We start from the raw sequence: 144,179 nt of genomic DNA, 5'->3' as shown, positions 1-144,179 counted from the left end.
CTGGGGCTGGGCTGGGGCTGATGCCACCGTCTTCCTCCCTTTGTCTGAGGTGTGTCCCTCTCTGTCTCCTGGCTATTGCCCTGAGCAATGAGGCTGTGAATAAAAGGCATCTCTCCTTCTCCCCCACTACTGCCCAGGCTAGACAGGAGCAGCACGGGGAGGGTGGGGGTGGCTTCAAACAAGATAGTCCTGAACCACTTTCTCCAAAGAGGGCTGGTCCTTCCCTCCCCATGCTGTGCTGCCGAGTGCAGCAGTCTGGAAGCTGACCTTGTTTGTAAAGACAGAGGCAAAAAAAGCATTGAGTACATTAGCTTTTTCCACATCCTCTGTCACTAGGTTGCCTCCCTCATTCAGTAAGGGGCCTACACTTTCCCTGGCCTTCTTCTTGTTGCTAACATACCTGAAGAAATCCTTCTTGTTACTCTTAACATCCCTTGCTAGCTGCAACTCCAAGTGTGATTTGGCCTTCCTGATTTCACTCCTGCATGCCTGAGCAATGTTTTTATACTCCTCCCTGGTCATTTGTCCAATCTTTCACTTCTTGTAAGCTTCTTTTTTGTGTTTAATATCAGCAAGGATTTCACTGTTAAGCCAAGCTGGTCTTTCTTTTCTTTCTACACATCGGGATGGTTTGTTCCTGCAACCTCAAACAGGGCCGACAAGAGGGGGGAAGCCAGTACAAATTACCGGGGCCCAGCGGTCCGTAAGGGGCCCAGGGCCTGGCTTCTTCGGCACTGTTTAGCTGGTCTGCCCTTGCTGGGGCGGGGCGTGAAAAGAAATTTTCACCGGGGTCCGAACCCACTCTTGGCAGCCCTGACCTCAAACCAAATCCTGAGTGACAGATAAGTTTGGGACAGATCCAAGCCATAGTTTGAACCCCAGCTGTGTGGAAAAAAGAATCCTTATCAGAACTTGATTTTGCAAATATTGTTGCTTGGGGTGGCGGCCTGTAGAAAGAAGAAGTGGGGCTGCTAAACTCTGAGGATGGAGTGGAGGTTAAGGATAATCTAGGCATGGCCCAATATCTAAACAAATACTTTGCCTCAGTCTTTAATGAGGCTAATGAGGAGCTTAGAGATAATGGTAGGATGACAAATGGGAATGAGGATATGGAGGTAGATATTACCACATCCGAGGTAGAAGTTAAACTCAAAACAGCTCAAGGAGACGAAATCAGAGGGTCCAGATAATCTGCATTCAAGAATCTTAAAGGAGCTGCCACATGAAATTGCAAGCTCATTAGCAAGAATTTTTAATGATTAGGTAAACTCAGGGGTTGTACCGTACGACTGGAGAATTGCTAACATAGATCGTATTTTTAAGAAAGGAAAAAAAAGTGATCCGAGTAACTATAGGCTTGTTAGTTTAACATTTGTAGTATGTAAGGTCTTGGAAAAAATTTTGAAGGAGAAAGTAGTTAAGGACATTGAGGACAATGGTAATTGGGACAAAATACAATATGGTTTTACAAAAGGTAGATGGTGCCAAATCAACCTTATCTCCTTCTTTCAGAAGGTAACAGATTTTTTAGACAAAGGAAATGCAGTGGATCTAATTTACCTCGATTTCAGTAAGGCATTTGATAAGGTTCCACATGGGAAATTATTAGTTAAATTGGGAAAGAGTAGGATCAATATGAAAATTGAAAGGAGGATAAGGAACTGGTTTAAGGGTAGACTACAACGGGTCATACTGAAGGGTGAACTGTCAGGCTGGAAGGAAGTTACTAGTGGAGTTCCTCAGGCATTGGTTTTGGGACCAATCTTATTTAATCTTTTTATTACTGACCTTGGCAAAAAAAGTGGGAATGTGCTAATAAAGTTTGCGGATGACACAAAGCTGGGAGGTATTGCTAATGCAAAGGACCAAGATATCATACAGGAAGATCTGGATGACCTTGTATACTGAAGAAATAGTAATAAGAGGAAATTTAATAGTGAAAAGTGCAAGGTCATGCATTTAGGGATTAATAACAAGAATTTTGGTTATAAATTGGGAACACATCAGTTGGAAGTAACAGAGGAGGAGAAGGACCTTGGAGTATTGGTTGATCACAGGATGACTATGAGCCGCAAATGTGATATGGCCTTTAAAAAAGCTAATGTGGTTTTAGGATGCATCAGGTGAGGTATTTCCAGTAAAGATAAGGAGGTGTTAGTACCATTATACAAGAAAGTGGTGAGACCTCATCTGAAATACTGTGTGCAGTTCTGGTCTCCCATGTTTAAGAAGGATGAATTCAAACTGGAACAGGTACAGAGAAGGGCTACTAGAATGATCTGAGGAATGAAAAACCTGTCTTATGAAAGGAGACTGAAAGAGCTTGGCTTGTTTACTCTAACCAAAAGAAGGCTGAGGGGAGATATGATTGCTCTTTATAAATACATCAGAGGGAAAAATATCAGGGAGGGAGAGGAATTATTTAAGCTTAGTACCAATGTGGATACAAGAACAAATGGATATAAATTGGACACTAGGAAGTGTAGACTTGAAATTAGATGAAGGTTTCTAACCATTAGAGGAGTGAAGTTCTGGAACAGCCTTCCAAGGAGAGTAGTGGGGGCAAAAGACATATCTGGCTTCAAGACTAAGCTTGATAAGATTATGGAGGAGATGGTATGATGGGATAGCCTAATTTTGGCAATTAATTGATCTTTGATTATTAGCAGGCAAATATGCCCAATGGTCTGTGATGGGATGTTAGATGGGGTAGGATCTGAGTTACCACAGAGAATTCTTTCCTGGGTGCCGGCTGATGAGTCCTGCCCACATGCTCAGGGTTTAATTGATCGCCATATTTGGGGTCGGGAAGGAATTTTCCTCCAGGGCAGATTGGCAGAGGCCCTGGAGGTTTTTCATCTTCCTCTGCAATATGGAGCATAGGTCACTTGCCGGAGGATTCTCTGCACCTTGAGGTCTTTATGCCACAATTTGAGGACTTCAATAACTCAGACATAGGTTGGGGGGTTGTTACAGGAGTGGAAGGGTGAGATTCTGTGGCCTGCATTGTGCAGGAGGTCAGACTAGATGATCATAATTGTCCCTTCTGATCTTAAGTCTATGAAAGTATCCGTGGAATCTTTGGTTCAGATTTGGAACACTAGTGTTATCTAACTGCACCACAAGGCAGGGAAAATTTGTAAGCACTTAGAATGATCCATCTTTAAAGAGAAAGTGAAGCTCAACCCTTATTATAGCTAGATTTGGCAGAATTCATTTACAAAAATATAATTTGATGAAATATATTGATGTTCAGTTTTAAGCAGTATTTTGAATTTCAGATTTTCACAGTCATGCAAAATTATGGGAGGTCAGACAATTGTTTGACAGCAGACACTGAGATTTAAAAAGTTACAGTTTTATAAACCATTAAAATACAAATTGTCAACTCACATGTCAAAATATACAAAGTAAATATCCTGTAATCAAATTTCAATAAGTTTTCAAGCAGCATTTTTCTTACTTTGCCTGTCTGCACATTTCGATTATTATTGATGGAAATATTTTTCTTCATTGTGTGCATGGGGAACATCGACATTTACTGATAAAAATTGAATCCTCGGTATAGAAGAGCTGGCACTCTGCATATTCTGCTGTCATGACAACAGTAACAGGGCATCAATAAATTGAGTGAATAGATAATCTCATGGAGTTCTGGAGAAATAAGATGTATCTGCCAGATGTATCTGCTTGCCTTGGGCTTGACATTACAGGACACTGAGTGCCCATAATTCCTACTGGCTTCACTGAGAGTTGTGGGTGCTCAGCATTTCACAGGAAATGCCCAAGCACCCTGTAGGAGTGGACACCATGTGCTTTCTATAATTTACAGATCAGACTTCAGATCGCTGGCATTTGGAAATCTGCAAAACAAGGGTACCCTGGGCAATAAGGGATCAAAGCAGCCATTCACACAGGGATCTCAAGAAACTCCATTGTACAGATGAGGCAACTGAGGTCCAGAGAGATGAAGTCAACCAGTAACAAAACAGGGAATAGAAGTCAGATGTGACTGTGCTACTATCACAGTACTGACCTTTCTTCTTCACTGTCCCACCTCAGGGCTCCCATTCTTACAGAGTTATTGGGCCCAGAGACTTGATTCACATCTTACATTAATGTTGCACATTGAAGGAGCTAGATGAAAAATATATGGTACAATAAAGGGGCCTGGTATAAAACACAGTGTGTGCTCATATAATTACAGACTGCGTTGTAATGGAGACACACACAGGATGGCACCTCTCTACCTTGGTGACTCCTTGACAAAGTGTTTTAAAGTAACCCACAACAGCTGTGATAAATATTAGACTAATCAAACCACAAAGACCTGCATCCCTAAGCCAAAACAACAGAAATATCAGTCCGAATATTGAGTGCAAGCTATAGCAGCTACTGACCTAACCTAAAAAGCCCGATGGCCAGTGAGAGAGGTGACTCAGACACATTACAGCAAACCAGCTCATTCCCGTTTCACAGGCACTGAACAAACTATGGCAGGACAGTCTGAATCCTTTTAACAGCAGAGAGTTTAGTGACAGCTTTTCCCAGGGCCTCTTTGACCTCTCTGTTCCTCAGACTGTATATGAGGGGGTTGACCATGGGAGTCACGACTGTGTAGAAGACGGAGAACACTTTGTCCAGGTCTCTCAGTGTATCAGTTTTTGGTAGCATGTAGACAATCATTATGGTCCCATAGAAAATTGACACCACGATGAGGTGAGAGGAGCAGGTGGAAAAGGCCTTTTGCCACCCGGTGGTGGAAGGCATTCGCAGGATGGTGGTGATGATACAGATGTATGTTGCCAGCGTTAATAAAAATGGCAGGAGAGTGCATATAGGAGCTAGCATGGTAGTGACAAGCTCCATCATACCTGTGTCACTGCAGGAGAGTTTTATTACTGGGATGAAGTCACAGAAGAAATGGTCAATTTCATTGGGGCCGCAGAAAGTCAATTGTTGCATTAAAAATATTGTTATGTCAGCAGTCAAAGAACTACTTACCCAAGTGCCAACTGCTAGCTGGAGGCAGGACCTGCCATTCATAAGGACAGCATAGTGCAGTGGTTTGCATATCGCTAAATACCGATCATAGGACATCACTGCCAGGAGATAGCACTCTGCAACTGCCAGGAAACCAAAAAAATAATATTGTGTGAGACAACCGCTAATGGAAATGGTTCTGTCCCCAGTCAGGAAACTGGCCAGCATCCTGGGCAGGACGGTGGAGGTGTAGCAGGTCTCCAAGCAGGACAAGTTCCCCAGGAAGAAGTACATGGGAGTGTGAAGTTGCTGATCAGCCACAACTAGCACAATGATGAGAACGTTCCCAGCCACGGTCACAATGTAGATGATGAGAAACAGGAGGAAAAGAAGAATTTGTAGCTCAGGGAGATTCCCAAATCCTAGCAGGATGAATTCTGTGAGAACTGTTTGATTTCCCTGCTCTGGGTTTGCCATGAGGTGAAACTAGAGGAAGAAAACAAAATTTACAATAGAATCTGAAGATGATATATTTTAATCAAGTAGTAGTATCTATTTAGTTCCATAAATATTCCATAAGGTCCCTCATCCTGTTGGGTCAGTGAAGAACCAAGACTCTGGAGGCCAATTTCCTGCTTAGATCTTTGAAATTCCATGATCACCCTTCCTTCTGTCAGTTAAAAGGCCAATATAGGCAGAAAAATCACACTAGTGTCTAGATATATGCCAAAATTGGCAACACCATTTTGTATTAGTCTTTTGTAACTTTGACAAGTGGTCACCATAGATCACCAGGGTGGACTGTGACTCTTTCATTGAAAACATATTATTGGCTCAGCTAAAGGCTATCAGGCTCTAGTGGACTCATATTCTATGATTCTATGACTCAGCCAGTAGAGGGGGACAATGATCAACACTGTGTCAAAGCAAGTTACATTAATCTCCCAGAGACAAGGTCCAGCACTTTCCTATCGTTTTTATTCTTTTTCCATTTTTTGACACTCATCTTAGACCTCTCCAGAGACACACACATCACTGAGCTGTTGCATCACAAACTTATGCTGAATTTACACTTCACTTTCCTTTTCCAGTATCACAAACACCTCGCTGTCTCAGTTTACTTTCCCTCAGAAACACTTGCAATTTGTATCTCATTTTGTTTCATCTGCCACTGAATCATTCCTCTGCCCTGCTGTGCGTTTGCTTCTGCTCCCTATTAATGTTGTCTCCCAATGTGATTAACTTCACTTTCTGGGTGAAGGTGAACAGGGGATTATTAACTAGCACAGGACTTACAACCCAATGTGCTAGCTCCCCTAACTGAATGGATCCTGTTCTCTGATTAATTTGTTTTATCAAACACTACAGCTCCCCCAACTCAAGGCATCGCTCTTTATTCTAGAATCCCTTTGGTTTTGGAAATTAAGTCACTTAGCAAGCCACATGATATTGCCACTAGCTAAGGCAATCAGATATTTTCAAACAGGATGCTAGTGGCACGAAGTGTCCCATACCTCATAACACCCAAATGTATCACATCAGTGCAACCCCTTCAGCCACTGTTCAATTCTATCAACAATAGTGGAATATGTGTGATAAGATTTATTTTTATAACTGCTCAATCCTCTGTGTTGTTCATTTTCCCCTTGCCTTCTAGACTTAGCAATTTTTCTCTTAATAGTCAAATAAAATGAGTATTATGAAACCAACGAACAACATACAGAATTAATGTAATTATTGTCACCATTTCAGGGTAACGGCACCTGTTTCCCCCCTCCATGATCCACTTTGGGTGTCCCAGTCAGGTCTCCTGTCTCCAGTCATCAGCTGTCTCTGGGCAGGGCCCCTTGTCCCAGGCAGAGGCAAGGGGTTTTAAGACTACATAGCTCCCTGCCTTGCAGTGGGAGATCGCCAGCAAACCCAGTGCCTAATGCCTAGTGCCTGTGCATTGCTTTCTCTCCAAGGGCTACGAACAGACATTTCCGACAGCTATGAAGGAAAACCTCCTTTCATCACTGTTGTAAGTGTCTACATGACTGTGGCATAGCTGCAGCTGTGCCTCTGCGCTGCATGTAATGTAGATATGCCACTAGTCTCTGGAAAAGCCAGCCTGAATCAGTACACACAGGGGATGGGAACTTCTCCAGAGCTGCTTAATCTCGCCTTCATCACTGCCCCCAGTTTTTGGTTCCTGAAGGATTCAGTTTCAATCACTAGATGTCGGTAAACGTTGCTATCAGCTGAGACACTGAAACCAACAGAAAAAACAATTGGTGACAGTCAGCATTAGCGGAGCCTTCCCCTGAGCCCGTGGGGCTGGGAGTCACTGGCCTCACAGCCAGGCAGGGAGCCCTCTGCACTCAGCTGTCATGGGAGTGAGCAGAGCTGCACAAGGCCCCCTGCACTGCTGTGGGGCTGGTGACAGCCATCCCTGAAGGTGCACGGTGCGGGGCAGGCTGCGGTCCTGGCAGGCCAGAGCTGAGACCCCTAGTCTGGGCTGTGAGGCGGAGGATGAGTTCCTGGCTGTGGGAGAGAGCACCCCACTGCTGGATGGCTTCTGCCCATGGATGTCACCATTCAACAACAGGGTGGCCTCTCCCACTTCCCATGGCTCATGGGTCTCCGCCGCCACACTGCCCTGGCCACAGAACTCTGCTCCACTGGGCCAGAGGAGCTGCCTTCCCTGCCCCTTGCATCCTGGTGTCTTGGACTCCTCGCGGTGCAGGGAGCCACCAGTTTCTCCGCTGTCACTGCTGGGATACCCCCGCACACATGCTGTCAGAACTGTCCTAACCCTGATCCCAACCCTGCCCCTCGCTGAATTTCCTGCAGCTGTAAAAATTAAAATAGTTAAAAATTGAAGAAAAAACATAAAAGTCAATGTTAGTAGTCAAAATTGCAAAAAAATTGAATTCTGCCAAGCCTACTCATGGACAGTGTCTACACCCGGAGCACTGAGCTCAGCAGCAAATATCAGCTCTGCTCTACCCAAATCTTGCTAACCCTCTTCATGCCCCAGTGAGGTCTGTGCCAGAATGAAAAGTAAAATCTTGTGTGTAGCAGAGGGAAACTTTGGGTGGAGTGAAGGATGCTCCAGTGTTTCATTGGCTTTCCTTGGGCTTTGGAGATGTTGGTTCAATTCCCTTCTTTGTCACAAAAATCCTTGTGTGACTTTTAGGCCAGAATTCTAAAGGTCAGTAGGTACCTGAAAATGCACGCTGGGGCCTGAGTAGGTGCAGTACATAACACCCATTGATTATAAATCCCACTAAGAGTGTCTGCTCTCTTTACCTCTATAAATCTCTATACCTATATAAATCTGTCCCTCTGGGTGTTAGCTCCCTATATGTAAAGCAGGGACAATAGCATCTCATGGGACAGTGGGAGGATAGACACATTCAGTTCAGTGAGGTGCCCAGATACCATGATGATGGGGGCCATACAAGGAGCTACAATAGCAGTGACCTGAGTGGTCTTTCCTTCTTCCAAATTCTGTTGAGTTGGGAGTTTAAGAGAGATCATTGCCAAATTCCCCTTAGGTTCTAATGGAATTAGTTACCTAGCAAACTTACATGGCTTCAAAAACCTTGAGCTTCAAGAAGCAGGGAGGAAAAGATTGACTTACCTCTATCAGCAGCTGGAGTCTGTCACCTCCTCACTCAGGATTTCAGACACTGTGAACCAGGTTATTCAGTCTATCTTCTCTCCCCACTGCATTCATGTACTTCCATGTTCTCAGTAAATAGAATGTCATAGCTGAGATGGGCTACCATGGCTCTGTTATATCTGGTAATGTGCCCTGTGCTTCATACTCTCTGCCAAATGGGGAACATCTTTTCTGATTCATTATATATTCTTCTGTGGAATGTGCAGTCTCCTGAGACACATCTGCTGTGGGGAACGTAACAGGCAAGGGAAATTTAGTATTAGGTTTATTTGCAGACAACGTCAGTAGAGTCAAACTTCTAATCTCAAAGCGGAAGTCCTGGAGAGGGAAGAAACTTCTAATCCTAAAATCAATCTCTCTGTTTAGTGGGTGAATGTTATGTTGATGGTCAAGAAATAACACCAATTCTAGAAATAAGGTTTACAGCTGAGATTTTCAAAGCTGCCTAAATGATTTAGACACTGAGTTATCATCCAGTTCTCCTAGGCAGCTTTGAAAAATCTCAGCATAGTTAGCTGATCTTGCACTTTCTCTCAACAAACCCCGTGTTGCCCTCAATAGCAAAACACAGAAGTACCCAGACCCCATCCAATATCAGATAATTAGTTCAGGGAACATTTTTTAAAGTGTTTATGTGATTTAGGAGCCTAAATCCCATTTTCAAAAGTGTTTTAGTAACTAAGGATTAGCACCCTAAGGGTACATCTACACTACCCACCAGATCGGTGGGTAGTGATCGATCGGGGATTGATTTACCACGTTTCCTCTAAACACAATAAATTGATTCCCCGGACGCACTCCCCGTCGACTCCGGAATTCCACCGCTGCCAGAGGTAGAAGCGGAGTCGAAGGGGAGCAACAGTCGTCGATCCTGCACCATGAGGATGTGAAGTAAGTCAATCTAAGTCGATCTGAGATTCGTCGACTTCAGCTACGCTATTCTTGTAGCTGAAGTTGCATATCTTAGACTGATCCCCTCCCCCAGTGTAGACCAGGCCTAAGAGTCACTGAAGGTCAACAAGACTTAAGCAAACTTAAGCAGTGACACAGAAGCCTAAATGTTTTCGAAATGTTACCCAATTTTTGCTCAGATAAAATGTAGGTACAACAAGGTGCTTTACAAATTTAAGTTGAGATTGTCAAAGGGAGGAGGTGTAAAATGTACACAACTGCCACTGAACTGCGATGAGAGTTTGGCACTTAACTTCCTTAGGCTTCTGGGAAAAGCCCAGACCATGGAAGCAAGGAGGTCAGAGACCTACTCTTTTTCCCAAAACCCTGAAAAGTTTGAGTCACATGCATCTTCAGTGCCACAGCAGTTACACAAATTAGATAATCTCATACAAGAAATATAGATCTCTAGTTGGTCTGTTGGAGTGTTTGATAACCAACAGAATAGTACTGAATGCATCCTGTAGAGGCCCATGTTATACATTCACACTAGCCAGTTCATGGTCCTTAATGGGTACAATGACAATCATAATTTCATTTCTGTGTATTACAATATATTCTACAACCTGAGTCTAAAAAGTTTTTCAACATGAAGTTTGACAGACTGTCACTTCTTGCCCTGGCGGGAATGCTTCTTGCAGCCTTTACGAAAGAGCACAATAAATTACTCCCTGATCACTTAATAAGGGCTCCGTCTAATTTATCACTAGTACGAATAATTGTGTCTCCCAAGCTTTGTTCTTCATAATTCCCAGTGCTGAATATTTGTGGCTCACATAATTGCGTTTTTAAATAAGAGGTTTCTTTTTCTTTTCATTTTTAATTAATCTGACAAAAATATAGCAGATATGGATGAAATTGTATCGCTTAACTCTTTGAAGGATATTGGCTGAATACAGAACTAGAATATATAATACAGGGAAAGACCTGAAGCTTCACAAAGCTTGGCTTACATTTTTAATTCAAGTTTTAATTCCAATTCTTATTCACTTAAAAATATTGTTTAACTAAAATCATGGTTTTAGTATGCAGTACTGTCCATTTGTCATTCCTCAGAATCAGCTGAGATAAGAATGGACACACAAAACATTGGCCAGAAAATCTTGGCTGCTCCCTAGTGCCCATTGCCCCTAACCCTCTGCTGCCCCTTGTGGCCATTATACAGTATGGAGCCTAAAACCTTTTTCTTAAGTGACATAGGGGCCTATGTCTTACTGACTGTTTACAAGATTTGTTCCTAAGTGCATCAGTTCCTTTTGACTATGAGATTTAGGGGCTAGATCCACCAGAGCACTTAAGCACCTCAAGAGACAAATGCCAAAGTCCAGCATTACAATGGCACTGAGGACTTCCAAAGCCCTGCTCAGCTGCCACCTAATCTCCCACTGAGCCTCCATGTCCAGCACGGAAATCTCCTTGGAATCTGAATTTCCACCATTAAGGTTCCCTACCTGCCTGAGTTCATGGCAGATAGCATGTGCCCTGGCATCACTGTCTAGATGCAGAGGCTCCTCTCTCATATGCAAGTTTCAGGGGGATCCCCACCCTTTTCCATCTGTGGGCCTGATGCAATAGACATGCTTGGAGCAAACCTAACCCTGTGCAACATGGCAAGGGGGGAACAGCAGCCTCCTTTTCAGCCTTGACCTCCATGGCTAGGGCTCTCAGCCAGGGTATGGGAGATGCAGCTTGAACTCTCCCTTCTGCAGAGAAGAAATTAGAACCTGGGTTTCACACTTGGCAAGTGGGTTCCCCAGCCACTGGGCTATGGGCTGTTTGGATAATGGGAGTAGGGAATGCTCACAGTCTTGCCTGCTGAAGTCGTCCCACTGTGTATAAATAACTCCACATGCATTGGGCCAAAGGGAGAGGAGGAATGACTCTACAGCCCAGCGGTCAAACCCCTATTCAAACGCTGCTCCACAACAGGCACAGGGGGAAAAGAACCCTGCTTTCCCACTTCCAAGGTGATTGCCTCTGCTGTGTGGGGGTGTGTGTGACAGGTGAGAACCTCATACACAGATGCTCTCCTCCCTCAGGCTGAGATTTAGGTGCCTTATTCCTTCATAGGGGCAGGGCTTAGGTCATGTCCTGCTCCGCAGCATTACCTGTGGGCTCCCTGCTCAGCAAGCTGGCTTTTGTGGATCCCTTTCTTAGGTCCAGATGCTCAAAGGGACTTTGCTCCTACCTGCCACTGAAATCAATGGGAGTTGGGAGCCCCAGTTCTCCCCATGCAGCCTAAGCACCTAACTTGAGCTGTGGGATCGCTGCTTGGCAAGGTGCCTAGAGGCTGCGTATTGCCATGCTTAAGTCTCTTTGTGGATCAAGGGGCAGATTTTTAGAAGTGTTTAGTGTGATCCTAGGACACCTTGATGACAACTGGCAGAGGATACAGTGATCCCAGGTGTTCACCAAAAGGGGTCACGCATGGTCTCTAGTGTCGCACTGGTCATCAGAATCATTGAGAGATGTATGCACAGAAAATTTGAGGAATTATGTATATATGCTCGAAATTATGTTCTTTAGGCCTTGTAGTTTCACTCACAGGTAGCACATCTTGAGATAAACTTCTCCAAACATTAGGTGGGAGCTACTAATCACCCTGGTGCAACACTGTGCATTGGCTACGTATCTCAGGTACATCACTGGTTTCACAGTGCATGTACCTGAGGCACTTTGATACTTTCATCCTATGACCAGCCAATCTAAACTCTTCCATAGATTTTCATGACAACTTCAACCACCACCACCCATCCATGAAACTCTCTAGAATACTCTCACACCAGCGTCATCTTCCTGGACAGCACAATCAGCATCAACAATGGAACCCTACAAACAACCATATAAAATAAACCAGTGGATCTCCACACCTGCTGTCAGATCCAGCAACCATCCCAGGCACAACAAAAAAACTGCTATCTACAGCCAGGCACTTAGATACCACAGAATATGCACCAAAGAGAAAGTCTGGGATATACACCTCAACACACTTAAGAGTGCCTTCACCAAACAAAGCCATTCCAAAGAAGTAGATCACATCATGGAACAGGCCATCCAAATACCCTGAGAGAACTGCCTTTAATATGGGGAGGGGGAGGAGGACCCCTCCTGCCACATACCCTGTATGTGTTCCAGTGTGATGTGGTAGGTGACAACCAGGGGTATCATTAAACAGTTACAACCCATACTCAGCTGGTACCCCATCCTATAAGAAATCATTCCTGAATCCCCACTTCAGGTCTTCAAACAACCCCACCACAACTTCATCATAAGAAGCAAACTCCCCACAGACCAGGACACACTAACTCAAAGCAACACCAGAACCTGCCAGAACAGATGCGACATCTGTAGTCATATCTCCACATCAGTGATGAGAATACCACACTGCCATCACACATGTCTCAAGATCCATGGGTCCTACAAATGCCTATCACATGTGGTATACCTCATCCAGTGCACTAAATGCCCCACCAAAATAACTGTGGGTGAAGCCAATCAGTCAGTCAATCACTACGCTCTTGAGTGAACTCTCAGGAAAAAAAGTGATAAAACACCATATCCCCCATGGGTGAACTCTTTTCACAAAGCAGTCACTCCATATCTGACCTATCAGGCCTTGTCCTCAAAGGCAACCTGCATAAACCTCAAAAGACGAGTCTGAGGGGATAAATTCATAATTTTACTAGACACTAAAAATCATGGACTGAACAGAGATGTTATATCCTTGGGGGCAGCTGGTTTAGGAAGAAATCACTTCAGGCCAGAGAGCAGACAGCTAACAAAGCTATCATTTATTTATAGACATGGAGTTGACCTAACCAGCCGAAGCTGGCTGGGCTATCCCCTAATAATCTAACTCAGTTGACATAGGAACAAAAAACATGACAATCAAATACACAACATATTCCTCCCCCCCAATAAAAACATCCCCTAAATAAAACACACACTAGACTAGAGAAGGAGGGTAGACTGCCTCCATTCCCGGCTAAACCCTGGGGATTATTTTGCCCCATAACCGTGGGTTCACTCTAGCTAAAGACCCAGCCAATGAGGAGGCCTTCTGTCTCTAGGTGGATTACGGTGAACTTCTGGTGTTGTTGCACCCAAAAGTACCATGGGCTCAGGGTCCGCAGCACAAACAGATGAGGAGGTGGTATCAGCTTGTGCTGGGCAAAGGAGTATCTCAGCCACCGGCAGTAGTGGAGGAGAACAGTCAGGAACAGGTGATTCCTGATTCGGTGTCTCACCAGAAGAGTTGAAGTCAGACCAATCAGCTGCAGATGTGTCCTGAGGACTGGCATGACCTGGCAACAGCTGATCTACATGTCGCCACCAAGTAAGATTCTCTGCAGTCTGGACTGTGTAGAAAACAGGTCCTGTTTGAGTGATGATAGTGGCAGGGACCCATTTAGCTCCGGAAATATAATTCCAAGCCAAAACTGGCTGTCCCGAGCTAAAGGTTAGGACTTTTGCTCTGGGTGGCCGTCTGATGACTTGATATTGCTGCTGACATTGCAAAATTTGTCAGGGCTCAGAAGGTTTCAGCAGATCAGAGCAAGTGCGCAGCTGTCGTCCCATCATTAGAAAGGCTGAGGATTCCTTGGTCATACCATGAGGTGTGTTTCTGTAGGAAAGTAAGAAGGTATCCAGATGCTTTTGAATGGAGTGTTGTCCCCTTGCTGATTTCAAAGCGTGTTTCATTGTCTGCACAAATCTTTCAGCTAATCCATTGGTGGATGGATGATATGGTGCTGAAGTGATGTGATGTATCTCATTTACCTTCATAAAATTTTGAAACTCTTGAGAGACGAACTGTGGTCTGTTGTCTCTCACAAGTTGTTCTGGCAGACCGAAACAACTAACGAGTCCCCGTAGTTTTTGGATAGTACTCTCTGCAGTAGTGGACTGCATTATAGAGACTTCTCGCCATTTAGAATGGGCATCTACTGCCACCAAGAACATGCTTCCTTCAAGGGGGCCAGCAAAGTCAACGTGAATACGTTGTCATGGGTTTTCAGGCCAGTCCCATGGGTGTAGGGGTGCCCACTGGGGTGCATTCCTCACACCCTGACATGACGTACAAGCTTTTGCCTTCTCTTCAATAGCACTGTCCAATCCAGGCCACCAAAAATAGCTTCGTGCAATTTCCTTCATGCGCACTTTTCCACAGTGACCGGAATGTAGCTGTTCTAACATCTGTGATCTCAGTGGTGGTGGAATAATGACACATCTCCCCCACAACAAACAACCAGATTGGACTGATAACTCCGTCCTCCTGGACATGTAGGTAACAAGGTCAGGTGAGACCGGAAATATTTGTCGAAATTTTCCATGCATCACCAGGTCCATAACTTGGGACAATACTGGGTCGACGCAAGTTGCCTTCTTTATCTGAGTAGCCGTGATGGGTGTATTCTCTACCTGTTCAAAGTAGAAGATTTCCTTTTGGGCACTATCTTGATGTTTGACTGGCAAAGGCAACCTTGAGAGGCCATCTGCATTGCCGTGCAGAGTGGATTTCCGATATTTGATTTCATATGTGTGTGCTCAAAGTAACAATGCCCAATGTTGCATACGACTAGCAGCTAATGGCGGAATGCCTGTGAAGGGTCCAAAATTTGACATCAGAGGTCGATGGTCTGTGAGAAGAGTAAACTTCTGTCCAAACAGGTACTGATGAAACTTCCGAATTCCAAAAACAATTCCTAATGCCTCACATTCGATTTGGGTGTAGTTAGTTTCTGCTTTGCTTAGAGTGCTTGAAGCAAGAGCAATAGGTCTCTCTCCTTTCGAAGGCATAATGTGTGACACGACTGCTCCCACTCCATAAGGGGAGGCATCGCAGGCCAATTGTAGGGGTAAGGATGGATCAAAATGCATTAGAACTTCAGAAATTAGCAATGCATCCTTAGCTTTGTTAAATGCCACATTACAGGCTTCAGTGCACTTCCAGGCCTTGTTCTGCCCAAGGAACTCGTGAAGTGGTTTTAGCAATGTGGCTAACTGTGAGATGAACTTTCCGTAATAGTTCAGTAGTCCTAGAAACGAGCGCAGCTGGCTTACATTTTGAGGTGGAGGAGCTTCCATAATAGCCTTAACTTTTGCAGGGCCTTATGAAGACCCACAGCATCAATGATATGTCCCAAATATTCAACAGAGGGCTGGAAGAATTCACAATTGTCCTTGCAAACTCATAGGCCATACTCTTCCAGTCTTTGTAGGGTAGCCTCTAAATTCTTTAAGTGATCCTCTTCATTCCTTCCAGTGACCAGGATATCATCCAGATAGCACTGAACTCCTAACAAGCCACACAAGATCAGGTCCATAGTCCTCTGGAACAGGGCGGGAGCAGACGTTATTCCGAAGGGTAGGCGACAGTATCGATAAAGCCACTTATGTGTCACAATAGTCAACAGCTCTTTGGACTTTTCATCAACGTGCATCTGTAAATATGCTTGACTCAGATCAATCTTACTGAACTTTTGTCCCCCAGTCAGGCCTGCAAAGAGGTCATCAATGCGGGGAAGCAGGTATTGCTCTGCACACAACACTGGGTTGACAGTGACTTTAAAATCACCACAAATCCAGAGAGAGCCATCTTTCTTCACTATTGGAATGATAGGAGTGGCCCATGGCCTATGGGAAACTGGTATTAGGGCTCCATTGGTGACCAGGCTCTCCAGGTCTGCTTCAACTTTTGGCCTGATGGCATATGGCACAGTTCGAGTTTTCAGATATTTTGGTGGACTGTCAGGTTTAATGTTCAGTGTCACAGTGATTCCCTTCATAATTCCCAGATCCTCTCCAAAAACAGCAGCATGTTTCCTTAGTATAGGGGTTAGACTGGCTTCTTCTTTAGTCATCCGGTGCACTTCTGCCCAGTTCAGCTGAATCTTCCCAAGCCAAGACCTACCCTTTAAGGCTGGGTAATTACCTCTCACAACAAACAGTGGCAATTTAGCAGCCTGTCCATTGAGCTCCACCTTAACATCAATAGTGCCCAACATAGGCACAGCTTCTCCCGTATACGTCTGTCACCTTGATCATCCTGGGTCTGCTCTAGTGTATGCAGGGTTCCTCTTTTTGTTGGCCAGACCACAGGCCTCTTTTTCTTTTGTTTACAGGCACACTCAATGTGTCCCTTTTTGCCACAGTGTCTACACACCAGGTCCTTACTCCAGCATTCTGATACCTGGTGACCTGGCTTACCACAGTGTTAACATTCCTGACTCTACACAGTTTTGTGGGTAGGTTCTTGTGACACTTTTTGCACCCTAGGGGATGCACCAATGTATTGTGCTTCCCTTGTAGCCAGTTTCATGGAGACAGCAATATCAACAGCCTTCTGTAAGGTAAACTGAGCCTCCGTCAGTAGGCGCTTCCTTATAGCTTCACTGTACAGGCCACACACTAACCTGTCACGCAGGGCATTGTTTAACATCTCCTTAAATTCACAGTGTTCTGCTAGCTTTTTTAAAATTGCTACGAACTGTAAAACTGTTTCATCTTTTTGGTCTCTTTTGTGAAACCTGTATCTTTCAGCAATTACCTGTGGTTTGGGGGGAAAATGGGACCCCAGGATTTCCACAATGTCACTGTAAGATTTAGTCTCAGCCTTGATAGGGTGTAGTAAACTGCGTAGCAGGGAGTAGGTTTTAGCCCCTACAATATTTAAGAATATTGGCATCTTCTTCTCTTCTGTAATGTCATTCGCAATAACAAAAAGCTCCAAATGCTCAGTATACACAGGCCACTGCACTATATTATCATCAAAAAGTTCCAGTGGCTGGGTCAGAGTAGCCATGATTTTTAGTTTTACTTTCACAGTCAGTGCAAACAAGCAGGTTTTGTTTGTTTATTTGTTCTTTACCTTGACTTCTACTTCCTTCTGTTGCTGGGGCAGCACCGGAATCTCTTCCTCGTCACCACTTGTTATATACTTGGGGGCAGCCAGTTTAGGAAGAAATCACTTCAGGCCAGAAAGCAGACAACTAACAAAGCTACCATTTATTTACAGACATGGAGCTGACCCAACTGGCCAAAGCTGGCTGGTCTATCCCCTAATAATCTAACTCAGTCGCCATAGGAACAAAAACCATGACAACCAAATACACAATAAGAGACATTGGATTTGTGGTCTTTTACAACAATCTCTAACCTACTTAACTCCCTCCCCAACCTCAGCTTTTCTCCTCTCCCCTTTATTACTGGGCCACTTCACCTTGCCTGATCCCTTGAAAGGTGTTCATTACTTATGGTGAACAATCTGTTCCACCTTGTATTTAGCTGTGACACTTTGGTTATGTCACACTGCAATTAAACCACCTGCAGCTGGCTTGTGTCAGCTGATTCTGCTTGTAAAATTGCAATATAGACATTTGGGCTGCAGTTGGAGCCTGAGCTCTTGGTGACTCTCCCCTCAAGGGGTTTAATTGCAGTGTAGACATACCCTCTGAGCACATTTCCCAGACTGGAAGAAGAACTCTGAGTAAGCTTGAAAGCTTGTCTCTCTCACCAACAGAAGTTATCCAGTTAAATATATCACCTCATCCACCTTGCTGCTCTATATCCGGGGCGCACATGGCTACAACAAACACGGCATATGTGAAAAAGATTGGCATTTTAATGCTGTTTCCATTAATCACAAAGAACTTTGCATTTTTTTTTCAAACGTTTGGTGATTGCACTCAGTGATTTAAAAACAAACTAAATAGTGTCATTTCCCCCCGTGCACAGACACACACACAAATTCCTTGTCCATTTGGCCACTCAGTGACTTTCTAAAAACTTTCTCAAAGTTTAAAAAATTGCAAAAGTGGCAAAGTAACAGACTTGATTTTTTTCCTTCTCCCTCTCTAACTTCTTCAAAGTTGCAGAAGTTCAAAGTGGGAAAAGGAAAAAGGTCAAAAAGGAAATGTTAAAGAAAAATGAAACCCTTAGACATGATAGTTGGCACATTTTCAGAATCATGTGATTTTATATCCCTTCTAAATGAATGACTTCACTACTATGGATATTAATGGAGATTTTATTGTTCCATTTTCAGAATGTCACAAAGCAGATTGAATCAATATCCTTTAGCAGAGAAATCCAGAAGTTAGTGATGATCACATAGCAACAAAAGAACTGATGCGTATGGTACATCACAAATGAAAGAAAGAAATGTCTGCATAAAAAGGCTTCAGAGGTGCTGTTTTGGACTGGCAAAGCCACATTCATGGGGCATTGGATTGTTCTGCTGAAGAGGGGAAACTTTTGAAGGGAATCCAGTCATCACACCTCCATTTGCCAGACTCCTCCTGGGGAGCTGGCATACCCGTTACAAGCCACTAGGGATGGCTTCTTGGAGCAGATTCTGGGGAGCAAGGCTAAATCTGTTCTTAATCAGATGCATCAGGATCTATACACAAATCGGAGTCTGACTTAGCAGCACATTGCTGTCAGTTTTGCTCACTCACTTTCCATGTCATTGACAGAGCTGGGCAAATCACGGGCTTTTCAGTTCACTGGCAATTTCAAAAAAGAATATATATCAATAATGCTTCTGGTCAAACCAAAAATGATACAGTGAATTGAAAAGTCAAAGAAAAAAATGTTGAGCTCAAAAAAGTCAAAATGTTCTGATGTTACTGAAATGGAAAACTTTGACTGGAAACGTTTCCGTGATGTTGAAACAAGAGGAAACCCGTAATTTTGTCCCAAAGTTTTTTGTTTTGAGTTTCAGGCATTTTGATAAGAACAAAGCAAAAGATTAAAAAGCAGCTGGAGGAGAAGGCTTAAGTCACTCACTTATAAGATTTAGTTCAGTGGCTAAGGCATTCAGCAGGGGTGTGGAGACCCAGTTTCCACTCCCGCTGCGGCCACACGAGAAGAGATTTTGATAGGGATCTCTAACATTGCAGACAAATACTCTAGATGCTGAGCCAAGGGGTGTTCTTAATCTCTCCTCTTGGAGCTGTTCCACTAAATAATTAAGTCGTCATTGGGGCATGCACTTGTCTCACCCACACCCTAGGTGACAGCTCTAGCCACTGGGCTACAGAGTCACTTTCTCAGGCTGTCCCCAGCCCAAATGACCATCCATTGTCAGAGTCTTTCATAATGACAGTGAATAGTAATGTGGCCAGAAAAGGAGAGTAAAGGCTCACCTACACTACAAAGTTAGACTCACCTAACTGTATTGCTCAGGGCTGTGAAAAATTTCATGCCCTGTGTGATGTAGTTAATCCAGCCTAAACCTCGCCATAGATTCTGCTAGGTGGTTAGAAGGCTTCTGCAGCTGACTGGGCTATTACCTCTTGGAGAGGTGAATTTACTACAGTGACAGCAGAACCCCTTCCGTCGCTGTAGTAAGGGTCCACATGACAGCAGTGCAGCTACAGTGGGGCATTTCTAGTGTAGACATAGCCTTAGAAGGATTCCACAGCCTGGTAGGTCAGCATCAACCTCCATTGTATGAACACCACTGCCCTGGTTTGTGTTCTCAAGCCAGTTTCTGGGCTGGTAGCTGAAAGGTGATTGAGGCATTTGAATATAAATACTCTTAAATGGATTGTTAAAGTTTAACAAATGCTGTATTATCGTTATAGTGTAGAGTTTGTTTTATGTCCCCCGATACAGACCATGGCAGACACAGAACATCAATCACAGAGTTCATCCTCCTGGAATTCAGAAATCTCTGTGAGGTGAAGATCCTTCTCTTCCTGCTCTTTCGAGCAATCTGCATAGTGACCATGTCTGGGAACAGCTTAATCATTGCACTAGTTGTGGCTAATCAGCACCTTCACACACTCCCATGTACTCCTTCCTGAGGATCTTGTCCTGCTTGGAGACCCGCTACATCTCCACAATCCTGCACAGGATGCTGGCCAGTTTCCTGACTGAGGACAGAACCATTTCTGTCAGAGGCTGTATGACAATTTAATTTTGTTAGTTTCTGTGGGTTTACAGAATGTTCTCTTCACTGCAATGTCTTACGATCAGTATTTAGCAATAAGCAAACCACTGCATTAGGCAGCCCCTATGAACGGCATTTTATGCCTTCTGCTAAGAGCTGAGTCTTGGATAAGTGGGTTTCTGGCTAGTACCACACCAATATCCTTCATGTCACAATTATATTTTTGTGGCCCTGATAAAATCAACATTTCTTCTGTGAATGTACAAAAATAATACATCTCTGCTGCAGTGACACCTACGATCCAGAGCTTGCAACCACCTTCCTAGATGCTTTATTCACTCTGTCCCTATTTGCATTAACCCTGGCATCCTACATTTGTATCATTTCCACCATCCTGAGAATCCCTTCCACCATCGGGTGGCAAAAGGCATTTTCTACCTGCTCCTTTTACCTCATCATAAAACCATAATCACTGTGTATCTGCTACCAAACCCCCCCGACACTCAGGGACCTGAACAAAATGTTCTCTGTCTGCTACACAATTCTGACTCCTACAGCCAATCCCTTCATATACAACCCAAGAAACAAAGAGGTGAAGGCAGCCCTGAGAAAAATTGTCAGTCAGTATCTAGGTCAGTGGTTCTCAACCTTTTTGGGCTCATGACCCATTTGTAAATATTTATGGCCTGTTGTGACCCAGTAAACAGACAGCGGGGGGTGGGGGGGGTGGGGTGGTTTTGGTTGGGTCCCGTCCCCCCGAGAGGAGTTGGAGTGAGTACTGGGCAGGACCCACAGTGGTGGCTCCTGCAGCTCCTGTGCTGTGGGGCTTGCTGGGCTTGGCTCTCTGCTCCAGGCATTGCAACCTCCGGGGTTGCAGCGCTGCTCAGGTTTGGCTCCACCCCGCTGACTGGACCAAATTTGTCTGAGTGGAGGTGTGACCTAGTTTATGGGGTTGCTGTGCCACTCAGTCATATTTGGCCTACCCAGGCTTCTGTCATCATGATGCCTGGACCGAACCTGAATGGCGCTTAAGGCCCTGAGCAGCTCAAAGGAGCCCCCTATTATTTATTAGTACGTGTTGTGTGTGCAGAACCCCCAAAATATTCTTGCTTAAGGCTCCAAAGGTTTCAGTGCCTGGAGCAGGGAGGTGAGCCCAGCCAGCCCTTTGGGACAGGAGCTGCCACACAACCTTTTGAAACATTCTGGAGACCCAATTTTGGGTCCTAATCCACAGGCTGAGAAACTTAAGAAACTGATTTATTGTGTACTAGATGGCAGCACAGTGTAAGGGATACATATGGGGAGTCTGTTGTGGAAAATAGATGTAGAACGAGACATAAGAAGCCATCAGTGAGAGCTGGGAAGATTCTGTAGAGGGTAAAAAGGAGGAAAGGATGAGCTATACCTCGGCTTGGAAAAATTACATTTTTTTTGGTAAATGTTGATTAAACCAAACACAAACTGAGGAAAAAAGTATTTCCATTGATGATTATTGAAATTTACAGATCGGCAAAGAACGAAAAATGCTGCTTGAGAACTTAGAGTTTGATTTAAGGATATTTACTTGGTATATTTTGGCATGTGATGTTACAGATTTGTTTTAACACTTTAAGGATTTAACTTTTTGAATCTCAACAACTACTGTAATTAAATAACTATTGACTGACTCAACCATGGTCTGCTCCCCCATAATTTTCTGCAACTGAAAATGTATTTTTAAGTATTTTTTATTTTTATGGATTAAATAAATATTATCCATTAAAACAAATAAAAACTGATTTCTGCGAAGCCTAGTGATAGGTGTTCTTTTCTCTTACATGACTCTCAGCTCTCACCTTGTCCCAGTAACAGAGAGATGCCCTACTCCTTCACTACACTGCTTTGCCTTCTAGGGTCCATTAGACTTTATAGCAGTATAAATAGTATAAAAGGTGCAGTGTTGCTACCTACACAATGCAGTCACTCAGAGAAGGGATGTCATTATTCAACATATCAACATTTTCATTTCTTTCCCAACACCGTCAGCCTATGCCATGCCACTGAGACCTTGGGCCTGAGCTATATAATACCTGGGACAAGGAGCATCCAGCATCCTTACCTCTCTGAACATTCCTCCACCCAAGGGTTCTCATTTCTCACATGGATCACAAGTTTACAATCTGAGGATTCCCACAAATATCCCACTGCACAGTCCTACACTCAGCCTGTATCCAATGCAATCTATGAGAGTGGGGAGCAAATGTTCTATGCATCCCTTCTCCCACAGAGTCCAGGTGGAGAATTACCCAGATAGAGTCACTCGTGACCCAGGGGTAGAGCAAGGAGACATTTTTTCAGTTGTAAGCAGAGTCAGGATGAGCTCTACCCTGACATCTGGTGGTGAATTATGGCGAGTGTGGAAAAGAATTTCGGGGGCTGGTCTTGTTTGCATAGGCGCACCCACCCCGCCTAGCATAGTCCACGGCAGCCTAAAATGGTCACTTTGACAGCTGTGGGATTCCCAATTTCTCTGTTATTGTGGCAGGAGGAATAAAGTGTTGTTACCCTAATTATGTGAATGAGGGATTATGAAACTGTTTTATGACAGAGGGTGTCACCATCAACTAAGTAGTACTCACTAGACAAAGGACATGGGTTCCAAACTGCAGTGAATTGAGAGAGATTAGGGATAGGTGTATGTATCTGATAGTATGGGCCCCTGGTACATCAGTTGCACCCCTCTCCCTCTCCCTCTCCTATTAAATAGCAGAGCTAATTTTGATTATAGTAGGAGTCTAGCTAGAGACTGCTGAGCTGAATTCACTTTGGGTTAATAGTGCACCAGCACTGGAGTTTTCCTACTACAAGCTGAGATCACTAACAGCTGAAACCACTGAAAGAGCTAAAATTACTTAGCTGAGATCACTGAGGGCTGTGTTAACTAGTGGGGGAGCCTGAAGCTATATTGCTAGGTGACTGGCAGAGCAGTTTGTAGGACGGTTGGAGCAGCGAGTGCAGCAGAGTAGAGCTGAGCAGTTTGTGGGGACGCTGGAGTGGTTTATGGGATGGCTGGTGGAGGGGAGCAGTGTGTGGGAGGGTTGGAGCAGCCCACGGAACAGTAAGTGCAGCAGAGCAGAGCAGTGTGCGGGAACGGCTGGAGGAGTGGAGCGGATTGGCTGGAGGAGCAGAGCCATTCGTGGTGAAGGCTGCAGCAGATCTCCACAGAGAGGTGAGGCAGTCAGCCTGGGACCACATAAGGTGCCCCTTAATACCCTGTGTGCACACCCCCAATTCCACCGAGGTTGGGGGGTAAAACTCTGCAGATGAACTTTTGAACTCTGGGGTGGCACTGACCAGGGACAGAGACTTTTGGGTTGTTGGACTTTGGGGTGATTTGGACTTAAGACTCTGAGAGGAAAAGGACATTGCCAAACTTACATGCAGGTGGGTCTTTTGCTCATGCTTTCTGTTATGAATCCTGTCTGTGGTGTTTCTCCAACCTAATGCCACATTGTTTCCCTCCTTTATTAAAAGGATTTTGCTACACTCAGACTCTGTGCTTGTGAGAGGGAAAGTATTGCCTTCTAGAGGCACCTGGGGGGGGTGGTATGTAATTGTCCCAGGTCACTGGGTGGGGCCTCAAGCTGGTTTTGCTCTGCGTTATTGAAACGGAACCCCTGGATACTGAACCCGGCCCTTGTTGCTGCCAACTCAGAGGGGCAGAAGGGTTACATAGTGAATGGTAAATTTTCCAACAAAAAAAAAAAAGATACATTTTTCAGGGCAGTGAAACTATTCGGGAATTCAGGTTGAATTTGGTAAAGAGTTTTGGGGAAAAAATTGGCAATGGCTTGAAATGTTTTAAATTCACATTGAAAAAATTTCATTCAACTTGAATAAAAAAATTTCAGTATTTCATTTCAGTGAGAGACTCATTTTGTTAGAAACAAAAAATCTTATTAATGTAATCAGTTTTGCTGTGACACTTCCTGTAATACCCAGTGCGGTGAAACACCTTGCCACTCCCTACCCTCAGTGTGAGGAAGACTTGTTTGTACCTACCGGGGGTCAGCTTCCCAACTCCACCAGTCATGGGCGCCACAAGCGCTCCTCTCTAGGCCTATGCAGGCCTCGCTGTTACTTTACAGTGAGTGTTAGGCTCAAGGCCTCAGAGCATCCCCCCAGAGTGACCAGCTCCTGGTTCACTGGACACTTGCCATATTCACAGATCTGCTGCTCCCAAAGAACCAGTACACCTGAGCTTACCTGTTCCATCTCAGATCACTGCTCTGCTTAACACACAGCACTTACATATGTTTATAGTGAAAACAAGTAGAAGTTTATTTAGCAAAGTTTAGAGACTCCAGTAGTAGCAAGTATTGGAAACAAATGGTTACCTATAATAAAATAAAATTATAACATGCATTCTATAGTCTAAACTTTAGTTAACAAGATACTTGTGTCTTGTAGAGTATTGCTTTCCAAAATCCTTGCTGTGCTTTATAGCCAGGCTAACAGTGACCCTGTTTTCAGAAGACAAACACACTGTTAGCTTGTCTCCTAAGTGAAGGTCCCTCAACACCCACTTCTGTTTTGTTTCTCTCAGATTTTGCAATCTCTTAACTTGCACCAGGCTCATTCTGTAAATAGGCCTCCATTGTGAGGCCCACAATACACAAATGGCTAGACAGGGAGAAAAGCATCCTGTTATCTCGGAGGTATAAAACTGTAGGGTTAGAAGGGACCACCAGGGTCATCTAGTTTCACCTCCTGCCAAAATGCAGGATTTGTTTTGTCTAAACCATCCAAGACAGTTGGCTATCCAGCCTCCTTTTGAAAACCTACAGTAAAGGAGCCTCCACAACCTTCCTTGGCACCTGTTACATTGTCTTAGTGTTCTTACAATTAGGAAGTATTTCCAGAGGTATGTCACCTCCTGGTGACCTGGCTTAACTCCAAGATGGTATTTTCAGTATAGATACATAATCCTTGTGAAATGTGTGGCTGGATAATGCTTGAGTTATGACGACCAGTGTGCGAGAAGCAATCAGTACAGATCTCACATGCTACCCTCTGGTGAGCTCGTGTGCAGATACTCAGCCCAGAGGATCCCTGTGAAACTATCCTGCCCTGGGCCCTTAGCCAGTTGGCAGAGGTTCCGGTCTCATATGGGTCACCAAACTGAAAACCTAATGACTCCCTCAGCTCTCATCAGGGGAAGTTAAAGACCAGGAGTAAAATGTTCAGAAATGCCCAAAAGCCAGATTTTAAAATGTATTTAGACACCAATGGGACTTTCAGCATCATCTTGGGGTCTAAACCCTCTGCACCTCGATGCTTTTGAAAATCCCACCAGGCACCTCCATATCTTTAAACATATCTGGCCTCAAGCAAACTCAGTGACACAGGAATATAAATCTCATTGAGAGGCCGTGGGCCTAAGAGCATCCGTCACTTCGGAATTTGAGTTTTCAGAGCTAGTTCCATGAAGGGACTCAGGTGCATAGAACCAGCATTTAGGCACCACTGACAGCCTCAAAGTTGCAGCTCAGCTGACATCTAATGTCGTTGATGGCTAAATCTCTGCCACTAAAGGACTATAGGAGCCAGTATCTGCCAGTGAACATATGTACATATGCACCTCAGTCTAGGCACTCATCTCACACCTCACCCCCACAGGACCCTCAAGCTAGGCACAGCCCTGCCTGTCTCACCTGCAGGCCTTGATCTGGTAGGCATGCTCACAGCACACCTATCCCCAAACAGAGTGGCTGAGGGGCATGAGGCTTCCATTATAACCCTGAGCCTAGTGGCTAGCACATTCAGTCAGGACGTGGGGGAGACAGATCCAATTCCCTCCCCTCCACCCCACTCGGAGCAGGCATTTAAACTTGGGTTTCCCTCTTCTAGGGCGAGTTCCCTGAGCCCTGGCATGAAGGGCAATCAGGTTTGGGGCTCCCTCAAAGTCTCCTGAGGACATTTTTCCACTATGTAAAACTAATTAAACAGGTGTTGGGCCACAGAGGATGACTCTGCAGTGCAGTGGCTAGGACACTCGCCTGACGAGGGGAGCCCACAGTCAAAGCCCTGCTCCATATTAGGCAGTGGGGAGACTGAACCTGGGTCTCCAACAGCCTGGTGAGTTCACCCGCTTCTCCGTTGCGGTTCCCAGCTGAAAATCCCAAGCAGAGATAGTGTCTAAGTCCATTGCAGAGATGGGGCTTAGGCAACACTCTTCTAACTGGCTTTTCCTCTTGGCTATGTGAGGCAGCTCCTTGCTCCACCTGCTGACCTCTGGGGATCCCTTTCTTAGCTGCCTAATTCTCCCCATGCACCATATAGGGAGCCTGGACACCAAACTCAGGGCTGAGGCTCTCACTGGCTGGGGCGGCGCTAAAACTTAGTCTTTGCAATGCTGAAGTCCCTTTGTAGATCAAGCCCTAATTTATTTCAATGTATGAAATTCACCAATATATCATCTGTCCACATTCAGCAAGTAAAATACAGTTCAATTTTATTCCAACAGTCCTGATGTTGATTCCTCTTACACTTAGAAATCTTTGCACGTCCTCAAAATGTTATAAGCACATATCACCAACAATGGAGCAAGAAATAAGGACCACACAGCATCTGAGTAATACACCATTTTGCCTGAAGAGACTGAGGTTCCTGAATTCTCATAAAATCTAGACACTTACTGACAATTTTCCTCAGGGCTTCCTTGACCTCTTGGTTTCTCAGGCTGTATATGAAGGGATTGGCCATAGGAGTCACAATTGTGTAGCAGACAGAGAACACTTTGTTGAGGTCTCTTAGTGTGTTGGTTTTTGGTAGCAGATACATAATGATTAGGGTCCCATAGAAAATTGTCACCACAATGAGGTGGGAGGAGCAGGTGGAAAATGCCTTTTGCCTCCCAGTGGTGGAAGGGATTCTCTGGATGGTGGAGACGATACAAACGTAGGATGCCAGGTTTAATGCAAATGGGGGCAGAGTGAATACAGCCACCAGGATGGTAACAACAAGCTCCATCTGGTAGGTGACATTGCAGTAGAGATTTATTATTTGCAGAAATTCACAGAAAAAGTTATCAATTTCATTGGGACCACAGAAAGTAAATTGCAACACAAGAAATACTATTATGGGAATAGTCAAAAATCCACATATCCAAGAAGCAGTTGCTAGCTGGAGGCATAAGCTGCCATTCATAAGGGCTGCATAATGCAGTGGTTTACATATTGCTAAATACCGATCATAAGACATTGCAGCTAAGAGAGAACATTCTGTCACTCCAAAGAAACCAAACAAATAATATTGTGTGAGGCAGCCATTGACAGAAATGGTTCTGTCCCCAGTCAGGAAACTGGCCAGCATCCTGGGCAGGATGGTGGAGGTGTAGCAGGTCTCCAAGCAGGACAAGTTTGCCAGAAAGAAGTACATGGGGGTGTGAAGATACTGATCAGCCACAACCAGCACAACGATGAGGATGTTCCCAGCCGCAGTCACAAAATAGATTGCTAGAAACAGCATGAAGAGAAAAACCTGCAGTTCAGGGATATTCCCAAATCCCAGGAGGATGAATTTTATGATGGACGTTTGATTTCCCTGCTCTGTGTCTGCCATGGGAGGCATCTGGGGGAAGCGATAAACTCTACAATACAATGAGAATGACCTTTGTTAAACTTTAATCTATTGATTCAAATACAGTAATATTCAAAAGCTTCCTCTCCTTGAGGTCACAGCCCAAATGCTGGATTGAGAATCCAGGCTGGGGTGGTAGGATTCACAAAATGGATACTGATGATGAAGTGAGATGCCATAGAGTTATTCTCACCCAGTTTTCCTAGCCCGATGAGTATTCATTGTCATTATGAATGGAAATGGATAGTCATTGGGCTGGGACTGGAGTGCGAACGTGACTCTATAGCTTCCCTAGGATGTGGGAGATCCAAGTTGAAGTCAAGTATCAGAGGGGTAGCCGTGTTAGTCTGGATCTGTAAAAGCAGCAAAGAGTCTTGTGGCACCTTATAGACTAACAGATGTTTTGGAGCATGAGCTTTCATGGGTGAATACCCACTGTATCGGATGCATGTTGAAGTCAGACTTCTAGGCCAAAAGGGACAAACAGCTGAATATTGGTTTATTTTGGACTCATCCCCAGCAGAAACCAGCATCCCTTGAGGGTGGTTTTTCCAGGACAAAACTGGAACGCCAAAGTCTTCAGGCAGGCATTTATTTGATTTCATTTGTGCTGTACCATGCAGATCAGTTTTTATCCTGTTATGTGATCATCATGATGATGCTTTGGGGATCACACAGACCAGTCAGGGGTTCTGCCCCTGCCTGCCCTGCAACCTTGGGTGCTTTAATGCTTTGCAGCACTCGCAGAGCCCTGACCCCAGTAGCCAGCCCACAAGAATAACACTCTCGCCCTGGCTACTATCAGCCTAGTTATTCCTTGCAAGGTGAGCCCCCTCAAATGACCCCCCAAAACCCATAGATTAAGGGGCACCTTTCCCCCTTCTTGACATCTACTCTTTCCTCAGTTCACACAGAGACCTACCGGGAAAAGAACAAACATGAGGTTTATGTAATAGAAAAATTGTGGATTCATAGATGAAATAGCACAGGAAGCAAACCTATGCAAGCCATGCAGAAAACAAAACAGAGACGGAACATCAACCTTTAAGCTTTCAAATTAGATAAAAAGCCCTTCTAATAAAAGACTTTCCCAGCATATTCTCTAACTGTAGGGGGATTCAGCATTTCACAGACAGCACTCACCAAGTGAATGTCTCTTGGTTACTGGAGAGATTTCACTTGAAACCCCTTCCCTAGGCCTAGGGTGGCAAATTTGCAGAGGTGGCAAATTTATAAAATTTATAATAACACCATTTTTGTAATTGCGGCATCAATGGCGCTGCGATTCCACCAGTCGTAGCATGTATTGAAACACCAGTGATGGCACGATGTCATTTAGTAAACATACTTGCAAGAATCCTAAACGTTAATAATATGACCGGAAGGAAGAAATTAAGCAGTTCTCAGTTTGGATCCATGCGCGGTCCCGTGCTATAAGTGAATGTGTGTCTGTATAGTGCAATTTCAAGCGAGCATTTGCTGCACTTGTTATTTTATTTATAATAAAACTTGTAAACGTTCAATTATTTTAATGATATTTAGATTCATTTTCATTTAAACAAATTTGTGAAAAAACTAAAACAAGTTCATATGGGGCTGGGGCAGCAATTATTTCAGGGCCTAGGGGCAGCAAAATCATTAATCTGCCACTGCCCCCCCCAACTAAGGTGATTCATTGCTATTCAGAGCTTGGGATACTCCCTCTACTTGATTGCCAGTATGTCTCAGTGTTTTCCCCTTAACTGTAAGGGTCCATTATTCATCTTTTCTTGGGTTGTACAACACTAGGTGCTTTGAGCTAGTCTCATTAGGGGGAGGGGAACCCCTCTCTACCAGACTGGCCACTGCAAGGTGGAGCGGAAATTGTAATAATCTGTGCTCATAACCTATATCCATACGTATAACCACAGTCTGTATACATATCTCAGTGACCATGTTTAGAGCATTACAAGATTTCATCAACAACTTTACTCAACTATTTTTATATACAACACCACAATCTGCAATCGCTTGGTTTAACTGCTTATTTTAAACTTGCTTTTCTCCCCTTGAGGTGTCTGGACCCTGACTGCCACAATCGGGGATTAACTTTTGAATTTCTCTGCCAATAGATATTATTGATTGAAACTGCTCGGTGAGCTTCTGAAACTGCATGATAAAAATATCCATTAAAATCTCCACTAGCAAAGTCATACCTTTACAATGGATAGAAGCTCACAGGAGTCAGAAAAGATGCCAACTATCGTGTCTAAAGTTTGTTCACAATTCCTTGTTCTTCTACCCCCACCAAACATCTATCATTTTGCCTTTTATCTCTCTGTAACTCTTTCAAAATTAAAGCTTGTTGGTAATTTTTCAAAGTTAGAGGAAGTTTTGGAAAGTTACCAAGTGCCAAAAAGAAAAAGGAATAAAAGAAGAAAAAGAGCAGGGAGAAGTGACACTATTTATTTTATTGCACATAGCAGTTTGAAAACAAAATCACCAAAAGTTTAAAAAAATGCAAACTGCTTCCTGATTAATGGAAGTAACTTTCAAATTTCAACATTTTGAATGAAACTGGTTTTCCATTTCCCAATCAAGTCTAGTGTCCATTAAGCAGAGAGAGCGAGAGAGTGAGAATGACTTGATTGCCTAGGTAGCTTCTCACCAGTCTGTTGCTGAAGGAAAAGAGACTCCTCTGACAGTCCTTCAGTCTCACCATCAGCTAACATACCTGTCTGCTCTGCAGCTCTTTTATTTCTGCCGCTTTTGGGAGGCCAGTGATCAGTCTCAGCTGAGCAGGCAGTCAGTATCCCTATTAATCCTTTAGTGGTATCCCCTGACAGAGGGGTCTCAGCGCATAGCAGCAGCAGCATGAGGGATAACGCTCACATGAGACCACAGGGTATTCAGCCTCCAGTAGATCATCTTGGATCTCTCAGGGTTGGTGTCCAGGAGTCAGGTTCTTCTCTCTCACTTGTCTCCAGAAATTGGGTTCTCTCGGTAAAGAGACCTGCGTGGCCCTGAAAAGACAAGCAGGTGCCGAGATCTCCCCTAGAGAATGTTCTTCTCTCTCTATTGACAGAGCGCATTCATCTCCTCAGATTTGTATCCTCTGAGGGAGAAGGTTGTGTCTCCCCTGATGCTACTTCTGAGGGGCATTTCCCTTCACTGAGTCTGGGGAGCTGCAGCTGGGTTTGCGACATAGATGGCACAAACACAAGTCCTAGTGAAATCAGCCTGCTTGGCCCAAAGTTCTCTCCTCTCGGGGAGAGTCTTCTAGCCCAAAAGGTAATTGCAGCCTGGGCCTCCCAGTGCATTCACGCCCAATAAAGCCCAGTCATCCAGTCCAGTTATTGGTACCCCAGGTGCATGGAGCAAGGATCTTCCACCATAAGCTAGCTTCAGCTGGGGACGCTACAGGCTTGTCTACACAGAGAATAATGCTAGTACAAATACACCACTATAGCAACACTGGCAAAACTCCCCATGTGAAAACACTTATTCTCGACTCAGAGAGTCATTTTCTGCTACAGCTTATATTGCTTTGAAAGTGATGCCAGCGACACTGGGAAAAAGCCAGCTTCATCCAGAATAAGAGTGTCCGGATGGGGCGTTACATTGGTGTAACTGTCGCTGTATAAGTTTGCTGGTAACATTCCCCATGTAGATGAGCCCAACAGCATCAACTTGGGTCACAAAAGGGCTGTGTTTAGGTCAGGCTTAGCTAAATCTGATCACTTTCCCCACCTCCGCCATCACTGCTGAGTGAGACCTGAGCAGGCAGGGCCGGGCTCTCCTTAGTCATTGTGAGACGGTCCCTCCCTGAGTGTCTCTTTTCATCTCCATCACTGCCGCATTCCCTCACTCTTATTTCTGCTCCACTTCCACTTAGTGGTCAGTTCAGTAATTGCCTATTACATGAGTCCAGTGTCAGACACCAGCTGTGTCGTGTGGGTAATCTCACCTCATCTGGGTGTGTTCAGACTCTTGTTCATGAGATAGCCTTGCCTCTCCCAAAGGTACTTATCTGCCCCCCTTTGCTGTAGTAGCTGGGTGACCCACAGGCTATAATGTATTGATCCTCACAACACACCTGTGAGATATGAAGTGTCTGTTTTCTCCATTGTACACCTGGGGAACAGAGGCACAGACATTTCCATGGTCAAACAGGGAATCTCCGGTGGAGCAGGGACTGGAACACAGGTATCCCAAGTAGAACTGAGCAAACAGCTGAGTTCTTGATTCAGTGGCAGTTTCAAAAAATCAGAAAAGACAATTGCTGCAGGTTGAACCAAATCTGGAATTTTCAACAAACTAAAATGCAACAGAAAATCCACTTTTTATCAAAAATACCATGTTACTCAACTGGAAACATTTGGATTCCAGAAATCTTTAAAAGGGTCAATTCACAAGGATCCTTAGGTGCCATTCATAAAATGGCAGTGGAAAATGGGGCCGTTTGCCTCTATGACCTTTGCTCCAGTGGTTAGGGTACTAGCCTGTGATGTGGGAGACCCAGATACAAATCCCAGTCCTAGAACCCTGCTGGTGAGCGCCCTGACTGGAGCGACAGGCTGCTCGGAGAGGGGTGGGAGTCTCTCAGACTCTTCTGTTGAAACTGTCCCACTTTGTATCAATAACTACATGTTCATTGCTGCAGGGACTTGAGTCAAGGTCTTCTATCTCCCAGCTGCATGCTCCAACCACTAGGCTGTAGAGTCATTCTCATGTTTGCTCCCTGAGCCAATGACTATTGAGGTATTTTATACAAGTGGAAAAGCTTCAACAGCAAGGTTGGAAGAGATCCACCATTGAACACTCTATGGCCAGGGTTAGGAGACTCCCCTCAGAGATAGGAGGCTTGATTTAAATTTCTGCTCCAGCACAGGGACTTGAAGCTGGGTCGCCAACATTGCAGGTGGGTGTTGAACCCTTAGCTAAAACACAGACCTCTGCTGCTTTCTTCTCCTCCAGCCATTTTGTGAACAAGCCCTAAGTCTCTTTGTGAATCCAGCCCCCTTGCCCCCAGTGTTTTGGGCCAAAAGTATTAGGCAAATTCATGTCAAATAGTTTCAGTCAATGAGATAAACTGTTTAAATGAAAAATTTCATCCAGTTCTAATCTCAAATGCTAGAATGATGCCCTAACTACTGGAACATCATTCATATCTTCCTCCTTCACGGCTTCCACCTTTTTCCTTCTCTGTGCTCCCCCATCCCCTCTCCTCAGCATATCTTCCCTCACTTCTTTTTATTTAGCCAAATGCTTCCTAACTAAACCCCACTCCAAACCAGTAATCGGAATAAAAACAGAACGGCTTGGCTCTTCTGTGACATTGCCAGGCTCTGACTCTCCTTCTTCTGTTTGTGCATTGTCTCTAGGCTTGGTGGAACTCGGGTTTTATTTTTTTATCATTTCAGCTGATAATATTGATGTTTATTTTTAAACATTTTTTATTATTCGTATTGATTTACATTTTCACAGTTGTGGGAAATTATGAGGGGGTCAGACAGTTATTTACTGATAGTAGCTGTTGAGATTCAAAATGTTAAAGCTTTGTAACCACTAAAACACAGTCAACATCACGACACAATGTACAGAGTAAATATCCCTCAATCAAACTCTAATTGGTTCTCAAACAGCATTTTCTTACTTCACCTAACTGTAATTTTTTTCACACCCCTGCCTGCCTGACAAATTTTACCTATAAAAGTGCCAGTGTAGCCAAAGCCTGAGACTCTCTTACTCTGTGGTTGTACGTTGCACAGCCAAATGGGGCCAGGGCCAGGTTTCTGAGTGGTCCTATTACAGCACGGCCATAATACGAAGGAATAATGATAATATCACTTTGCCAACATTCATAAAAGCTGCATTCTAGAGGGCACGTTAGAGAATTACTGCTGCCCTGTAGTACAGAACAGCTGTCCCCTTCCCATCCCACACCCACTACTAGGATAGCAGCTTGTCATCCAATGGCACTTACAGTGAATAAATGCCTGTTTCTCAATCCCCACCTTCCGCTTGTGGAGTCATTACCCTCTTGGGTGCCAAAGCATGATGTAGTGATAGGATCCTGAAGCATGATGCAGGACATCTGCATTCAATTCCCTGCTCAGCCACAGACTTTCTGTGTGGATTTGGGCATGTTCCGTAATCTGCCCTGTGCCTCTGTAATACGGGGATTTGAATTCGCTACCTCTCGGCAGTGATTGCGAGGTGTCTCATTTTATTTTTGTGATTCATTTTTTATTAATTTTCACACAGAAAAAAACAAGAAAAGTTGTTACAGCTTGTACATGTCACCCAACACTGCACATTTTACAGGCTAGCTAAAAAATACAGGCAATTATGCAACTTGTTTAGGCAATACAAAATCAGACAAATCTTGCGTGTGAGGGAAGAGGTAACAATAATTTGAAAAAAGACACAATTTCGCAAAAAAAGGAAGTTGGGGAATGGGGGCAGGAAGCAGGAAGGAGAAAGCAGAGAAGTCCAGTGGAATGGAAGTCAGGCATTATTTCAGCATTCTTTATCCAAAGTATCTGGAAACAGAGTCCACATTTCTTCAAATTCATATAATTTCTGTCCATATCGACAACTTCTTTTTTGAGGTGTCCCATTGTTAATGTTGGTGACAGCTATGTCATATACCTAGGCTTGGTCTACACTATGCGTTTAAACCGATTTTAGCAGCGTTAAACTGATTTAACGCTGTACCCGTCCACACTACGAGGCCCTTTATATCGATATAAAGGGCTCTTTAAATCGGTTTCTGTACTCCTCCCCAACGAGAGGAGTAGTGCTAAAATCAGTATTACCATATCGGATTAGGGTTAGTGTGGCCGCAAATTGACAGTATTGGCCTCCGGGCGGTATCCCACAATGCACCACTATGACCGCTCTGGACAGCAATTTCAGCTCAAATACAGTGGCCAGGTAAACAGGAAAAGCTCCACAAAATTTTGATTTTCATTGCCTGTTTGTCCAGCGTGGAGCTCTGATCAGCACGGGTGGCAATGCAGTCCGAAATCCAAAAAGAGCTCCAGTATGGACCGTACGGGAGATACTGAATCTGATTGCTGTATGGGGAGACAAATCAGTTCTATCAAAGCTCCGTTACAGAAGACAAAATGCCAAAGCGTTTGAAAAAAGAATCTACAGGCTACACAGTGCTGCGTGACAAGCGTAACGGGAAGCCAGAGACTTAAGCGGACGCTTATGGAGTGAGGGAGGGAGTACTGAGGACTCCAGCTATCCCACAGTCCACAGCAGTCTCCAAAAAGTATTTGCATTCTTGGCTGAGCTCCCAATGCCTGTGGATTCAAACACATTGCCCGGTGTGGTTCAGGGAATAGCTCGTCAATTTACTCCCCCCCCACATGAAAGAAAAGGGAAAGAAATCATTTCTTGACTTCTTTCAATCTCACCCTATGTCTACTGAATGCTGCTGGTAGACGCGATGCTGCAGCAGTGAAGAGAAGTATCAGCTCCTCTCCCCTCCCCCGTGGCAGACAGTGTGGTAGGACTTGTAACCATCCTTCTTATCAACCCGTGAGTGCTCCTTGCTGGTTTCAGGTGAGGCTGGCCGGGGGCGCCTGGGTGAAAATAGGAATGATTCCCGCTCATTCCCAGTAGATGGTACAGAATAGCTGGTAACCGTCTTCATCATAGCAACTGGGGGCTGAGCTTCAATCAGCCCCCTCCCTTTCATGTGAAAAGAAAAGATTCTGTACTGCCTGGACTATCATAGCAGTGGGATGCTGGGGTCCTCTCCCCCACACTGCTTAATGTCCTGCCTAGACTATCATAGCACCGGGAGGCTGCAACCCCCTCATTTTATGTCACTAAAAACTCAGTGTTTCTTATTCCTGCATCCTTTATTACTTCATGACACAAATGGGGGGGACACTGCCATGGTAGCCCAGGAAGGTTGGGGGAGGAGGGAAGCAATGGGTGGGGTTGTTGCAGGAGCACCCCCTGTAAATGGCATGTAGCTCATCATTTCTGCGGGATCTGACACAGAGCAGCTGCGTTTTTTATACACTGCTTCTCTAGTACATTTGCCCCATATTTTAGGCAGGACTGACTCTATTTTTAGAAACCATAAAGGAGGGATTGACTCAGGGAGTCATTCCCAGTTTCGCTTTTGCGCCCCTAGCCGATCGCAGCCAGGGGCACCCATGATAGCAGCACACAGCACAGGAGGACAGATAACCATCATCTCATTGTCAAATTACACTGGCAGCAGATGGTACAGAACAACTGGCAACCATCTGTGCTATCATGCAAAAGTAAATGAATGCTGCTGTGTAGAGCTGGAGTATCGCCTCTGTCCGCTGCATCCAGTACACATACGGTGACTGTAAAAAAAAAAAAAAAGCTGAACGGACTCCATGGTTGCCATGCTATGGCATTTACCAGGGCAATCCAGGGAAAAAGGGCTCAAAATGATTGTCTGCCGTTGCTTTCCAGGAGGAAAGAATGACTGATGACATTTACCCAGAACCACCCGCGACAATGATTTTTGCCCCATCAGCCACTGGGCTCTCAACCCAGAATTCTAAGGGGCTGGAGAGACTGTGGGAACTATGGGATAGCTATGGAATAGCTACCCACAGTGCAACACTCTGGAAAGCGACGCTAGCCTAGGACCATGGACGCACAGTGCAGAATTAATGTGCTTAGTGTGGCCGCGTGCACTCAACTTTATACAATCTGTTTTATAAAACCGGTTTATGTAAAATCGGAATAATCCTGTAGTGTAGACGTACCCCTAGATAGGATGAGGTGAACTGATCATTTCCCACCATTGAACACAAAACAGATTATGAAAATTCTATGTGGTCTGAAAAATTTTGGTGTCTCAAGTGGGGATCCCCAATGCCTGAGGCACCCAAAATCAATGTATCCTTTCAAATATCATGTCATTCAGCCAGGATTGTCAAGGGACCTAAGGGAGTTAGGTAACACAACCCCATTGAAATTCGGACCCCTAAAACCCGTTAGGATCCTTTGATAATCCCAGTGTAAATTGTTCTTGTATCCTATATTCTTATGTGGGCTTAGTGTATGGAATTTCTAAGTGTTATACAGTTCAATTTTATTCTGAATACAAAAATCCTGGTATTGACTGAGCTCACATTTTGGATATTTGCATATCCTCAAATATTATAGCAGCACATTCCCAAACACCTAGTGAGAACTAGGGACCACCCAGAATCTGTTTCTATAAAACAATAAACCAGCTCTGCATCTCACCATTTTCCCTCAATACAATAAGAAACAAAAACTTTGTGATTTCTAATTTCTTGTAAAATTTACATATTTACTGGCAATTTTTCTCAGGGCCTCTTTTACCTCTTTGTTTCTCAGGCTGTATATGAAGGGATTGGCCATAGGTGTCAGAATTGTGTAGCAGGCAGAGAACACTTTGTTTAGGTTTCTTAGTGTGTTGGTTTTTGGTAGCAGATATACAATGATCAGGGTCCGATAGAAAATGGTCACCACAATGAGGTGAGAGGAGCACGTGGAAAAGACCTTTTGCCTCCCAATGATGGAAGGGATTCTCGTGATGGTGATGCTGATACACACATAGGACATCATGGTTAATATGATTGGAGGCAGAGTGAATATAGCAGCCAGGATAGTAATGACAAGCTCTGTCTGGTTGGTGCCATTGCAGTACAGATTTAACATTTCTGTGGATTCACAGTAGAAATGATCAATTTCATTGGGGCTACAGAAAGTTAATTGTAACATAAGAAATAATACTATGATAACAGCCAGAGATCCATTTACTCAAGACCCAGCTGCTAACTGCAGGCAGAACCTGGCATTCATGAGGGCTGCATAATGCAGCGGTTTCATTATCGCCAAATACCGATCATATGACATCACTGCTAGCAGATAGCATTCTGCACAAGCAAAGAAACTAACAAAAAAAATTGTGTCATACAGCCACTAACAGAAATGCTCTTGTCCTCTGTCAGGAAACTGACTAGAACCCTGGGCAGGAGGGTGGAAGTGTAGCAGGTCTCCAAGAAGGACAAGTTCCCCAGGAAGAAGTACGTGGGGGTGTGAAGGTACTGATCAGCCATAACTAGAGCAACAATGAGGATGTTCCTGGACAAGGTCAGAATGTAGATCATTAGAAACAGCAGGAAGAGTAGGGTCAGCAGTTCAGGAAGATCCCCGAATCTCAGGAGGATGAATTCTATGATGGACGTTTGATTCTCACCTTCTGTGTTTGCCATGGGGTGTATCTAGGAAGAGCAAAAACTAAAGAAGAGAAAAATACCTCTTGGAGATGATTGGCAAAAACATACTTCAGCTTTAACCCAGCTAAGAAGAAGTTGGAGGGAAAGGAAGCCCCCCGGTTCGATAATGGACTTGCAGGAACAGAGCTGGCTTTCATGTTGACTCTTTGGATATATTATCTCAAGTTTTATGTAGCAGATTTAACAAAATATCAACTTCTCTCCAATCGGACCAGGAACTTAGTTGCTATACTGAAGGGTCTGAGAGCCCACAGTAATGGGCAGCCATTTATACACACACAGTTTGATTCACATGGTCTCATATCTCTTCTCATGACAAAGTTTGTCCAAATGTGGGACACCATCACTGAGAAAGTCTTCATATTTTTGTATAAGCCAAATCAATAAATCACTCAATCAATAAATCTAGTGTTGGAGGTCAGACTAGAGGATCTAATGGTCTTTTGTGGCTTTCCAATCTATAAATCTATGAATGTACCTCTGTGATTCTTTCACACTGTTAAATGGTTCCAAAATATAAAAAAATTCCCAACAGGTAGAGCCAGTTTTACCACCTTTAGCAAATATTAATAATGTTGAAAACCATTTCCATTATATAAGTTGTGGAACCTGAAAATGTTGTTAAATTGTGCTGGGAATTCTCTCCCTGTAACATGAATTCTTGAACCATTAAGTCTAAGACTTCAATAGCACTCTAAAGGAGTTAGGCACATACTTCTCTTGACGAGTTAGGTACCTAAATCCATTAAGGAACTTAGAAAATTCCAATCAATATTAGTAGGAAAGTTAAAACTTTTATTTCACTGATTTGTCTATTCTTTTTGGATCTCTCTTTCTCTCTCTCTCTCTTCTTAAGTAATCAGCTGTCTATCCATCTCTCTATCTCTCACGTATATAGAATGGATGCTGTGTGTCTGCAGGCTACAACATCCCTATTTCACCAGCCGTATTTATCTCCAGCTACTACAACTGGCTTTGTCCCTTCCTATGGAATCCTCTCTGGGACACTGTGACCAATGTGAACCTCTAGTGACTCAGGATGGACTCTTCAAAAACAGGTGTGATCGATTGGTTCACAGAAACATAACTATCAGAGGGAAACAGGGTTAAAACAATAAAATCCTATATACATGTTATCTATCTATACACAGCCTTTCCTTGACAGTTTAAGCAGGTTCCACTTAACCCAGGTACCCCCCCAAGAACAATGAGGCAGGTTACCCCCTGCCCCCCTGGCCTCTCTGATGTCTGACACCCCAATCAGAATCTTTCCCCACTTTTTCATAGATGCCAAAGCCAGAAGGGTCCCTGGGATCATCTAGTCTGAACTGCTGTGAAACACAGACCGTAAGACTTCTCTGAATTTAATTCCTGTTTGAATTAGGGCAGATCCTTTGGAAAAAAATATCCAATCCTGATTTAAAAATTTCCACTGATGGGAAATCCACCACGATTCTTTGGTAAATTGTTCCAGTGGTTAATTACCCTCACTGATAAAAAAAACCTGTGCCTTATCTCCAGTATGAATTTGTCTAGCTTCAACATCCAGCTGTTAACCCTTGTTATACCTTTCTCTGCTAGATTGATGAGCCCACCATTATCACATTTCTGTTCCCCACATGGTTACTTACAGACCTTGATCAGTTCACCCCTTAACCTGCTTCTTGTTAAACTGAACTGATTGAACTCATTGAGTCTTTCCAATCTTTAATTGTCCTCATGGCTATTCACTGAACCCTTTGTGAATTGTAGGTACCACAACTGGACGCAGGATTCCAGCAGTGGTCTCACCGGTGCCAAATACAGAGGTAACATAGCCTCTCTGCTCCAGATTACCCTGTTTATATATCCAAGCATCACACTAACCCTTTGAGCCACAGGCTGTCTTTTTATCTATTCCAAAGTCCCTTAGTTCAGGGTTCCTGCCTAAAGGTTGCCTGAGGGTTTGAGAAGGGCATCTGAAGCTCGGGTGACCAGACAACAAGTGTGAAAAATCAGTATGGGGTGGGGGGTAATAGGAGTCTATACAAGAAAAAGACCCCAAAATCGAGACTGTCCCTATAAAATCAGTACATCTGATCATCCTACCTGAACCTGACTATACTGGTTCATGCAGTGTAGTAGCTGAAAGCTTGTCTCTCTCACCAACGAAGTTGGTCCAATAAGATATATTACCTTACCCATCCTGTATCTCTAATACACTGCTTCATGCATTTCTCCCAAGGGGCTTTTTCTTTTGAACATCAGACCACTAAGGAATGTCTACAGCTACCATGAGGGGATCCTTGCAGAACTTAACCCTTAGCTACCCATACCACAGCAACCAAAGCAACTGTAAGTATCAGTGGGAATTGGATCTGGGCTTGTAAGGTTAACAGGTAAGTAATATCCCCATACTGCCACCTGACCATACAGTGCTTGTAGCTGACTCATTCCTGTGGGCCATAACCTACAATGGTTGTATGCCATGGTAAGTTCCACCTGGCAAGATCCGACTGACAGTGGTCTTGGCTAGTTGACCCTATATTTGCCAATGAGGCGCACCAAAAAGTTTCCAGGCAACAATGCGGATCCCAGCCAGCTGCCTTGACCACCCCACTTCTCTGTCTGAAGTCCTGGTATGACCTTGGCTCTGACTTGGATTCTGACTCCTGATCGACCCATGGAAACCAACTGGATGCCGAAACCAGGTTTACTCCTTCATCCCATTTCCTGATTCTGTTTCCGGATTTGACCCTGAGCTTGACTTTTGACCCTGATACTGACTCTGACCCCTGGCTTCAGTTCCGGGATCTCCAGCTCCTACCATTTGTCCTACCTACCGCTGCCCAGCATCCTAACACAGATTATGTATCATAAAAATGAATACAGATACTTCCCACATTGGTCACAGAAAGCGAATCTTATATTGCTAATGCTTAATTAATAAAGCACTTTAATACCCTTGTTTGGAAGGTGATATATAAATGCAAGGCAGCAGCAGTTTGGAATTGAGTGCTTACCTCTAGTCATAGGACAGCTCACACTTGAGTTGATGAGCTCATTTCTCAGGGTTTGAGAAAAGGTTGGTGAGGCAATACCTTTTATTGGACCAACTTCTCTTGGTGAAAGACAAACTTTTGATTACACAGAGCTCTTCAGGATTTGGCAGACAAGACTCTGGTTCCACTGAGGTTCTTGACTTTCATCATTCTGCAGAAACGGGACTTTTTCAGTAAAGAGACCTGCATTTACCTGAAGGGATGAGCTGGTGCATGTGATCTACCTTTGGAACATGGGATTCCCCTTCGATTTAATAAATGTAAATGCCCTCTCATATTTGTATTCTTTCTTCATGCTTTCCAATATGGTCCCCTTCAACTTTTCTCCCACTTGGTTCATTTTGGGTCTCCAAAGCTTTGTAGCTAACAATGCCCAGTATGACTTACAATTATACAAGTCCCATTGTATATCATTTTTTAGTGTAATGATCCTTTGTGGAAAATATTTTAGATCATGGACAAACACCTGCTTCCATTCTTGGGGGATGCCTGTCCAAGGTGATGGCCAGTTATAATGTACTGGCACCGCCCCTTAATTAGTATTCAAGATATGCTGCCTCCTAGTGGCCATTTTTCAGTATAACTTCCCCATTATTATATTGCCTACTGAACTACATTGCTCACTAGTCAGTATTTCTGATGCTTCCACTCCCCTCATTTTGTCTACTTCACTGCCATCTAGTGTCAATTTCCCAACATGACAGCCTGTTGTTCTCTCCTCTAGTGGATTCTTCTCATTATAGCTGCCTTTTTCCCGTTCCTGACACTGTCACCTGGTAGCCGTTATTTAGCATAACAGCCCATAACTCACTCCATAACATCTGCTATTATCCACCTTTCATTACGCAGCACAGAGGTCCTCTTCTCTTCAGTGCTCTCTGCTCAACACTTATACACCATTATACAGCTTCACCTCCCTTCCCACTTGCCTCTGTTGGTCATTTGGCAAGATAATGTCTCCTTTCTTGCCCTTCCACTTTGGCTGGTGTCCACTGAGCAGCACGGCTGCACTTGTCCCATTCCTCTGCCCTCTAGTGGCCTCAGATAGCATAGTCACATCTCTCCTCATTTCTTACCTATTGCTAGCTGTGCGCTGTTCCAAACTACAGCCACTGGGAACAAAATAGTAAAACTAAATAAATAAATAAAAATTGCAGCATTAGTGGCTGCAAGAGCACATACAACAGCAGCAGCTCTCAAAGGTTCGGCAGGGGTTTCCCATCCATCCAGTGCTTTTCTGTTGATGTAGACGTCTCTTTCCAATGGAAATGCATAGATTGAAGCTACCTTGACAGAGTCCCAGTGGCTCTCCCGGTTGAAATTCTTAGAGGTGTCTGTTTCAAAGATTTGGGTGACTAACTCCATTAGCTCCCTTGGGAAATAACTTCCACATAGTTGGAGACCTACAATTCTCACTGGTGCCCAGTTCCCCTGCCTCTGGCCAAGCCCTGACATGCTCACAGTCACTGAGCCAGCACTGCCGTGTTAGGCATCACAGGGGTTCTGCCATTTGGTAGGTGTTAGCTGCTCCCTCTCACCATAGGCTGCCTCACCCCCTGAGGAGGGAGCCCTGCGTGGAGCAGAGCTGTCTGTGTTATCTGGAGCTGACTAGACGCTGTGCCCTCAGAACTAGCCCTCTCGAACACTGCACTTGCTGCAGTCAGTTTTGGGGATGCTCATTATAACAGGTCCCTTCCCTTTGAACTGCTCTGTGAGAGCAGAGCAGCTAGTGTCCTGTATGTCTACGTGTAGAGTCACTCGTCAGTGACTGTTTGACAGACCCCACTGCAGAAATAGCTTCAGTTCTACATGTGCCCTGGCAAACCCCTAGCTGGGGCTGGGCAATCCCAGGGGACCTGGTGTGTGTGTCTACCACTTTGTTTGTCCAGCCTCCCCACCTCCAAGAGACCAGTAAGCCTGGAGCTTTTGCTTTGCTGGAGCTGGTCACAGCCAGGTGTAGGCCAGATAAGAACTATAAAGCTGTTCCTGATGAAGTGTCCAGAGGTCCCTGAAGGGATCTGGTTATTTGCATCTGGCCTGTGTGAGTGCAGTGAAGATGGCTGGTTTGCAGAGGGCTATGCTGGCAATAAGCACGATTTCAGGGGTGGCAGATTTCCCAGGCTTATGTCCCCACATACGCTGCACAAGGAGTTACTATTTTTATTGTCCAAACATTTGTTTTGAATAAAGATTTTTTTTACAGATCTAAAAAATTGGCTCAATTTTGTCTCCATTCTGCCTAGGACCCTGTCATGGTATAATTCCCCACTCTGAACCTTAGCGTCCAAAAGATGGGGTACCAGCATGAATTCCTCTAAGCTCCATTACCAGCTTAGTACTTGTAGCGCTGCCACCAACCAGGAATTCCAGTGTCTGGTACACTCTGGTCCCCCCAAAACCTTGCCTGGGGACCCCCAAGACCCAGTCCCTTTGGATCTTAACACAAGGAAAGTAAATCCTTTCCCTCACCGTTGCCTCTCCCAGACTTCTCCTCCCTGGGTTACCCTGGAAGATCACTGTGATTCAAACTCCTTGAATCTTAAAACAGAGAGGAAAATTCACCTTCCCCCCTCCTTCTCTCTCCCCCTCCCAGACTCTCCCTGAGAGAGAAAGTAATCCTAACATAGAGAGAAAATTAACCTCTCTCTCCCTCTTCCCTCCTTTCTCCCCACCAATTCCCTGGTGGTTCCAGACCCAGTCCCCTGGAGTCTCACCAGAATAAAAAAAAAACCAATCAGGTTCCTAAACAAGAAAAGCTTTTAATTAAAGATAGAAAAAACAGTAAAAACTATCTTTGTAAATTTATGATGGAATATGTCACAGGGTCTTTCAGCTATAGACACTGGGAATACCCTCCCAGCCTAAGTATACAAGTACAAATTAAAATCATTTCAGCAAAATACAAATTTGAACTCGTTGCAGCCAAATACACATTTGCAAATAAAGAAAACAAACATAAGCTGAACTCGCCTTATCTACCTATTACTCACTATTCTGGACATATAAGAGACTGTATCAGAGAGATTGGAGAGACACCTGGTTGCACGTCTGGTCACTCTCAGAACCCAGAGAGAACAACAACCAAAATCTAACAGCACACACAAAAACTTCCCTCCCTCAAGATTTGAAAGTATCCTGTCCCCTGACTGGTCCTATGGTCAGGTGACAGCCAGGCTCACTGATCTTGTTAACCCTTTACAGGCAAAAGAGATATGAAGTACTTCTGTTCTATTAACTCTTACTTATCTGTTTATGACATGCCCAGTTAATACCTGCATGATGGGAGCATGGTTATGGCCACCTCCCTCCATGGTCCTTCCACTGAGATGGACAAGACTGAGTGCTGAGATGTTCACTGGGATTTTTCAACTTAATTTTAATGGGGGCTGATTGCTTAAATCACCTGGACACTTGTGAAACCCTCAGGCTAAGTTATTATCTCAGAGTCTTTGCAAATTTTTCTGAAAGCCACATTTACTGATTGCTTTGCACAAAGCTTCCTTGACCTCTCTGTTTCTCAAGCTGTAGATGAGGGGGTTTACCAGCGGAGTCAGGACTGTGTAGCAAAGAGAGAGCACTTTGTTCAGGTCTCTCAGTGTATCACATTTTGGCAGTATGTACACAACCATTAAGGTTCCATAGAAAATCGTCACCACATTGAGGTGAGAGGAGCAGGTGGAAAAGGCTTTTTTTCTCCCGGTGGTGGAAGGGATTCTCATGATGGTGGTGATGATGCACACATAGGATGTCAGGGTTAGTAAGAAGGAAGGCAGGATGAATACACAGGCTACTATGAAGTCGACCAATATAATAAGGTGTGTGCCAGTGCAGGAGAGTTCCATCAGTGGGATGATATCACAATAGAAATGGTTGATTTCATTTGGGCCACAAAATTGTAAGTGGGATAGGAGTGAGATTAAGATAATTGCAGCCAAACAACCATTTAACCATGATGCAGCAGCCATTTGGAGGTAAAACCTGATATTCATAAGAGTTGAATAGTGTAGGGGTTTACATATCGCTAAATACCGATCATAAGACATTGCTGCTAGGAGACAGCATTCTGTCGCCGCCAGAGAACTAAAGAAATACAGTTGTGTGAGGCAGCCACTGACTGAGATGGTTTTGTCCCCAGTCAGGAGACTGGCCAGCAACCTGGGCAGGATGGTTGAGGTGTAGAAGATCTCCAGGCAGGACAGATTCCCCAGGAAGAAGTGCATGGGGGTGTGAAAGTGCTGATTAGCCACAACGAGCACCACGATGAGGGTGTTCCCGGCCACAGTTGCCATGTAGATCACTAGGAACATCAGGAAGAGAAGATTTTGCAGGTCAGGGAGATCCCCAAATCCCAGGAGGATGAATTCCATGATGACCATTTGGTTTCTGCCGTCTGCCATGGGCTGAGTTTAGGAACAATAAATCTATGTGACTGAATTGGAAGAACATAGAGTTAAAACTTAATCAAATCTGGTGAATTAATTCCATAAATATTCAGAAACTCCTTCCCTCTCCTGGTTACGGGATGAAATTTTAAGACTAAATGTCAATTTCAGAGCAAAGTGTCTGTGTTCGAGGACAGAACACTGCTCTGATGGGGAAGAGGGTGTTCTATGTGGATATCAATCACTACTATACCAGCCCGTGTCTCTGGTAGCCAAATACTGATATGACAGATCAGATCATTTCTCTGTCTATCATATCCCATCTGGTGACATACCAGAGCATAACAAGGATGCTTAAATGCTGTATTTCACTTCTGGCAATGCCCAGAATCATGCCATGTCTTCTGAGTCAAAATCAATAAATACATCAACTGAAATCTTGGACTGAGATGTTCTATGCAGTCTAGTGTCCTTAGATACCCATCTTCTGTTAGCTTTATTTCCATTAAATCAAACAATATATCCTGGTATGCTCAGCATCTCAGTGGCCTGTAGGAGAAGGAATAATTTTTATCCCCTCACAAGAGATTGGTTCATGCCATAAATTATGAAGGGGAGTAAATTCTCCCTTAGTTCCTCTGGTGATGATGGTGATGTGGTGAGGGACTGGCAATGCCTTTTCTGATTCTCGATATTAACTATGAAGCAGTAATAAGATACAGGGTCGATCTTACAAAGGGTGAAACCAGGCTAATGTGCAACACTAACTGAGGAATGACTCTTCCCACTCCTGATTTCACTCCTGCATGCCTGAGCAATATTTCTATAATCCTCCCTGGTCATTTGTTCAATCCTCCACTTCTTTTAGGCTTCTTTTTTGTGTTTAAGATCAGCAAGGATTTCATTGTTAAGCTAAGATATTTACTATTTTTTCTACACATTGGGATGGTTTGTTCCTGAAACCACAATAAGGATTATTTAAAATACAGCCAGCTCTCCTGGACTCCTTTCCCCTCATGTTATTCTCCCAGGGGATCCTGTCCATCAGTTCCTTGAGGGAGTCAAAGTCTCCTTTTCTGAAGTCCAGAGTCCGTATTCTGCTGCTCTCCTTTCTTCCTTGTGTCCGGATTCTGAACTTGACCATCTCATGGTCACTGCCTCTCAGGTTCCCCTACTAGTTCTTCGCTGTTTGTGAGCAGCAGGTCAAGAAGAGCTCTGCCCCTAGTCAGTTCCTCCAGCACTTCCACCAGGAAATTGCTCCCTACACTTTCCAAGAACTGCCTGGATTGTCTGTGTACTCCTGTATTGCTCTCCCAACAGATATCAGGGTGATTGTAGTCCACCATGAGAATCAGGGCCTGTGATCTAGTAACTTCTGTTAGTTGTCTAAAACAACCCTCATCCACCTCATCCCTCTGGTCTGCTGGTCTATAGCAGATTCCCACCACGACAACACCCTTGTTGTTCACACTTCTATACTTAATCCAGAGACTCGCAGGTTTTTCTGCAGTTTCATACCGGAGCTCTGAGCAGTCATACTGCTCTCTTACATATAGTGCAACTCCCCAACCTTTTCTGCCCTGCCTGTCCTTCCTGAACAATTTATATCCATCCACGACAGTACTCCAGTCAGATGAGTTATGCCACCAAGTCTCTAAGCAAGAGCTAAGATGCTACATGCTGGAGACTCATTAGTGGAATGTAAAAACAAAGACCTCGTAGCGACACTCCTTAAGAAAAAGGTGCTGGGTAAAATAAAAATGAGCTGTCAGCTACCCAGATTCCTCACAGAAACAAGAAGGGTAGTATTTGGGGTGCCCAATGAAATGTCAGGAAAGAAAGCAAGGAATAGGTGGTGATAAGTGCTAAGCGGCTAATTAGCAGAAGAGGAAGTGACAGCAAGTACTTGACAGCTGTGCTGGACACATTGTAAGGGAGGGATGTGACCAAACAGAGTAACTTTAGGGTATCAGATATTCTGGACTACATCCTATATTCCTGCTTCTGTGAGATTCTACAGCTGCCAGAGATTTAGTCATAAAGCAAATAATTCCAATGGGAAAGTACAGTGCAGTAAGTGTGGAAGTGACCATTCCTATGATGATTGTAAGGAAAGGACAGAACAAAAATGTTGTAACTGTGGAAGAAAACACAGCTTAGAATTTGCAGGCTGTCTGCAGGGAAGCAAGAAAGAGAAATGCAAAAACCTCACGTTACTAACAATCTCTCCTATGCAGATGCTGTTAGGACATATCTAAAAGAGAACTTGATGTGGGGACTGGCAATTAATGGGAGGTAATGTATAACACTGAGGTGAAAAGAGATTCATTGCATTAAAGGTTGATGTAATAAATTGTAGTTCTCAAACAGGAAAAAAACAGAAAATGAGAATTTGAATTAAAGCTGCAGGCTAGCAACCTGTCAGTGGAACAACTTTTATACTTTCCTAAGTGAAACATCTATTGATGGTAAGAAACAGGGGTGACTATTTTCAGCTGGAATGCCCACATCTTAACAGCACATGGGAAGGAATTAAAGACCAATATATTTGATATGAAAACAAAGCCTGATAGAATATGCATCCAAGACTTGGCTAATAGAAAAATTAGACAATAAAATCCCAGTATATGGTTTATATAGACATGATAGAGAAATGGAAATGGTGGAGGTTCATACCCCTTCACTAAAGAGAGCCTGAACTACCCTCAAGTAGAGATTAGAAAGCTGAACTTTGAGCATACTGCTATTGAGATACCATCTCTAAGACTTTATAATGTTTATAGCGTATGAAGGATAACTAGAGGCTATATACCTGAAAGAATTAATTGCAAGTGTCACATGCCCATTCATTATCTGTGGTGATCTCAATAGTCACAACAGATTGCGGGAAAGTAAGAAAAAATGTTTCGAGCAAATCTTTGAAGAAAAATAAATGATGAAGCACCTACCAGATTCAATTCTGCTGATGGAAGCTTCTCCTTTCTGGATCTGGGACAATAGGGAGTGAATGCAGCTGTGAAATACACAGAGGGGAAGGAATGGCTCGTGTCCACTTCCTGACATTAATTACATCTCAAGGAAAAGGAAATACTGAAAATGAAGATCATATCTCCACTTGGAATCTTAAAGAAAAATGGAAAAATCTTTGGAAAGAGAGGTGAGGAATATGTGAATGAGGAATGTATCTGTGAAGATATTGAGGAATTCTGCAGTAATATTTATCATCAAGACAGCTAGCCTAGCTATTCTTAGGATACCAACACTGCCTAAAGATAGGAAACGTGTACCATAATGGAACAAGGAATATGATATGGTAATTAGGGAAAGGAATAAGGTATATAAGAGAGCAAAAATATCCTTAAATAATGAACATAAGGAAATATAAAAAAGTAAGGTAATTTCACAAAGGGCTATAAAATGGCAGAGAGAGAGAGAGGTGGACACCATAACATGGGAAAGTGAATAAAAATATCAATACTGCAAAGCATATATAAACACACTAGGGAAATGAATGAAATAAAGAGTAAGAGTCATGTAATAACAAGCCTTCCAGTTGCAGGGCATGGAGTAATAAGCTCTAACAAAGAAAAGCAGAAATTCTGGCCACTATGTTTCAAAAAGTCAGTAGTGATGAATATCAGAGGATACAATTTAGAGAGATGAAAAAAACATTAAGGCTAATTATGAGATGAAGAGGTGGGATGGGAGGAGGATGTGGATATTTTAAATGTAAACTTTAGTGTGGCTTAGGTAAAATGATGGAAAGAATAGTGAGAGAAAGATCAGTAGCACACCTACAATGAATTAGGTTCACAGATGAAACACAAAGTGGGATTCAGTAAAGTAGGAAAGTGATTGATTACAGTGTCAGGATAGAGACAAGCACAAAAACGTATGAGAATCATAGAATTAATGACACTAATCTTCTGGGGCATAGAAAAAGCCTACAATGTGTTATGGAGAGAGGAACTTCTTCCTAAAGTGGCCTAAATGGTTAATAGAGGAAGAATGCACAGATGGATGAGGAACTTCCTAGGCAAAAGAACTGTTCAAGTCCAGTTAGGGAAAGCTTTTTCCAACGTACAGTCAATTGCAAGTGAAACTCCACAGGACAGTGTAGTTATGCCAACCCTCTTTAACATCATGATAAAGGATCACCCTGAGGAGATGAGTATAGGAATAGGGATCATGTTGTTTGCTGATTGTGCCATCTGAATCAAAAGCAGAAACTTTGAAAGGGCCACCAAAGGAATGATGATGCACCGAAGAGAAGCCCAGAATGGAGAAACAGGTGGGGCTTCAAATTCTCATAGACAAAACTAAGGGAATGATCCTCCTATTAAGGAAAAGCCAAAAAGATGTGAAGTTATAGCTATAAGACCAACAGATAAATGTACTGAAATTACAAATTCTTAATTGTGACATTTGATAACAAGCTCACTTGGAAGGACCATACTGAAAATATTAGATAAGTGCAAAAGTCAAATCCCTCTGGAACATCCTGGGGAGTGGATATGAAAATGGTGGTAATGCTATACAGAGCGTTCATCAGACCAGTTATTGAGAGTGGATGCCAGACCTTTTGGTCAGCAACGAACACAAATCTGACTAGACTATATATAGACACCTGCATTGCATATCAGGTGGTGACTTCAGTACTGTATATCTGTACTACAGATATTGGCATTTCCATCAGCTGCTGCTAACTCTTAGTTCGAAGCTTCCAGACTAGGTAATAGTGAAGACAGCACTAAGCTAAATGGCTAGGACAAAAACTCAAAATTCCCCATGTAAGTAGGGTATAAAAGTGAATAATCGATCTTAATGAAAAGAAGGTAATGAAAGAGACCAAAATGTACAGCTATGGGAAAATCACCCCCCATTGAGAGAGACACAGAATATATAATGAAATAAAGAATGATAGACAAGATGTCACAATTATATTGATATGTTATAGTTAGGGACACATTTGACAAATACATACAGAGGGTTCCAAAGAGGAAAGAACAGAGTGGGAACAGTTTCCTGCATGCCCTCACTCGGACTCAAGAATGCTGCATGGCTCACTAACTTTTTTAGAAACTCAGTGGCCATAAAGTAACAATTTCCATTGTGAAATATTTCAAGAATACAAGGTTAATGGGGACCAATAAAATCAGCTTTTCTGCAATTCTTTAAGAATACTGGGAAAGGTACGAGACTAAGTCATGAACGAGATAGGAAACACAGGGCATGCTTTAGACTCAGAAAGTGAGTCTGCTACACCACAAAACTGAAGAAGTGTCCAGGCAAAAATGCGGATCCCTAGCTATCTGCCATGCCTGCTGTTTATTTCCTGGACTCCATACGTTATTTGCCTTGGCTCCAACTAGGATTCTGACTCCTGATTGACCCTTGGAACCACGGCACCAACCATGACACCTCAGCCCAATTCCTGATTCTGTCTCCATCTCTGAACCTTGGCTTGACTCTTGACCCTGATACTGACTCTGACCCCTGGCTTCAGTTCTGGGATCTCCAGCTTCTACCATTTGTCCTACCTACCTTTGCCCAGCATCCTGACACAGATTATGTACCATAAAAATGAATACAGAGACTTCCCACATTAGTTACAGAAAGCAAATCTTATATTGCTAATGCTTAATTAATCACACACTTTAATAACCTAGTTTGGAAGGTGATATATAAATGCAAAGCAGCGGCAGTTTGGAATTGAGTGCTTACCTCTAGTCATAGGACAGCTCATACCTGAGTTGATGAATTCATATTGCAGGGTTTGAGACAAGGTGGGTGGTTAATACCTTGTATTGGACCAATTTCTGTTGGTGAGAGACAAGTTTTCAACTACATAGAGCTCTTCAGGGTTTGGTTGACAGGATTCTGGTTCCACTGAGGTTCTTGTCTTCCATCATTCTGCAGAAACGGGACTTTCTCAGTAAAGAGACCTGCAGTTACCTGAAGAGATGAGCAGGTGCATGTGATCTACCTTTGGAAAATAGGATTCCTCTTTGATTTAATAAGTGAAAATCCTCTCTCATATTTGTATTCTTTCTTCATGCTTTTCAATATGGTCCCAATTCACCTTTCTCCCACTTGGTTCATTTTGTGTCTCCAAAGCTTTGCAGCTAACAATGCCCAGTGTGAAGTGCAATTATACAACTCCCATCACACATCATTTTTTAGTGTAATGATCCTTTGAGGAAAATATTTTAGATCATGGGCAAACACCAGCCTACATTTTTGGGAGATGTCTGTCCAAGGTGATGGCCAGTTATAATGTACTTGCACTGCCCCTTAGTATTCAGGAGATGCTGCCATCTAATGGGCATTTTTGAAAATAGCTGTCCATATCTCACGCTTACAACATACTGCCACCTACTGGCCATGTTTTAGTATAACTTTCCCATTATTGTACTGCCTACTGAAATAGTGGTCGCTGGTCAGTATTTCTGACACCCTCCTCTCATTTCCTCTACTCTGCTGCCATCTAGTGTAGATTTCCCAGAATGACAGCCTGTTGCTCTCCTTTCCTCTATGGATTCTTTTTGCTATTGCTGACTCTTACCCATTCCTGACTCTCAAGTCACCTGGTAGCCATTATTTAGTATAATTAACAGCCCATAACTCACTCCATGACATCTGCTACTAGCCACAGTTCATTACGCAGCACAAAGGTCCTCTTCTCTTCAATGCTCTCTGCTCAACACTTATACATCATTATACAGCTTCACCTCCCTTCCCTCCACCTTCTCTGTCTGTCATTTGGCAACATAATGTCTCCTTTCTTGCCCTTTCACAGTAGACATCTGTTCATGGTGTCCACAGTCAGTAGTATAGTCGGCAATTAATGAGACCATTTTTCCATCTTGTGAAGACAAAATCTTTTGTTGCACAACTTTGTGCAATGTCACAATTAAATCATTTTGGATGTGATTACTCTGATATGTAGCGTTTCGATGAGATTGCTGCACATGTTTTGCCATTACATGATCTTATTTTTCGAGCATTGATAAGATTTAGAAATAAACATTTCTCAAAATTGTCAGCTTTTTCATTGTGACGCCTGAATGGTCTCCCACCTTTCGCCAAACACAGAACAATGTCAATCAGTCACTCCATTACACAAAATACTGCGTCCTTTGAGAGACTATATTCCAACCACCTATACTATTCATACCATACTAATGATCTTTAACAATATAAAAAAACTGGTAAAATTTTTGTCTCCACTCTGCCTGATACCCAGTTAAAAACTTCATGATGTGACCATGATTATAGATGCTTCCGTCCCTAGTCCTTCCACTTAAAACAGACAACACTGACCCAATGGACACCAGCTAAAATGGAAGGGCAAGAAAGGAGACATTATGTTGTCAAATGACCAACTGAGGAGATGGAGGGAAGAGAGGTGAAGCTGTATAATGGTGTATAAATGTTGAATAGAGAGCACTGAAGAGAAGAGGACCTTTATGCTGCGTAATGAACTGTGGTTAGGATCAGATGTCATGGAGTGAGTTATGGGTTGCTACTTATACTAAACAATGGCTACCAGGTAACATGAGAGTCAACTACGGGTAAGAGTCAGCTATAGCAAGAATCCATAGAGGAAAGGAGAGCAACTGGCTGTCATTCTCAGAAATCTACACTAGATGGCAGCAGAGTAGAGGAAATGAGAGGGGGATGTCAGAAATACTGACAGGTGACCAAGATTTCAGCAGCTATGCATCCGAAGAAGTGGGTTGTAGCCCACGAAAGCTTATGCCAAAATAATTTGTTAGTGTCTAAGTTGCCACAAGTACTCTTGTTCTTTTTAATAATGGGAAAGTTACACTATAAATGGCCACTAGGTGGCAGCATGGAAAGCCCCAGGCTGCGGGCTAGCACAAGGCCAACAGGTACTGGGTGTTGCAGGAGGCAGCCTAGGGGCAGGCAAAGGCAGCAGGTCCAACCTTGCCAGTGATGGGTGGCTGATACTGCAGTCCGCCCCAGGGCATGGGAGCTAGATGATGACTGGCAGTAGCTTGATACTTAGGTCAGGTGGGGACAGTGGGTTGGGGGTTCCCCTAGGAGGGGGAGACCCAGAACTGTGGGGTACTGCCAGGGGGCAGCATCCTAGTTAAAGGTGCACCTGGATCTGGGGAGGGAAATGGGGGCCAGAGAACAGGTGAATCATCGGCCTGCAGAGGCCGCTCCTGGATAGTTAAAGAGCTAATTCCCTGCAAGACCATTAGGAGGTGCTGCAGGGGTGAGTCACCATGTCTACACCATGATCTAAAATATTTTCCTCAAAGGATCATTACACTAAAAATGATGTACAATGGGAGTTGTATAATTGCAAGTCACGATGGGCATTGTTAGCCACAAAGCTTCGGAGGCACAAAATGAACCAAGTGGAAACAGGTTCAAGTGGGACCATACTGAAAAGCTTGAAGAAAGAGTACAAATATGAGAGAGCATTGACACTTATTAAATCGAAGGAGAGGCTCATTTTCCAAACGTAGATCATATGCACCAGCTCATCAATGTTGTAAAACAGATCGCAGCAGCTGCTCGTCCATTCAGGTAAATGCAGGTGTATTTGCTGAGCAGATAAAGTTTCTACTGAATGATGAGACCCAATTACCTCAGTGGAAGAAATCGAGTCCTGGCCACAAACCCCTGAAAAATAAGAGGTCATCACTCAAAATTTGATCTGTCCTGTGGTTACAGGTGAGCACCCTCTTCCTAACTGCGTTTCTACACCACCTTCCTAACAGGGGCATGAATGTTCTTTGTGAATATTGTTAGCAGTATTGTTGTACCTGTGTTTATCCCAGGATATTAGAGAGACAAGGTGGGTGAGGTGATATCTTTTATTGGACCAATTTCGGTTGGAGAGAGAGACAAGTTCTCTAGCTCTCAGAAACTTGTCCTTCTCACCAGCAGAAGTTGATCCAATAAAAGATATTACCTCACTCACCTTATCTCTGTGAATATTAGCAGTTTTATCCTCACCTTCCCAAACCAGTGCCAGTCAGTGTTAATAGCACCATTTAACAATGGGGAAATTGAGATATATGCCTTGTGAAAGATCCTCAGCTAAGGATCTGGCTCAGGATAACTAGGGTGAAGCCTGGAATAGAATAATGAAAATCAAAACTAAGTGAAGCTGATTAAAAGGAACATTAAATTGGGTTGTTAAATGGGTAAAGTGTAAGAACGAAATTAGGAGGATGAGAGGTAATTTGAAAAATAAATGGTTTTAGTTAAAAGTAAATAAACTGTTTCACTGTATCTGGGTCAGGCAGGTTGCAAGAGAATCCATGAGTCAGCTGAACCCAGGCAATAAACAAGATATAGACATCGCTGAGGTGCTGTGGTTGAGATTTTGAAGCCACCTAGGAATTGGATGTCCTGAGTTCCTGTTAGAATTAATGTTGCAATCCTATAGACAGTTTGACATCCTTCTCTCAAATGATTTTTGTATCGATCTTCACCAAAAAGTGTTATGAAGTAATCTGCTCCAGATCAACTTTTTTTCAGGGAACAGCCTGTCAGAGGCTGATATATCAAAAGAGCAGATTATGGAACTAACTGGAATTTGAGGTTTCTCTGTATCACTTTAGGAGAATGTAGTAATATAGGAATTGCCATATTAGATCAGACTCAAGGGCCATCCTGGCCTGTATCGCTCTCTGAAGGCAGGCAGTACTAGATGTTTCAAAGGCAAATGTAAGAACACTGCAATAGCAGTTCTGGGATAATCTCCTCTCACGTGTGTCGTGTTGGTCTATAATAGTTTTGGAATGGTTATTAAACCTCATGGTTTGAGACTTAAGCCAATCTCTATTGTTGCCTTTCTTATGATAACTCTGGATATTTATATGGCTATCAGGAACATCCAATGTCTTCTGGAATCTAGTTAAGTCTTTCATATCAGTGACTTCCTGTGGCAGTGAGTGTGATGCTCCCAATGGGGATGCAAGAGAGTGAGTGCCAAACTCAGGACAGACAGTTACAAACCAGGGCACAAACCCCTCATTGGCTGTCAGGTCTAAACTTAGATTTCACCAAACAACTGCACTGAGTGCAAACTCCTTAGGCACTTTAACAGCCTTGACAGAGTCCCCCAAGAAAGTCCCCTTGGCTGCACCGCTCTGTCCTGCCACCCAGGTGAGCGTATCTGTGTTACACGGCCCCTTACACCAAGGATCACAGCAATATTCAGGTTACTCCTGACTTCCCCCAGGTCAATTGCACTTTAGGTCTCACACCAAAGATGATGCTTGGAGCCAATCCTATAGTGAACTACTGTATAGGAAGATTTATTAAATAGGAAAAGGAAATGAGAGTTATTTACAAGATTAAAGCAAGAAAACAGACCCAGAAATGAGTCACGTCTCAGGTTTCAAAAGGTAATCAGGCTTCTCTCAGTAGCAAGCTGTATTTGACGTTTAGGACTAACTCAGGCTAAGCAGCTGGGAATCTCTTGCTAATGTCTAGAAACACCCCGCCCCAAGTGTCCAATCAGCATAGAGATCCCTAGTTCCTTTCGTTTGGGGTTTTTATCCCCCTCCTACCATCTGCTCTGAGCTGCAAACTCAGTCCGCTTCCATGACTCATCTTCATAGGGAGGAGAGCAGAACAATAAGTCTCTAGTCCTTTTGTTGATTGTTTCTCAATCCAGTTGCAATATCCACCCATTGCCCAACCGGTATTAGGGTGACCAAATGTCCTGATTTTATACGGACAGTCCCGATATTTGGAGCTTTGTGTTATACAGGTGTCTATTCCCCCCTCGCAACCCCATCTCCTGTCCTGATTTTTCACACTTGCTATCTGGTCACCCTATCTGGTACCGATGGGTTTCCTTTTTCAGGAGAAGCTTCATGTCTGTGGAAGAGCAACTCTTCGTACTCATTAACGTGCCTCTCTTGTGTGGCGATTCATACTTACAGAAGCTCACTACAATTGCTCAAATATTAAATTGCAATATGGAACAGACATTACAGGGGAGACTAATGCAGGCAGCAACTGACAAGCATTCAACAGAGTCCAAACATTAAACCCTTTTTTATAATTCTAGTATCCATTTTATTAATATTAACCCACAAGTGAGCCAGAATGATTCCACCTTTGTATCTGTTAGTGTCCTGCTGAAACAGGGGGGACCTTGGCATGAGCTAGAACAAGTATTTCACTTTATAGATTTTAAGTTGCCCACTTGGGGTGGGGGGGCCATAACCCACTGGCACAGCACCTCCTGCTGGTTGTCTCAGGAATTAGCTCTTCCAGCCCAGAGCGCCCTCTGTAGGCTGGTGTCTCACCTGCCGCTAGCCACCAGTGTCCTTCTTGGACCCCGGTGCCCCTTTATCTTGGAGTGCTGCCCCTTGGCAGTGGCCCCACACTCTGGGTTTCCCCTCCCAAGGGAACCCCCACCCTCTAGCCCCACCTTGCCTCAGTGGCTGCTGCCAGTTATCATCTAGCCCCCACTCCCTGGGGCAGACTGCAGTCTGTAAACCACTCATCATCAGCAAAGGGGTTAGGACCTGCTGCCTTTGCCTATCTCTGGGCTTCCCCTGTGCAGCCCGAGTACATATTTGGCCTTTTTAGCAAGGCCTGCAGCCTGGGTTTTACCTGGCTAGAGCTTCCCAGCTCCCTCTGCCCTTCTTCAGTACTGCTCCACAACAGTTGCCCTTCTCAGTTCCCAAGCAGCCAGGTCCTTCTCTCTTAAGAAGCTAGAGAGAGTGGGTGTTGTGCTTCTGGCCCACAACACTTCTTATAAGGGTCAGTTAGGCCCTGAATGAGCTGGCCACAGCTGTGGTCAGCAACTCACTCAGCTTCCCCAGCTGTTCTAAATCCCTTTTACTCAGGCGCAGCCCTCTCCAGGACTGCTTTTAACCCCTAAGGGCAGGAATGGGGCAGGCACCCCACTACATCCACCTTGTAATTTTGTTGTAAATTCCCCTTGTTCTTGGAGTAAAGGGCAGGGAAATCAGAAGTTCCCCATTCTACCTTCTCCCAGTTTCTGCAGAAAGAGGAGCATCAAGAATCTGAGCTGAGAATCCTGAGTCCTGGCCGCTGAACCCTGAGAAACAAGAGCTCATCACTTCAAGTTTGGGTTGTCTTGTAGTTACAGGTGGGCACTGTCTTCCTAACTGCATTTCTATACCACTTTCTAAACAGGGGCATGACTTTGATTTGTGAATATTAGAGGGACAAGGTGGCTGAGGTAACATCTTTTATTGAACCCACTTTTGGTGGGGAATGAGAGATGCTTTTGAGCTACTCAGAGCTCTTCTTCAGGTGAATATGAACAGTTTTAGCCTCTCCTTCCCAGTGCCAGTTAGCATTCATAGCAGGGGCGGCTCCAGGCCCGAGCATGCCAAGCACGTGCTTGGGGCAGCATGCCACGGGGGGCACTCTGCCGGTCGCCAGGAGGGTGGCAGGTGGCTCAGGTGGACCTCCAGCAGGCATGCCTGCAGAGGGTCTGCTGGTCCCGCGGTTTCAGTGGAGCATCCGCAGGCAAGCCTGAGGGAGGTCCACCAGAGCCGCGGGACCGGCGACCAGCAGAGCATCCGCCGCAACATGCTGCCGTGGTTGGGGCGGTGACATGGCTAGAGCCGCCCCTGGTTCATAGCACAATTTCACAGAGATGGAGTGTGAGATCCATGTCTTGCGACAGGTCCTCAGTTGAGGATCTGCTCCACTGACACAAATGAAGCTACCTTGATTTACCCCGGCTGAGGATCTGGCTTAGTGTGAGCCCCAATCATAGAATCAGAGAACTGGAAGGGACCTCAAGAGGTCATCTAGTCCAGTCCCCTGCACTCAGGGCAGGACGAAGTATTTTCTAGACCAGTGGTTGTTAACCTGGGGTGCACGCACCCCTGGGGGTGTGAGATGCCCTTTCTGGGGATGCCAGAATTTTGTAGAACATAAATCATCGAAAACACAAATTAAGCACAGGCACATAAGTAGAACTACTTTGTTTCATCAAACCTATGTATTTATTAACATTATACATTTATTAACAATTACTGTAATATACAAACAAAACATTTATTTTCAAGTTTTTAAGCTAATTGTAGTAAAATTATTGAGACAATGAAGCTTGAGAATTTCTTGTGTGCTCAACTAACACTGTTTCCACAAGTTTCGAAGACAGCACTGGAGATCCTTGTGTCATTTGCAACCTTCATCACTCTTACACATCAAAACAAAGGCCAGAAACCGCCTAAATGCAAGTGATGACATGTGTGGCTATTTAAAAAAAAGTTCCTTGTTTCTCACACATCATTGAACAAAAGCAAGAGCAGAAGAGTCACTGAGCTTGTAAACTTAAAAGATGTTTTTTTATTTTTTATTGTATTCTTAATTTTACTGCAAAATTAAAATAAATATATAATTCTCCTTCATTCTATAGTTATGATATATTAAGGTTTAAAGAGTTGACCTACTTCAGCGATTTTGATAAGGGGTGCGAGAATATATTTTGAGAACCAAAGGGGTGTAGGCTGCAGTAAAGGTTAAGAACCACTAATCCAGACAGTCCCTGAGAGGTGTTTGTCCAATCAGCTCTTAAAAATCTCCAACGATGGAGATTCCACAACCTCCCTTGGCAATTTATTTGAGTGCTTAATCACTCTGACTGCTAGGAAGTTTTTCCTGATGTCAAACCTAAACCGTCATTGCTGAAATTTAAGACCATTGCTTCTTGTCCTATCTTCAGAGGTTAAGGAGAACAATTTTTCTCCCTCCTCCTTGTCGCAACCTTTTAAATACTTGAAAACTGTTATGTCTCCTTGCAGTCTTCTCTTCTCCAGAATAAACAAACAAACCCAATTTTTTCAATTGTCCTTGATAGGTCATATTTTCTAGACCTTTAATTATTTTTGTTGCTCTTCTCTAAACTTTCTGCAAATTGTCCACCTCTTTCCTGAAATGTGGCGCCCAGAACTGGATACAACACTCCAGCTGAGGTCTAATTAGTGCAGAGTAGAGCAGAAGAATTACTTCTTGTGTCTTGCTTACAACTCTCTTGCTAATACATCCCAGAATGAGGTTTGCTTTTTTTTGCAATAGTGTTACACTGACTCATATTTAGCTTGTGATCCAATATGATCCCTTTCTGCAGTACTCTTTCCTAGACAGTCATTTCCCGTTTTGTATGTATGCAACTCATAGACTCATAGACTTTAAGGTCAGAAGGAATCCAATGTGATCATCTAGTCTGATCTCCTGCACAAAGCAGACCACAGAACCCTACCCATCCACTTCTATAACAAATCCCTCACCTATGTCAGAGTTATTGAAGTCCTCAAATTGTGGTTTGAAGACCTCAAGCTGCAGAGAATCCACCAGCAATTGACCCATGCCCCACGCTGCAGGGGAAGGCGAAAAACCTCCAGGGCCTCTGCCAATCTGCCCTGGAGGAAAATTCCTTCCCAACCCCAAATATGGCAATCAGCTAAACCCTGAGTATGTGGGCAAGACTCACTAGCCAGCAGGAAAGAATTCTCTGCAGTAACTCAGATCCCATTCCATCAAACATCCCATCACCGACCACTTGGCATACTTATCTGCTGATTGTTCCTTTCTAAGTGGAGTACTTTGCATTTGTCCTTATTGAATTTCATCTCATTTACTTTAGACCATTTCTTCAGTTTGTTCAGATCATTCTGAATTTTAATCCTAACCTCCAAAGCACTCGCAACCCCTCCCAGATTGGTATCAAACATAAACTTTATAAGTACACTCTCTATGCCATTATCTAAATCATTGATGAAAATATTGAACAGAACCAGACCCAGAACCGATCCCAGTGGGAACCCACACATTATGCCCATCCAACATGACTGTGAACTACTGATAACTACTCTCTGGGAAAAGTTTTCCAATCAGTTAAGCACTCACCTTATAGTAGCTCCATCTAGGTTGTATTTCCCTAGTTTGTTTATGAGAAGGTCATGCAAAACAGGATCAAAAGCCTTACTAAAGTCAAGATATACCACTTCTACCACTTCCCCCCATCAACAACACTTGTTACTCTATCAAAGAAAGCTATCAGGTTGGTTTGACTCAATTTGTTCTTGACAAATCCATACTGACTGTTACTTATCACCTCATTATCTTCTAGATGTTTGCAAATGTATTGCTTAATTATTTGCTCCATTATTTTTCTGGGTACAGAAGTTAAGCTGACTGGTGTGTAATTCCCCAGGTTATCCTTGTTTCCCTTTTTATAGATGAGCACTATATTTGCCTTTTTCCAGTCTTCGGGAATGTCTCCCATCTTCCATGACTATTCAATGGGGTGGCGAGTGGTAATAGAGTCTTACTAGCTTGAATGACACATGCCAGATTGTTTCTAGACTCCGAGTTCAGGGACAGCATCTTCCCCCCTCCACACTATTGCCTTTCTTGCTCCTCTATTATCATCCCACACTTAGTATGGAGTGAGGAGGGTCACTCCCCAGTTAGGGTTGCACATCAGTTTGGTTTTGCCTCTTCCTAAGACCCACCCCCCAAAGAACTGCGGTAAGTGCGTCATGGACAAAGGGCAAGAGCCTGCTCCTTATTTCCACAGAGTATGTGAGGCTCCTGGGAATGTCTGTGGGGTCAGGCATGAGAATGAACCAGATGTAAAAGACCCCGAACCTCTAGCGGGTGCGCTGCAGGAGCTATCGCTGCTGGGAGCAGCAGGGGTCCTGGGCTGTCTGTGTGAGCTGGGTTCCAGAGTGCGCAGACACATTCCCAGAATCTCATGGCACCTGCGGTGAATCCTGCCCCAGAAAGCGCTATTTGAGGCCTTAGTGCCTGCAGCCTCCTATTGAAGGGAGTTCTTGATCCATGGGACCCCAAAGGTTGGCTGGCCCAGGACTCTTCTCCTCCTTGTGAGACACTAGAGGGATTTGGAGCCTGGTTTTGGGCCATTGCAAGGGCTCTGGTTCTTTTGGTTTTAGGTCTTCGGAGAAATATTCACGGAAGACCAGAAGAGCAGTTTCCTCCAGGCGGGGCTGCTGGCTATCAACCACCCCATGCTCCATGTCAGCCAGGCTGGCCAGGTGCTGACCTATTCCATCTTGGGGGAAGCCAGCCAGCTGCTAGAGGACGAGGTAACCAAAAAGGAGTCACTTCGGGAGGGATTCCCAGGGCCTTTCACCTCCAGGCCATTGAAAATCACTCCTATCCCATCCCCATGCACTGAACAGGGAGCAAGGAGAGGATGACCCCAGGCAGATGCCATTGTCGGTGCCAGCTTGTCCCCTGAGCTGCTCAAAGCAGAGCAGACCCAGCTCCCCAGCAAGGCTATTTCCTAACAGGCGTCATATCAACACGACACACTGCCATTGCTCATGCTAGGGGCTGCCAAATCCCTTAGCCACCTCTGTGAGCCCTTCATCCCCCTCCGGGCCTCAGGCCGGTTCCTAGTGCTCTGGTATCATGTTATCCCAGCCCCCACTTGCTCTGAGAGAACTGGAGGAGTCAGTCAGCAGAGGCTGCTTAAGTGCCCCATTCACCAGAACCACTGTCCATGGCATCATGTTAAGGATAGGGGATCCCTTGGGGAAAGGTGTCCGCTTCCTCTCACCCCCCAGAACTACTGCCCAAAGCCTCCCAGCCCCTCAGCTGGAGGGGCCCAAGGTGGCTGAGGGGACTCTGGGGAGCGGAGCTGGATTCCTGCTGGGTTGGGGGGTAGAACCATTCTCACGGGGGGACTGAGAGGAGTGGAGGCAGGAGTTTATTCCACAATGGTAAGAGAGGGGATGGAAGTCACTAAAGAAGAGAGAAGATTTCGTCTTGGAGGTTGGGTGGGGGAATCCATCCCTCAGACATGGGAAGGAATGAGGAGGAAATTTTGCTGGCTGCCAGTGCCGTTAATACCCTTCATTCTCATGGATGTCTGAGTCTCTGATTGATCCTTGTTCCCTTGCAACAGGGGGACATTACAGCGAAAATCATGGCCGAGCTATTTATCATCAGGGTCTTGGGCCAAAGCACTGCAGGGCCTGTGCTCCGTGAGGCAGCCTTGAAGATGCCCCCCTTCGCATGACCAGCTCCCACTCTCTGCCACAGGTACAGTTCTGTCTCACTGTGCCTGGGGAGAAAGGCTGCAGGGGAGTGGCCATAGAGCCCGCAGCACTGAGAGAAACCAAGGCCAAGCACCTCGCTCTGAACAACCTGCCCCACCCCGACCCATGGAGCTGGGGCCAGGCCAGATACTGGTTCGGAAGAATCAGGCTGTGGGGCTGGCCCAGAAGTGAGAGCATCCGCAGAAGCAGGAGTTATGCTCAACAGCCATTGCAGTCTGGGAGGGGTGGCCTGACATGGAGCCCCTCCCCCATTGTCACTGCTCAGACCTTCCCATGGCCCCGTGTCACCCCTGACGCAGCGAATGTCCGACCATCCCCCACCTGGAGCCCAATCCACCCACCTGGTATGTGAAACCTTCCCAGCCAGGAATGAAACTCCCCCCGAATACCCTGGGGCAGGGGAGGATACTCCCCATCGGGCAGGTGGGAACTGAGACGCAGAGGAAGGGTTGTGGGCCTGGTCACACAGTCCTGGGTACAGATCTGGGAAGTGGACTGGGTCCCAGCCTAGAGCCTTTCCCCTAGGGGAACCTTCGCTTTCTGCCCTTTATTCTCCCCTCCGGCTAGGGGGTCTGTGAGTGTGAAATGAACAGGGAGGGTGACAGGGTCCTGGCACACAGCCTGGATGGGAGCTCCCCTTGGCTTGGAGCCCAGGGTCAGAGACATCTTTGTCATCCCGCTGTCCTTCCATTATTGTTAGGAAGGGAGTCCCCCAATGAGGGGTCTCCAGGCTTCAGTAAGTCATCCTCATTCCCACCCGCATGTACCCCCTGCCCCACCTTGCCCTGTCCTCAGGTTTCTTGCTGTTGACTCTGGCTGGACTCTTGGCTCCAGTCTCTGGCTATGACTTTGGCGTGACCCTTCTTGGCTCCAGATTTGGATTATGAACCCCAGCTCAGTATTCACCTTGCCTTTCTCTAGCCTCGCGCCAGGCCCTCCACCCACTCGCTCCAGGCCTGCCTCCTCCTCCTCCTGATCTTCCCCAACCCCTCCGATTTTGACAACACGGATTCAACCTTTGGCCTGGATATGGACTTTAGCTCGTACTTCTGACCACCCGGCTTTGACCTCTGGCCTGGAAATGGACACTGGCTCTGATTCTGCCTGGACATACTCAACACCTGGCAGCAGTAGAAAGGTCCCACCATTAATCAAACCGTAACCCCTCCCCATGATCCCTTAGTCCCTCCAACCTGTCACTGGAAATCCTGCCCCATTGGGGTATCACTTCGTGGTCCAGGCGGCCACATGACCCATCCGGGAGTGGGCCGTATGACCCCACTAAGAACTCCTCCCAAGGCCCTCTGCCAATCAGAGTGCAGCACCATCGCCCCATAAGTCCCAGCGCTGGACGGACGAGGCCATCTCTTACCAAGGACACATGGTTTAGAACTCATGGGAAGGCTGCTGAGAGGAAACCTGGACTCCTTCACCACCCCCATGAGAACTTCGGACTCTGTCTTCACCCCAAGAGTCTTTGACCATCTGCAGAGAAAGCGCTTCATCAGCGACAGTCCCGAGGAGGAGGAGGGAGAGAGCGAAGGGAGCCCTTTGGCCCATCCATTGATGGATATGCCGGAACCCGACCCCAAACCCCAACTGCTTGTGAGACACGCCAGTGAGCATGGTGGCCTCGCTTTGTCCACCCCTTAGATGTGGAATGCGATTGCGGCTCAGTAGAGTCACTGGCGAACAAGGTGAACACAGGTAAAGGAATGATTATGTAACTTCCAGGACTTACTGGTACTGCCGGAGTCATGAGGGGCGTGGCCTCAACCGAAAGAGGTGGGGTTTCTCAAGATTTAAAGATCCTGAAGCTTCGGCTGCAGCTGGGAGCCCCAGGGCCTTTAAATCCCCCACGCAGCTATGGCAGCCGGGTTCGGGCATGGATTTAAAGTGCCAGGAGCACCTATGCTGTGGGGAGACTGAGCCTTGCCAAGCGGGAGCCAGGATTTAAAGGGCCCGGAGCTCCAGCCGCTGCGGAGAGCCCTCAGCCCTTTAATACCCTGCCCCAGTCTGGGTGCTGGAGCTGTGGGGCGGCGGGGGTGGGGGAGGGAGATTTAATGGGCTCTGGGTTCACAGCAACCGCAGGAGCTCTGAGCCCTTTAATTCCCATCCCAAGCCCAGCTCCTGGAGGTGCAGGGAGAATTTAAAGGGCTCTAGGCTCCCCACAGCCATAGGAGCTCTGAGCCTGAGATGAAAGTAAGCCAGTACGGCATAGCGGCAAGAGCCAGTACGCTGTGCCAGACCGCACCGGCTTCCTCGGTGGGGATTTAAAGGGCTCTGAGCTCTGGCGGCTGCGGGATCCCTCCTCCCCTCCCACCGCAGCTCCGGCAGCCAAGCTGGGGCTGGGAATTAAAAAGCTTGGTGCTCCCCACAGCAGCAGGAGCTCCGGGCCCTTCAAATCCCGGCCCCAGCCTGGCAACGCTCTGGATCCCCGGCAGTGGGAGCTCCGGGCCCTTTAATCCACACCCAAACCTGTCTGCCAGAGCTGCGGAGGAATTTAAAGGCTCTGGGCTCCCTGTAGCTGCGGGAACTCTGAGCCTTTTAGTTCCCAGCCTCAGCCTGGCTTCTGGACTTGCAGGGGGTGTTTAAAGGTCTCCTGACTTCCCACAGCCGCGGGATATCCGAGCCCTTTAAATTTCAGCCCGAGCCCGGCTACCGGAGCTGCAGGGGGAAATTAAAGGGCTCTGGGCTCCCCGCAGCCATGGGATCTCTGAAGCAGAGATGAAAATAAGCCATTACCGTCCAGTATGGCATACCGGGAAGAGCCAATATGCCGTGCTGAACTGCCCCAGCTTCCTCAGCAGGGAATTTAACAGCTTGGCATACCGGGAAGAGCCAATATACCGTGCTGAACTGCCCCAGCTTCCTCAGCAGGGAATTTAACAGCTCAGAGCTCCGGCGGCTGCAGGGAGCTCAGAGCCCTTTAATTTTCCCCCGCAGCTCCGGCAGCTGGGCTGGGGCCAGATTTAAAGGGCTTGGTGCTCCTCGAACCCGGCTGCTGGAGCTGCGGGGGAAATTTAAAGGGCTCAATGCTCCCTGCAGCAGCCAGAACCCGGGGCCCTTTAATTTGTCCCTGAGCCCAGGGTTGATTTAAAATCCCTGGGGATCCCAGAAACAGCTGATGCTCCAGGACCTTTAAATCTTGAGAGGCACCGCCTCTTCCAGTTGAGGCCACGCCCCCTCAGGATTCCAGCTGTACCCGTAAGTCCTAGAAGTTAATTTCACCCCTGCTATAAACTCGTTAAATCCTGGCCCTATACCGGCTTCCTCGGCAGGGATTTGAACGCTCTGTCTCCCCGCAGCCGTGGGATCTCCAGGCCCTTTAAATCCACACCTGAACCTGGCTGCCAGAGCTGCAGGAGAATTTAAAGGGCTCTGGGCTACCTGCAGCCGCAGAAGGTCTGAGCCCTTTTAATCCTGGCTCCAACCCAGCTGCTGGAGCTCCGGGGGGAAATGAAAGGGCGCTGGGCTCCCTACAGCCGCGAGCGTTCTGATCTTTTTAAATCCCTGCTGAGGAAGCCCCTTTATCGTTCCACGAAGAGAGATTTGTAGCCTGGCCCAGCTGCTTTAGCAATACTAATGCATTTTTCTTAGATCGCTTCTTCTTGTTATCAAGCACCTGCTGAGCAACAGACTCTGAGCTCTTTGGTGTTTCTGGGAGTTGCAGTTACATCCTGTCCCTGTTCTGACAGAAACAGATTGATTTTCACTTTTAGTATTCAGCTAAGTCGGTTCTTTGAAGAAAAGGCTCGTTTCAGCATCCAGTAAGCGAGTTGCGGTGGGTCATTAGGCCCCCAGAGGATACAGTGGTCACCAGTGTTCTGAGTGAAGCATCAGATTTTTCCCAACTCTCTTTAGAATGCCGTTCTTTTAGCCCCCTGGCCTCCCAGGAACACAGCGTCCATCAGTTTTCAGAATGAAGCATCAAAGTCTTCCCAAATACTAGAATATAGGGGAGCGGTGATGAGCGTATGGTTTTAGGAGAATGGTTTGTCAGTCCTTGGCATTTTATTCACAACCCCTAGAGCGTGTGCTCCGGGTTTGTGAATGTGTGTGGTTCTGCGCACGGTCAGAGCCCCTCAAGCACATGCTCCGGGTTTGTGAATGTGTGTGGTTCTGCGCACGTTCAGAGCCCCTTGAGCGCGTGCTCCGGGTTGGTGAATGTGGGCGTTTTCTCAGGGTTTGGTGTGGCACTGGCCGCTGAGGAACTGGAGTTGTAGTTGTGTGGTTGTTTTTTTTTTACCAGACTCTTGTTTTGCCCTTGGGTTGGATGGATATGAGGTTTGGACTGCCCGGATGCTTCATCTGCACTCTTGAGCTGTTTTTCATTGTTAAAGGTCTCAAAGCAAAGGTCTCTTGGATATTTGGTGGTTCTGGAGGAAGTGTCCTTGTAGCGCTGACTAAGCATTGTCAGAAAAGTTGCCCATGCCTAGGAGGGATGGGGGGAACCATTACAAAACTGAACTTTACCATCTTTCTCTCCCACACCTATATATTCACTTAAAATACAAAACTTCGTAGAACAACCCAACCAATAAGCAAAATATATTTACTGTGCTTCATCTGTCCATGAATCACTGATGCTGCTGAATTTTCCCTTTCAGCTGTATCTTTCCCATTTCTTCTGAGCTTGTCTTCCCTCTGCTCTAAGGATCCCTCAAGTTTTCACCATACTGTGGAGCAAACAGCATTATTATAAAATACATGAAAGCATCTTGTAAACTTAAAAACTAAATATTCATTAGGGTGTTTTTCTGTTTAAAAAGTCACAGCTTTAAAACAAATCATCCAGTTCAGGCTGTACCACAAACACAGGTTTTAGGTTTATTTCTGTCACGTAAAAAACAAAACAAAAAACAACAAACAACAACAAAAATCTCAAAAACATTTTTTTAAAATACATTTTGCAGAATAAAAACCAAACTGCTTTTAAAATCCATTTTAAACCACATTGTGCACAGGAAAAAAGCCCTGTTGGTTTGAAACAAATCAAGTACTTTTAAAACCCTACACCTATGCCTTGCACAGACCCCTCTCACACACAAAACAGCAGCTTCAGAAACACACCAAGCCAAGTTTGCACCTCCATGCATTTAAAAAGCCCCTGCTTGTTCTGTCCCCCAGCCATGTGTGCCTGAGCCTTTGCAGGTATCAATGAATATCTTGGGGTGTGAGTTGTTTTTTTTAAACATGTTTCTTTCATGCTTAAAGTTTGGGGTGGGGGTGTTTTCTAGAAAGAATGACCCATAGTATTCGACCAACTCCAGGGCCATATTTAATCTGTCCAATAGTGTTCCACCAACTCCGGTGGTCATATTGAAACTGTCCAATAGTGTTCCACCAATTCCAGCAGTTATATTTCAACTGTCCAATAGCATCTGCGAATTCCTGAAGTTTTATTTCATTTCATATTAATCAGAACTCATCATCCAGCTCCATCAAATTTAACCCTATGGCAACAAGGGTAAGTAATCGAAGTCACCCTGGCTATTCAGTGGGTGGGGGGTGGTTAAACCCACTCAGTTCAACAGAATAAGTCAACTCTATTGTACTCAAACACAGGTCTGAACAACCTATTTGTTTTATTGTAAGTACATTTTTTAGAATTCCGCCCCACCCCCCATGAAATATATTTCAGCTTTTTGCTGTAAATGGGTAACTTATACACACAAAACCCACAAGCACTAGGTTCTCACAAACAATTGATTTTTGACTGAAAAGACATACAGCTCCTTGAAACCAAACCGAGATGCTTCATTAAAACTTTTAGCTCACTTAAGGGCCAAAGGCCTTCTAAGAGAAACACATAGTCACAAAGCCCTTTTCAATAGGGCTTTTTTTTTTTAATTTACAGCTACCAAGTTTTCTATCGCGTGTTTGTCCCCTCACCATTCTCTAACTGAATCCGTTTAGATTCTTTAAAAATAGTCTTTTCCTTAAGCACGGACCTGTAACTTTTTGTGTGGACTAGACAGCCAATAACACGCCATGTCATAGAAAAATGACCCCATGTTGTGTTTGGATCAGAATCGCCCAAGGCTCTTTTATTACGAGCATGCTTGGGGAGGGGACCAGCGAACTGGCATCCCCGAATAGAGATTTTTCAACAGCTTTTGTAGCAAAAAAACACAATTAGTGATACACACGTCCTTGTTCACATGATTGCCGTAACTGGAGAAATGCTGTGCAATTGAGTAGAGAACCTCACTGTGTTTTAAAGAAAATGAACCTGAAGATGCCTGCAATTTTTCCACTGCAGCTGTAAGCAGGTTATTTTCTTTAAAAGAAGGTCAGGGGCTCCTCTGAATTGCACGGCATTGATCAAGGACCCCCGTTGTGCTACATATTCTTGGGTTAGGCACAGATATTGCATAGCATAACCTCCGGCAATAACGGTGTTTAATCAGCTTTCCAAACCCAGCTCAGCACATAGGCCCCAGAGCTTGTGGTTTATATCCACTGAAGTCCAAGTCACCCAGTCCTGAGGTCGTTGGCCTGGTGCATCTATGACACGGCCCTCAAGATCTTCACAAAGCATTTCCCTAAGGCAGTGCTTAAGGACAGCATAAACAGCAACGTGTACGATAGCCTGCGTGACTTTTTTAGGCTCACGATGAGGCATTGGCTCAGTTAGTTCTATGTCAAGCCTCCTCCAAAAAACCTCATGGCCATCATCCTCAGAGTCCTCTTCAACAATTTGTATCGGCGTTGAGCAAAACCAAGGTGGGCCCGGTTCATCTTCCCTGCTTGATGCAACACTCTCCAGGGCTTCTGGGCCATCTAGAAAGGCATCTTTGAGCTGTTGAGAGCTTTTCAGAACAGAAACAGTGTAAGCACCCCCACTGCTTGTTTTTAGATTTACACAACCCCTGGTTCCTTACCCATTAAGAAGTGATTACCTCTTAATCATTCATTTACCTCTGTGATGTCTTTTCTGTTCACCTTGTCCACCGGTGACACTCCCGAGCCTCAGTCGCACTCCACCTCTAAGGGGATGGACAAAGAGAGACCACCATGCTCATTGGGGTGTCTCACAAGAATTGGGTTTTGGATTCGGTTTCTGGTGTAGCCATCAAAGGCTGGCCCGAAGAGCTCCCCTCGGTCGCTCCCTCCTCCTCCTCCTCCTTGGGACTGTCGCTGATGTAGCGCTTTCTCCGCGGATGGTCAAATACCCTCGGGGCTAAAACAAAGACTGAAGTTCTCACGGGGGTGGTAAAGGAGTCCGTTTCTCATTTCCATGATTTCTGAAACATGTATCCTTGGTAAGAGATGGCCTCGTCTGTCTGGTGCTGGGACTTATTTGGTAATGGTGCTGCACTCTTATCGGCAGAGGGTCTTGGGAGGAGTTCTTAGTGGGGTCATACGACCCACTTCTGAACAGATCACCCTGCCCCAGAGTTCTCCCTGATTGGTCAAAATCTCCTCTTAGGGCAGTCCTATGGTGTCAAAACCCATCCTAATTGGTAGATGGCAGTGGGAGGAGTTCTTAGAGGAGTCACATGACCCACTTCTGGACGGGCCACCCCACCTCGGAAATCTCCCTGATTGGTCAAATCTCCTCTCAGAGTGGCCCTTCTGAGATGAAAGTCATCCTGATTGGTAGAGTGTGGTGGGAGGAGTTCTTAAAGGGGTCACATGACACACCTTGCTTCCAGTCATATGGCAACCTTGACCCCGGAATTAAAACCCTCCATGGGGCGGGACTTCTGGTGACAGATGAGAGGGACTAAGGGGTCAACAGGTAGGGCTTGGGAGAGTCAAAAGGAGGGTTAGGGTTTGATTGATGGTGACGTTCCTTATAAATACCAATATTATATGGATACCTCAGAAAGAAATGTGGACTTGTTACCTCTGGACCAAGACTATGAGTGCCTTATTGACCTACCACCTTGATTGAAAGTTGCTTTTCCCTGTTTTTAAACATTTTTTGGGACCATAATTAGTGGATCTCCCTGTGTACAGTCATGAAAACCATTCCTAAGAGCAGGCCTTTTTTTGAAAGAAGAAATTGGGACTCTGCTATGGCTCTCTTTAGACAATCAGCTTCTGAACAAAGTGATCATTTAAAACCATTATTCTCTGCTGGAATCCCACAATTGTTGGCTGACAGGAAATCTGCAAAGGGTTTCATCAAACTTCATCTGCAAGGATTTCTAATCTCACCCTCGTTTGGGCAAGGGACAAATGGATGACAGATTTCAAAATGCATCATAGATATTTTAACAGTCTGATATGCTAATTGAGCTAACTAACAGTCTCCTGACCTTGGAACACTTCTTCAGTGATGTATTTGGGGACAGTGACATCTATTTGGGTGACATAAATCTCTTTTTGAAGAACCCAGAGCAGCAAGCGCAGCACATCCAAACCTGCAGAGATTTCAGCAGCATGGTCTCGACACAGAGCTGGAAAGCAGAACCTCCAGCCAATTCTCCAAAGAGTTTTTGGGGTACATCCTCTCCCCAGAAGATGTTACCATTGATCCAAATGGTAGGAGAGGATCAGATGAGGAGATGGTCTGAGAGAAGAAGCGTGGGCTAGGCTGTGTATTTGAGTTTGGAAGGGATCAAGAGAAGGGACTGGGCTGTTAGATGGCAATGTGAGGAGCGAGGGGGGTCAGAGATGGGGGCAAGGCATGAAAAGTTCATCTACTTTAGATCAACTGTGGCTGAGAATCACTGGGTTGAAGTGACTGAAACCTCTGAGCTGGGGCTGGCCAAATCCTCCTCCTCAGATGGGAACGTCCCAAGAGTCTGCAGAAGCTCAGCCTCTGAGGTGAATGCTGTGGCCCTAACCTCTCTCTGCTCTGTACCTCACAGGATTCCAGCCAGCTGTTCCAATCCAGGAGGGAAACTAAGCCACCAAAGTCTCCCAGCACCTGTGCAGTGAAGTGCCACTTAACCCCGCTGTGATGTAGAGACGTTGCCCTGGCTGGTTACACAGGGCTGGATTTCACCCCTTCAGAGTGTAAGGAAATAATTGGCTGAAGGCCTTTTTCTTTTTGACGTCTGTCTAGTGGGAATGAAACATGGGGATTTGTAACCTGTTTCGCTCCCATGCCTGGTGCTTCAATGATGCAGAGAAGTGCTGATCCATTGGTTGATTTCCCCAGAGTTTAATCTGCTGCCTTCTTCTCTTTTAATAGGTATTCTATGGCCCCCCCGTGTGTCATATGGGCATTCTTGGGGGTGCAGATTGCATCAGACCTGCACCTGAATAAATAATAGGGACTGAAATACGCAGACACTAAAGTTCTGCAGTTAAATTCTCAGAAACCTTCCTCTGCAATGTGGGAATAAGATTTTGCTTTGAACTGATTTTTCTTTTTAAAAAGTGCTGAGCAGATGCTACCCTGTAAGAAGAGGAAACAGAAGCAAAAACTGACAGACTGTTACTAAAACCAATGAACAGCTGCAGAGAGTGGAGACCCGGCAAAGCAAACAAATGAATACTGTGAGTAAATAACCTGAAAGCAAATGGGGAAGAATACCTCATCTGGGTAATTGTGGCTCTTAGGACTAAAATCAGGTTCCCGGTACATAGCCTGGCTGAGATCATCCCTTTTCCCTGGATCCCAGACCTGGGATTCAAATGTCATTCTCTGTATGGTGTCCTTATTTTTATCCTAGGAAAAGGATCCCCAAAGGAGGTATAAGGATCCGGGACTCGAGTGTCTACCAGAAGCTTCAGCCACCTTCAGAGGTAGAAGTCACTTTCTTTCCTACAATGCCACTCGTTCTCTTCCTGCTCTCCAGATCTGCTCCCTCCAGCAGGACAGAGACACCCGTTAACTCCCCGAGACCTGATTTCCTGCCATTCAAGGGGCTGGAGGTTTGCATTGTTCCCACCCCCTCCATCTGAGACTTTTCCTATGGGAATCTCCCTAGAGCAGGGGAGAAATCTGTTCTTCCATTAGAACCAGTCTGCTCAGTAAATCCACCCACACTGACCTCATCTCAGCTGCTTTGTTTATCCACGATTAGTGATATTTTTGGAAAACCCTTAGCATTTCGGGGTGTGAGGTGGAGCAGAGGATGCAGGAGCACCAGCAGATTCCCCTGAAGAACACCACCCTGTATCTCTCTGGTCAGGTTAGAGCTTGCCATCCGTTGCGGAGGTGAAGACTGGATAGGAGCTGCTGGATTGACCTTGTTATGCCATGTCCTTGTGTAGATGAAGGACCTACATCTCAGGGATGGCCAGCAGCAGATGTAACACATGTGTTTAGGAATGGGCTAAATAACCTACATTGAGAGGTAAGTAAAATCATGGCCACATGTAGACATCACAGGAATTGGTGGGGATTGACCCAGAGTCCTTCAGCACAAGCCCCTCTCACTCACTGTCAACAAATCCAGCTCCACCCACTAGACCACACCCCATTCCAGAGCCCCAGAACCCAGGAGCCCTGATTCTCAGACCTGGGCCTCACATCACAAGACCAAACCTCCTCCCATTATGGGCGCTGTAGAAGGGACAATTGGCAAAACCCCCTCTACATTCCCCCTGTCAAAGACTGTGGCCATGGGTGACAAGTGAATGAGCTGAGATCTCCCCTGTGGGAATCAGAGGGGCTGCACATTTGGGGTTTTGCAGGGATGGCCTCTGGCAGCTATTGACAGAGTGTTCCTAGGAGGAGATTTTCCTTCTGTATCCAAGGGTTTCTGTTCCCCCATATCTCAGCCGCTCAGCAGAATGTGGGATAGCCAAGTGCTGATGGGCTAGAGGGGTCCCAGGAGTCATTGTGCAACAGGGGCAGGGTCTGCAGTCACCTTGGGCCAAACCCTGTGCTCCAGACAACCCAGGCTGTTTCCCTGGATTGCAAAGAGGACTTTGGCTTGGGGAATTGGTGCTGGTCCCTGTGTCCACAACTGGGATGTTTTCATAAGACTACTCCATGATCCAAGAAACGCCATGCAAGCAAGGGGAGAATGGACATTAGAGAGCAAGGCCGGGACCTCTGCGGGGCTGCTGGAGTCAAACATCCACAGCCAAAAGAGAGATGATGGGAAACTCGCTTCGATGGCTGGCCACAGCCGCAGCAACTGTCTCAGAAAGCTCTGCACATGCCCCAGTCAACAGAGACAGGACAGACAGCCACACAGGGAGAGCCTGTGTTGCAATTAGCAAGTCACGTTTCTTTCAGTGGATTATGCTGCCCTGACCATCTATTTCCTGCAATGTGCGCATCCAGCCTTCCTGGCTGACCTCCACAGGAGTTAGGTTCTCCATGCCCACAGGACAGGGCTGGCCTTACCATAGACTCATAGACTCATAGACTCTAGGACTGGAAGGGACCTCAAGAGGTCATCGAGTCCAGTCCCCTGCCCTCATGGCAGGACCAAATACTGTCTAGACCATCCCTGATAGACATTTATCTAACCTACTCTTAAATATCTCCAGAGATGGAGATTCCACAACTTCCCTAGGCAATCTATTCCAGTGTTTAACTACCCTGACAGTTAGGAACTTTTTCCTAATGTCCAACCTAAATCTCCCTTGCTGCAGTTTAAGCCCATTGCTTCTTGTTCTATCATTGGAGGCTAAGGTGAACAAGTGTTCTCCCTCCTCCTGATGACACCCTTTTAGATACCTGAAAACTGCTATCATGTCCCCTCTCAGTCTTCTCTTTTCCAAACTAAACAAACCCAATTCCTTCAGCCTTCCTTCATAGGTCATGTTCTCAAGACCTTTAATCATTCTTGTTGCTCTTCTCTGGACCCTCTCCAATTTCTCCACATCTTTCTTGAAATGCGGTGCCCAGAACTGGACACAATACTCCAGTTGAGGCCTAACCAGCGCAGAGTAAAGCGGAAGAATGACTTCTCGTGTCTTGTTTACAACACACCTGTTAATGCATCCCAGAATCACGTTTGCTTTTTTTTGCAACAGTATCACACTGTTGACTCATATTAAGCTTGTGGTCCACTATGACCCCTAGATCTCTTTCTGCCATACTCCTTCCTAGACAGTCTCCTCCCATTCTATATGTGTGAAACTGATTGTTCCTTCCTAAGTGGAGCACTTTGCATTTATCTTTATTGAACTTCATCCTGTTTACCTCAGACCATTTCTCCAACTTGTCCAGATCATTTTGAATGAGGCGAACTGAGGCGGCTGCCGCAGGTGCCAGACTGTGGGAGGATGCGACTAGGACCCAAAGTGTAGAAAATTGTGTCTGGTGCTGGTGCATATGTTTTCTCTCTGCTCGAGATGCACAGAGATGGTGGAGTGCTGTGCTGCAGGAAGGAGGGCAAAAGAGACATAACAGGCAGGCAAGAGAAAAGGAGAGAGGGAATAACAGAAAGCAACAGGAGCTGCAGCGAGAGAGAAGAGGAGGAGCCTCTTGTGTACCTCTCGAGCACCCTCAGGAGCCTGGACTGATTCACACCAGCTTCTCAGGGACCTTCCTATTTCCTACTGCTTCCCTGAACCAGCTTGAGGAGAACAGGCAGTCAACTGATGTAGTAGGAGCCAGTTAGGCCCTTAAGAGGCTGATATCTTCCCTCACTCAGACCCTGCTACCAGCCTGCTTATTTGTCCCCTTCAATGGAGTGTTGAGAGCCACTCTAGCTGGCACAGAACAGCAGCCATGAGTGAAAGAAGAAAATGCCCCTTGGGGCAGCATTCAGAAAAAGAAAGCAAGCAAAGGAAGCTTTTCTATCTAAGCAGGAAGGAGCTCTCCTGAGATACATAGACACCAATGTTCACGCTGAGCCTTCCGGCCCCAGTGAGGATGTGAGTGGTGAGGAGATGCCTGATCTTCCAGTTAGTCAGAGTGCAGGTGACCTGGGAGCTACTGCAGCATCCATATCTCCATCTCAAATGGATGGAACCATGCACATTCCTGAAGAAAAGTGTAGCTCATTGAAGAGTGTGGTGGAGGCACAAGAAAAAGCTGCTGCTGAGCTTAGTTCCTTAAGTCTAGATGATCCAGGACTGTGGACTCACTTGAGTAGTAGCCTGAGGGACTTCCTTGTACTGCATGGGCCACAGGGAGTGAAAATTTCATGTTCTCCAAAGACAATGAAAATAGAAGTTTCCATCCAACACATTCCTGGTGTGAAATCCCCGATGGTGACAAAGTGGAAAGGCCATGGCTTAGGTACTCAAAAACCCAGAATGCTGCATATTGGTTTTATTGCAAACTCCTCAAGTCTAACGTTCCAGCCACATTGAGTTCTACAGGAACAAAGGACTGGAAACGTCTGGCTAGAAATGTGGCATGCCACAAGAAGGCAGGGAATCACCAGAGAGCATTCCATAGGTGGAAAGAACTTGAGATGAGCCTAAGGTTAAAGTCCACCGTAGATGACGAGCATCAAGAGAAGATTGCATCAGAGTTCTGAAAAGGCTCCTTGCCATTGTGAGAGGGCTTGCTACCCAAAACCTAGCGTGGCATTTCAGATCAGCTGCATGTGCCAAACAATGGAAACTTCTGTATAGAACATCCGCACCACACAACTTCCCCAACCCACCACCCTTTCTTTAATCATCATAATAAATCATAATAAATAAATGACTATTCCTCAGAAGAAAGAAAGAATGTCCTAGTTCTTACATCTTCTGCTTTCTTTGTATGTGTCAGTCTTCCTTAGATCATAGGGGTTTTGTATCAGGGAGTGTCCTTACTTTCTCTGTCTTGTAAAGCGCACACTAGTGACACTGACCAGATAAATAATGGAGACATCACGCACACACAAACAACCAAGCCCTTTGTCATGAAGAGTGTTCTCCTCAGTAAAGCAAGCTATAAACATTAGGAAATGCCCAGAGGACTAAAAGGCAGCAAAGTGAAGCACTCTCAGGTTAGGAAACACCAGAATGAGCATTGGATGTGTGAGTTAACTCTGCAGTAAATGAGGCAGGGATCCTACAGGCAACAGGCTCCTTCAATACACAGCCCCAGAGCAGAAAACCCTGTGCACTGAATAACGAAAGGGGTCCCATGGAAAAAAATACTATGGGATCATGTCAATAAAGTCTGCATCATCCTGCAAATGCACAAAAGGACTGAACGGAGGGTGCCTGGGCAACACATCTTTGGACATTTGCTAACCTGAGAATGCTTCACTTTGTAACCTTTCCACCCTGTTTAAAAACCTTGAGTTTGTATTTCCTAATGATTTTATTGATGAAAGCAAACGTGAGTAACGTTAAATGAAGGTTTTTTTTTTGTTAATTTCCTTGGGTTTTTTTAATAGAAAGAAAATCTTTTCTCTCTGTGCTATGTAATGGGGTGACCCCCCACCAGCTCCAGCCTGGAAGGGGTTAGAAAAGCCCTGCAGTGGGCTGGGGCTGGACAAGGTAAAACCCTGGCTGATTGGGGGAAGTGGCTGCATCTGGGGCCATGCCCCAAACTGAGCAACAGGGCCTTATAAGAAGGCTAGGGAAGCCAGAAAGATCAGTTTCTCTCTGTCTTTACAGGGAGAAGGGCCTGGCTCCAGGGAGCTAGAGGCAGGGTACCTGAGTGGAGCAGGGTTCGGGAAAGGCAGAGGAGCTGGGGCGCTCCAGTCTGGAAAGCCCCAGGCTGCGGTCTAGCAGAAGGCCAAAGGACCCTGGGGATTGCAGAGGGCAGCCCAGGGTAGACCAAGGCAGCAGGTCCAAACCCTCCTTGCCAGTGATGAATGGCTGATACTGCAGCCTGCCCCAGGGCGTGGGGGCTAGACGATGACTGGCAGTAGCCTGATACTGAGGGGTGGTGGGGATAGTGGGTGGGGGGTTACCCTGAGACTGAGGGGTTATTGCCAGGGGGCAGCACCCCTGCTAAAGGGGCACCGGGTCCTGGGAGGGGCACGGGAGCCAGAAGACCAGCAGATCACCAGCCTGCAGAGGGCGCTCCAGAGCTGGAATGAGCTAATTCCCAGAAGTCACCAGCAGGAGGTGCCGTGGGGGTGAGTCTGCACCTATACAAGCTGTGTAAATAATGAAGCTCTTACTCATGCGTTGGTTCAGTCTATATTTTATTGCCATTGTTGTCTTGGTGAAAATCCCTGTTTCACCACTCAGTGCTGTGCTGCTCAGAGTATTGAAAGTCATTAAATTAAACTGCATTAAAACAAAACTCATTTTATGCAACTTCAGGGTCAGTGAAAGTTCTCAGCTAAAACTCTGAATATGCAAGAAGCAGAGAAACAATATCCAAGAAAAAGAGCTGGAATTTTGCATCTTGGTTTCACTTAGGCCTCACTGAGGACAGTAGCAAACACCTGCCCTTTGCGAAGGAACACAGCACCGTACCGCAGCACAAACCCCACTGAGCACAGCAGGGGCTGTCCTGGTTATCCAGCTCTGGCCTGTTTCATTACAAACTTCCTGTCTGTGATGATGTTCTGGTAACAAGGGGGCAACCAGTTGTCAAAGGCAGCTGTCGCCACGGCAGCCAGGGTGCTAGTCATTCTCCCCAAGTATGAAAATGAACCAGAGGTAGGGAGTGCTGAATGGTGGGTTATCTCTGATAAGGCTACTGCTCAGGCAGCACCAGTGAGCAGCAAATGTGTGGTGTGTGTGTGTGGGGGGGGCAAATGGGAGGTTTTGGCAGTGCTCCAGTTTTCACAAGTTTCCTACAAAAGCCAACAACATAAGTACCCAGAATACACATTAATGATGATTCCATCCGCATGATAATTAGTTTCTGAAATTTGATACAAATCCTTCATGGCATGTTTCTAAACAAGGGTTCCGAAAAAGAAGAGACCTTGAAAAACAGAAACCTTGAGTTTGTATTTCCTAATGATTTTATTGATGATGCTCTGGTGTATTTGTGGATGTGTTAAAATTGAATACTGTGACTTTAAATGTTGGGCAGGGTTCCTGGGTGTGCTTGCATGCTAGGGATTTTCTTTGGACATTTGCTAACCTGAGAATGTTTCACTTTGTAAGCTTTCCATCCTGTTTCAAAACCTTGAGTTTGTATTTCCTAATGATTTTATTGATGAAAGCAAACGTGAGTAATGTTAAATGAAGGGTTTTTGTTTGTTAATTTCCTTGGGTTTTTTAATAGAAAGAAAATCTTTTCTCTCTGTGCTCTGTAATGGGGTGACCCCCCACCAGCTCCAGCCTGGAAGGGGTTAGAAAAGCCCTGCAGTGGGCTGGGGCTGGACAAGGTAAAACCCTGTCTGATTTGGGGGAAGTGGCTGCATCTGGGGCCAAGCCCCAAACTGAGCAACAGGGCCTTATAAGAAGGCCAGGGAAGCCGGAAGATTCAGTCTGTCTCTGTCTGTAGAGGGAGAAGGGCCTGGTTCCAGGGAGCTAGAGACAGGGTACCTGAGCGGAGCAGGGCTGGGGAAAGGCAGTGGAGCTGGTGAGCGCTAGCCTGGAAAGCCCCAGGCTGCGGCCTAGCAGAATGCCAGGCGTGGGGTCTAGACGATGACTGGCAGTAACCTGATACTGAGGCGAGGTGGGAATAGTGGGTGGGGGGTTACCCTGAGACTGAGGGGTTACTGCCAGGGGGCAGCACCCCTGCTAAAGGGGCACCGGGTCCAGGGAGGGACACAGGCACCAGAGGACAGGCAGATCACCGGCCTGCAGAGGGCACGCCGGAGCTGGAATGAGCTAATTTCTCAGAAGTCACCAGCAGGAGGCCCCGCGGAGGTAAGTCTGCAGCTCTACAAGTTCTTACTCATGCATTGGTTCAGTCTACATTTTATTGCCATTGTTATCTTGGTGAAAATCCCTGTTTCACCACTCAGTGCTGTGCTGCTCAGAGTATTGAAAGTCATTAAATTAAACTGCATTAAAACAAAACTCATTTTATGCAACTTCAGGGTCAGTGAAAGTTCTCAGCTATAACCTGAATGTGCAAGAAGCAGAGAAACAATATCCAAGAAAAAGAGCTGGAATTTTGCATCTTGTTTTCACCTAGGCCTCACTGAGGACAGCAGCAAACACCTGCCCTTTGCGAAGGAACACAGCACCCTACCACAGCACAAACCTCACTGAGCACAGCAGGGGCTGTCCTGGTTATCCAGCTCTGGCCCTGTTTCATTACAAACTTCCTGTCTGTGATGATGTTCTGGTAACAGGGGAGGCAACCAGTTGTCAAAGGCAGCTGTTGCCATGGCAGCCAGGGTGCTAGTCATTCTCTGCAAGTATGGAAATGAACCGGAGGGAGGGAGTGCTGAGTGGTGGGTTATCTTTGATGTCACAAGGCTACTGCTGAGGCAGCACCAGTGGATAACAAATGTGTGGTGTGTTTGTGTGTGTGTGTGTGTGTGTGTGTCGGGGGAGGCTTTCCCAGTGTTCCTGTTTTCACAAATTTCCTAACGAAGCCAACAACATAACTACCCAGAATACACATTAATGATGATTCCACCCGCATGATAATTAGTTGCTGAAATTTGATATAAATTCCTCATGGCATGTTTAGAAACAAGCATTCCGAAAAAGAAGAGACCTTTTAAAACTGAAAATGTTGATGCTCTGGTGTATCTGTGGTTGTTTTAAAATTGAATACTGTGACTTTAAATGTTGGGCAGGGTTCCTGGGTGTGCCTGCATGCTAGGGAGCTCGATAGGGCAGCACACAATCGAGGCATAGCAGCAATGAGTCAGCAGGTACCCAGTGAGTTGTGCCTCTCTGTTGTAGGCAGTAGCTTGCGTTCTCTCCCTCTGAATTTTGGCTTCTTACGTGTTATTGTTCTGGCTCCTAAGAAATAAATCAGTGAGATTTTGCGAATGTGCAGGAAGAGTATTTTTTGTTTTCTCTAACTTGTCTGCTTGTGTGCCACAAACCATGAAAGGCACAATCTCTTCCACACTAAAATAAACTTATGAAGCCAAATGTCCTTTTGAAACCAAAAATGGAACATTTCATTCTGGGAAGGTTGATCTTACTGAAGCACTTCACTTTTCCTTTCCCTTTCACAGGGAGGAGCCTAAATTAGGTTTCCCTAAATCCATGGTTGAAATAGTGATGCAAAGCCTCCCTAGAAGCCAAGCAGCTCAGAAAGAATGGGATGATCACAATACAGTAGAACCCTGTTTATCTGACCCTCCATTATCCAGTTGTTCATATTAACCCAACAACCAGCACACACAGGTCCAGATGTGGGCAATCTCTCCAATGGTCCCTAGATGGCACTGCAACCTGGCACATTCCCATTCATCCGATTATCCGACGTTTTGGTTAACCAATCTGGCCCTGGTCCCAACTCGATGGGATAAAGGGGGTTCTGCTCTCCTTGTGAGCGATCGTTTGATGCAGGGGATCTGCTGCTGGTGTTATTCCTCATGGAAAAGTACAAATTGCAGAACTGATGGGAGGGGCCTTCTCAGCAGGTAGGAAGGGGTCATGCTGTTACCTGCAATGTACACAGGCCCGCAGCAGGGATGCACCTTGCAATGTGCATATAAACAGGTTAAAAGTGCATCACAACAATGAAGCTGTTGTCCAGATGATATTCTGTGCAGAGGATTGTAAGGCAGCCCCTGTTCCTGATCTGAGGCCTGAATGGATTTCAATAGGAAGTAGAAACTCAAATCCCTTTAAAAAATCTGGCCTTAAGTGATTTTCTCAAGATCACAAAGGAAGTCTGCAGTGGGGGCGGAATTTAAACTCAGACCCCTCAAGTCTTAGGCGAGTGCAGTAACCTCTGGCATCCTTCCTTTCTCCTGTGTGCATCTAATGACGTGTTTCTGGTTGTCTAACCCCAGACATAACCAGGTCTCTGTCTGTCTAGCCCAATAGCAAAACAACCGTCTGTCTAGCGTCTACCTGTGTGTCCCCGAACAGAACCACCTGTCTGACTATCTATCTATAAAAACACCTCACCGTGTGCACCTTCCTTTATTTAATTGTTCAGTGATTTGGCGGAGGGGAATGGGGCTGTGGTAACTGAGATAATAGGGGTGGCAAATGGAAATAATTACAGTCTGAGCATCTTCTCTTTATATCATCTGCTAAGTTAACCAACGTAGTTCAAAAAGTAGTGGAACAAGCAGGGGGAGGTGTCTATATTCCAGAAATCACATATCAGTGCATAAATGAGAAGCTGTATCACAGTTCCTGGACACTGTTTTTCAAGGGAAATGGCGCCTTCCTTCATTATCGTGCTCAAGTTCCATTTCCATATTGTTTTCTCCTGTAAGTCACGATGACAGAAATTTCTGCACAATGACTTAATGAGCGAGAACCAGCTCATATCTGCACTCCAGTACCAATCAGAAAAACCAGTCCCCATGTTTGCATACACCGAGGAATAATTTTCTGGTATATTGTCCTCCTCAGCCAATGCAAAATGCAGCCAGACCCACCCATCCATCTCTCTACGTGGGATCCTACCTGAAATCTCTTTAAAGGTAAAATTATCAAGCCAAATCTTGAGCTGCTATAAATTGGAATAGCTGGTGGACTTTTCATTCATTCATTTTGGGTTAAAGTCTTGCAAATAAAAACTAAAAACACAGTAAACAATATATTTGCATGAATATTTAATCATTTTCCTGAGATATAAATCTTCTGCACAAACTGGTCTTCTTTGGCTGCCTTTTATTACAGCTCCTAGTTTTTTTCAGATTTGCCCATCTATGGTCATGAACAAAGTCACCAGTAACAAAGTTCTTGCATTTCTCCATGAGACAAAGAAACACCAAAAATAGGAATCAAAATTTCCATATGTAACTAGAAGCATAAAGTCACACTCATTTGGAAGCCCCATTTCCTAGTAATGTGGCTATTTTGGTACTAGATTTCTACAATTCTTTACCTTATCAATGTGAAAAATTAAAATGCGCGCGCACACACACACACACACACACTCTCTCTCTCTCTCTCTCTCTCTCTCTCTCTCTGTTGGGACTAATCACGTTTCACCATAATAGGAAACCACCAGAGAAGTTCAAAAGAAAAAAACATTAAATTAAACAGACAACTGAAAAATAAAGGATATTTTCCACCAAATGGAATATTAATATATTATTATATCAGTTATCGTTTCCAGGTTTCAGAACTGCTCCTAAAACATCATCAACTCTTACCTCGTTGTAACAAGGTGATATCCAGAACACTTTCAAATGCCGTGTTCCCTCCTAACTGGGATGTAATGTAATGTGGGATAGAAAAGAATTTAATTCAAGAATCATTTTCAGGTAGAAAGAGCCAAAATTGCTAGTAAAGTGAAAACATCTCATCTCTAAGTGAATCACACTAATACTGCAGCTATTTAGAGAAAGTGAACAAAAAGACAACGGCAGAGGAAAAGAATGACTTTAAAAAGAAGGAGGTGAGCATTGTGGAATTTCCAAAGGCTGCTTGCTTCGCAGCAATTGACAATTGCAAATGTTTTTTTTTCCAAGTCAGCATTTTAGAAATGCCAACCACAAACAATGCAAAGTCGGCAATTGCAAATATAACTTTCTTCTTATGAAACTAAAAGGCCAGATGTCACCACAGCCACCTGATCTATGGCCGGGGGGGGCGGTGCTTGAAGTGGTAGATTTAAGCCTCATATTAGCGCTGTAGCTCCTTTCCATGATTAAACCAGAAGCTATGCTATTTAGAAGAAGTCAGTTAAAACCACCAACTAGGAATAAACTCTGATAAGTTCAATAACCAGCATTCTTGTTGAAATCAGTAAGATTATGTTCACATTGGTTCACTATATATTAATTAAGGAGATATGAATGAAGAGCAAAGTTAAGCAGCGAGAGCTGAATTAAAACAATGGGTGAGACCCTCATGCCTGCTTTGGCTTCTTGCACAGCCTACAACTGGAGTTCTGCAGTGGGGCAGCAGAGGCAGCAAGTTAGTTTGGAAAACCTTCCACCTCCAAAGGAAAGGACCCTAATTAATACTAAGTAAAACATCTCCCTCTCTCCCGTGCTCACATGCAGTATCTTATCATCCTGTACAACCTACAGCTACAAATTTCTATAATTTACCATGAGTGAGTGAAGACAGTGGGAGGACCAGCCTGTCCTTCTCAGAAGATAGTTCTTAGCAGAGTCATAAAGCAGCTTCCTAGAGAATACCCACTGATCTCCACCTAAAGGGTCACAATGAATTGCAGGTCAAGCAGCATCAAGAAAGATGATTCCCTTGGAAGCTAGGTGGGTCTCGACGTTCCTGTTCCTTCTCCTGCTTCAAACTAAGAAGAAAACTCAAGTATGCAAGAGACATTTCATTCCATTACACTGCTCTACAGCCAAAATGCTTCTGAAATAAATGTAGTCCAACTTTACCAATTCTGGGTCGCTGAGAACGAAAATGGTGCTTAAAATTGTTGTTTGGCTCTAGTTTTCAAGATATGCTCTTGGGTCAGTATATACGACCCTTGACTTGGGAATGGCGGAGGATAAGTGAGTTATAAAGGGAAGGGATCTCAATTTAAACTAGAAATGACGAAAATACATCTTTGACTGTATCTATGAATAAATCTATGACTGGGTTTGGACAGTACTTGCTTTTGAGGCAAAACAATGAATGATGCAATCTGAAGCTGGTATTGCATCATACATGATATGAATTGCATCATGTTATTCCTAGAAGTCATGGATGATGCAATCATAACGAAGCTTACATCACTCTGCTGAACAAGTTGCCCTATATCAGCTCTAGAAATCATACAGTGTCATGTTCTCTTATTTGTCAGTGTTTGATTTTGCAAAGGGACACATTTCTGTTTAGCCAAAGTGAGCAGAGATGCCTCGTACTTGTGTGAACAGTGCAGATAGCTTCTGCTATGTTTATGGTGAAGTGACTTTTGCATCACAAAAGCGCAGTATAACCACTATGGTTAAGAAAGCCTATCACCTTTCTTTTGGCTGCAAAATTGGAGATCAGGACAAGAGGTGGGCCCCACACTTATGCTGCAAGACTTGTGCAAGAAATCTTTGCCAGTGGTTGAACAGGAAAAGGAAATCTATGCGTTTTGCAGTGCCAATGATTTGGAGAGAGCCAACAGATCATACCAGCAATTGTTACTTCTGCATGGTACCTCCAGTTGGGAAAGGTGTGTCAAAGAAGAAAAATGGACCGTGCATTAAACAAACATTCCATCAGCTATTCGCCCAGTACCCCACGGAGAAGGACTGCCGGTTCCTGATGCACCAGAATCATTCTCACTTGAGTCAGACGAGGAAGAGGAAGAGGATGAAACTTCTGGTCCTGAACCATCAATATCACAAAACCCACATTTTCTCCCATCCTCCTCCTCTGAACCACACCTCCTAACACAAGGTGAACTGAATGACCTTGTCAGGGATTTGGAACTACGCAAGAGTAAGGCAGAGCTGTTGGGCTCCAGACTACAGCAGTGGAATCTCTGGCCAAATGGAGCCCATCAATGCTTGCAGACTATTGCTGGACAGTGACAAGAGATGCTCCATTTAATGAACACAAGAGACAAGCCAAGAAGCACCAAGTAGACACTGAATAGGACTAAACTATGTATATAATAAGCTTTTTGCCTTTTGTTTCATAATAAATTTTATTTATATAACTCTTTTACTGATTTTTAAAGTGGTACATAAACAGGATAGCTGAAATATTATCATGTAAAGCAACCATAAACACATGAAAAGACCTAGGTTTACAATTTATGATAAACTCTACTATCTACACAATATACATAGACATAAAATGTAAAAACTTAAATATCTTAGAAACAGTAGCCAATCAGTTGTTTTAATTGTCATATTTGAATTCAGCACATCAAAATACATAATAAATAGCACATTTTATCTCTGAAGCAGATGACTTCTCAAAAATTGTAGACCAGTGTAATCTCTTGTAAAGCTTGTAAAATGAAGGAGTAGTTTTGTTTTACAGCAGCCGCTGCTTCTGCTCTGCATGCCCATCTTGTGTTTGACAGTGACTCCAAAGTCTTCAACTGGGATCCTACTTCTTGTGAAATCTTCTCCATTGCTGCATGTTGCACAGGACTCCTCTCCATGAAGGCATGAAGAGTCTGAATAACACCAAAAAAATCAAAGATAGTTCTGTTTTGTTTACTTGAAGTGCATGCACCTACTAGGACGAGGTTCAGACAATGTGAATAGCAGTGTACATTGTAACAGTGTATTTCACTGTTTCTTTCTTTACATTTCATTTGAACTCCCACAGTACATCCAGACATAGTACATGCTCCATCAAAACAGACAGACATCACTGATGACCAATCAATTTTAAGAATGCTAAGGACGTCATTTAACTGGTAAAAAATAGACTGAGCATCAACTGTTAATAGTCTCTGAACAGACACAAAATGTTCAACTGGACTATATTTTTCATTGTCAAAATAGCGCACTACAAAGGACATTTGTTCATGTTGTCCACAGTCAGTAGTGTCATTGGCAATTATTGAGATCATGATTCCATTTAGTGAAGACACAGTCCTTTGTTGCACAATGTTGTGTTGTTGTTGGATGCAATTACTTAGATAGGTAGCGTTTTGAGGAGATTGTTCCACATGCTTTGCCATTATGGGATCATTTTTTTTGGAGAATATTGACAAGATTTAGAAATAAACCTTTCTCAAAACTGTCAGCTTTTTCATTGTGACCCCTGAATGGTCTCCCTCCTTTTGCCAAACAGAGCACAATGTAAATCAGTCGCTCTACTACACTTATGTTATGGCGCCATTTTTCTTCTTGTTTAGACAGATTAGCCTGCTTGTACTCATCCAAAAATACATCGATAGATTTCCCTACATTAAAAGTTGACCATGAAGAACAGTTCAACACGTGAGATTTTGACGGCTGATAGTTTTAAAAACATTCGTTAGCCATATGCCAGTTTCTGAATCCCTTATCAATAAATGCTGGATCAGTGTGACCTTTGTTTGCTGCATCATTAGAGGAGAAGAAACGTCAATAAAAGCAAAATGTTCCATCCTTTGAGGGACTGTATTCCAACCACCTATAGTTTTCATACCATACTAATGATGGTTAACAATATGTTCTGAATAATCATACTAATCTCCTAGAATGTGTTTATCATAACCTTAGTCCCAGATTTGGACCTTAGCGTCCAAAATATGGGGGTTAGCATTAAAACCTTCAAGCTTAGTTACCAGCTTGGACCTGGTACTTGCTGCCACCACCCAAAAAATTAGAGTTTTTTGGGGCACTCTGGTCCCCCTGAAAAGCCTTCCCTGGGGACCCCAAGACCCAAATCCCTTGAGTATCACAACAAAGGGAAATAATCCTTTTTCCCTTCCCTCCTCCAGGTGCTCCTGGAGAGATACACAGACACAAGCTCTGTGAATCCAAACAGAGTGACTCCCCTCTCCGTTCCCAGTCCTGGAAACAAAAAGCACTTTCCTCTTCACCCAGAGGAAATGCAAAATCAGGCTAGCAAATTCAACACACACAGATTTTCCCCTGATTTCTTCCTCCCACCAATTTCCTGGTGAGTACAGACTTAATTTCCCTGAAGTAAAGAAAAACTCCAACAGGTCATAAAAGAAAGCTTTATATAAAAAAGAAAGAAAAATACATACAAATGGTCTCTCTGTATTAAGGTGACAAAATACAGGGTCAATTGCTTAAAAGAATATTAAATAAACAGCCTTATTCAAAAAGAATACAAATCAAAGCACTCCAGCACTTATATTCATGCAAATACCAAAGAAAAGAAACCATATAACTTACTATCTGATCTCTTTGTCCTTACACTTGGAAACAGAAGATTAGAAAGCAGAACTACTTCTCCAAAGCTCAGAGAAAGCAGGCAGACAGAAAACAAAGACTCAGACACAAACTTCCCTCCACCCAGAGTTGAAAAAATCCGGTTTCCTGATTGGTCCTCTGGTCAGGTGCTTCAGGTGAAAGAGACATTAACCCTTAGCTATCTGTTTATGACAGTGTTCACACACATATCCAGTGTCTGTTGCTTCTTAGGAGTGCCTGTGTGTTGGCAACGCTAGTAATATTTTTGCCAAGGTCATGTATCAGACTGTGAACTTGCAAGTAGCTGCTGTAATACATGGCCTGACTTAGGTTCATGGCGTGGCTGGACTTTGCTGATTATGATTCAGGTCTCAGGTCTTACATCAGGCCCAGTGCCCCAAGCCCCCTCTCTCACCTACGCAAACAACCACCTCCCTTGTACTCACAAAGGCCAGATGCAATCCGCTAGGCCCAGCAGTGAGCCTTGGACACATCACCAGGAACAGCTTCATAGCTCTTATCTTGGCTATGCCCGACCGTGACCTGCTCCAGCAAAGCAACAGCTCCAGGCTCACTGGGCCCTTGGAGGAGGAGAGGTTGGGCAAACAAAGAGGTAGACTCACAAGCCAGGGGCAGAGGAACTGCACAGACTCAAGGATAGTTTAATGGAGAATAGGTCCATGAATGGGTATTAACCAGGATGGGCAGGGATAGTGTCCCCAGCCTATGGCATTGGCTCCTATCGGAAGACAGGATACTGGGCTACATGGACCATTGATCTGACCCAGAACGGCTGTTCTTTTGACCCAGCTGGAGGTTTTGCCTGTGTAACTGAGGCTGTTCCAAGGGTCAGTTCTGTCAAACAGTCATCAGGAGGTTTTTTTATGGATATAAAAAAAACTGGTTAATATTTTGTGTTCACTCTGCCTGATACCCAGCTAAAAAATCCATGATGTGACCATGGTTATAGCCACTTCCGTCCTGGTCCTTCCACTTAAACAGACAACACTGACCCAGTGGACACCAGCCAAAGTGGAAAGGCAAGAAAGGAGACATTATGTTGCCAAATGACCAACAGAGGAGGTGGAGGGAAGGGAGGTGAAGCTGTATAATGGTGTATAAGTGTTGAGCAGAGAGCACTGAAGAAAAGAGGACCTCTGTGCTGTGTAATGAACTGTGGCTAGTAGCAGATGTCATGGAATGAGTTATGGGCTGTTAATTATACTAAATAATGGCTACCAGGTGACATGAGAGTCAAGAACATGTAAGAGTCAGCTAAAGGAAGTAGAAACCATAGAGGAAAGGAGAGCAACAGGTTGTCATTCTGGGAAATCTACACTAGACAGCAGCAGAGTAGAGGAAATGAGAGGTGGTGTCAGAAATACTGACCAGTGACCAAGATTTCAGTAGGCAATACAATAATAGGAAAGTTATTCTGTAAAATGGCCACTAGGTGGAAGCATGTTGTAAGCGTGGAATATGGGCAGCTAGTCTCAAAAATGCCCATTAGATGGCAGCATGTCTTGAATACTAATAAAGGGGCAGTGTAAGTACATTATAACTGGCCATCACCTTGAACAGGTATCTCCCAAAAATGTAAGCTGGTGTTTGTCCATGTGTAGCAGGGTGACCACCCGCTCCAGCCTGAAAGGGGTTGGAAGAACCCTGCAGAGGGCTGGGCCTGGGCAAGGTAAAATGCTGGCTGATTGGGGGAAGTGGCTGCAGCTGGGGCCATGCCCTAAACTGAGCAAAAGGGCCTTATAACAACGCCAAGGAAGCCAGAAGGATCAGTCTCTCTCTGTTTGCAGAGGGAGATGGGCCTGGCTGCAGGGAGCTAGAGGCAGGGTACCTGAGTGCTGCAGGGCTGGGGAACTCCAGCCTGGAAAGCCCCAGGCTGCGGCCTAGCACAAGGCCAACGTTCTATTTTTGACCAGTTAAATGACGTCCTTGGCATTCTTAAAATTGACTGGTCATCAGTGATGTCTGTCTGTTTTGATGGAGCATCTACTATGTCTGGATGTCCTGCAGGAATTGAAATGAAATGTAAAGAAAGAAACAGTGAAATACTCTAGGTACAGTGCTATGCACATTGTTTGAACCTCATCCTAGTAGATGCATGCACTTCAAGTAAACAAAACAGAACCATCTTTGATTTTTTTGGTCTTATTCAGACTCTTTATGCCTTCATGGAGGGACGTCCTGTGCAACATGCGGTAATGGAGAAGATTTCACAAGAAGTAGGGGTCCGGAGTGCTGGAGACAGGTAGAGAGACCACAGCACAATCAGTCAGAAAGATGAAGTGCCAATGGAAATGTCAAGGTATTTTTCCCACTTTGAACTTTAGTGTCCAAAAAGTAGAGACCTGCATGTACCCTTCTAAGCTTAATTCCTAGCTTAGATCTGATAGCGCTGCCACCAACCAGAAATTCCAGTGTCTGGTACACTCCCTGTCCCCCCAAAACCTTCCCTAGGGGATTCAGGACCCAAACCCCTTGGGTCTTAAAACAAGGAGAAATAAACCATTTCCCCTCCTTCGCCCTCCCAGACTTTCCCCTCCCTGGGTTACCCTGAAAGGCTACACTGATCCAAACTCCTTGGAACTTAAAACAGAGAAGAATTAACCTTCCCTCTACCTCCTTTCCCCGCCACCAATCCCCTGGTGAGTTTAGACCCAATGCCCTTGGGTCTTAAACAAGGAAAAAAATCATTCAGGTTCTTAAAAAAGAAAGCTTTTAATTAAAGAAAGAAAAAGTAAAAATTATCTCTGTAAAACCAGGATGGAAAATGTTTACAGGGTCTTCAGCTTGTATAGACTAGAGAGACTCCCTCCCCTTTAGCCTAAGATACAAGTTACAGCAAATAGAGGTAAAAATTCTCCGGCAACATACACATTCACAAGTTAAGAAAACAAACATAAGACTACTCCGCCTTTTCTAGCTAGTACTTACTATTTTGAACATGAGAGACTGTTTCAGAAAGTTTGGAGAATGATCTGGTTGCACGTCTGGCACCTCTTAGCTCCAAGAGCGAACAAAGAACAACACAAACAGCACAAAGACTTCCCTCCACCAAGTTTTGAAAGTATCTTGGCCCCCAATTGGTCCTCTGGTCAGGTGTCAGCCAGGTTTACTGAGCTTCTTAACCCTTTACAGGTAAAAGGGACATTAACCCTTAACTATCTATTTATGACAGGAACTGATGCAGAGTTTGGATCCAGGCATCAGAGCATTTACTTGGGCGGTGGTAAGGGGTTTTTGTAGGGAAATAATAATGAACACTAGATTTGTTTATGAGTAAACCAATGATTTAAGGGAGTATAACAAAGTTGTTTGGTCCAGGCTACACAATAAGTACAGATCATTTCTGGCTATGGGCTGTGTTCCTTTGAGGGGGCTCCTAATGCAATTGGGTCATTTCAATATTTTAGATATCAATAGAGGATTTATTACTAGAATTGATCTGATATTTTCTGAGCTGGGTGTGTGCAGGCATGGGTTAATTTCCATCTGGAGCAGAGATTTCCCATCACGCAATGCTTCCCTGCCTTCCTGATCCCAGAGTTCGGTGTGGTTCTTGCCTTGGAATCTCTGTTCTCCATTCTGTACGCTAATAGAGATGCCTCCCTTTCCCATCTTTGAAGCAAATGAGGCTGGGGAGTTTCCTTAATTATATCACCCTTTTCTGGAGGGGCTTAGGTGTGTCTCCCACTGCCTTTTCATTGCTTTTGGTAAGTCTTTCTTCTGATCAGCTTTGGTTCAAGCAGAGGCTGGGGGATGAGGCCTTTGTGAGTCAGACTGCAGAGCTCCTTGACACTGTGGGATAGGTGCAGGGGGGACCTCCGAGACATGGGTGGAGGGAGACCCAACAGTGGTGGGGGCCTCAGAACCAGCTCAACAGCTACACAATGCCTCCACATTGTCACAATATTTTATTGCCTGTGACCCATCCCTGACTTTTACTATAAATATCTGACAAAATGAATGATCTGGATGATGGGAGGGATTGCACCCTCAGCAAGTTTGCAGATGACACTAAATGTATGGCTACACTTGCTTCTGTACAGCGCTGTGAGTTAAACCCGCCTTTGTACAGCTGAGTAGGGAAAGCGCTGCAGTCTGTCCACACTCAGGGCTGGTGCAAGGATATTTTGCGCCCTAGGTGAAACTTCCACCTTGAGTCCCGCCCCTGGCCAAGGCCATCCCTATTTATTGTGGGGGGGCTGTGTGGGGGCCCAGGCCTCCATGAGGTGGGGCTGGCCCCAGGCCTCTGAGGGGGCATTATGTGGAGCCCCGCCCCAGGCCTCTGTAGGGGATGGGGGCTGGCCACTTCCTGCAGGAAGTGGAGTGACCCAGCCCCAGCTTGGTCCACAACTCTGGCTCCCAGGCACGCCACTGGCGAGTGCAAGAGGGGTGGTTCTCTCCTCCCCCCAAGCCTGGGAGCTAGGGGAGTGGAGCAGGCTGGGGCCACGTCATTCCACTTCCCACAGGAAGTAGACAGTCCTCTGTGACCCACAGAGGCCTGGTGCCAAACCTCCCCCCTCCACCCGCTCCCTCCTGCTGGATCCGCCCTTTCATCTGCCGGAATGTGCATCCTCATCCGTCCCCGGAGCACTGTTTTACCGCATTATATCCAAATTTGTGTTATATTGGGTGGTGTTATATGGGGGTAGAGGTGTACCTCCAAAGACCAGGAAGCAAAGTCTGCCTCCAAGTAAGGATGGAGTGAAGGCAGCTGCAACAGCGGATGTTACTGCACCTGCTCAGTTTGGGTGAGCATGCTCAGTGCACAAACAGTAGGGAATTCTAGGAGGGAGCTTTTTGCTTTGTCACTGGCCATGCCGTGAACCAAAGTCAGGCCATGTATTACAGCAGATGCTTACAAGTTCACTGTCCGATACATGACCTAGGCAAAGGTATTACTAACGTTGCTAACACACAGGCACTCCTAAGAAGCAACAGACACTGGGTATGTGTGTGAACACACTCCAGAAGATTAGCCCAGGCACATCCTGACTTAACTCCAGATAAGAAGGTTTGACAGAAGGGATGTTCGGCCCGAGACATCTGGAGCAAGGTACAAGGGGAGGTAACAAGAAGATGTCATGAAACACGTGAGGTAGGATGCAAGTTGATAATCTCAGTCTATAAATGTCGGGGTACCTCAATTTAACCCTTTGTGTGGCCTGGGGGACAGCAGAAATTCCCGCAGCTGACTGAGCTGCTCCTTGGCACTGGGCACTCATGAGTTAATGTATCTGTAACCACAGAACCAAGATGCTAGAACTCTGCCTTGAGGGCAATAAACCTGGCTGAGTGCCTTTGTCACCAAACCGTGCCTGTCGTCTTTCTTGCTGGGTAGTACTATCGAGGTCTGCTGAACCATCTGTCTGCCCAGGCCTGGGAAAGCATACGGAGAGAGCAGACAAGCACACCAACTGACAACAGTTTGCAGAGGGCTATGATGGCAAGAAGCACAATTACAGGGATGGCATATTTCCCAGGAAACGTCCCCACCTATGCTGCCCCAGGAGTTACTCTTTTTATTGTCCAAACATTTATTTTGATCAAAAACGGCTTTTTTATGGATATAAAATATTGGTTAAAAATTGGTCTCCACTCCACCTGGTGCCCAGTTAAAAATTCCATGATGGTACTATGGTTATGGCCACCTCCCTCCCTGATCTTTCCACTTAGATGGACAACAGTGACCTGAGCTCTGGTTGGATTCTGCGTTGTATCCTTAGGGGCATAAGAAACGACCTGTAGCAACAAATATGATGATGTCACCCATGGTGTTTTGTTTGTATTAGACAGTCTGAATTTTATTACAAGACTTTATTATCTTACATAGAGAAAGAATTAACAGAGGATATACCCAGGGGTTTACTTTCACTGTTAGTGAATTTTGTGCCTTACACAATGTCAGCTCTATGTGGTTTCAGAAGCTGTACACACTCCTCACAGAGGGTGAACATTTAGCCAACACCCTGGAGAAAAATACCATCATACTGTGTGTATCAGTGCTGAACATGAGAGAGCGACAGAGCTGTCAACATCCTCACTTTCCTGGAAGTTGTGTTACATGGACACAGCAGGGGACCATAAAGGCCATCTCAGTAAGTCCATGCAGATCATCTCCTTTTCTTTTCCACATTAGTGCTGAGATTTTAAATGGGAGTTTTCAACTTAATTTTAATGCGGGTTGATTGCTTAAATCACCCAGGCAGCTTTGAAAACCTCAGACTAAGTTATTCTCTTGGAGTCTCCGCATGTTTTGGTGAAAGCCACATATTTACTGACTGCTTTGCACAAGGTTTCCTTGACCTCTCTGTTTCTCAGGCTGTAGATGAGGGGTTTTGCCAGGGGAGTCAGGACTGTGTAGCAAAGAGAGACCACTTTGTTCAGGTCTCTCAGTGTATCATGTTTCGGTAGCAGGTACACAGTCATTATGGATCCATAGAAAACTGTAAGCACAATGAGGTGAGAGGAGCAGGTGGAAAAGGCCTTTTGTTTCCTGATGGTGAAAGCAATTCTCAGGATGGTGGCGATGATGCACACGTAGGATGTCAGGGTTAGTAGGAATGGAGGCAGGAATATGGAGGCTAATATGAAAGCCAGCAATATGACCAGGTGAGTGTCACTGCAGGAGAGTTCCATCAGTGGGATGACATCACAATAGAAATGGTCAATTTCATTTCGGCTACAGAATATTAACTGTGATAGAAATAAGACAAGGATGGCAGTAGCCAAAAAAACATTTAACCATGACCCAGCTGCCAACTAGAGGCAAACCCTGTTATTCATAAGAGTTGAATAGTGCAGGGGTTTACATGACGCTAAATACTGATCATAAGACATCGATGGACAGGATGGTTGAGGTGTAGCAGGTCTCCAAGCAGGACAAGTTGGCCAGGAAGAAGTACATGGGGGTGTGAAGGTGCTGGTCAGCCACAATGAGCACCACGATGAGGGTGTTGCCAGCCACGGTTGCCATATAGATCTCTTGGAACATCAGGAAGAGAAGAATTTGCAGGACAGGGAGATCCCCGAATCCCAGAATGATGAATTCTGTGATGGCCGTTTGGTTTTCCCAGTCTCTATCTGCCATGATTTGAGTCCAGGAACAACAAAACTGGTGAGAGGGACAAGCTTTTGACAGCTAGAGAACTTGTCTCTCTCTCCAACCAAAGTTGGTCAAGTAATAGATATCACCCACCTTGTGTCTCTAATATCTTGGGACCAACACGGTTACAACAACACTAAAAAACCTAAAGGGAATGATTAAAAAAAGTTGTGACAAGGAAACTTTCTGTGCTTGTTTCATTTAAATTAAGATGATTAAAAGCAGCCTTTTTCTTCTGCAAAGTAAAGTTTCAAAGCTGTATTAAGTCAATGTTCAGGTGGAAACTTCTGAAAGAACCACCATAACATTTTGTTCAGTTACAATCGTTCCCAAGTTAGGAACAACCTCCATTCCCAAGGTGCTCCTAGCTTTTAAGTTCTCTTGTACTTGCACTGCCCCTTTATTAGTAGTCAAGATATGCTGCCATCTAGTGGGCATTTTTGAAAATAGCTGCCCATGTCTCAGCTTTACAGCTTGATACCACCCACTTTCCCATTATTGTATTGGTCGCTGAAATCTGTTGGTCACTAGTCAGTATATCTGACCTTCCCTCTGCCTCACTTCCTCTACTCTGATGTCATTTAGTGTCCATTTCCCAGCATGACAGCCTGTTACTCTGCTATCCAGGAGTGCATTCTTTTTCCTTTCCCATTCTTGCCTCTTATTTCACCTGGTGCCCATTATTTAGTAGAACAGCTCATTTCTCACTATTTAACATCTGCTTCTATCCACATTCATTACATAGCACAGAGGTCCTTTTCTCTTCAGTGCTCTTTACTCACCACTTATACACCATGATACAGCTTCACCTCCCTCTCCTTTCTTGCCCTTCCACTTTGGCTGCTGTCCAGTGAGCAGCACTGCTGCACCTGTCCCATTCCTCTGCCCTCTAGTGGCCCTACACAGCATACTCTCATCTTGTCTCATTTCTTATCTACTGCTGGATGTACACTGTTCCAAATTATAGCCACTAGGAACCAAATCACACATCATGATTGCAACATTACTGGAAACGAGAGCACATACAACAGCAGCGGCTTTCAAAATATTAGCAGGGGTTTCCCATCCTTCCCCTGCATCTGTTTCCAATGGAAAAGCGTAGATTGACCCTACCATGACCGAATCCCCATTGCTGTCCAGGCTGAGATTCCCAGAGGTGTCTATGGAAGTTAAGTTTTAGAGTAGCTGCCATGTTAGTCTGTATCTGCATCTAAGAAGTGGGTTTTAGCCCATGAAAACTTATGTTCAAATAAATTTGTTAGTCTTTAAGGCCTGGTCTACACTACATATTTATACTTAATTTATCAGCATTAGCCCGATTTAACCCTGCACCCGTCCACACAGTGAAACCCTTTATATCAATATAAAGGGCTCTTAAAACCGATTTCTGTACTCCTCTCCAAAGAGAGGAGTAGCGCTGAAATCAGAATTGCCATGTAGGATTAGGGTTAGTGTGGCCACAATTCGACAATATTGGCCTCTAGGTGGTATCCCACAGTGCACAATTGTGACCGCGCTGGAAAACCATCTGAACTCAGATGCACTGGCCAGGTAGAAAGGAAAAGCCCCATGAACTTTTGAATTTCTTTTCCTGTTTGGCCAGCGTGGAGAGCTCACCAGCACAGCTGACCACGCAGAGCTCATCAGCACAGGTAACAATGCAGTCTCCTGAGAATTGAAAAAGAGCTCCAGCACTGACTGCACGGGAGGTACTGGATCTGATCGCTGTATGGGAAGAGGATTCCGTGCTAACAGAACTGAGTTCCAAAAGACGAAATGAAAAAACATTTGAAAAAATTTCCAAGGCCATGATGCAGAGAGGCCACACCAGGGACTCAGTACAGTGCCATGTGAAAGTTAAGGAGCTCAAACAAGACTACCAGAAAACCAAAGATGCAAACGGAAGGTGTGGGGCAGGGCCAAAAAAATGCCGCTTCTATGCTGAGCTGCATGCAATTCTAGGGAGGTCCGCCACCACTACCCCAACCCGTCTGGTGATTCCGAGGTGGGGGTGGTAATCTCAGCCTTGCCTGAGGATTCTGAGGATGGGGAAAAGGAGGAGGAGGAGGAGGAAGAGGAGGGTGAGCTTGCAGAGAGCACACAGCACTCTGTTCTCCCCAACAGCCAGGAGCTTTTTCTCAGCCTGATGGAATTACTTCCCAGCTCTCCCAAGCCACTATCCCAGACAATGAAGCCATGGAAGGGACCTCTGCTGAGTGTACCTTTGTAAATATAAAATATGGTTTAAAAGCAAGTGTTTTTTAATGATTAATTTGCCCTGAGGACTTTAGATGCATTCGCGGCCAGTACAGTTACTGGTAAAGTCTGTTAACATGTCAGGAGATGGAGCGGAAATCCTTCAGGGACATCTCCATGAAGCTCTCCTGGAGGTACTCCAAAAGCCTTTTCAGAAGGTTTCTGGGCAGCGCAGCTTTATTCCGTCCTCCATGGTAGGACACTTGACCACACCGTGCATGTACCAAGTAATCTGGTATCATTGCATGACAAAGCCTAGCTGCATATGGTCCCGGTGATTGCTGGCATTCAAGCAACATCTGTTCTTTATCTCGCTGTGTTATCCTCAGGAGAGTGATATCATTTGTGGTAACCTGGTTGAAATTCAGAAATTTAATTAAGGGGACAGAGATGGCCATTCCTACTGGGCTGTTTGCCTGTTGCTTAAAAGAAATCCTTCCTTGCAGGTAGCCAAGCAGGAGAAAGCGAGGGTGAGTGGCGCTGAGCTTTTACGTGTTTGGCTAGCAGGGATCTTCCCTGCTATCAGCCATGTGGTGAGGGGGAGGGGAGTGTTTAGCAGTGATCTTCCATGATACTAGCCATGCGGTGGGGGGAGGGGTAAAGCGATCATCCCAGAGAATTGGATGAGGGGGTGGTTTCTGCTGCTGCATGTTAAAAGGAAAGAAGCAGCACTGAATGGTCTTTGCTTGGTATTTGGTAAAGGAGGGCACTGGATATATGAAGGGTGCAGAAGACAATGGTTTACCATGGCCGCATGCAAGCTGAATTCTGCTGCCCAGACCTGCGTCTGTGAGATCTCTAACACCAGAGCCGCAGGCATTCAATATTAAGATGCGAAATGTGACCTTGTAGTGAAATCACATGTGCTATGTAAGGTGAATAGTGTTGTTCACCGTGAAAGAGTATAAGCATTGTTCTGTAAAATGTGTCTTTTTAAATACTTTTCTCCCTTTTTTTCCCTCATTCATCCAGCTGAAAATTTTTCAAGCCTCCCTACTCCATCCTGAAGGCTATCTCAGATAAGGCAGTGGAAAAAAAAGACGCTAGACGAAATGTTCTTGGAAATCATGGAAGTGACCTGCAGCGAAAGAGCTTATCTGAATGAGTGGAAGGACGTGGTATCAAATTACAGGAAAGATGCCAGTGAACGTGAGGACAGGAGGGACGCTCGAGAAGAGAGGTGGCGTCAGGAAGATCAGAGGAGGCATGACGCAACGCTGGGGTTGCTGCGTGATCAAACTGACATTCTCCGGCGCCTGGTGGAGCTTCAGGAAAAGCAGCAGGATCACAGAGTGCCACTGCAGCCCCTGTGTAACCACCCTCACCCCTCAGCATGTTCCATATCCTCCTCATCTAGACGTGTAAGAAAGCTTGGGGGGAGGCTCTGTGCACCCGCCCACTCCACCTCTATGGACAGCCCAACCAAAAGGCTGTCATTGTTCTGAAATTTTTTTTAGTGGCTTTTTCCTTTCCTCCTATCCTCCTGTGATACCACACCCGGGCTATCTTGTCAGTTCTCTCCTTCTTTTTATAATGAATTAATAAAGAATACATTATTTTTAAATGATAGTGACTTTATTTCCTTAAGCAAGCTGTAATCAAAGGGGGAATGTGTGTTGTTGACAGGAAACGAGTCAATCAAGGAAGGAGGTTCATCAAGGGGAAACAAACACAGCAGTCACACCGTACCCTGGCCCTTGAAGAAACTCGTTTTCAAAGCGTCTCTGATGCGCACCGCTTCCTGGTGTGCTCTTTTAATTGCCCTGGTGTCTGGCTGCGCGTAATCAGCGGCCAGGTGATTTGCCTCAGCCTCCCACCCCACCATAAAGGTCTCTCTCTTACTCTCACAGAGACTGTGGAGCACACAGCAAGCAGGAATAACAAAGGGGATATTGGTTTGGCTGAGGTCTGAGCGAATCAGTAATGTGCGCCAGCTTGCCTTTAAACGGCCAAATGCACATTCTACCACCATTCTGCACTTGCTCAGCCTGTAGTTGAACAGCTCCTGACCACTGTCCAGGCTGCCTGTGTATGGCTTCATGAGCCATGGCATCAAGGGGTAGGCTGGGTCCCCCAGCATAACTACAGGCATTTCAACATCCCCAACTGTTTTTTTCTGGTCTGGGAAGTAATTCCCTTGCTGCAGCCTTTTAAACAGAGTAGTGTTCCTGAAGACGTGAGCATCATGAATGTTTCCTAGCCATCCCGCGTGGATGTTGGTGAAACATCCCTTATGATCCACCAGTGCCTGCAGAACCATTGAAAAGTACCCCTTGCAGTTTATGTACTGGGTGCCCTGGTGCTCCAGTGCCAAGATAGGGATATGGATTCCACTTATCGCCCCATCACAGTTAGGGAATCCCATTGCAGCAAAGCCATCCACTATGACCTGCACATTTCCAAGAGTCACTACCTTTCGTAGCAGCAGCTTAATGATTGCTTTGTCTGCTTGCATCACAGCAGATCCCATAGAAGATTTTCCTACTCCAAATTGATTCCCGACTGACTGGCAGCTGTCTGGCGTTGCAAGCTTCCAGAGGGCTATTGCCACTCGCTTCTCAATTGTGAGGGCTGCTCTCATCTTGATATTCTGGTGTTTCAGGGCAGAGGAAAGCAAGTCACACAGTTCCATGAAAGTGCCCTTATGCATGCAAAAGTTTCGCAGCCACTGGGAATCATCCCAAACCTGCAAAGCTATGCAGTCCCATCAGTCTGTGCTTGTTTCCCGGGCTCATAATCGGTGTTCAATGGCTAGAACTTGCCCCATTACCATCAGAATCTCCAAAGTGCAGGGGCCTGCGGTTTGAGAGAATTCTGTGTCCATGTCCTCATCACTCTCATTGCCGCGCTGCCGTAGCCGCCCTTTCCTCGCATGGTTTTGCAGGTCCTGGTTCAGCATAGACTGTACGATAATGCGCGAGGTGTTTACAATGTTCATGATTGCTGTCTTGAGCTGAGCAGGGTCCATGCTTGCTCTGCTATGGTGTTTGCACAGTTCACCCAGGAAAAAAGGCGCGAAACGGTTGTCTGCTGATTTCACAGAGGGAGGGGTGAGGCTTTACCCAGAACCATCTGCGACAATGTTTTTTGCCCCATCAGGCACTGGAATCTCAACCCAGAATTTCAAGGGGCAGGGGAGACTGCAGGAGCTATGGGATAGCTATGGAATAGCTACCCACAGTGCAATGCTCCGGAAATCGAAACTAGCCTTGGTACATGGACGCACACCGCCGAATTAAAATGCTTAGTGTGGCTGTGTGCCCTCGACTTTATACAATCTGTCTTAAAAAACCGGTTTCTGTAAAATTGGAATAATCTCGTAATCTAGACATACCCTAAGGAAACTCCTAAAAAAGCACTCTTCCAGTGGAGATTGAAACCAGGCCACTTCAAGAGGTCATGTCAGGAGTGGGATTTGAACCCACGCCTCTTGAAGGAGACCAGAAGCCCCACTTGTGGGAAAAACAGAGCCTTGCGTCTAGCACCTTAGACCACTAAGCCATTGTGACACTGAGACACAAAACACCTCTCTCAACACTTGTTTTCTTCAACATTGTGTGAGCCACTCAAGGAGGCCAAGACAGCGTTTCTCTTTCAACACCTACATCACATGTGGTTTTTAGACACCATCACCCTCATCTAATGTTTCAGGTTTCCTGCAACCCTATGTGTTCTGAGGTGTTCTAATCTCCCCCCTCACTTATTAGGGGAATAAAAGGTGGACACTAGGCTAGAGGCAGAATAGAGACGCTTAGCTTAATGAGAACCTCAAACTCCCGCACAGTGGGCCACATAGTCAAGCAGCCAGCGCTCACAATATGTACTGGCCTTGTTTGTTTTTTCTTCCAAAATAGCTCAGCACTCAGGGTGTTGAGCCCTTCTGGAAATCTTACAAAAGAGTTTGGAGCCTGCATGGGAGTTGAGTTCTTATAAAAAAGATGTTTTTGTTTTGTTTCAGCAAGAAAATAGGGGAAAAAATATTAATCTAGGGTGAAGCTGGATGTTTCTTGCTCTTTTCGTTCAGCTCCACTAGGCTGTTTTGAAAGCTGGTCCATTCCCCATTACAGAGGATAGAAGCAGAGAGAGCGAAGGAACCCCTGTGCTCAGCATCACAAGCTGAGCCGAAGGAAAAGCATTGAAACATGCTCAAATGACGCTTTAGGTTCATCGATCAGAATCACAAGAGCAAGACAAAGAAATCTCCAGTGGAAGAGTCCTCTGCTTTCATTGACCCCATCGCAACCCTCTTGACTTCTTCTTCTGCCTACCTAGAGGCTCGTCCAGGAAAATCACTCAGCTGATCATAATTTGGGCAGAGAAACCCAGGGAGGGCTTGTGCTCCCCCTCCATGTGAGCGGATAGCATTCTGACTTCGTTGACGGGGTCTCTCAGCTTTGGCTTCCCCAGTTTGTCAACTCGGTGCAGGCAGGAAGCAGGCTCTCCTCAGCTTAAGCAAGCCACTTTCTGTCCAAATTGGGAAAACGGTCCAGACTCCATTCCCCTGTGAGAACAAGAGCAGAGAGTGAAGGAAGCCCTCTGCTCACGTTCACCAACTGAACCCAATCCGAGGCATTGAGAAAAGTTGAATTGCGCTTCCTGTTCCTCCATCAGGATCACCAGAGAAACAAACAAAAATCCCGAGGAACAATTCTTCTCTCTTTTATTTACCCCCAACGCAATTCTCTCGGCTTCTTCTGCCTCCCTCGAGGCTCTTCCAGGGAGAAAAATCATTGAGCTGATAGGATTTGGGGGATAGAAACTGAGAGAGGAGGTTTGATAGCTCCTGAGAGGATGTTGACACGATCGAAGAGCTCTCTCGGTTTTAGAAGCTTCCTATCCTGTCTCCTTTGTTGTTAATTCTGTGCCATCAGGAAGCAGCGAAAGCAGGGTAGGTAGGGCACCCGGTGACGTTGCGCTCCATACGTTTTATGGAAATATGCTTATAAGCGTGAGTGTGATGTAAGTGGAATATGCTTTATCCAAAAGGTCTTTTGTTGGGTATCCTAACAAAGGTTCTAAGCTACTGAAGATATGCCTCCTATTTGTATGCATGTCTCCTTCTTGTATCTGAAGCTGGAAATATGAAATCTAATTCTGAGGTTCTATTGTAATTATGCAAAGTGTGGGCCACTAATTGTGGTTTAAAACCTTTACAGCTCCCATTGACCCAGACAATTGGTTGTAAATGGTTTCTTGACCTGCAAATGTTCCTGTGTATGTGTGGGCCAAGCCAGGAAGAATAGAGACTTACAAAGACCATGATACTTGAATCCATCTTAAATCTGGTATTTTTCCATTAAGATTGTTCCTGAGTCTCTCCACAGTATGGCAACGTTTTTATGGCTTACTTTGAACAACGCTTCCTCAGGTCTTGTCCCTTAGTAGCCCTAATGTACTTGCACTGCGTTGATGACATCTTCATCATCTGGACCCACGAGATGGTGGCCCTTTAGTAATTCCACAAGGATTTCAACTATTTCCACCCCACCATCAACCTCAGCCTGAACCAGTCCACACAGAAGATCCACTTCCTGTACACTACACTGCAAATAAGCAATGGTCTCATAAACACCACCCTATACCGGAAACCTACTGACTGCTATACTTACCTACATGCCTCCAGCTTTCATCTAGACCACATCACATGATCCATTGTCTATAGCCAAGCCCTGAGATACAACCATATTTGCTGCAATCCCTCAGACAGAGACACACACCTACAGGATCAAGCAATACCCACAAGGGGTATTCAAGAAAGAGACTGACAGAGACAAAAGGGTACCCAGATGTCACCTACTACAAGACAGGCCCAACAAAGAAAGTAACCGACCGCCACTAACCATCACCTACAGCCCCCAACTAAAACCTCTCCAGCACATCATGAAAGATCTACAACCATCCTGAAGGACGATCTCACTCTCACAGACCTTGGGGGACAGACCAGTCCTCACTTACAGACAGCCCCCCAACCTGAAGCAAATACTCACTAGCAACTACTCACCACACAATAAAAACACTAACCCAGGAACCAATCCCTGCAACAAACCCCATTGCCAACTCTGTCAGCATATCTATTCAATCGACACCATCATAGGACATAACCACATCAGCCACACCATCAGGGGCTCATCCACCTGCACATCTACCAATGTGATATATACCATAATGTGCCAGCAATGCCCCTCTGCCATGTACGATGGCCAAACCAGACAGTCTCTATGCAAAAGAATAAATGGACACAAATCAGACATCAAGAATTGTAACATTCAAAAACCAGTAGGAAAGCATTTCAGTCTCCCTGGACACTCAATAACAGACTTAAAAGTGGCAATTCTTCAATGAAAAAACTTCAAAAACAGACTCTAATTAATTTAAAAATTTGACACTATCAGATTAGGCCTGAATAAAGACTGGGAGTGGCTGGGTCACTACAAAAAATAATGTTCCCTATGTTGATACTCACACCTTCTTGTCAACTGTTGGGAATGGGCTACATCTGCCATGATTGAACTGGCCTAGTTAGCACAGGCCCCTCACTTGGTAAGTCAACTCCCATCTTTTCATGTGTTGTATATTTATACCTGTGTACTGTATTTTTCACTCCATGAATCTGATGAAGTGGGTTATAGTCTCAATAGCTTATGCCCAAATAAATTTGTTAGTCTCTAAGGTGCCACAAGAAGTCCTCATTGGTTAAATCTGGATAAGTAATTGCTGATATAACTATTGTGAATATGTTTACAGTAAATGAAGGAGGCAGAAGTTAACTAAACTAACTATTGTGGGTAAGTTAATAGTAAATAAAGTAGGCAGGAACTTTCTGAACTGGTAAGATTGCCTTAGACAATCTGCAAAGTGATTGATGTGTACAAAATTTGCAAAGCTATTGGTCCTTACATACAAGACGCATAGATGTTGGTAGCTAGGAAAGATGTCTATTAAGTATGTAGTGTTTGATATGAATTGGAATTGTGGTATCACCTTGCACCTAAGCCCCCTGGATCTGGGCCTGGCCAGCATGGACAAAGAGCTGTTACATGCCTAATAAAAAAAACTTTAGTGTTGAGCTGGAGTTGAAATGAGATGGGTTTTTTTGGATCCCAGAGAACTGGATAAAGCATTCCAGAACTAGATGAGGTGTTCTGGATAAGCCGAGTGGAAGAGTCTTGGAGGGAATCCCAACAATGGGATCAAAGTTTCCCAACACAATGAAGTCTTCTGAATGTCATCACCCTGTCAGATACATATGAGAATCTTCCTCAACTCCTCCAGCAAGGCTTTGTTAGTTTGGGATTGCCAGATTAGCAGGTTGAATAGAAAATCTTGAAAAAAACTCCAGTTAACTTCAGTGAGAGTGTAACAAAGGCCATTTTTCTACTTTTCATCTGAAAAAATTCCATCACACTCTCAGTCATGTCTGTAGGGGGTGGAGTCTTCCAGGTACAAGTCATTACCAAAACATGGTAGACTGGGGATATTTGCTCACTTCTTTGCCACACTGATGCTCTGAGTTGCTTTGGTTCTGTTCATAAATACTATACCCCCGGCAAAATTGCATCTAATTTGCTAAATCTGTTTTAAACCTTCATGGTCTAATGAAGCGATTAATCACAGTGAACCAAATTCAGAATCCTGGTGGACCAGTTCAGTCGTTTTAGTAAAAATAAAATAAATAAATAAACAAACCCAACAACAATATTTGCTAACCAGGGTTTTATGTTTTTCGGCTGGGATATTGAAATATATTGAATGGAAGTTGAGTGCCTAACTCCCTTAAGATTTTTGCTTTATTTATTTATTTTCCCAGCAACTCCTGCCTGCTTGACTTTGTTCTCTAGGAAACTCTTGGCTTGTTATGCATATACCAGTGCCCCTCATGTGGTTCAGAGATTCTGCCCCAGAGGAGTCATCTAGAGAATGGAAATTGGTTCCTCCCTGTGATTCAGACTGAATATGATAAAAAGGTTCATTTGTTCCACACATTCAGCAAACCATCCAGAAGTTCATTCAATAGGAGCTTGCATCTCTCTTCTATCCTGAACAGACAGATACTCCTGCTATTTCCCTTCAGCATCCTTTGACACCAGTCATTGATAGTACTTCCATTACAAGGACGACCAAAGTGCCCCCTGGCTGAGCTTTGAGGGAACAGCATGCAAGAGTCACTAAGGGTAGGAGTTTCAAATTGCCTCAGACTCCTTTTGAAAAGCTCTTGATTTTGGAAATGCAAGTAGCCCTAACAGCCAATGCTTCGGAAACTTGTGTATTACCCCCAGAATTAAGGTAGGCTTCTAGACTAGGAGTTTCAAAACACAGCACATTTAGTAGGTGGCATAGGTTTCATAGATTCTTGAAGGTCCAGAAGGGACCATTATTATGATCCAGTCTGACATCCTGTATAACTAGGCTTGGAAAAATTCAAATTTTGCTTTTTTTTAAAATATATTTTTGATGGATAATATCAATGATTATTTGTAAACGTTTTTATGACTTTAAATTTTCACAGCTGTGGGAAATTTATGCGGGGCGGGAGGTCAGACAATAATTATGTAATGACAGTGGACATTGAGATTCAAAAAGTTTAAGCTTTATAACTCTTACAACACAAATTGTCAATGTCACAAGTCAAAATATACAAAGTAAATAGCCTTACATTAAACTCAAATGTGTTCTCAAGCAACATTTTTCTTATGTTGCCAAGCTATACATTTCTATTATCAACAGAAATATTTTTTCATTGTTTTGTGTGTGTATGGTGAAATTGACTTTTACTGACATTTACTGATAAAAAGTTGATACCTCCGAGTCCGTTTATGCAGCATTCATTATAGCTCATTTTATACACATTATAGTTTGACTCTCATAAATGCTCCAGCAGCATTTTTCTACCTTTGCCTATATCTAAATTTCAATGATCAATGGCAATATTTTTCCGTTGGTTTGCGTGTGTACATTGAAATCAATGTTCACTGACATTTACCGATAAAAAATAAATGCTTCCAAGAATATGTATAACATGTGCCAAAGAATCCCACCAAATGATTCCTGTATAACTTGTATGTGAGATATTGCAGATAGCAATGTGGGTTTTTTTTTTTAAAAAAAAACAGCCTAATTTAGTGGCTAGAACGACCAACTAGGACTCAGGAGACCTATACTTTACCCCAGCTCAGCCATTCACCTGCTGTGTGACCTTGGGTAGATGGTTTCCTCCCTTTGTTTCACCACATACCCTTTATTTAGCTTGTGAGCTCGCTGGACTAGGGCAGGGCTATCTCTCACTATGTGTCTGTACAGTGTAAATAGGGCTCTAATCTCAGTTGTTACCTTTAATTACTATGGTATTACAAATCATAGTGGACATGATGGGAAATGCCCAGTTGAATTGTTACAAGGCATATTGATCCCTAGATGTAGCTGCCTGTTAATGTCCTAGGATTCTAAGGAGATAACCTCCTGTCTAAGCTCCATTATGAGTGTGCCAGACATGGCAATTTCCTGCAATATCTTTGGGATACCTTACTGAATTAAGTTTAAGTATTTTGGAGGTCCATTGTATTCAGTGAATGGTTTCTGTATTATTGTGGGTCAGAATTGTATGCAATCTCTCAATGGGGGAGATGTGACAGGTGTGAGATGTAGAGGGTTCAACAGACTATATTGAAAAATGTGCCAGACAAGAACAGATTTTTGAAACAAAAGTGGGGGACTATATAGGGGGAGGTGAACGCCAATTCCTCACCTCCGGTTATGCAAATTCCCCATTTATACTTGTGCAAAATCCCAGCCATTTGTAGCTACACCCTGAGCAGTGTGCCATTGTCTGCTGATGACCTGATATAGGATGATAAGATCAAGGGCCCAAGATATCTGAAGGAAAGAAGGAACTTTTCATGGTTGTTCTGGTTCTGAATCAGTTATGAACTTGTAACCACAGGGAAAACCCAGTTTCTTTCAGGACCCCTTTTGCAAAAAAACCTAAAACACTCTGAGATCTGTGTTTTGCTGGAATGACTGCTTTCCATGAGGCTATTTCCCTTTATCAGATATACATAGTGTTTATCTGTGAAGAGTTCTTCACCTCTTGGGAACTGCTGAAAATAAATTCATCAAGGACCATGGTCAGATTTAACGAGCGAGAGTAAGGCACTTTGGAGTCCCACTTCAACATGGGTTGGAAGGTGCTTTTGCAACTGCAAAGTAGTATGATTAATATGCCTACTTTTTATACATTACTCTTATCACTGCAGTGATAGAAAATCAAATCAAATCTATCTATCTCAGCTTCAAAAAGAAATGAAAAATCCGTAATTATTTTGTCCCTTTTTACTATAAAATTATATCTGGATACAGAATGCACCTATGGCTGCAGAAAGAAAACTCTCTACCACAAAATGTCTGACTCCAACTCAATGTATTGCACTGGTACCAGGTTCTGCAACATAGAGTGGGGTGGAACCTTAAGCTGCTTTCACCTCCTGCTGCTTTGTCCTCTTCCTCCTGCAGGGATGGAGAACCAGACAGAGGTGAGGGGGTTCATTTTCCTGGGCCTCACCAATGTGAGGAGTCTTCAGAGTTACCTCTTTACCCTCTTCCTGCTGCTCTACATGGTTAGCATTTTGGGGAATGGAGCCATTGTAGCTGTGATATTGGCTGAGCCCCAGATTCACACCCCCATGTACTTCTTCCTGGGATATCTCTCCAGCCTAGACATCTTCTTCTCCACAGTCACTGTGCCCAAGATGTTGGCCGGCTTCCTCTCAGGGCACCAGACCATTTCTCTCACCAACTGCCTGGCACAGCTCCATTTCTTCCATTTCCTGGGCAGCAGTGAGGCCATGCTGCTGGCTGTCATGACCTATGACCGCTACATGGGCATCTGCAACCCACTGCGCTACACAGAGGTCATGAGCCCACAGGCCTGCCTGCTGCTGGCAGGAGTCACCTGGGCCACTGGCTTCCTGCATGCCCTGATGCACACAGTCATGACCTCCCAGTTGCACTTCTGTGGCCCCAACCGTATCCATCACTTCTTCTGTGACATCAAGCCCCTGCTGAGCCTGGCCTGCAGCAGTACCCGCCTCAACCTGAGCCTCCTCCACACCGTCACTGGGATTATTGGTGTGAGTCCATTCATCATCACGCTCCTCTCCTACCTCTACATCATCTCCTTCCTCTTCCTGAAGGTCCAGTCATGGGAAAGCAGGAGAAAGACCTTCTCCACTTGCACCTCCCACCTCACTGATAGCACTATACTATGGGACAACAATCTTCACCTACACGCATCCTTCTTCAGGAAGCTCCAAGAGAGAAGAGATGATCATCATCCTAGTGTACAGTGTCATCACCCCAGCTCTGAATCCCCTCATCTACACTCTGAGGAACAGTGAGGTGAAATACACCACCAGAAAGTACATCACTAGAAAACTCTTCCCTGAAAGAAACTAAATAAAATGACTGCTTCTTGTTTTGAAGTGAAAAGGAGAGACATTGACGAAGGGAATTATAATGTAGGGGATCTATCTTCCCCTACAATAGACTGTAGGTGACATTCTTGCAGTGACCAAGATGGAGATGGAAAAATGTCCTCCCAGGATTTCTTCATCTCTAATTGTTAGAAATTTGGTACATAGGTCACATTTGAATATTTATTGATTTATTAGTTGTAATTCTGGTTTCTTCACATTATTCATCATAAATGAAATTTCTTTCACTAGAAATCTCTTCTCTGGCTTGTATTCACAGCTGGCAACTAAACCTACAGTTGTGATCGAGGTATTTTAATGTCTGTGCAGCCAGCTTAAATGAGCCTAATTTTTAAAGCCCCACTGATTTGTTTCTTTTCCCCACACCCCTCTTCTTGTCACAACAATGGAGAGTTAAGATTTTTTTGGATGCCCCAACTGTGCATATAATAAACCTTGTGTGCTTATTTGTAGTGTCTGTCTTGGTACACTTAAGAATTGCAGTTGATCTTATGACATGTCTATATTTGTATGAAATTTCTGACAGTGGTTCAGCCCCAACTTTCCACCCCAATGTCCTTCTTCCTGGGCAAAACATCTTCTGTTCCACAGTCACCATACCCAAGATGCTGGCCAGCTTCCTCTCAGGGCACCAGGCCATCTCCTTTACCAGCTGCCTCACCCAGTTCCATTTCTTCCACTTCCTGGGCAGCAGGAAGGCCATTCTGCCAGCTGTCATGGCCTGTGAGTGCTACATGGCCCTCTTTAACCCGCTGCACTACACGCTGGTCAGGAATCCACAGGCCTGCCTGTGGCTGATAGCAGCCACCTGGGCCACTTCATCTCTGAACATGCTGATGGAACAGTTATGACCTACTGGCTGTGTTTCTAGGGCCTCAAAGCTGTTTCTATGACTTCTTCTGTGACATCAAGATCCTGCTGAGCCTGGCCTGCTGCAGCACCCTCCTCAACCTGAGCCTCCTCAAAATCATCACTAGGAGCTTCACACTGGGTTCTTTTGTCCCCAACTTCCTGCTGTATCTCTATTTAATTTCCTTCCTGCAGACCATCATGGGAAATCACAACCAATATCTTTTCTACCTCTACCTCCCAGCCCATGATGGTGTCTCCATGCTATGTACCAACTCTCCTGGGGTCTCCTCTGAAAGAAATATTATAGTCATCCACATATACAATGTTGTCACCCCAATTCTGAACCCCCCATGATCTATCTCTCAGGAAGGAGGAGGGGAAATTTGCCCTGTAGAAATTGCTGAACAGAAAACTCTTCCATGAAAGGACATGAATAAAAAAAAGACACATAAAACCCTTTAAAATTATGATTAAAACCTTTTAGTCTTTTTGGACTCCAAGATTTTAAAGTACACATTAGATTCCCCCTCTCCTCTCATTTTTTTTCCCTTCAGGGTGTCACTATAGGGCAGCGCTAAGTTTGTTTGGGTACCCTAATATCATTTCTTGCTATAACATATATGCATATTGTTTAACTTTCATTCTGAATTTCCTGTGGGCTTTTGGGGGGAAATAATATCTTGGTAATGTATTCTACCCTAAATTAAGGACATGTTCTCTAAACCTTGACTCCATCTTAATGACTGCTGATAGTGAAACTTTGCAGGATAATGATGAGGCAATTGCCATGAACCATACAAAAATGATTATTCATATATTTCCTGTATGCAAAATTTCATTGTTTTAACTAGATGGGAAGTTGGAAAAAATTATGATAGGGCAGAGTTAAGGTTATTTTGGTGGCTTAACTGTGCATTTTCATTCCTTAATATGTTTGGATTTAAGTTGAACCTTAACTTGGAAGTTCTTCGGTTTTAACACTTAATTTTGTATAATTACAATATCCCTGCAGTGCATTTTACCCAAATTTACTGATGTAAAATGTTATATCTGTTTTAACACCGATTTTATGTGGTACTTGCAAAGGGAAGATGGCAATGGAATATATAACTGCAGCAGCCAGTCTGCATTGGACAATGAAAAACAGGTTGCAGGAGACAAACCTGGCTCTTGAACAAAACGAAAAGTTTGCAATGAACTATGTAATGTAAGAGAAAAATCTATGTTAGCCACTGAAAGATTGATTCTACAGGAGAACTCACAATGGCAAAAATGGATGGAAGGAGCTGAACAAATGTCATAGCAAGACTCTCTCATCTCTACTAATTGTGAGGCAACATTGGATGAATTATTAATTAATATTTATTATTATTACATTAACAACTTTAGGCATCAAATGAGATCAGAACCCCAACACCTTGGAAAAGTAAAAAAAAAATATATATAGTGGTAGCCAGTCCCTGCCCCCGAGAGACCTTCCAAAGTAAAGTGTTTCAGAGGAAAATATGAGATTTAGGCAACCATGGGCTAGATACACTAGAGAACTTACGTGCGATGTTAGGCACCTAAATCCCAGAATCAGGCCCCACTGGGAATCACAAAACCCTGCTCAGCTACCTCCAAATGCTGTGGGTGCCTCAACTCTCTTGGAACCTAATTTTTTCAGGAAAGAGTTCCCTAGGCACCTATGATTCTTCCTCTGAGCATGACCACTGGAGCCCCATGCCAGGTATCTGGACATTGAAGCCCCACAGTGATGCAGAAAATAGGGGAAGATAGTTGTTCCTTCATCTAAGCAGCCTGAGGAGCCTAATCTGGTAAGCCTGCTCAGAGCCCACCTACCAGATTAGGCTCCTTTAGGCAAGTTTAGGCAAGACAAAACAAACAGGGGAGAGGGGTGGAAACACAAAGGTGGATGAGTTCCCTTGATAAGTTTTAGACGAGTTGTCATGATACTCATCCAGCATGTGGGAGACCCCCAGTTGAAATCCCCCCTCTGCCTGAGGGGTAGAAAGGATTTGAACAGGGATCTGTCACTTCTGAAGGGTTATGGTATATTGTGATGTTGGGCTTCCTCAATCCCTCCTATATAATCTGTTCCACTGTGAATAAATAACAAAAGAATCCATAGGCCAGAGAGAGAGAAAGACCAAGCATAGGGATAACTCTTCAGCCTGGTGATTAGGGCACTCACCTAAGAGGTAGCAAATCCCCTACTCTCCCTCAGGTAGAGAAGGAACTTGAAATGGGGGTCTCACAGATCCCACATGAGCATCCTAACCACTGAGCTAAAAGTTATGAGGGAGCTCTTTCTCCCTCCACTCTCCCTCCAGCCCCCAGCTTCTTGCAATAAAACCATAGGCACCAAACACCAAGAGAGTGAGAGTTTGCAGCTGAGAATCCCAGCCAGAGGGAGGCACCTCCCCACATCCTGGACATAGGTGCCTATCTCTAGGAGTGGTGAGGGGCTTAGGACACAACCCTCTTCTTGGAATCTCCCATTGGCTAGTTTAGGCAAGGAGCCAGCTATCATGCTGACTTTTTTGAATCCCATTGTGAGGCACCATAGAATCATAAAATCATAGGACTGGAAGGGACTTTGAGAGGTCATCTAGATCTCAGATTTTACAAGTGTACTCTCTATGCCATTATCTAATTCACCGGTGAAGATATTGAATAGTGAGGTGATGCAGTTGAACAAATCCCACTGACTTTTAGTGGGATTTTGCTCCTAAGTCACTTAAGATCTTTTGAAAAGCTTATCCCTAGTTACTGAAGAAGGCAAGAAATCAGGAAACGGGTTCTATTCTTGGCTCTCCCACTGGCTTGCTGTGTGATCTTGGACAAGTCACAGCCCCTATCTGTGCCTCTGTTTCCCTTTAGAAGAATTAAGGTACTGGTGCTGTACCATCTTTCTAAAGTGCTTTATAAGATGTGCATGCAGCTGTGCAGATTCCCTTGCTAGCGTAGCTGTTGTTATTCCATTAATCCAGGGGTTCCCAAACTGTGAGCTGTGGCCGAAAGATGGGCTGTGCCATAGTCTTGAGTGGTTTGCTGGCGCAGACATGGGGAGGATGGGGTGCATTGAGAAGCGGACAGCCACGGCATGGTGGCCAGCATTGGACTCTGCCCAGAGCCGGCGGAGCTCAGCACCCCCGGCGGGCAGTTGAGGGTGAAGAGATGACGCCAGGCGGAGGGCGAAGAGAAGGGGCCATCCCCAAGAGGTGGCAACTCCCAGGGCAGCCGGAGGAGGCTGGAGGGTTCACGGCCATTTCTGCTTTGAGTCAGCGCCTCCCGCAATCCATGGCTGCCGGACCTTCTGGATCATCAGCCCTACAGGCCTCCCAGGGACAATGCCGTGATTGTGTCCATCAGCAGCACAGGTGGGCCTCAGGGATAAAAAATTTGAATCCATGCATTAAGCAGTGGTGTAGGGCTGCTCTGAACAGAGATTCAGTGCTTTCTGTTAAAAATCATATTTCAAACACTGAATATTACCACCAAAGCCTGAAAAGCTTTTGACCAACAAATTTTCAGTTTCTGCAGAAAATAAAATGTTCCTGACATTGTTTTTGATAAAAAGTCATTTTTGTCCAAATTGTGTTAGATGGAAAACAGTGACCAGCTCTAGTGCTGAGGTTGAAACAGAGCCTGGCAGGAGCCAAAGAGCCTAAAGGAATTAGGCACCAAACTCCCAAAGTGTGGTAATGGAAGTTGGGCACTTGACTCCCTTTACCGCTTTTGAAAAGTCCAGCCTACATTTGCAGCATAGAAAATAAATCTGCCCTACAAGAATTAGATTTAAATTGCAGGTTAGATGGTCAGGGATGGTCTAAGTATATTTACTCATCCCTCAGCATGGGGGTATGGACAAAATGACCTCTTGGGGTCCCTTCCATCCCTACATTTCTATAACGCTATGTAAACAATTTTGGAACATTTTCATGCAAAGAGGTCTCACTCCCAAAGGGTTACAGCACAGAGATAATTAAAAATTGGGATCATAGGCAAATAAATTTCAATGGGAATTGGCCACTCGACTCCCGTGGGCTCCACTGAAAATCCCAGATATAGACAATTATTCTCAGCCTGTTTACAAATTGGATGCAAATATCTTCCAAGAAACTGATGAACAAATGTGGAAGAACTTTTGTGTTTTAATATGGCTGAATGTCAATGTATACATCTCAGAAGAAACAATGGAGGCCATGCTTACAGGCTGGGGACTCTGTCTTGGGAAGAATTGACTTTGAAATGATTTTGGGGGCACGAGGGCGTAATTAGCTGAACATTAGCTCCCAGTGCAATGCTGTAGGCAAAAGGACTAAAGTGAGCCAGGGATGCACAAGCAGAGGAATCTCGAGTAGGAGTAGAGAGTTTAGTTTACCTCTGTATATGACATTGGTGCAACTGCTGCGGGAATACTGTGACCAGTTCTGGTGTCCACCATTCAAGAAGGATGCTGAGAAATGGGAGAGGGTTCAAAGAAGAGCCACAAGAATGGCTAAAGGATTAGAAAACCTGCCTTATAGTGATAAGCTAAATAGATTGAGCTTTTGGAGTCTAAGAGAAGGTTAAGGTGTGACGCAGAGAAAGGTACGATGTGATCCACTGAGTGGAAGTTGAAGCTAGACAAATTCAGACTGGAAATAAGATGCACATTTTTAACAGTGAGAATAATTGACCACTGGAACAATTTACCAAGGATGATGGATTTTCCATCGCTGACAACGTTTAAATCAAGACTGGATGTTTTTCTAAAAGATCTACTCTAGGATTATTGTGGGGAAGTTCTATGGCCTGTGTTATACCAGAGATCAGACTAGATGATCACAATGGTCCCTTCTGGCCTTGGAATATAGGTATCTATGGACTCCCCTCTCTTTAAGTTTATCACTGCTTGCCTTTGTGAGGCACTGTACCTTAAAATAGCACCCTGTAACCCTCACACTCATAATTTGTATATGATTATGATATTTTGTACAGAGGATGCCATGTAAGATATCCAATGAGAGGCCATATGTTGAAACTCATTGTTCTGTCAAAATATCTGTATCATCATTGTATATGGAATTATGATATTCTGCTATATGGCTGATATGAAATGTGTTGTGTGTCTGGGAGATGCCCACAGCTAGCTATCCGGTGGCAACAAAGGAGGTGACCCACATCCAAACAGGCATTAAGCGACCATCACAAGCCATTGACTAGAAGGGTAATTGTTAACAAGAGGTTTACAATTCTGTAAGAGACAGTTGCGCAAGCACCACACAATGGGGATTGCTCAACTCTATGACTCAGTTGTGCAACCGCTCACCAGGACATGCCTAGGCCAGTATCTTCTCTGGGACATGAGATGAATTGAGAGTATAAAATAAGGGACAGTGGCATCCTGAGACCACCACTCTCCTCCCCCACCTATGCTGAAGGTAACAAGAATGCTGGGAAGACTAAGACTTTTAACTGAGGAGATTGGTCCCAGGCTGAGAAGGAGATTCAGTCTGTGTATTAAGAACTGTAGCCTGCCTGTGACATCCAGTGGGGTGAGAAAAGCTGTAAAATCCAAATCTTGTTTAGTCTAATAGAGTTTAGGATTTAGAATGTGTGTTTACTTTTTACTTTCTTAGGTAACTATCTCTGACCTTTATGCCTTATGTCTTTCTGTAGTTCAATTTATTTGAATGTTTTATCTTTACCAGTGAGTTTGTCTAAAGTGCTTGGGGAATTTGCTCAGATTACGAAGGCTGGTGCATGTCCACTATCCTTTGACAAAGTGGCAAACTAATTAATGAGCTTCAAGAGAAGGTCTTGAGCAGTGTAAGATGGTGCATTTCTGGGGTGCAAGACTGGAGCCTGGGGGTATTTGCTGGTGTCTCCCTCTATATAGCTCATGAGTGGCTTAGAGAGCATTCATGCAACTTCCTTGGGTGAGTCTCTGTATGTCAGTGGCTGACTGATAACAGCAGCTGGAGTGATAACAGCACCTGAGTGCTAACAGCTGCTTGTCACTAGGAAAGCATCATGAGAGACAGCCCAGGCTGGAGAGATAAGAGGGATGAAAATTTTCAGTTTTCCAGTTTTCAGATGGAAAATAAAACATTTATTGTAGGAAGGAGATTTTGGGGGGAAATATTTGTTTTGTTGCAAACCCAGTTTTTGGCCAGTAAGGTATACACCTTGAAACCTAATGGTGATGCTATCAATGCCAAAGACATCAACTATTTTCCTGCTGATAAAATCAACCAAGCAAGAAGAGGGCAGTCTCTTGTGAATGACATTTTAGTTTGAATTGTGAATGAGTAGAGCTTACATTGTGGTCAGAGCAGGGAAGATTAACACCACTCTTTCTTTTGCAATATGCACTTGGGAATGTTTAAAGAAAACAATTTTGCAAGCAGGGGTGGCTCCAGGTACCAGCGCAGCAAGCATGTGCTTGGGGCTACAAGCCATGAGGGGCAGCGTGCCAGTCACCGTAAGGATGGCTGTCATGCTGCTTTCGGCAGCATGCCTGCCAGAGGTCCACCAGTCCTGCGGCTTTGGCAGAAATTCAGGGGGGACGCAGATGGCACGGCAAAGGCAGACCTCCCGCAGGCATGCCGCCAAATCCAAGTGACCAGCGGACCACCCGCAGGCGCGCTGCCGAAAGCTGCCTGCCTGCCATGCTTGGGGCATAAAAAAATATTTACTGGTTTTTGATTAGTTCAAATGAGCATGTGAGGCTTTAGTTATCACTTAGTTTAAATGGAGTTAGATTGAAATATAGAGTTGGCCAGTGGAGTTGCAGCCTAGATTTCCATGGAAGTTCTCAATTTACACCATCCGAGTATCAGGCCCCAAACTGGAACAAAACCAAAGTCTCAAAATTTCTGACAAAGCAATTTTTTGGATAAAAACCTCTTTTTGGGTCAATAAAATATTCCATTAGGATAAAAAAATCTGCATTTTTTAAATTTTATACTATATTTGCTAAAATACAAAAAATTTTGAAACAGGATGTTTCTTCTGAAATGAAAAATCGCAACATCACATTCCAGTCAGGTTGAAATGGAGCTTTTTTTGAAATGCTTAGCAAATCTTGTCACAAAAATTCATTTCCTTTTTTTCAATGAAATTTTGAAGAAATAAACACTTTCCCATGGAAAGTTTCAATTTCAACAAAACAGCATTTTATTTGAAGAAAAAGTTGTTCCAGGGGTAAATTTTAGATCAGCTTTGCTCTCTAAGTACTTATCTGGCTCATCACTGCAGTATCTGAGTGCTTCACAGTCCTTAATAGATTTGGGGACAGATTTTTAGACCAGGTGGGATTTACAGATGTGCCTCACTTCCACTGATTTCAATGGAAATAGGCACCTAAGTGCTTGTAAAACCAGGATATGGGGCTTCCAGGACCCCACAACTTCCCACTTTGCTGCCTGGCAGGTTGCTGGGCCTTTGAGCAGTTTGTGAAGAGGTGGAAACATTTTGAAAAATCAAAACAAAAAATTCTAAATAAAATTTGGGAATTCCTGGTCTGTGGGAAATAAAATTTTTTTTTCCTTCAACGTAACTTTTCTCTTTTTGAAATTTCAGAATTTCCCACAGAATGTGAATTTGAGTTTCCAGCCAGTTCCACTACTGACAAAATGAATTCAGCAGTGTGCATTCACACTTGGCCAGTTGTGCTGGTGCATTGTGTCCACATAGCATCAGGTATTATTGGCAAAAGATGTGTGCCTATTTGGGTAAGGATTGGCATCCTTGTAGACATGCGGACTCACCCCTGCGGTACCTCCTGCTGGTCTGTTCCAGGAATTAGCTTGTGCCAGCTCTGGAGCTCCCTCTGCTGGCTGGTTATTGGCCTGTCCTCTGGCCCCGTGTCCCTCTCAGGACCCTGGTGCCCTATTAGCTGGGGTGCTGCCCCTGAGCAGTAACTCCTTTCTCTTTGGGTCTCTCCCTCCCCAGAGAACCCCCACCTCACCTCAGTATATGGCTGCTGCCCGTCATTGTCTATGCCCACGACCTGAGGCAGGCTACAGTATAAGCTACTCATCACCAGCAAGGTTGGGTTTGGACCTGCTGCCTTTGCCTACCCCTGGGCTGCCCTCTGCAACCCCCAGTACCTTTTGGTCTTGTGCTGGGCCGCAGCCTGGGCCTTTCCAGGTTAGAGCTCCCCAGCTCCTCTTCCTTTCCCCAAGCCCTGCTCTACGGAAGTACCCTGTTTTTAGCTCCCTACAGCCAGGCCCTTCTTCCTGTACAGACAGAGGGAGACTGTTTGGGCTTCTGGCTCACAGCCTCTTATAGGGACCGGCTATGGCCTGACTGGGGCATGGCCCAGCTGCGGCTGCTTCCCCAGTCAGCCCAGCTTTTAGAGCTGCAGCTCTCTCCAGAGCTGCTTTAAGCCCTGAAAGGCAGGAGCAGGTAACCATCCCTCTACAATCCCATTGTACTTTTCCCCACCTTCTGGCATGCTATCTTGAGGAACATTTTCACAATGAATTGTGGGATACACTCACACCTCTCAGGGAAATGTTAAACTGATAAGCACAGGTAGTCACACCCAACATCTGACTCTCAGAGTTAAATTAATTATTTCAGGAAGTAGACAAAAATACCATTTGACCTGCTAGCCCAATCAAATCTAATCAGTCTAATTTCAAACACACTCAGACAACTTTCCAAGGTCTGGCTACAGACTGAGGGTCTGATTTGCCTTTCACCTCACTCTGATGTAAATCAGGAGTAACCCCACTGGAGTCAATGGAGCTGATTCTGACCATTATGTAAATCAGAAAACCACCCCCTTCCACTCCCAACATAGGTTTCAGTGCCTTGTCTGTTACATATATACAAGGAAGATATATCTTTAAAGTATAACTCCTTACTTTAAGACACTTTAAGAAATCCTGTTGGATTTCTTACAGGGAAAATAAAAATCACTTCTAATACATATCTCCTTGTTTGGAAATATACACTCAGCAATGTTCAATTATACAGTGCTGAGGCTGCTGTTTTCTCAGATGACTTCTCCAAAATGGAGATATCTTCCCCCACCATCCTGATTTTGATTACAATGTCTGAATCTCTCTCTGTTGGTTGAAATGCCAAGTAATGCTAAGGGGAGTTCTCTATTCTGATTTGTCCTAGGGCCTCTGGGTGAAGTTATGAGAGGGAGAGAAAAAGCCATGAGACTTTAAGAAGCTTTGTCAGAGACGGGTCATCAGTTTATGCTATTGTATCTTTATCTCCAGAAGTCAGAGGACTGGATGAAAAGGCTTTTCTTCATCTCCTGTGTTGGTGAAGGAACTCAACAGCGTCCTCAACTTCAAAGAATTTTCACAGACTGGTGAGTCACCATTCTCCTGAAGGCTAGCAAAAGAGACAGCAGAACCGATATAATCACCATCAATGGCAAATAATATTGAAGAAGTGCCATAAGAGACACTAAGTTCAAAGGACTTTCTTAAGTATGCAGTCTTTATCCTTTTAGTTTTCCATTTTTGCCAGCAGGGATACATGCTAATATGCAAATAAGCATTTTGTAACAGCAAAGTATTGAGCGGAGGCAGTATGTATGTGAATGTGTTTCAGTATGTCTGGTTGAATCTCCTACACAAGTAATTTATCAGATTTTTAAATCAGACCTAAATTAAATAATTTTATGCCTTAAGGAGATCACACAGATTTGTAGATTCATAGATCTGTTCTGAGGTTCAGAAGGAGGTGAGAGGCAGATCAGTTGAAAGTCTCTGGGTGAAAATAAAAGGGTGAAAATACAGGGGTGATGTCATGATAGGGGTCAGCTATAGATCATGAAATCGGGAAGAGGAGATGGATGTGGACTCTCTAGAACAAATAACAAAAATCTCCAAAACATAAGACCTGATAATAATGGGGGACTTTAACTACCAAGACATCTTTTGAAAAAGTAATATGACAAAAGACAAAATAGTCAACATGTTCTTTGAATGTTTGGGGGACCACGTTTGTTTCAAAAGGTGGAGGAAGTAACCAGAGGAAAAGCCATTTCAGACTTGATTAGGACAAACAAGAATGAATTGGTTGAGAATCTGAAGGTTGAAGGTAATTTGAATGAAAGTGATCAATGATAAATGATAAATTTAATAATTTGAAGAAAAGGAAGGAGTGAGAGCAGCAGAATAAGGGCAATGTATTTCAAAACTCAAAGAAATGGGTAGGCAAGGTCCCATGAGAAGAAAATGTAAGGGAAAAAGGAGTTCCTGAGAGTTGACAATTTCTCAAAGACATAGTCCTGAAGGTGCTACAGCAAACTATCCCGATGTGGAAGAAAGATAGGAAGAATAGAGAGATGCCAATGTGGCTCCATCAGGAGCTTTTTAATGTTGTGAAAATGAAAAAGGAATAAAAAAGTGGAAACAGATTGCTAAGGATGAGTACAAAAGAACAGCACAAGCATGAGGGACAAAATCCGAAAGGCTAAGGCACAAAATGAGTTACACCTAGCAAGGGACATAAAAGGCACTAAGAAGAGGTTCTTTAATACTATATTAGGAGTCAGAGAAGGACAAAGGAAAGTGCAGGTCCTCTACTTAATAGGAAAGGAGAGCCAATAACTGATAATATTAAGAAGGCTGGGGTATTTAACGGCTAATTTGCTTCAGTCTTCACTAAAAAGCATAATGGTGACCAGATGTTTAAAACAATTCATATTAACAAGAAGGGGGAAGGAACACAAGCCAAAATAAGGAAAGAACAGGTCAAAGAATACTTAGATATGTTCAATGTATTCAGCTCAACAGGGCCTGATGAAATTCATCCTCAAGTACTTAAGGAACTAAATGAAGCTATCTTAGAACCATTAGCGATTATCTTTGAGACCTCATGGAGGATGGATGAGGTCCCAGAGGACTGGAGAAGGCCACACATAGTTCCTGTCTTTAAAAAAAAAAAGAGGACGAAAGAGGACCCAGGGAATTTTAGATCAGTCAGAACTTTGGTACCTGGAAAGCTACTGGAACAAATGACTAAACAATCAATGTGTAAGCCACTGGAGGATAACAGGGTAACAAGTTATAGCCAACATGGATTTGTGAAGAACAAATCATGCCAATTCAAACTCATTTCCTTCTTTGACAGGATCATTGACCTAGTGGATAGGGGCAAAGCTGTAGATATTAGATTTCTTGAATGTTCCACTGTCATAAGCAAAGTAGGGAAATGTGGTCTAGATGAAATTACTATAAGTTGGGTACAATACTGAAAGACTGTACTCAAACTATAGCAGTTGGTGGTTTGCTGTCAAAATGGGGGAACATATCTAGTGGGATCCTGAAGAGGTCTGTCCTGGGTTTGGTATTATTCAGTAAAGAAAAGTACAAAATACTATACTTAACAGAGGAAAAAAAATCAATTGCATAATTACAAAATGGGAAGCAACTGGCTATGTGGTAGTACTGCTGAAAAGGATCTGGGGGTTATAGTGAATCACAAATTGAATATGAGCCAACAATGAGATACAGCTGTGAAAAAGACTTATATCATTCTGGTTTGTATTGACAGGAATGTTGTATGTAAGACACAGGAGATAAATGTCCCACTCGACCAGGCGTTGTTGAGGACTCAGCTGGAGTACTAGATCAGTTCTGGGCACCACGCTTTAAGAAAGATGTGGACTAATTGGAGAGAGTACAGAAGAGACCACAAAATTGATCAAAGGTTTAGAAAACCTGACCTATGAGGAAAGGTTAAAAAAACCCAGGCATATTCAGTCTTGAGAAAAGAAGCCTGGGGAGGTGGGGGACGGACCTGATAACCATCTTCAAATATATTAATGGCTATTATAAAAAAGGCAGAGATCAATTGTTCTACATGTCCATTGAGGACAGGAAAAGAAGTAATGAGCTTAATCTGCAGTAAGGGAGATTTAGGTTAGATATTAGGAAAAACTTCCAACTATAAGGCTAGTTAAGCACTGGAACAGGCTTTGAAGGGAATTTGTGGAATCTCTGTCATTGGAGGGTTTTTTTAAGAACAGGTTAGGCAAATACATCTCAGGGATGGTCTACGTATACTTGGTCCTTTTTCTGTGCAGGGGAATGGACTAAATGACCTTTTGAGGTCCCTTTCAGCCTTACATTTCAATGCTTCTATGATCATCTCCTGATCAAGGTTTTGAGATGCTAAACTTATTGAGCTCTTTAATTCTCTCACTGTAAGGCCCACTCAAATAATTTTCGTGGTTATTTTCTGCACCGACTCCAATTGTCCTACATGAATTGAGGGCAACTGTATGTTCATGAGCTCCAATTGTGGTGATGTGTCTAAAAAAGCTAATACCTTCTACCATCAGGTATTTATAGACCATGACCAAATCATATTTAAACCATCTCTTGAATAATTTAATTAGATTGATCTCCTTTGTTAGTTCATTGTAAAACCTCAACTCATTTTTGTTTCTCTTCTCTGAACCCTTTTCATTTTCTCAAAGTCCTTTTAGAAGTGTGCACACCAAACGTGGAGACTTCGTCTCTACCATGCCATATACAAAGGTAATTAACCTCCTGATTCAGAGATAACTATTTGGCATAACCTATCTACTGCTCTCACAAAAGTGAATGCATTAATACAACTAAGCTCTTTTGGGAGTGGAGGAGCAGGTTGGGCTGTGGGGGCTTAGGATAGTGCTGAAATGGAGGAATGAGAGAATTCAAGAAGACCATTGAAAGATTTCCCTCCAAAAATTAACCTGCAGTACTCAGCAGAGTCTGAAAATTGCTAGTTCAGTCAGTTCAATACGAGATGCATACCACTGAAAATCCCAACTTCAATAATGTAACATGAGGCAGAACTAACACTTCACTGGAATCAGAGAAACATAGATATCTCTGCATCTTCAGAGGATTCCCTAAACATCTTCAGATGTTGCCCTAGATTCCAGTCATGAGATCTCAGCTGTCTTTTATCTGACAGAAGAGAATCACATCTATAGTGACAGTTTGTGAATTCCCTTACAACTTTGACTAACCTGTTTTTTAAAAAAAAACTTCCAATAACAGGGATTCCACAGCCTCCCCTGGAAGCCTATTCCAGAGCTCAGCTACCTTTACAGTTAGGTTAGATATCAGGAAATTTTTTCTAAGTCTCCTTTGCTGCAGATTGAACGCTTCACTTCTTGTCCTACCTTCAGTGAACATGGAGAACAATTGCTCACAATTCTCTTTATAGCAGTCCTTAACACATTTGAAGGCTCTCATCCGGTGCCTCCTCAGTCTTCTTTTCTCAAGACTAAACGTGCCTAGTTTTTTTAACCTTTCCTTATAGGTCAGATTTTTCTAAATCTCTCATCATTTTTGTTTTTCTCATCTGGACTCCCTCCAATTTGTCCACAAACATTCCTAAAGTTTGGCACCCAGAACTGAACACAGTACTCCAGCTGAGGCCTCAACAGTGCCAAGTAGAGTGGGATAATTACCTCCCATAGGATGCTTCTGTTAATGCACCCCAGAATGATAGCCTTTTTGCAACTGCATCACATTGTTGATTCATATTCAATTTGTGATCCACTATAACTCCCAGATCCTTTTCATCAGTACCATCACCTAGCCAACTGTTTTTCATTTTGTAGTTGTACAATGAATGTTTTTCTTCCTAGGTATAGTACTTTGCAGTTTTCTTTACTGAATTTCAGTTTGCACATTTCAGATCATTTCTCTAATTTGTCAAGATCCTTTTGATTTCTAGTCCTGTTCTCCAAAGTGCTTGTGAATGCCAAGATAGGTGGCTATCCAGCCTGATGTCATCCAAGCTGGAAAGACATCTCTCTTGGATGGTTTAGAAGCAACAAATCCTGCCTTTTTGTAGGGGTTTAGACTCGATGACCCTTGTGGTCCCTTTTAAACCTATGATTCACAAATGTTATAAGCATACTCCCCACTCTATTATCCAAGTCTTTAATCAAAATATTGAATAGTACCGAACCCAGAACCAACCCAGACTCACAGATTTTAAGGCCAGAAGGAAACATTGTGATCATGTAGTCTGACCTCCTGCACGTTGCAGTCCATAGAACCTTGCCTACCCACTCCTGTAATAGACCTGTAACCTTGAGTTGAGTTACTGAAGTCCTGAAATCATGATTTAAAGACTTCAAGTTGTACAGAATCCACCATTTATTCTACTTAAACCCTGCTATTAATCCACGCCTCATGCTCCAGAGGAAGGCAAAAACCCTCACTGTCTGCCAGTCTGGCCAAGGGAAAATTTCTTCCTGATGCCAATATAGAGATCAGTTAGACCTTGAGCAAATGGGAGAAATGCACCAGCCAGACACCTGGGAAAGAATTCTCTTTAGTAGCTTCGAGCCTTCCCCCTCTAGTGTCCCACCTCTGACTATTGGAGATATTTGCTACTAGCAGTTGCATATGGGCCACGTGTCATCATAGGCAGTCTCGTCATACAATCTCCTTCATAAGTTAGGTTTTTTGTCCCCACTGCTCCCTTTGGAAGGCTGTTTCAGAACGACACTCCTCTGATGGTTAGAAACCTTCATCTAATTTCACGCCTGAACTTGTTGATGGTCAGTTTATATCCATTTGTTTTAAGGCAAATATTGGCCCTTAAAGACCTCCTCTCCCTCCCTGATGTTTATCCCCCTGATGTATTTATAGAGAGCAATAATTTCCCCGCAGCCTTCATTTGGTTAGGCTAAACAAGTCAAGCTTCTTAAGTCTTCTCTCATAAGGAAGGATCTCCATTCTTCTGATCATCCTAGCAGCCCTTCTCTGTACCTGTTCCAGTCTGAATTCATCTTTCTTAAACATAGGTGACCAGAATTGCACACAGTATTCCAGATGAGGTCTCATCTGTGCCCTGTATAATGGTAATTACACTTCCCTGTCTCTCCTGGAAATACTTCTCCTGATGCATCCTAGGATTGCATTAGCCTTTTTCATGGCCACATCATATTGATGGGTCGTAGTTATCCTGTGACTGACAAATACATCCAGGTCTTTCTCCTACTCTGTCACTTCCAACTGATATGTCCACAGCTTATAGCAAAAATCCTGTTAGTCGCTAAATGCATGACTTGGCACTTTATGCTATTAAATTTCATCCCCATTTCTATTACTCCAATTTTCAAAGTCATCCAATCTTCTTGTATGATATTATTGATGTCAAAGTCTCATTCTCCCACCTTTTTATAAATCAATGGGATCGCACATGAATGGATAGAGTCTGCAATTGTCCAACTTGGCCGACGAGATGTGCTTTGTATTACAGCTGTAAGGAATAGCAGGTTAATTTGGCTGCTAGTCTAGAAAAGATGCCTTCCAAAAGAACAACTCAAATTTTATGAGGAATTTGTTTAACTTGGATTACGAGGGCCTTATCTGCTTACAGTCAAGTCAAAGGCAGCTTTGCCATTAAATTCAATCTATCTATGATGAGATTTTCAATAGAACTTTAGTGAATTAAGGACACAAATATTATAAAAAGTCAATGGGGAGTTGAGTGGCTCATTTTGAAAATTACTCACAAGGTTCTTTATCCCTTGCTATGGTAGTATTTGAGCAATTCCAATATACTAGTGATTTTATTATCACAACATCCTCTGAGTTCTGAAAATAGTATTATCTTCATTTTCAGAACTGGGAGCTAAGAGACAGAAATATCAAAGCTGAGAGTTTTCACAAGAGCTTAATAGTTAGACCCCAGATTTTTAAAGATATTTAGGATCAATTTACGGCATTTAGGATTAAAGGTATTGATCAGAATGGCCCCTTCTGGTCTTGGAATCTATGAATCTAGGAGCCTAGTGAGATTTTGCAAAAGCATCTAGATGTCTAACCCTCATTGAAATCAATGAGATTTTGGTGCCTTGTCGCTTTTGAAAATTCCACTAGGCACAGAAATACCTTCAAAAATCTGGTCCTAGGTGACTAAATCCTACTGAAATTGAATAGAATTGAGTGCCCAATTCCCTTTGGCTGCTTGGAAATCCCAGCCCAAGTGACTGGGCCAAGGCCTCACAGGGAGTCTGTGGCAGAGCTGGAAAATGAACATTGATCTGCTGAGTCTCAGACCAGAGTCTATTCCACATGACCATCCTCCCTCTTTTCATGAAGCCCGTCATTGCATCTTCTTCATTTGTCTCTTCTTTAATCCTTATCTCACACCTTTTCCAAAGGATTTAACAGCCATGGTGCCAGTGAGAGAGTGGAACTGCACAGCAGTCATGGAATTCATCCTGCTAGGGTTTGGAAATGGTCCAGGATGCCAGATGATCCCCTCTGTCTTGTTTCTGGTGATCTACACAGTAACCATGCTGGGAAACACCACCCTGGTTCTCATCATTAGAGTCAACTCTCGCCTTCACACCCCCATGTACTTCTTCTTCATTAACCTGTCACTCTTAGACCTCTGCTTCACCTCCACCATCGCCCCCAAAGCCATGGCAAGCTTCCTATCAGGGAGCAAAGCCATTTCCTATAAAGAATGTGCCACCCAATTCTTCCTCTTCTGTTTCTTCCTTGCCACTGAAGGTTTCCTCCTAGCAACAATGGCATATGATCGATACACCGCCATCTGCAACCCGCTCCTGTATCCCGTCACCATGTCCAAGTGGGTTTGCATTCAGATGGTGGTAGGGTCGTATATCTGCAGCTGTGTGAACTCCATGTTGCAAACAGGGTTCACCTTTATGCTGCACTATTGTGGGTGTAAGGAGATCGATCATTTCTTCTGTGATGGCCCTCCCGTGAACAGTCTCTCCTGCAGCGACACGTACATCAATAATCTTGTGATGTTTACCTTATATGGCCTCATCATAGCGATCACTGCCCTGATTGTGCTCATCTCCTACATCTACATCATCTCCACCGTCCTCCGGATTCGCTCTGCTGAGGGCAGGCACAAAGCCTTCTCCACTTGCATCTCCCACATGTTGCTTGTGACTTTATTTTATGGGACCACTGCTTTCATGTACTCCCAGCCCACTTGGTTATCTTCTTTGTACCCAAGGAAAGCATTATCTGTGTTTTACACTTTTGTCATCCCCATGTTGAATCCCTTTATCTATAGCCTGAGAAACAAGGACGTTAAAGAAGCTTTGAGAAGGACTATGGGCCACAAATCCTTGACAAAATGAACCTTGCATTTCGACAGAGAGACAGAACACAGCGTGTCAGCATTCTTTTTAATTTGCACAAAGAACTGGAGCAACAAGAAAAAACTACAAAATTATGACACACTATTTCATTGTTTTTCTTTCTTATTTCTTATCCGGCTATAAAACAATGAGTTTTTGAAACAGGTGGGTGGACATCTAGTACAACTCGTCTGTATGGCCATCTCTTTCTCTCTGACTGTCACTATCACTTCCCTCTCTAGTTAGCACTATATTTACACTTGTGCATGTTGGTGATTCAGGAGATCATTCAGACATGGAGACTAACAGAATTCTAAAATGTCTTTATTATTTGTAGAGACCTTCATGCTTCAGGACATGAGCCAACCACTGACTGCCTGGGCTAGGATGAAATTTTCCTCACAGTTTAGCCTATAATTTTCCTTCCTCTGAAGCAGCTGATATTGACTACCATTGGAGATGAGTGCCTGGACTAGAAGAACCACAGGGCTGATGCTGCATGGCAATTTCTCTGTCAAGTGACAATATAGCATGTTAAAAACAATAAAGTATGTTCATAGACTTCAAATCTTTGTGTATGTTTTTACATTCCTGTATCTGTAGAATAGGTAAGAGCCATCTCCAAATCCTTGGGGAGCTGAAATTAGTGTGCTCTACAAAAGGATTTAGGCATCTAACTGCTTCTTTAGGTGCCTAAATCCAACATTTCAGTGCCACTGAGCTGCACAAAACCTGTCGCTTAACCCTGTGAGCCTTTAAAATCTCTAGGTGCCTGACTTTCCAACATTCAAGTCCCCAAGACTCTTTAGTGTCTGACAGTCAGCATGTGCACAGCCACCTTAGTGTAAGTGCCTGGGTGCCTATCTGATCTCTAAGTCTCAATGGGGTCCTCAAAGCAGGTGTGGCACCACCTGCCTAGCCTGTGGGGATTGATCTGGTAGGTGGTCTCAGACCACATCTAAACATGGGGGCAGGTGAGGCCTCCCTTATAACTTTTATATCCTGGGTTGAAGCACTCACTTGGGATGTAGAAAACCTGAGTTCAGTTCCCCTCCATTTGTGATGTGCGGTTGGTATTTGGACTTGGATTTCTAGCCTCCTAGATGAGTGTCCTAACCCTGGGCTATGGTATATTGTAGGCTGAATGTCCCTATCTCTCCTGTAGAAGCTGTTCCACTTTGTACGAAATAATTAAATATACACCGAGCAACAAAGGGAGTGAGAATGAGTCTATTGTGCAGCAGTTTGAGCATCCAACAGAGAGATGCTATTGGGCAAACCCTTCATCTTGTTAGGCAGAAGGGGGAAACTGAACTGGATTTATCCACAGCCTGGCTTGCTACACTGACCACTTAACTGAAGGGGAGGCCTCCCAGACCTACCCCCTGGTAGTCATAAAACACCTGCTCAGCTGCTGAATCCTTTGGGCCCCTAAACTCCCACATCTGAGATGAGTACCATAACCACTGGGATAAAAGTCATGCTGGAGCTCTTCTTCCTAATTCTATCTTCTTGTTTCCACAAAATCAAATGGATATAACTGGCCATGAACAAATTCAGGCTGGAAATTAGAGAAAAGTTTCTCACCCTCAGAAGGGTGAGGTTCTGGAACAAACTTCTAATAGGAGCTGTAGGGATGCACAACTTAATTAGTTTTCAGAAAGTGTTGGATAAAATTATGACAGTGTGATGGTGTAGGGCAGGGCTCAGCAACCCTGGTGCTTACTTCTGGTTTATGTCTTATGTTCCTAAAGGACATGCTTCAGGGTTTCAGCTGGACACCACGGTTCATGAAGGAATCCTTTCTCCTCCCAACAAGGTATTCTGGGAGGGTGGGTTTTTTTTTCTCCTTCCTCTGAAGCATGAGAGTTGGCCACGGTTGGAGATAGGATCTTGAATGGGATGAGCCAAGGCTCTGAGGTGTTACTAAGTTTTCTCTCTCTCAGATGTTTGCCTACACTGTTCTTGCTCACATAGTCAGGGATTAACTGATTGAAAATTAGCTGAGGACACAAAAACTAACTGCACTTTTTTAAGTACATTGGAAGCAGGAAGCCAGACAAACAATTAGTGAGGCCATTGGATGATCAAGATGCTAAAGGATCACTCAGGAAAGAAATTGCTTTTGTAGAGAAGCTAAACGAATTCTTTGCATTAATCTTCACTTCAGAGGATGGGAGGGAGATCCCTTCAGCTTAGGTGATAAATTAGAGGAACTGTCCCACACCGAGCTGTTGATAGAGGAGGTTTTGGAAGAAATTGATAGATTAAACAGTAATTAGTCATGAGGACCAGATGGTATTCATCCAAGAGTCCTGAAGAAACTCAGATATGAAATTGCAGAACTCCTTCTTTTGTCATGAGATCTATCATTTCACATGCACTTTCTCCCAAAATTGCCTTCCACCTTCAGATTTGCAACCACTTCCTTCCTGTTGGTTAGAATCAAGTGAAAAATGGCTCCGCAGCCACACCTTTCACCCACACTCTGACCCCCACCCGCCAGCTAAGCCCCTTACTCCCACTCTGGCCCAACCTGCCTATCTAGGTTTTGCAGTCTTGAGCTCCCAAATGGGGCCATTGCAGAGTAATAGGTCACATCCATAGACTCTTATTGTATATGTGTGTGGGGTTTTTGTTTGTTTTTGTGTTTTCAGAAAACCTAAGAAGCCATTGGCACTGAAAACACTCAGTTCAGCCTATGTGAGCAATGAAGATTTACTCTGGTTGTTAGAGCTTGTTGAGATTTTAAAGCATTGTAAGAGAGGTGCTCAAATCCTATTAATTCTCCCAGTTACTTTAAAACCCTAAACCAGACCAAGACTCTTATTTCTATTTATTTGAAAATAAGATCCCATGGGTCCAGAACCCAGGTCTGCAGAGGTATTAGTCACTTAACCACTCCAAAATGGTATACAGCAGTAAATGTAACCAGCCTGCATGCAATGTCCCGTGACTGTGGTGGAGACAGACCATAGGAAGATCCACATCAGGGCTTTGATAGGCAGCAGCCCAATGGCTCCTGACTGGCTCCCTGCCCTATATAAACCCAAAGGGTGCTCCAGGCAACAGTATGGATCTTCTGTAGTTGCTCTGACTGTTCTGGCTCTATGTTCTTGAACTCCTGGTTTGACTGTGCCTTGTTTTGGACTTTGCCTCCTGATTCAAACATGACTTGTCATGAAACATGACTTGGATTCTAATACTCGTTATTGAGCCTGGCCTGGAACTGACTATAAACTCCTTGGCTACGCCGAGACTCAGGTTTGCCCCTTGTCCCTGACTGCCCTTTTTGAGTTCCTGAAATTGATAGTCTTTCAAATATCCCATGGAACTGGGGAGTGGTGTATCTCATAGGGCTAGCTTGCCTTTAGTATATTCAGTGCCTTACCTTCCTTATATTTAGCTAATTTCATTATATTCAGCTGTAATGCAAGAAACTTACAGGCCTATATCCTGTAAGATATTAGCAGAAGCATTATTTAGCAGAAGTATGTTTAAGTAGACTGTAACTCTTGTCACAGAGCAACCTTTACCTTTAGGTTTGGGGAACTAAGAAGAGCTTGCTCAATGGCAGAAGTTAGAATGGTCCAGTAAATTTTGCCACGGAGAGATAGCTCAGTGGTTTGAGCATTAGCTCTCTAAAAGTCAAGTTTCCTGAGGGAGTACCATGGGTGTTTTTCCTTTATAACAAACTACAGCACGTTTCCTAATGAAATGGAAACTGCAGGTGGCATTTCTAGAAGTGCCTAAATGATTTAGAGCACAAGTCAATGGGACTTGGCTGACCAAGTTGCCTGAAAGAGGAGATGGTGTCTCTTCTTCCAACCATTAGCCCAGTGTTCCTTACTGGTGTTCTGGAAGACCTGGGTTCAATTCTGCATTCTACTTCCTGTAGAGCAGGGACTGAAACTTTGACTTCCCATCTGAAGGCCCTAACCACCAGTATATAGGTACAAAAGGGTGGAGTTTTCTCAAGCTTTCCCATTGAAGCTATTCCACTTATATAAAATACTTGGCTAGTCATGAGGCAAATATTACACTGTAGCTCAGTGTTAGGGGACTCCTTCGGTAGGTTCAACTCATTGGTCCATTGAGTGTATAAATAACTTTTATTTATACATTGTAGAACAGCTTCAATACTCCAGAACACCTTATAGCCCAGATATTAAGTCACTTTCCTCAGAGAGGGGAGATCTCACTTCAAATCTCTGCCCCCAGCCCCATGTAGAGAGGGGAAGAAAACCATGGTCCCCCACGTGCAAGGAAAGTGACCTACCAATGGACTGAAGTTACAAGAAAAGGAGCAGCAGAGGGACTCTGCTTCCTCCTGCTGTTTTGTGAATTTAGCACAATCTTTATTTTTTTGGCTGCAATAATTCAGTAAAATTTGCGTTAAAATTATGAATAATTTTGAATTGATCTTTTTGGTGAATAAACTTACAATTTATCTCCTCCTTTGTCTCAACAGTTATTTACTGCCATCATAGAATCATAGAACTGGGGCTGCTGATTTTAGGGCAGTGGTTAAGGCACTGGACTGGGACACAGATGATCTGGGTTTAATTCTGGTCTGCATCAGTGACTTCTTAGCAGGGGAGAGATAGCTCAGTGGTTTGAGCATTGGCCTGCTAAACCCAGGAGTCTGAGCTTAATCCTTTAGGGAGGGCCATTTAGGGATCTGGGGCAAAACTCTGTCTGAGGACTGACCCTGCTTTGAGCAAAGGGTTGGACTAGATAATCTCCTGAGGTCCCTTCCAAACCTAATATTCTATGAACTGGAAGAGACCTCAAGAGGTCATCTTGTCTAGTCCCCTTCACTCAAGGCAGGGCTAAGTATTGTCTAGACCATCCCTCACAGGTGTTTGTTTGTGCAACCTGCTCTTAAAAATCTCCAAAGAGGAGATTCCACAACATCTCTAGGCAATTTATTCCACTGTTTAACCACTCTGGCAGTTAGAAATTTTTTCCTAATGTCCAACCTAAATCTCCCTTGCTGCTATTTAAGCCCATTGCATCTAGTCCTTTCCTCAGATGTTAAGGAGAACAATTTTCTCCCTCATCCTTGTAACAACCTTTTATGTACTTAAAAGATGTTAACATGTCCCCTATCAGTTTTCTCTTCTCCAGATTAAATAAACCTATTTTTTTTTCAAATCTCCCCTCAGGTCATATTTTCTAGACCTTTAATTATTTTTGTTTCTCTTCTCTGAACTTTCTCTAATTTGTCCACATCTTTCCTGAAATGTGGCGCCCCGTATTGGACACAGCCTAAATACACACTTTTTTGTTTGTAATTGACTGTTGCTGAGATTGTGTACCTAAATCCTGTGATAATCCAAGTCTCATTGCTCTTGTTTTCAGGCACAACAGAGCATTGCTTGAGTGTTGACCAAGCCCAGTGTTACTGGTAGCTTGTTACAGAGAGTAAACTTCAGGGATCTTGTCCCAAGGGGAACAAAACAGAATTTAAACCATTCTCAAGGAATCAGCTTTTAATCTTGGAGGCAGTTCAGGAAAAGCTTTTTATTCCACTCCCACAGATAACCCTAGACACCTTAGTGGTTTCATTGCTCTGGGTAAAGGGTCCAAGGATCATATCTATAGACCTATTGAATGTCTTGAGATTCTGTATTCCAGATGCAGATAGACTAGGTAGTCTACCTACTTATTGATTTGGCTACGAATACAGAGAAAATCACAAGTAAGAATGATCTCACCATATTTATGATCCACATTTAAAAGGTAGGTGAGTTGATTCATATTCCTATTTATTTTAATATTCAATTTCAAAGGACCAGATTCTGCTCCACTTATCTAGGGTTGGGTTTCTCTGTAGAGTCCCATTGACTTCTGCCGGGATGCAACACTCTGCTCACACTGTCAGTTACAACACAGGAGCCGTGGCTGGCAACCCAGCTACTATATGAATCACCCAGCTTGCTAGCTCGCTCGCTCTCTCTCTCTCCAGCACTGAGACATATTAGTTCAGTTGGTGCGTGTTAGCAGTAGTATTTGTGTTTGGGGATGGTGAGGTTGGGGGCAGGGAATTCTCTGGAGATGGCAGACATTAGGGTTTAAACATCAATTTGACGTTGGACAGAACACTGACTTCATTCCCATTTCCAACTAAAAATCAATGTCAAAATAGCCATTCACTTCCAAGAGGGCACAGCATGATATTCAGAGTCAAAAAGAGGAAGCTGCTGTCTAAAATGTACCTCCATGTGTCACCTATAAATACTGACTGACCAGATTCTGTAGGTTTAGGTAGTCAGGAGTCTTGTTAAATCCTCGACAGAATTCCTGTATTTCAGGTGCTCAAATTCATTCATTCTCCTTGATCTTTCCTTCACATTCTCACAGTGCCTAAGAGTAGTGTCTGCTGGAAGTCACTTACCACGACATCTTGCAGTCCTAGCATGTTTTACCCCTAGCTCCTATAACTGCTAGGATTGCGTTTGTTCTAGTTTTCTATAATTGCTCCCCTTCAAGGCAGCATTCTTCATACTTCACCATCCTGTCTCCTTGTTGTTTTTTGATTGTCTGCTGGCACAGAAACATCAATTAACATGGGCTTGTTTGCTGTATTTTTCTACACCTATGTCTGGCCTGTCTGACTGCACCATTCGGTCTGTGACAATTGCCAGATTCCATAAATCTTACCATCTTCATTCTCTAGAGCTTGGTGCAAGTATGGATTTTTACAGAGGCTCCATGCAGGCACTTTGCAAATTCAGACTGTCTTCATATATTCTTTTCCAGATAGACCCTAGCAGTTGCTCAACGCATGCTCCACCATCCTTTCCTTTTTATAACACATTCTGGGGCTCAGAGAGCAGTTGTCGGTGAATTTTACTTCTTACAAAAATAAACCCCATAAGGATTTTTCTTTTCCACTCATAATGAAGCTCTCCCTCTTATTTTCAGGGATCCTTCTACAAGTCATGAGTTTGTCAATCTTCTATCACCAATAGATTCGATCTCTCTCCACCACTGTCTGTGCATTGATCTCTGTGTAAACCTTTCAAGTCTTGTTGCTTTCTCCTTTCTTTCATGCTTTCTTGGGCTTGGATGCAGCTCAGTCATTGCTTGTTATCGTGACCGGATGATCTTTATTCTGGTCAACTCCTCATATATTTTGATATTATAGTCTTCATTATCAATTGTTTTCTCTACAGGTAGCAGACGTTTTCCTTTATCACACCATGGGATGTACATCCTGTCTATGAGTTGATTGCTATCTAATACTCTATGCATCACCGGCAACTGTCTGTCTTCTTTGGATGCCATTTTTTTCTTCCCTCGATTCCACTTGATCACTCCAGCAATATTCTGTACTACTGGAATCCCCTCACATATTAATGGCTCAGATCACATTCTTAGACTTCAGTTTTGTCCATAGAGTAGTTTGTGTACATCTGTAATATTGTTTCCTCACTTTTTCTTTCAATTTCTTATGTAAAGGCTCTGACAGTTCCCTGATTCCAAGATATTTGTATGGGTCATGCTGAGATATCCTGGATAGTTCCTTCATTAACTTGTATGTCATCAGATTGTACCAGTCTGGCCATTTTTACAGATGCTGACACAGAGTTAGCCAAGCCAACGCATAGCTTTATAGCTTCACCAAACTTTTCCACACATCATCAATCCCTATAGCTCCTTTTTGTGACTGTTCATGTAGTTTCAGATTGCTCAATTTGAACAAATTGTTAACTGGTTGTTGGTCTTTGCTGATATGGTAAATTGTGGTTATCTCAACAAGCATCCACGTCAGTGGCAGCTTGGTTACCACAAACAGCACTTGTGCTAAGGAATCCCCTTGAAAGATTTCTCTTTTAAGTTGAACCTCATCAATGAGTCCGTTCCAGGTAAAGTCTAGTGCTCCAGTTAAACATAGATTGCTGCAGAAAGGAAATGATCTGTGGATGAACCATGGACATTTTCAGTGTCTTATTGATCTTGGAATGAGAGACTGTTGGATGCTCTCTGGTAGTGTACCCACACAATCATTTAATGTTTTTCTTTCTTTGTTTTGCATTGTACCTTTTTGGGTTTTGAGAAATGGGTGGGCAGAAGCCAGACCACTGATGAAGGACCAACACCCCCTAGCCTAAGGGGACGATCTACAGGACCTGGAATCCAAATGATTTTGGGGACAACCAATGAAATAACAGGGACAGGAGTGCTGTCAAAGGGTCAAAAGAAGGGACCCTGATGGGTACACTGAGCAGAGAACCCACGACAGCTCCCACTGGTCCTCAAAGGTGTCAAGGCTGCCAGTGGACGCTGCTCAGAGAAACTCTACCCAGATACGGGAACGGACAGAGGATTGGAATTTGTTTTGCATTGTAGTGGGGTGATTACCCTCTCCTGCCCTGTGGGGCTTTAAACAGCCCAGGTGAGGGCTGTGGCTGGGGCAAGAAGCCTGGACTGATTGGGGAAGGTATGCTCAGCTGTGGCCATGCCCTAGTCAGGCCCAAGTGGCCCCTAAAAGAGGCTGGGAGCCAGGGCAGACTTCCTCCACTTGTAGAGGGAGAAGAGTCTGGCTGAAGGGACCTAAGCAAGGCACCAAGATTGGAAGCAGGGCTGAGGAAGGGCCAGGGGAGCTGGGAGCTCCTGCCTGAAAAGCCCCAGGCTGTAGGCCTGACTCTAGGCTGAATAGGTGCAGGGTTGGATAGGCAGAGGCAGTAGGTCAGAACACCTTTGCCTGTGATGAGTGGCTGATGCCCCAGTAAACACGGGCTAGAGGGAGACTGGTCAGTAGCCAAGACTGAGGCGATGTAGGGATAGTGGGTGGGGGTTCCCCTGGGAGGGGGAGACCCAGAACTGTGGGGTTACTGCCAGGGGGCAGCACCTAGGTAAAGGGGCACCAGGGTCCTGGGAGGGACAAAGGGGCCAGCAGCGGCAGCGGGACACTGACCTGCAGAGAGCGCTCCAGAGGCTGGATGCTAATTCCTGAGGATAACCAGCAGAAGGCACTGCCAGGTGAATCTGCGCACGCTCACATGCATCTTGTGTGATCCTCCTGTTTAGCCAGAGGAGGCCTTTTGTTCCTTTCATGTTTACAGTGCTGCCTTTTTGCTTAGGAACCAGCATTCCATTGTGAGCTAGCCCTATCCAGATCTTCTTTGCCAAAATTATTGTTAGAAGTTTCTATATATATAGTAAACACATGGTCAGTCTATAATTCATAGGATCAACACAATCTTCTTCTTTCTTCCTTCTTTTTTCTTTTTTCCCTTGTATGAGAAGAGTTGTCCCTGTCACCATCCATCTTGGATACCCATTCTCCAATCACTGTTTATTGAACACCTTAATAAATCACAGAGTGTTGTAAGGCGTTTGAGCCAGAATCCATGCATCTTATCTAGTCCGGGTGATTTCCAGTTTTTCATTTATCCTAGAACCTCTTTTCTTTCTGTGTATTGCTCTGTGGAGTGTTTTTTGTAAACCTTTTCTCTCTTTTGTAATCTGATTCACTGTCTGCTTATGTTGTACAGTCTCAGACCAGATTTCCTTCCAGAAGCAGTGAAACTGCATTTATTTGCCTATTCTGTTTTGTTTTTTTTTAACATCAGTCAGATGAAAGACTCTCCTAGGGTCTCTGGTGAAGTGACTGATCCTATGATACTAATAACTTTGTGCTGAAATCTTTCAAGTCCATGACTCTAAGTGATCAGCTTCTTTTACCTTGTTCCTTCATAACTTTCTCATCTTTTCATTCAGCTGATATTTCATCTCCAAGGCTGTTTACTGCTCTTTTCTCTTCAAATGATTTTGCTCATATTCATCCAGTAGGCTGGTATCTCAATGAAAAAGCGTACTCTTCTGTTTTAACCTTCATTTCCATGGAGATTCTTGAAGACAGGAAGTTTTCTAATGGTTCATATGTTTAGGTTGATTAATGTTAAACCAACGAGCTGCTACTGTTACTATAACATAAATTATATAATTGTACTGACTAATCATTGCTGCTGTTTTCTCCAGCTTCCTTGAGCACTTCATTAAGTGCTCACATTATATCAACCAGTGTGTGATGGTCTACAAATTTCACAGTTGGTAGTGCTGGTGCTCAATATCTCTTACATTCTGCATTGTCTCAATCAACAAATTCTTCATATTTTCTGTACTTTCTTCAGATGCTTTTTCACTCATATTTGTCCTCAAATTTTCTTCCATTTCTGGCTTGCGTTTATCCTGTCATTGCTCCCTCTGAAATGTTTGCATGTAGTTCTACATGACTAATGTCACTTTTCAGGCTTTCAATCTCCATTTGTATAAATTCTCCTTTTTGGAATAAAGCTCTCAGTTGTGCAGTGCGTCTATGCTTGGTAATTTTTCTCTGTTTTCATTTCTCTCCTTCCAGTGTTGGAGCATTTTCTTTGCTCCAGGCTCTCTCTTCTAGTTTTGCCAAAAGACAACCGCAGATCACTTCTTGGTTTATAAAATGACTCCTTTTCACTCTGTTGTCACAAATGAACTCTGGTTGTTTGGACAGTTGCATGATACATAGGTTGCCCATCTCCACACAAAACACTCTACTTGGGAGGAGGCTGTCATCCAGATACAGTCTTCTGAGGCCCACTTTAGAGGTAATCAATTATTATGAATGCCATATTCTCCATACTGGTTTGGGTTGCAAGGCTATACCCAGCTGGATAGGAAAACATAATTTCTAGGCCTTGGACATTTCCTCGTCTTCTGGAATTCTAGAGATTTAATAGGGATCAATCCAATAAGATTCTACATATACTACATTCTGTAGTTTTTGTAGAGTATTTATAGAATTGGACAGATTCCATGCTGGTGTGCTGCAGCCATAGCTCCATAGGCATCAATGGGCCAAATCTCCAGCTGGTGTAAATCAGCTGTAGCTCTATTGAAGTTAATGAGACTAATGAAAGAGATATTAGGCAAGAGAGAGACAATAAGAGAGTGACTTTATATCCTAGTGGTTAGGCCACTCACCTCCAGATACAAGATGCTAAGGATCCAGTCCGTCTGCATCACAGTGGAACAGCTTCAGCAGAACAGAATTATGTCCCACTATCCCAATGTCTTAGTTGAGCCGAGTTTCTGTGAATACCACTGGGGCCTGATCCTCGAATTTAGGCAACTAAAGTGGTAGTTTGGCACCAAAGTCTTTTTCTGCATCTAGCCCATTTTTGTCTATTTTAAATGTACATTTTATAGGATGTAGTAAGCCTCTCTTTACATTTATCCTACTGATCAGATCAGCTCCACAGCCCATTTCAATTTACTAGTGTGTTAATTTTATTTTTTTCCAGTCTGACAGATCAGTTTTCCTGAATAAGGATCAATGGAAAATCAAACTGAAGTGACTGAATTTATTATCCTGGGACTTTCCAATGACCCACAGATGCAGATTTTCCTCTTCATGGTGTTTTCAGCTGTCTACCTAATCACACTGTTGGCAAACATGGTGATCATGCTGGCGATAAGGGCTGATCCTCACCTTCACACCCCAATGTATTTCTTCCTGTCTCATTTATCCTTTGTTGATATCTGCTATTCCTCAGCCATTGTCCCTAATATGTTGGTGCATTTTGTAGCAGAGCACAAAACCATTTCTGTCAATAGCTGCATTGCACAGGTGTTTTTCATTTTCCTGCTGGCTACTAATGAAATTTTTATTCTCTCAGCAATGGCTTATGACCGCTATGCTGCCATCTGTGCCCCATTGCGTTACTTGGAGAGAATGAGCAAAGGGATCTGTGTTCAGCTGGTGAGTGGTGCATGGGCAATAAGTTTCATCCATGCCCTGCTTAACACTGTTTTTGCCCTCAAGTTGCATTTCTGTGGGCCCAATCAAATCAGCCATTTCAGCTGTGAGCTCCCTTCTCTATTACATCTGTCCTGCACTGAGACCTTCACTAATCAAGTGCTGCTTCTTACTTCTATTCTGATATTTGGATCAAGCTCCTTTCTCTTCACTCTGATCTCCTACATTCACATCATCTCCACTATCCTGAGGATACAGTCTGAGGAGGGCAAGCATAAAGCCTTCTCCACCTGCAGCTCCCACCTGATTGTGGTCGGCTTGTTCTACGTGACAGGTTTTCTCCAGTACACAAAACCCAGCTCAGTTTCCTCTGTGGTGCTCGATGAAATGTTCTCCATCCAGTACAGCATCTTAACCCCCATGTTAAACCCCATCATCTACAGCCTGAAAAACAAAGAGATGAAAACAGCTATAGGGAAAAAATTGGGGAAATTTAAATTTCTCAAGTAGTGTCAATGTTATTTAAAAAAATAAAAATTGCATAGGACTGTGGATAACTTGTGTTTGGGAGATTCTCAGCTAAGCATCTGACATTTTGGGCCAAAGCTTTAGCTGGTCTAAATCAGTATGGCTCCATTGAACTCAGCAGGCCACATCCCCATTGGATAGAAGAGACACTGGAGCAAAGGGGATGGGATCCTGGTGTGATGTTGAACCCCATAAGACTTTATGGAAATATGCTTATGAGTGTGTATATGACATAACTGGAATATATTTTATGCTATATATGCCATGTAACATATCTATGTAGAGGTTATGATCTCCTGAATATATTCATCCTATTTGTATGCATGTGTTATTGTTGTATTTGAAGTTATGAATATTGGCTGTATACTTGTTTGGTTTTTAAATAGCCTTAGTAAGACATTTGGTCAGCTTCTTTAGAAAGAAATTTGCAAGTTAAGTGCCCTGTCAAGAAGCACTTAACAGAAAATGGACCATGGAAGGCTCCAATCCACAGAAGTGTACATGAGAACATTCAAGGTAGCATGTGAACCATGGCTGCTACCTGTAAGTTCTGAGTCATGCATTGAGATGTGACTTGCCCATGTGACTCCAAAACTCCATCCTGTAGCTGGAATTCTACACAGGGGGAGGGAGGGGTATCCACCTACAAAAGAGAGTCTATTTAAGCCCCTGAGAGACCCCTCCATTTTTTCTTAAGCTGGCTCAAGAAAGAACCTTTCCACCCCTAAGGATACCTGAAAGAAACTGGAACAAAGGACAGTAACTAGAGGTGATGTGAGTGATTGTTGGACTCAGACTAGAAGGAGACTAGTCTGTAAAAGGAAGCTTATTGGAACTCCTCTGAGGGTGAGGTTTTATCTGTATTCAGTTTTCTTACTGTATTAGGCATAGACTTGCGGGGTTTATTTTATTTTACTTTGAACCACTTAAATCCTTCTTTCTGTATGTAATAAAATCACTTTTTACTTATTAATTAACCCAGAGTATGTATTAATACCGGGGGGAGGGGCAAATAGCTGTGCATCTCTCTCTCTCAGTGCTATAGAGGGCAAACAATTTATGAATTTACCCTGTATAAAGCCTTATACAGGGTACAATGGATTTCCTTGGGGTTTGGGCACCTGAGTGTTGAGAACAGGAACATCTCTTAAGCAGCTTTTGGTTTAGCCTGTAGCTACTCAGGGATGTGGCTCAGACCTGAGTCTGGGTTTGCAGCAGGCTAGGGGGTCTGACTCAACAAAGGACCACTAGGAGTTGAACCCCGGCACTCCTGTTTGCAAAGCAGGTGCTTTAACCAGCTAAGCCATGGGTCTGGCTCAAGGCAGGCACGGAACTGAAGTCTCAAGCTGCCAGGACAGGAAAGCAGGGGAAGAAGTAGTCTTGGCACATCAATTGACAGTCCCAAGGGGGTTTCTGTGATCCAACCCGTCACACCTGGGTCTCCATCTAGGGTGAGTGCTAGAAGCACCAGGATCTAGAGCCATTCCAGCGGTTGCTTTCTCTCTCTCTAGGCCAATATTTCTTTCAATCTGACCCATTGACCACAATGGACCCATGGCTAATTCATACCACTTGAGGGTCTGACCAGTTCTATGAAAAGAACATCTTTGTGTACTGCATTCTGTAGTTCTTCTAGAGTGTTTTGTTGAAAACCCTATTTAATATCTGGAGTATCTTATGGGACTCATCACTATTAATGTCTCTGTCCACTAATAATAATTAATAATGAGTGTGATCCCCAGCTGGGCCAAGATGCACAAAGGAATTGAGGGTCTATTAGGAGAGATTGAGACACACAAATATCAGGTATCTCATATCGCAATGGTTAGGGCACCCACATGGGAGGAAGCAGATCCCTTTTTAAAATCTTTCTCATCATCAGGCACTTGAAGAGAGTCTGTTATATCCCTAACTGCTAGGATAAAAGTTGAGGGGTTTCCTCCACCTAATTCCTCCTTCTTCTCTCCCCTCTCTCACCATGGTTTCTTGCCACCTGTTACCAGATTTGCCCATTACTTTGGGGTATGCTTATTTATTTACAGTTACTCTACTGTTGAGGGGGTGGGGGGCAGAGGGAATGTTCCTGTAATTCTATCAATGTATTGCTTGTGTCACTTGTGTCTTCATATGGAGCCCTACATCTCCCTTCTGCAAGTCCCCTCCCAATGGAGCTATCCTGCAGGACCTGGGTTCCCCAGGGCTGGGTTCCTGCTGCCCCTGAAACAGCTGGCATGCGCTCTTGCACACAGACACACACACACACACACACACACACACACACACATTAACAGAGCAAGTCTGAGTGGACCAGGTCAATCAGCACTTCCAAACTGCCAGCCTTATATGCCCTTGGACTCAGTAGCCTGGGTCAAGCAGCACTTCCAAGCTGCCACCCTCATCTGTCACAGGTTCAGCACATCCCTAGCCCCACTTCCAAGTTACAATTGTTCTGGTAGTAACCCACTTGACGAGCAAACCCCATAGGATTTTTGGGTGCCACAGGGATCTTTAGCTTAGGTAAGAGAAGCGTTGTTGCAGAGTAAATGGGAAACCAGAAACACAGAAGAGTAAAGTTCAGAGAGATAGGGAGGGAAGCAACCAGCTTATTCATAAAAGTTATTTATTGACTAATAATGGTAACCACACAAGGAGATTACAGAGGTCATATATAGAAAGCTATACCTGATCAAACAAGTCAGGGTTAAAAAGTTATACCTGAGGTAGAAAAGAAAGCACAGAGAGAGGGAGGGATCTTAGCACTCCATAAAGCTTGAACTGGTCGGGGTTCCCAGGTGATGGTGATAGTTCAGGGTCCTGAGTGCTGGAGACAGGGAGAGCCCCCAGCACAATCAGTCAGGAGAAGATGAAGTCTTAGTGAAACTGATGCAGAGTTTGGATCCATTCATCGGAACACTTACTTGAGCGTGGTTAGGGTGTTTTTTTGTTGGTGGCGTTGTTGTTGTTGAAGGGAAACAACAATGGTTCAAAGGAGAACACTAGATTTGTTTATGGGTGAACTGATGACTCAAGGGTTTTCCTTAAGCTAGACAATAGGAGCTGATCACTCTTGGCTATGGGTGGTGTTTCTTCCAGGGAGCTCACAATGCAGTTAGGCAGCTTCAGTATTTTGCATATCAATCAAGGATTCTTTACTATAATTGATAGCTGCTGAGCTGGGTGTGTGCAGGCCTAGGTTCATTAAGAGCTGGAGCAGAGATCCCCCAGGATGCAATGTTTCTCCGCTTTTCTGGTCCCAGAGTTCAGTGTGGTTCTTGCCTTGGAATCTCTGTTCTCCATTCTCTGTGCTAATGGAGATGCCTCCCTGTCCCATCTTTGACGCAGATGAGGCATGGGGAGTTGCCTTAATCCTATTACCTTTGTCAGGAGGGGTCTAGGTGTGTCTCCCACCACTCTTCACTGCTCTCTGTAAGTCTTTTCTCTGATTGACTTTGGTTCAAGCAGATACTAGGGAGAATATGTCCTTCATGTGTCAGACAGGCTGGATACCGCACCCTGGCTCCCTCAAAACACAGAACTGACTGGTATCACAACTTAGATGGGATTAGCAACTTCCCAGCTGAGAGTCCCAAGGTGAAGGAGTTGCCTTGCCCCAGAGGAGATAGAGACTGAACTCCTGTGATAACTGCGGGATTTAGAACACAGCCCTCTGCTTGGCCTTTCCCATTGGCTAAGGAACCATCTGTCATATTGGCTTTTCTTAATCCCATTCTTAGGTGCCTATGTCTCTCCTTTCACTGTCTAGGGAGCCTGGCTGCCCAACTCAGGCTCTGGAAACCAAGTGATTGAAAAAAAAATCACCTAAAAGTCATTCACTGTAATGCTCAGCATTAGAACAGCTATGTCCCTTTGTGAATCTTTCTTTGCATCTAAATTGACATAGCACCATTAAATCAATGGAACTAGGTGGATTTACTTTAACAGAGAAGCTGGCCCATAGTGTCCATATTCTAAATTGATTTTACATTCCTCAAATTTCAATCATAATTGAGTTGGAAAGACCCGTGTATCATAGAATTTCTACTTAAATCCTAAACATAATAGGAAGTGGTGCTGGCACTATGCATCCTGGTGATATTCACCTTTAGATGCAACATCACAGCGGGTGGAAAGCAACCTAACTCCACTGAAAGAAACAGGGCTACACCGAGATATGTCAGCTGAGGATCTTGCCTCAGCGAATAAAGTTATGATTCAGAATCCACCTTTTGTCAATGTTGGACTTACTGAAATATGGTCTAAGGTAAAGGAAGAGTCAACAAGCAGGCTGGGATTTTCAAAAGAGTTTAGGCAAGTTAGGTGCCCTACTCCTACTGGATGGGAAAAATGTCGTCCCAGTGACATGCCCAGGGTCAGTAAGAAAGTCAGTGGTGAGCAAGATATTGAAGCTTGATCCATATGCCACTGGTAATCCCATATCTCTTCTCATGTCAGCCTAGTACTAACAGAATGCACTCCCTGTCCCTGCTGAGAAAGATACCACCCTCTCCTCCCGGTTTCAAGGGAGAATTTCTTCTTTCACATTCTTTGCAAAAAAATGAATAAAGCTGGTTGAAAATGGGAATATTTTCATGAAAAAAAATCATGTCCCTCTTTCTCATTAAAATTCATAACTTTTGCAACCAGCTCATTGAATGGAAAGCAGCATGATTTAACTATTGTCCCCTCTTGCTTTTGCAGGGTGTCCAGCCTACTAAGCGTCACTCTGTTGGACTGTAATTTCTTTAGAACAGGAATGATGACCACTTCTATGTTTATTAGTTCTGGTCATTTTTTTTCCCCTATGTTTGGAAAACAAAATCAGAAAGTATGGTTACATCAAGAATAGAAATTTTCTTTGGGAATATCTGAATTTTGAATAAATATATTTCTTTTTTTTTTTTTTTTTTGCTGGGGGGAAGATTCCATTTCAATTTGACATTTCAAAATGAAATGAGAGGTTTTGTTTCAAAATGGCCAACTGAAATGAAAACTTTCATTTTGAATTGATATTGTCACTTAAATTGACAATCAAATGACTCCTCTCAATCTCATTATAAATAAAAATATTCATTCAATGAGAAAGATTTTGTTTGAAATGAACAGTTAAAGAGGAAATGTTTTGTTACAATCAAATTTAAAAATGAACTGTTTAGACATTTCTGCATCCAAACCTTTTAGAATTTTTTATCTCATGAAAATTTTGATATATTATCTTTTGGGCCCCTGTTGGGATTAAATGAAATGTCAAAGTACGGAGCTTCCTGCTTGATGGAAATTTCTGTATCATCTCTAATATTTGTACACTGCCAATCATAACAAGGAACTGATTTCATAGATTCAAAGACCAGAAGGGACCAGTGTGATCCCCTAGTCTGACCTCCTGTATAGCATAGGACAGATTATATATAATAAAGAAGTGGTTTCTCCAGTGTCTCAGTCTATTACAATTAAGCTCTCTGGGTCATAGACTCTCTTTAATTTCATTTTAAGTGCACAGACTAGTATTTTATTGGTGCTTAATGGATGATTGATGGTAAAAACCTTCTGTAATTTGGGGAAAAGAACCTCACAGATGGACTGCAGAGTTGA

At 44.2% G+C, this 144,179-nt stretch overlaps 5 protein-coding genes and 2 pseudogenes across 5 annotated transcripts; 3 read left to right on the top strand and 4 right to left on the bottom strand.

Moving 5' to 3' along the window:
* Positions 1-4,112: 4,112 nt before the first annotated feature.
* On the bottom strand, positions 4,113-5,460 carry LOC127032483 (olfactory receptor 11A1-like). Its single transcript, XM_050919800.1, has one exon. It carries the CDS (start codon positions 5,458-5,460, stop codon positions 4,492-4,494), a length of 969 nt encoding a protein of 322 aa, XP_050775757.1. The 3' UTR covers positions 4,113-4,491.
* A 21,608-nt stretch (positions 5,461-27,068) lies between these two features.
* LOC127032112 (olfactory receptor 11A1-like) lies at positions 27,069-28,100 on the bottom strand. The gene has a single exon (XM_050919144.1). It carries the CDS (start codon positions 28,098-28,100, stop codon positions 27,069-27,071), a length of 1,032 nt encoding a protein of 343 aa, XP_050775101.1.
* A 9,300-nt stretch (positions 28,101-37,400) lies between these two features.
* On the bottom strand, positions 37,401-38,514 carry LOC127032111 (olfactory receptor 6B1-like; annotated as a pseudogene).
* Positions 38,515-44,858: 6,344 nt separating this feature from the next.
* LOC127032110 (olfactory receptor 6N1-like) lies at positions 44,859-45,815 on the bottom strand. The gene has a single exon (XM_050919143.1). It carries the CDS (start codon positions 45,813-45,815, stop codon positions 44,859-44,861), a length of 957 nt encoding a protein of 318 aa, XP_050775100.1.
* An 18,455-nt stretch (positions 45,816-64,270) lies between these two features.
* LOC127032109 (olfactory receptor 12D2-like) lies at positions 64,271-109,205 on the top strand (annotated as a pseudogene).
* A 16,150-nt stretch (positions 109,206-125,355) lies between these two features.
* LOC127032108 (olfactory receptor 12-like) lies at positions 125,356-126,313 on the top strand. Its single transcript, XM_050919142.1, has one exon. It carries the CDS (start codon positions 125,366-125,368, stop codon positions 126,311-126,313), a length of 948 nt encoding a protein of 315 aa, XP_050775099.1. The 5' UTR covers positions 125,356-125,365.
* An 11,326-nt stretch (positions 126,314-137,639) lies between these two features.
* Positions 137,640-138,572, top strand: LOC127032542 (olfactory receptor 5V1-like). The gene has a single exon (XM_050919845.1). It carries the CDS (start codon positions 137,640-137,642, stop codon positions 138,570-138,572), a length of 933 nt encoding a protein of 310 aa, XP_050775802.1.
* The last annotated feature ends 5,607 nt before the right edge of the window (positions 138,573-144,179 follow it).

This window comes from Gopherus flavomarginatus, chromosome 12, assembly GCF_025201925.1.
Source record: "Gopherus flavomarginatus isolate rGopFla2 chromosome 12, rGopFla2.mat.asm, whole genome shotgun sequence".
In the NCBI taxonomy this organism is placed as follows: domain Eukaryota; kingdom Metazoa; phylum Chordata; order Testudines; family Testudinidae; genus Gopherus; species Gopherus flavomarginatus.
This window is presented reverse-complemented; position numbering and strand designations above follow the sequence as displayed.

What these genes read in the sequence shown, in the direction of transcription:
- LOC127032108 (XM_050919142.1), top strand. Translation starts at nt 125,366, where the DNA reads ATGGTGCCAGTGAGAGAGTGGAACTGCACAGCAGTCATGGAATTCATC.
- LOC127032483 (XM_050919800.1), bottom strand. Translation starts at nt 5,460, where the DNA reads ATGGCAAACCCAGAGCAGGGAAATCAAACAGTTCTCACAGAATTCATC.
- LOC127032542 (XM_050919845.1), top strand. Translation starts at nt 137,640, where the DNA reads ATGGAAAATCAAACTGAAGTGACTGAATTTATTATCCTGGGACTTTCC.
- LOC127032110 (XM_050919143.1), bottom strand. Translation starts at nt 45,815, where the DNA reads ATGGCAGACGGCAGAAACCAAATGGTCATCATGGAATTCATCCTCCTG.
- LOC127032112 (XM_050919144.1), bottom strand. Translation starts at nt 28,100, where the DNA reads ATGGCAGACACAGAGCAGGGAAATCAAACGTCCATCATAAAATTCATC.